The sequence below is a fragment of the Scomber japonicus genome, chromosome 9 (assembly GCF_027409825.1).
Source record: "Scomber japonicus isolate fScoJap1 chromosome 9, fScoJap1.pri, whole genome shotgun sequence".
NCBI classification, from domain to species: Eukaryota; Metazoa; Chordata; class Actinopteri; order Scombriformes; family Scombridae; genus Scomber; species Scomber japonicus.
The window spans coordinates 12,390,585-12,524,301 of NC_070586.1; the positions used below are offsets into that span (position 1 = coordinate 12,390,585).

General features: G+C 38.8%; 3 protein-coding genes across 3 annotated transcripts; 2 read left to right on the forward strand and 1 right to left on the reverse strand.

Annotated features, from left to right (window-relative positions):
- The first annotated feature begins 3,172 nt into the window (after nt 1–3,172).
- On the forward strand, nt 3,173–7,431 carry ppil3 (peptidylprolyl isomerase (cyclophilin)-like 3). The gene is made up of 7 exons (XM_053325489.1): nt 3,173–3,226; nt 4,268–4,333; nt 4,599–4,673; nt 5,719–5,812; nt 5,920–5,987; nt 6,085–6,203; nt 6,354–7,431. Exons 1-7 carry the CDS (start codon nt 3,173–3,175, stop codon nt 6,478–6,480), a joined length of 603 nt encoding a protein of 200 aa, XP_053181464.1. The 3' UTR covers nt 6,481–7,431.
- A 313-nt stretch (nt 7,432–7,744) lies between these two features.
- Nucleotides 7,745–14,696, forward strand: zgc:101858 (uncharacterized protein LOC449555 homolog). Its single transcript, XM_053325413.1, has 8 exons — nt 7,745–7,823; nt 8,026–8,196; nt 11,396–11,574; nt 13,024–13,117; nt 13,228–13,297; nt 13,397–13,433; nt 13,660–13,723; nt 14,459–14,696. Exons 1-8 carry the CDS (start codon nt 7,800–7,802, stop codon nt 14,615–14,617), a joined length of 798 nt encoding a protein of 265 aa, XP_053181388.1. The 5' UTR covers nt 7,745–7,799; the 3' UTR covers nt 14,618–14,696.
- Nucleotides 14,697–14,727: 31 nt separating this feature from the next.
- LOC128364868 (collagen alpha-1(XXVII) chain B-like) lies at nt 14,728–105,912 on the reverse strand. Its single transcript, XM_053325491.1, has 72 exons — nt 105,829–105,912; nt 105,551–105,664; nt 104,496–104,690; nt 104,221–104,398; nt 101,512–101,695; nt 101,186–101,286; nt 100,618–101,016; nt 100,249–100,425; nt 99,692–99,879; nt 98,091–98,314; nt 96,249–96,837; nt 84,339–84,448; nt 78,668–78,732; nt 72,686–73,995; nt 68,609–68,662; nt 63,555–63,608; nt 60,130–60,183; nt 58,819–58,872; nt 52,041–52,085; nt 49,674–49,727; nt 48,317–48,361; nt 47,330–47,383; nt 45,810–45,854; nt 43,777–43,830; nt 42,747–42,791; nt 42,222–42,275; nt 41,920–41,964; nt 41,663–41,716; nt 41,309–41,362; nt 40,245–40,298; nt 40,031–40,084; nt 39,891–39,944; nt 39,751–39,795; nt 38,588–38,641; nt 38,315–38,359; nt 38,078–38,131; nt 37,544–37,597; nt 37,267–37,320; nt 36,859–36,912; nt 34,630–34,683; nt 34,145–34,189; nt 33,200–33,244; nt 32,939–32,992; nt 32,214–32,267; nt 32,073–32,126; nt 31,207–31,260; nt 30,878–30,931; nt 28,471–28,578; nt 28,326–28,379; nt 27,947–28,054; nt 27,733–27,786; nt 26,567–26,620; nt 25,500–25,556; nt 25,352–25,405; nt 25,186–25,239; nt 25,019–25,072; nt 24,849–24,902; nt 24,639–24,746; nt 24,449–24,556; nt 23,029–23,136; nt 22,891–22,944; nt 21,213–21,275; nt 20,994–21,047; nt 20,857–20,892; nt 20,305–20,322; nt 20,113–20,148; nt 19,203–19,229; nt 19,011–19,076; nt 18,682–18,850; nt 18,475–18,584; nt 17,477–17,695; nt 14,728–16,621 (listed from the first exon to the last, which is right to left on the reverse strand). Exons 1-72 carry the CDS (start codon nt 105,910–105,912, stop codon nt 16,475–16,477), a joined length of 7,593 nt encoding a protein of 2,530 aa, XP_053181466.1. The 3' UTR covers nt 14,728–16,474.
- Between the last annotated feature and the right edge of the window lie 27,805 nt (nt 105,913–133,717).

The following is a 133,717-nucleotide window of genomic DNA, read 5'->3' on the forward strand; positions in this document are numbered from 1 at the left end:
TTGTATGTCTCTATCTTTAATAATAGTTATTCAATTATTTCAATCTTTCTGAACTGCATTAGCCAAAAAAAGAACAGTGTTCAGAGTAAATGCTGTTCACTTGCATATCATTATTACAGCCACCTTAAATCTAAAAATATTTGAGTTGATTCAGATAAGATTCATTAAAGTTATTTGAAATATTTTACTAGCTTGTAAAAACTAGCTACCCTTCATTTTATGGGGGTAAAAAAAAAAAAAAAAAACTCCCACAAATGTATTAGGAGGTATGTGCACGTTTGAGAGAGCCAGGTCTTTCAGGTTAGTTGCCTTAACCACAGTTCTTTCCTTTTGTGTTATATACTGTTTCTGTTATGTTTATTGTGGCATCTGCAGAGTTCATAACAATGATAGTACTGCTACCCAAATAATAATGGCTGGTTTTATTTTATTATTTTTTTTGTCTTAATGTTCCATTTTGTCACTTTCTGTAAACATTTCTGCAGACTAGCGACCATACTTGACAACATTAATCCATTAGAGTAATTAGGAAGACTAAATGATGGATGAGACAGACTTTCTTTTCTGTTTTGATGTTGGTTCTGCTAATTTCATTTTTTTTGTCATAAATGTTCCCATTAATGCAACTTTTAAGTCTCTAAACAAAGTGTTGCTGTGCACTGCTAACAGCTACTAGAAGTGTACATTTTAAATCTGAAGATTATGATTTTTTTTTTATTGTATAGTAATTTCTCCATTGTATTTGTAAAAAAAAAAAAAATGTGTAGAGATTTATCATTTTAGATAGTAATTATTGCATTTTGGTAATGAAAGAGGGGTTTTTAGTGTATGTTTGAATTTTTTGTTGGTGCAAGTGTGTGTGTGTGTGTGTGTGTGTGTGTGTGTGTTGGTGCCGGATACACTCCTCACCGTCTATGGAAACTCATTCCCGACAGGAAAATTAAAAAAAGATAAAAAGCTAGGAAATAATCAAAAATCTTAATACAGTATAAATGATGACCCATGATCATTTTATTGTAGTAATATCCCAATCTAGGACTTGTTGCCTTACAGCAGGGCAGGTCCTGGGTTCAAACCCACCAAAAGTTAGACTTTGTATCTTATTTTGTCGCAATATTAACTTTCATATTCTTTTTATCATTCCTTAATTGTTTACTTTTTCTGTCAGTAATGGACTTCCATACTTTTCAGGTCAGGTCATCTTAATTGTTCTAATTTATTTCTGCAAACTGTATGGTGTGAAGAGAAAAGTTGAATGCTTATTTGCCCGAGGGTGACTTTTCTGCACTGGTGTATTTCCACAGTAAAGCAGCACAGTGCTAAAAAAATGTGGACTTCTGAATACAAGATCACTGCACAGCTCTGACACAGCACAACACACTTAGGGGGTCCTGGTGTTTTTACCCCTCCGGAAAAAAAAAAAAAAAAAAATATCAGTTTATGTTTTAACCTTGCTGTGCAAAGAAAACATGGACAGTAGCAATATACACTACAGTAACTAAGTTGAAAAGCATAGGAATAGTGACTGAGTTTAAACTATGTACATTTATTTCAGTAACATGTTGAACTATGCTATATTGTGCAATATTGCCTTGATTTAAACTATGTAAAGGGTAGTTAGTAGTGATGTAGTTTTCTAATGTGCATGGGCATTCTTTTTTTGTCACATTCATTTTACTGAGGTGATGATGAGGTGAGACTTTGAATTTAAGTAGAGTGCTCTGAGAGAATGCGTTTGCACTGTAGCACCTCCCCAAAAGTCACATTTAGATAAATGCCAGTAATGTTATACAACTGATGTATACAAGATATGTTTTCTAGTATGGGGTGTATATAAGGTATAAGGTTCAAATGAATGACTGCCAGCTATAAGATTGAAATGAAAAGTATATGATCATTATTTCAGTTTTTTTTTTTTTTTTTTTTTTGAACTAATCATTGGAAGAGAAATTAAATGGTCCTACAGTTACCTTTTAAATCCCATCTGGATCATATATAATGACACCTCAGTAAAAAACACCACAGATTAAGACAATCAAGACTACTCTAATGAAGAGTGATAGTTTTGCAGTTTGTAGTTTACACTGCAAGTTAAATGGTCAGTATAATTTTTAAAAAGCATTTTGTTGGTTGCTAGTAGTGAGTGGTATCAGTATGTGTGTCATGATTTTATTGCATAGTCATTTTGCTTTCTGTATTCCCCCTCTTCTCATTTTGACCTTTTTATTTTTTCCTTTCCATTTTGACAGCTATTAGTATTATTACAGTATAACTAAATTTCTCAGGAAACCAGCTAGTACTCACTTCTTTTTTGAGTTGATTGCCTATTTTTTTACTACACCAGGTATTTTTATTAATTTAAACAGTTGTGATAACATTTTATATGCATTTCTATACATTATTTTCTAGTTTGGTGTACTTAATATTGACTGCTGGTTTAAAATGTGTTTTTGTGTTTTTAAAGAAACCACTTGGTTTAACCTTGATTGTGTTTTTTTTTGTCAGTGATCACATATTAATTGAGCCGATCGTTTCATAGATCTTCATTGTGACTAGCATGAGGTGTGTGTGTGTGTGTGTGTGTATGTCCACTTTTGTTGTTTGTCCTCTTAAATTCATTATCTTGGGTACAAATCATTTTTCAAGGTTTCCCAACACAGTTCCAATCATAAGTGATGAGCAAATATCATTACATGCAGTGTTTGCTTGCCAAAAGTTCAACAACAATTCATTTAAGAGGAAATCATCAGTGCATCAGTATTGACATGAATGGTGTGATCATGAATACTCTGTTTTTGAACATTCTCATCAGTCTCATTCTCTCTTGTACACACTCCACTAGAGGTGCATAGGTAAATAAACTTGGTTGACCAAATTTGCTTTTTGGAGTGAGTCTGTTTAATGTGTTCTTTCTGTCTTGTTAACTATACAAATATTGTGTTCGATAGTGCTCTTTGTGAGTCATAACATTTATTAAGAAGTAATTCAGAAGCAGTTAAGTGTCTTGCAGTACACATTATGAACACTGAGTAAGTTGTTGAAGCAGTTCAAATCTAAGGCTGTGTAGATATAGAACAGTCTTGGTAAACACTTAGCCTCCTATAATAACACTACTAATTGTCATTTTCATTGTCTATTGTAATCCACAAAGCTGGATGGCCAGCTGGACATAATGGGCAGCTGTCCTGGGGCCCAGAGAGCTCCAAGCTTACTGCGTGTTAACTGTGTTTGTTTAATTTAGTTGAAAATTTGATTGGGAATATGAACCACTAGCACATACTGTTTATCAGTTAACTTGACAAGGGCCTTATTGTGCATTCTGCCATATTACCCAATCTTAAGGCCCTGTCCTGAAGCATCACATTTTTCAGTTTTGTGCTTACATGATGGTTCTTTTCTAAGTGAATGTGTTGTTTACCCCACTGCAAATCTGGAAAAAGTACACATTAGCCACAGAGAATGGAGAATTTGGAGGCTCATAAGGACAATGAAGCCATGTGTTGCCATGCTGATAGGTTATACTCACAATTTTTCAAGTGTGTCTTAAAACAACAGTAACATACCCAAATGAACAGTGAGAGAGAATGTCCTCCACCTAGTGATTCTTCCTGTTTATACTAACTACTAAAAGATCCCCTTCAAATGTGCTTTAATGTAACTTATGGGGGGCAAAACCCACAGTGTGTCCATGCTGACATTTTGTGCAAAAAAAAAAAATGCATTTAAAAATAAATCAGAAGTTTATATGAGGCTTCAGCAGTCTGAGTTACTCATATCAAGTAGATATCTGCCACATGTACAGTCTTTTTAGCATCCAATTCCCTCTTTGTGTTTCCCTGTTGAGCTGTGTTGTAGTAACATAGTAACAAAAATTGTAACTTTGGCACTAAAAAGACTGATATGTTGAAAGATTCTAATTTGGATGGCTGAACGTTGAAAGATATCTGCTTGATTGGACTCACTCTGACTTCATATCAGCTTCAAATAAACTTTTAAATACATTTTTGCACAGGATTTTGTCCTCCATCACTTGCATTGTAAGTGCATCATGAAGGGATCTTGTCATGGTCAGTGGAACAGGAGGAATGACTACAGGAAGAAAAAAATTAAAAAACATATTTAAATATTCAGACTGTTTCTTGTTTCCATCAGCTGCTTCCATTACATCTCACAGATCTACTACTATATTTGTAAATGCCTCTATTCTGTACAGTATGCTAGCAATTGTTTAAAAATATCTATTTCATTGCACCCCGGAACCATTCAGTGCGCACTGTACTCAGACGGACATATTTCTTTGACACACTGGTGGACAGACGCAACGTTTGAAATGGTAAACTTCATTGTAGAAATTTCTAGTAGGTAGCTGGCAATATTGAAAACAAAACAGCTCAAAAAGTGATTAATTAATATTGTGTTGTTGTTTTTGTTACGTGGCTATACTACGTTGCTTCACTCCTCTTTTGTTGTGTGATAACTTCCTTATTAATGCTGTCGGTGTAACAGGCTAAGCTAATAGCAAACAGTAATGACTGTTCCTGTGTCTCATTTAAGTTCATGTTTAATGTTTTTTATTCTTCTGTGTTGATATTGTGCAGGCTGTTACCCTTCACACAGATGTAGGAGAATTTAAGATTGAATTGTTTTGTGAACGCGCGCCGAGATCATGTGAGGTGAGTTTACTGTGGCTCACATACTCTCATCTTTCACTGCTATACTGTCGACTTCTTTCCATAGTGCAATATTTTTGCACATTTAAATATATCTTAATTTTAGGTTTGACATGGTGGTGTGTTCTCATATGTGAAGTTTAAGATTTGGCTGAAGAAAAGCTACCCTACCTCATAGTACAGTTTAGTGCTGTATGGAAATCTTTCACATAGAGCTGCTGCAACACTTAATTGATTAATCAGTTAGTTGGTATCTATTAAATTAATCACCACCACCAAGTCAAAATTCTCTGTTATTATGTGTAGGTTTCTTTAGTCCTCTGTGACAGTAAACTGAATATCTTTGTAAGAACCTTAATGTGTGAATATAAATTAAGTTAAATATTATGCAACTTTCAGTCTTTGTAAAAGATTGGTTTGTTTAAAATGTACACAGTGTATGTATATTTCATGTTAATGCTCCTTTAGTTAGTCATGTGCAGCAGAGTAGTTTGGAGGAGAGCTAAGTTAGGAACGGGAGCATATAACAGTTAGTTTTTCTAAAGTATGCCCGATGTAATTTAATCTTTTTGTTTCAGTAAATACTTTAAATATAATTACATCTCCTGTCGTTTCCGTCAGGCTCAGTTACTGTTCCTACAGCTCATTAGTGGCTTATTTGACACCCAGAAGGAAAGTCACAACGATCTTTGAGTTGTGGACTGTTGAACAGGACAAAACAAGACATTTGAAGGTTGTCATCTCGGGCTTTGCGAAGCAGAGATGGACATTTTTCACGCACATTTTATGACCGAAAACAATGAATCTATTAATTGCTAATGAAATCCTGTAGTTGCAGCTCTACTCTCAAAACTCAAAATCATAGTTTTAATGTTAGCACATGATCAGAGAGGACAAATCACCTTCCTCTAATTTTTGGTGATCATGGTAACAATTTTACAGTTGGCTTTAACGTACTGCAATAGTAAGGTTTAGGCAGAGATTTGATATATTTTCATTTAAGTCATTTTACAACCTAACATTTTGTTGTTTTTAATGTCTTTTCTAGAACTTCCTTGCCTTGTGTGCCAGTGGGTTTTACAACGGCTGCGTCTTCCACCGAAATATTAAAGGCTTCATGGTTCAAACTGGAGACCCAACAGGTATAAAGGACTGTTGTTGCATTTTTAATAAATGGTATAAATGTCAGAATTCTCACACTTTCTCACTTGTGGTCCTTCTTTTTCTCTATTTTGATGAAATCACCCAGGCACAGGAAAAGGAGGGACCAGTATATGGGGTCGCAAATTTGAAGATGAGTTCAGTGAACACTTAAAAGTGAGTGTACCATCTAACTCTATGGCCCAAATTATACTTTAAAATCTCATCATGGCTCAATGTTTAAATTGTCACTGTTTGTTTTCTTCTGTTTCAGCATAATGTAAGAGGAGTGGTCTCAATGGCAAACAATGGCCCCGACATGAACGGCTCCCAGTTTTTCTTCACGTATGCCAAACAGCCTCATCTGGACATGAAGTACACAGTGTTTGGAAAGTACGTAAATCATAATATGAGTGTATGATCATGTAAAAGAAAGATACAATTATATGTTAAATGTGCAATACAAATTTTGCTTTCTGTAGACTGACACAAATGACCTCAGTTAATTTTGTCAGCTGACATCTCTTTCACTTCAACATGCAGGATTATCGACGGCTTGGAATCACTGGATGAACTGGAGAAACTGCCTGTAAACGAAAAGACGTTCCGACCGCTGAGTGACACCCGGATAAAGGATGTGACCATTCATGCCAACCCTTTTGCTGGATAGACGACATACTTTTTTAAACATGGAGATGGGCTTTAACACACACATGGACTAAGATATTCCCAACAAAGCAATTGATACACTGTATAGTACCTTGCCATGGATGGATAGCTTGTCAGAAGCTAGAAGTTTGAGAGAAAACCCCTGGACAGTTTGCATGTCAGCCTTTGCTGACATGCAAACTGTCCAAACAGGTATGACCCAGAATTTAAATATTAAACTCCCAAAAAGCTGAGAAGAACATTTAAATACATTTTTTCTTGCTGTAATCATTCCTCCTGTTCTCGCTGACCATTAGAAGATACCTTCATAATGCACTTATAATGGAAGTAATTGGGGTCCAAAATCCACAGTCCTCTTTCTTGTAAAAATGTATTTAAAAGTTGATCTGAAGCTAATATTCTTCAGTCACCCATATTAGTGAAATCAAGTAGATATGTTTCACCGTCACAGTGTTTTTTAGTGCCAATGTCCCTCTTTTTTAAAACTGTACTTCCACCACAGCTCAACAGGAAACACAAAGAGAGAATTTGATGCTTAAAAAGACTAAATGTGTCAGATATCCACTTGATATAACTAACTCAGACTGTTGAACACTCATATAAGCTTCACATCAACTTTTAAATGTATTTTTGGATTTTGGCCCTCATCACTTACATGAAAGCACATTTGAAGGAGATCATTTAACAGCCAGTATGAACAGCAGGAATTAATACAGTGAGGAAAACCTCTTTAAGGCCTATCCTTTAACTCTCCTTTGGGCAAAAGATATAATATGGTTTTAATAAGACAACGTTAGTCATGCCCCACAGATTAATGCCAGATTTCTCATTCAACATTCAGTCCAAAAAAGAAAACATGTCTGACTTTGTGTAACATTGTTTTAAAGTCTCTGATCTTTTTTTCTTGATAAGACTGTAAATAAATTGCCAGTGTTTTGTATTAAATAAAACTTTTTTTTAATGAATTTGTTCTGTTTTTAGCATGACTTCAAAATGTTTTCTACATTGAAATATATTTTCAAATGCCCCCACTGGAAAAGACAAGGTGCTAATTTTTAATTATATATTTATTTTGTCTTTATTGACATATTCAACAATTATAATGTCATATTCAACAGAATGATTAAAATGTAGTATAGTTTCTGTATGAATGGTTGGAAGTGTAGGTTTAGTGTAGTTTCTGTATGAATGGTCGAAGTGTACAAAAAACGGAGAAACGCCATTGTTGTTTTCATAATAGTAGAACTACGTCATCATTAGTGGACGAAGCATGTCACACAGGCTGTAGGAAGTTCAGACTAAACTACCTCCACAGAAGTCATGGCCTCAGAGGATGCATTTAAAGTAAGTTCACTCTTTTTATTAGACGTGTTTTATCCTTCAATTCAACATATTTATATTACAGCTTTCACACCGGTTGTCACCTCTGTTACACTTACAGTTCAGTCCTTTATTCGTGTTAAGGCAGTATGTGTGTGTGTGTGAGAGTGTGTGTATGTGTGTGTGTACAGCTGTTCTGACGTTTCTAACAATGTTCATTTTGTAGGTGTCTTCCCTGAAGGGTAAGGTGGCCCTGATAACGGGAGCCAGCTCAGGTATCGGAGCCGGTGCCGCCGTCCTGTTCGCCAAACTCGGATCTCTGCTGGCTCTCAATGGCCGAGACGTGGAGAACCTGAAAAAGGTGGCCAAACAGTGCACCGACTCAGGGGCCACAGAGGTAGGTACACACTTCACTGTAGAGAAATGTACACAGTGTGCAGAAATGTCACCGAGTTTATGTCCATGTGGATCAGGATAGTGTTGAATATGAAGAGGAAGTTGTTGATAGTCTATTACATATATCCAATGTAAACATACTCTATTACATATATCCAATACATCCTCATTACATATATCCAATGTGAACATACTCTATTACATACAATGTGAACATACTCTATTACAATTAAAAGTCTTGCATGTAAAACCCTACTTAAGTAACAAAGGTACACAGTGTGCCGAAATGTCACTGAGTTAATGTCCTTGTGGATCAGAATAGTGTTGAATATAAAGAGGAAGTTGCTGTTAGAACAAATTGTCTTGAATGAAGTTTGGTGTTATAAAAACCTCCACATTAAAAGTATTCAATCCAGCAATGAAAAGATACTCCATTACAAGTAAAAGTGTTGCATGTAAAATCCTATTTAAGTAACAGAGTCATTTAATTGAGGTCCTTGTGGATTAGGATAGTGTTGAATATGAAGAGGAAGTTGGTGTTAAAACTGGGGGCTATATAGAGATATTATGAGTGGTGGGAGAAGTATTCAGTCCTGTATTTAAGTCATTGTAAAAAATATTGCATTACAAGTTGAGTCTGACCGATATGTCAGTCAACCAATCTTATCAGCTGATATTAGCCTATGACAAACATATCAGTATCAGTGTGTACGCTGTTCAACATGTGCTGATATTTAAGATCAGATGTATCCTTATTGATCCCCCTTGGGAGAAATTCATAATTGACAAAGCAGTGCAGTTAAAAAAAATGCAGCATAAGAGTAAAAGTAATAAAATAAATAAAGTAAAATACTATATACAGTAAACAATAGCTGTGTAAATCAATCAGCAATAAATAAATGTGCAATATGCAGATGTTCCTGAGATTATATAAATGTGTGCAGGTACATATTAGGTTTATCATGCCTCCAATACACATATCTTTGTCACAAGTGTTTGGTAACCACATTTGGAGGAAAAAGTGTGTTTATGTATATATTCTGTATAGATTATCTGCCTATATTTCAATTTTTTTAAATCCCCCAATATTGGTATGCGCACCGGCCCCAAAAAATCAGTCAGGCCCTAAAAAATCCTGTTTAAGTAATTCAACTCAAGTCAGATTTGTTTATTAAAAACATCAACAGCTGACCAAAGTGCTGTGAAATCAAAATAACAGAAGCCACCAACAACACAAAGAGCAGTTTAACAAACAAAAAGAAATCACAATACAACTCTCATACTGAAAAGCCAAGGAATAAAAAATGTGTTTTAAGGCAGGATTTAAAAAAAACAGGCAGTGTGGTGGCAGCTTAACATGCAGAGGCAACCTTTTCCAGAGGTTGGCAGCTATAACTCCAAAGGCACGATCTCTCCCTTCTGCTTCAGTCTTGATCTCTCTGGACAACCAGAAGCAAAACTGGTCAACAGACCTGGATGACCTTGATGGGACGTGTAGTAGTAAAAGGTCAGAGAGAAAGGTTGGAGCTAGCTTGTTTAATGATTTGTAGACAAACAATAAAATCATAAAATCAATTTTGAAAATGTACAGGGAGTCAGTGAAGGTCGGCCAGTACGGGGGGGAAATTGTTTATGTGTTCCTGTAAAAAAAAAAAGACGAGCTGCGGGATTTTTTTGGAGCAGCTGCAGGCGTGAGAGGGAGGCCTGGTAAAAAGTATATAAGCATTAGCAGCTAAATGTAGTTAAAGTATTGTAGTAAAAGTTGTGGTTTGGTGGTTTCTCCAGATAAATGTGAAAGGGTCATGAGATGATTAATGGGAGATGAAAGAAGAAAAAACAAAGCTCTGATACACAAATCTGTTTTCAGTTTTTGGACTTTTTTTTCCTCTAATCTTTGATTTTTGGTGAAATATTGAATCATTTGAACATTTATTGAAATGAAAACCATGTGAAGTAGCTGTTAACAACTATGACTCAGATTACACACTGCTTTTTCTAAGACGTCAGAAGACAAAAAGGTTGGAAACAAACTGGTTTCATCTTTAACAATATGTTGTCTTTTAAAAGCTTGTTTTATTATCCATGATGTCAAATCTACATCTGAAAAGTAACTAAAGCTGTCAAATAAATGTAGTGGAGTAGGAAGTGCAATATGTCTCTCTAAAATGTAAAGGAGTGGAAGTATATAAATACTGAAGTAAAGCACAAACACCTCAATACTGTACTTCAGTAAATGTATTTAGTTACTTTCCACCACTGAGTAATGGCCTAATCCCCACAGCCTGTGACACTTTAAGTTAATAAATGTGAGATATAAGCATTTTCAGAAGTAATAAGCTAATCCTGTAATAATATAATAAGCTCTAATGTATGATGGGATGAGCATAAAGCTTTTTGGAGAAGTATTAAGACCTACCTCAGAGTAAAATTCTCTTTAAAGGTGTACAGCGGACATGGAGCTTACATGCACGTACAAGATAGATGGATAGATTGACTGATAGATAGATAGATAGATAGATAGATAGATAGATAGATAGATAGATTGTGACATTGACACACACACAAAGTGTCCAACGCATCATAAATTGTACAATAAACTAAGAATTGTTGCTTAAATTAAAAACATTACAGCCTTTAATGAAGTGATTCAAGTGTCACTTCATAAAAACGGATTGCAAAAATAAATTTATACAAAATCCCTTGAAAATCAGATCTTAAAACTCTTCAAATCAACTCCTCATGATTATTGAAAGAATACAGACAAACCCTCTATAGATACACCAATTTGTTCATAGAGGTTATAGGTTATTATAAACATCGACCTTTTTATATATTTGTTTTTTCCGTTTTCATTTTTCCCTTTTTTTCTTTTGGTATTAAATCTTAAATTTTATATTTGTACTGTATGGATAGATGATAGATACTTTATTGCCATTGAAACTTAGCTTGGCAACAATGCAGTTAGCAGCACATATACATATATACATATAAAAATAATAATACAATGATAGACATAATTATAAATTGGAAAACAGAATTAAGACAAAACAGAATTGTTAAATTAAGGAGAGTGTCACATGACATATAGTTTATTATAAATGTTTAATTTTATCTTTTGGATGGCCGTCTCATCCATAGAGAAGAGTTTTACAAGTTTACAACATCTTCAGTAGAAACACTGTCTGTGCTTTACTGTGCAGCCCCTCCTCGTACCTGGAGACCTGACTGAAGAGGAGACGGTGAAGAGGACCGTCGAGCAGACCATCGCTCACTTTGGCCGGTTGGACGTCCTGGTCAACAGTGCTGGTATCTTGGCCATGGGCAGCATCGAGACAACAGACCTGGCTCAGTATGACAGGGTCATGAACATCAATGTCAGGTAAATGTCATAACACCATAGACTCATGACGGAGCCGAGTGTTCCCTCCCTGAGAGAGTCGGATGTGATTTCTCTGGAATATAGTGAGATGTTTGGAGGGGAAGCAGTGGGCTGAAGTATGTGACATATTTTCAGAGTTGATTTGTGGCAGTGTTGTCATGAGGAAAGGTGACATTCCTACGCTGAGGGAAAAAGTCCTTTTCTCAAAGTAAAAAGAGAAATGAGGAAAACCAAACTTTGACAGTTTTTTGTGACATTAACCCTCCTGTTGTCCTCGAGTCAAGGAAGGAAGAAGGAAGGAAGGGAGGAAGAAGGAAAGGCGGCAGGGAGGAAGGAAGGGAGGAAGACTGAAGGAAAGGAGGCAGGGAGGAAGGGAGGGAGGAAGGAAAGGAAGGAAGGAAGGTAGGGGGGAGGAAAGAAAGAGAGAAGAAGGAAGGGAGGAAGGAAAGGAAGGAAGGAAGGAGGGAGGGAGGAAAGAAGGAAGGATGGAAGGAAAGAAGGAGGGAGGGAGGAAAGAAGGAAGGAAGGTAGGACGGAGGAAAGAAGGAAGGTAGGACGGAGGAAGGAAAGGAAGGAAGGACAGAGGAAAGAAGGAAGGATGGTAGGAGGGACGGAGGAAAGAAGGAAGGATGTAAGGAAAGAAGGAGGGAGGGAAGAAAAAAGGAAGGAAGGAAAGAAGGAACAGTCAAAACAGACGGGGTCAATTTGACCCGGGAGGACGACACGAAGGTTAAGAATATATTTTTACATGTTTGAGTTGCTGTATCGCAACAAAACTAAAAATGATGTTAAATTATTTAAATTAATCTTGAATTGTAGTAATAAAATACCAGAGTGACGAGACATAAGATGCAATTTGAGTTTGCTGAGTATGTTGTCAAAAAGATGAAACCTCAGTTTGTAACCTTTCCAAACTGAGGTTACAAACTGAGGTTACGAGGAGCTTTACATAATACAATAGAAAGCATTTTACAATATCATAAACAAAACACAAACACACTGGATTTCAAGTAGAATGTGTTTGTGTCAAATGGAATTGGTAGTTTAGTTTCTCACATAATCTCACACAGAACGAGCTACTGCGTTTACTACTGCATCATTCGTGCCACAAACACAGGTGGATGTCTTCACAGAATACTAATTCAGATGTGAAAAGAATGTTTTTGTAAGCCGCTGATGTCCTTACTGAAGACATCAGGCCCACACTGTTATAAATCTACAGGAACATCAGATCTGCAGCATTATTCAGCAGCCACACAGTCTAAATGTAACAGGATAAATGTGTTGGTGCAGGTGTAATACTACAGTTATCATGCTGCTGAATCCAGTCACAGATGTTAGGAGGTAATTGTCTTTTTCAGCCTTGAGAAGACAAAAGACAGATGGTCCCTAACTTGGTATTTAATGTTTTAATTATTAGTTCTTCTCCTTTTTTCTTCTAAATGATAGATCTGTTTACCACCTGACTCAACTTTGTGTGCCTCACCTCATCGAGACCAAAGGCTCTATTGTTAACGTATCCAGTGTCAATGGACAGAGATCAGTGAGTATTGTGCAGCTGGCCACATGTTATTAACCCTCCAAAATAAAATATCTTCATTTAATATGAAACATATTGGGAAAACTGTAACAGTGTTTTTTTTCTCTTTATAGTTTCCTGGTGTCCTGGCCTATTGTATGTCTAAGTCAGCAATTGACCAGTTCACACGTTGTATAGCGCTCGGTGAGTTAGCAACAGCATCCCATGTATGTTCATCATTTAACAAAATGTCATAAAGATGCATCACAGCACAAGAATTCATATAACTGCTCTTTATTTCAGAACTGGCATCAAAGCAAGTCAGAGTGAACTCCGTCTGGTACGTCTTTTATTATTATTATTATTATTATTATTGTGTGTGTGTGTGTGTGTGTGTGTGTGTGTGTGTGTTCAGTAATTGACCTCATCAGCATTTTCTTGATTATAAACATTGTGGGATATGTAATTCAATTAAACAGATCCTTTGAACTTATGATTTAAAAAACAATCAAATTTTCCTGTTTATCTCACTTTATTTTACATTCCTGCTCTCTCTCTCTCCTCAGCCCTGGTGTGATTGTCACAGATGTCCATAAGAGAGCAGGACTGGATGAGGAGCAATATGCTCAGGTAACACAACACATCACTGAGCTGGATTAAATCCATGTGTTGTTCTGTACTCATGTCCTGAGATCTGATTGCAGGGATGAAATGAGTGTAAACGCCAGCCAACAATGTTTGAAACAACAGTGTCGACTGAACTCCATTATGTTCATTGTATTTAACATGCAACTGATTTTCTGGGTTCAGTTGTGGCCTGGCATGCATGTTGGAAGTTGTTCTAAACCTTCCCCATATCTGTAAATTTAAGCATACCCAAATTTAAAAATCCCCCTCAACTCAAAAATGTTTTGCTTGTTATCACTTCTCTTGTATATCTGAGCACTGTGCAGAATTATTTATGTGGAGTTTGACCCTAGAAGAAGGTGGTTTTCAGATTTATCTGCCAAAGGAGGGAAATGTCTCAAGTCCAGTGCATATGCTGATTCTTCTCAGTGAAGCAGGACACATCCTGTGTATAGTTAACATGTTGATAGATTCAGATTTTTCCTATTTATTTTTTAAAAGATTTTGTCTGGCATACACACCTTTTATTTAGCAGTAGACCGACAGGAAGGAAACATGGGAGAGAAAGGGGGGTGTGACATGCAGCAAAGGACCTCCGACCGGGATTCAAACTGGAGTGGCTGTGTATATATGGCATGCGCTCTAACCACTCGACCACTTGCGCACCTGGAAAAGATGTATTTTAACATTTTAATATGTATCTCCCATTCTCATTCTGTTAATCTTTTTCACCACCAGTTTCTTGCAAAGTCTAAGCACACTCACGCCCTCGGTCGACCGGGTGAAGTGGACGAGGTGGCCCACAGCATCGCCTTCTTAGCGTCTGATGCTGCCAGCTTCATTACTGGAGTCAACCTGCCTATTGATGGAGGCCGCCATGCCATGTGCCCACGATGAGACCATATATGTGCTCATATAGCAGTCTGCTAATATAGTGTTTCCAACCTCTAAGTCTGCCTGTGTTTTTGTATTGAATGAGGCCGCAGTTTAAAGACCCCTCCCCACCACCACCACTAAAACTGAACTGAAAGACAGAAGTTGGGGGGGAAAACGAGGCATTACGTCAAGGACACACTTTTTCTCCCACATTTTCTTACAGTAGTGGTAGCTGTCAGGATTTGATAGTTCCAGGTGTGAAATGAATAGAGGTGAGCTAAAACACACTGCCACAAGTAGGCAGTTTAAATGCATTTTATTCTCTCACCTTGCTAAGAAGTTTTCTTTGAGGAAAAAAAAAAGAAAGCTGCTTTTCAACAAAGGTTTCAGACATTTATTGAATAACCTGTTGAGTCATAAGACTTCATTCACTCAGCATAAAATGTCTGTACAGACCAAACACTAAACCCATGTACCGTAGTTTAATGTGTATCCTCTGAGTTTATAGATTGGTGAGACTAACCATCATTGCTGCATATTTTAGTGACAAATGCATGAACAGTAAGTAATAAAATATGTCCTAAAATACAGCTGATTGTTCAGAACAGTTTAAGTATAAAAACACATACAGACTGTAGATTTTTAAACCTCCATATGACCAAAAGTGTGCTGAAAACAAGAACTTGATGGTTTTGAACCGGAAAGTTAATCAGAATTTAAATAAAATTTAAATAGAATCCATTGTAGATAATAAAGGTTGCATAATTATATACATTTACATTTTGACAAATAAAAAAAAAGAACTTAACTTATAGTGTCAGACTCATACAAAGAATATTGAAAATGTTAACATATGCTACCTTGAAAATATAATTTAGGAGTTTGGCCTGTGTGCATATTATACAATCTTCCCTTTTAAGTAAAGCACAGACATAGCTTTGCTGAGAGCTGACAAGAATTAACCGTACAAGTGTCAACTGTTGCAGCACCAGGTGTCACCTCTTTGTCATCCCAGATAATATCAGGTAACGTCTTGTTCGTTGTGAGATGAGAGGTGCAGTACGAGGTAGCATCTTGACACACTTTTCTCTGTTCACACTGTGGAAACCTCGGATCCACTTTTTAACGTGGAACATCCCACACAGCAGTTGTAGTTGTTTGTGTGAAGATATCTGTATAAATGTGGGGTCTCAGCACTGGACAGTTATTAGAGGCTCAAAAAGACTTACCTGGAGGCAGTACGCCTGTGTGCCTGAGGCACACTATATACCTGAATGAGTGATATGATGTTTATACTGTAAAGGCTGTGGATCAATAACTATTGCACTTTATATTACAATATACAGTACATATACATGTATAAATAATACTTCAAACATGAAAGCTGGAATTATTGCATTTGCAGATGTAACGGTTTCTGTACACATCACTTCTGTAAAATGTTCTAGGATTTTGCAAAATCAGGTCAGACCGTGAAGGGAATATGATACAACATGGTCCGAGAGATGACGGAAACGAGACGTTCATATTACTTCCTTCGATTCAGGGCATCCAGATCTTGTATCACACAAACAAGTCTCTGAAAAAGAAGCTTATTATTTTTATTTTTTTTTCCATAGGCTGATTAGTGCCAGAAGTATTTTATCTCTGCATTTCCAATGGGCCTTCCCTCTCCAGCGCCCCCTCCTGTTTCTGCAGTCCAAGCATATTTTGTGGAGAGAAAATTGGGGTTGTTCGTGAAACCACCAAAGCACCAGTCTCCCCTGTCTGCCATCCTCAATGTAGTCACTCCTTTGAGGAGTATTCAAGGCCCCCACCATACACACACACACACACACATATACACACACACATACATACACACACACACTGGGGGTCCTACAAGAAGCAAACTGGTCCAACCTCAAGGTGAAAACGTGAACCAGATTCTGTGGCTGGTAGGTTGGTTACATCCACTATGGGGAGTAAGTTTGGGTCTTGGCTCTGAAAGATGAAGTGGGTCTGATGCCAGCGGCCATCTTTTATCTGAAAGTGAAGGTTGCATCATGTCACATATTGAGATGATGTGCAAAAATATACATACATACCAACAGGTTTGTTTTTTACTACTGTAGCCATGACAACTATAGTTTTGAAACTTACTTCTCTGAGATTTCTACCATAAAACATTGACAGTGTTGTCTGTGGATTATCCTAAACAAACAGAATGACTGTTTATGGAAAAAGGGCAATGCTGTTGAATCTGTGCACCTCAAACAAAATTTAACTCACCTCCACTTTATTGGGTTAGACATCTTAAAAATGGATGTCTCAAAACCTGGACAACTAAAACAAAACCTTTCTGAAGGGCTGAATATCACTAGAGAAAATATGTTGTGTTCTGAGCTTAGATTAGTATTTAGTTACTCCACTGAGTCGGTTAGTTTAGCTTCATGACTGGAGAGCAGCGAGCCTGGTTTTATTTCCAAATTGACCTCAACACCCATAATGAACGTGGATGTTTTGTTTTATCCTGGCACAAACAGAAATGTAAAAGCACCGAATTATGTGAGTGTTATGTGAAATCCAGGAAGCCAACTCACCCGGCCAAGAAAAAGTAACAGCGCAAAAACTTCCTGTTAAATCATAATTTCCTGTTTTCACATTTGTTTCTAATGTATTTTGTTTGTATAGAAGATAACTTGTTTTAATTAGTGAGATTTTTTAAAACTTTGCCAAGCAAGACTCCCCCTACTTCCTTTTCCTTTAGCTTTATACTTAACAAACTGAATTGATAATATTCTGATTTAAACCTCAGCATTAATTTGTGTGTTTCACAAAATGCTGAACTAATGCAAAAGCAATCCACAGAACCCATGCTTTAAGGATAACAGTGCGTACCCAGCATTCATCTTTGGGTATGAGCGGCTCCAAGAGGTCTCCTGCCTGAATCTTCTCCCCGGTCCAGGCCTTGAAGCTCACAGCCTGGGTAGAGGGTGTTAAGGAGGGTCCTTCTGCCCACACAGGTGTGTTGAGGCAGTGAACGGTGATGTGCTGCACTGCCTCAGTGCTCAAAAGGTGGATGAAGTTCATCTGGATACGACCCACTCCGATCTCCAACTACAAAGTAAGTGGATTTTTGTCAAGTTAACAAAAAAAAAAAAAAAAACAGGCCATAAAAAATTCCAAAAATAAAGAGCATCAGAAACCATTATTGCCTGGACTTGGTTAGTTAGTCTTTAATGTTAGTCTTTAAAGTAGGAGTTGATGACAGGTTCCAATTCTACTGTAAATTATAATTAATTATATCTGGATCACAGATGTAATTGTACTTTGAAGTATCATATATCCATATCAATTAATTTACATTTCATGTAGGCTGTCTATATGTGTGTTCTTGTTGCTGTATGGCATGGTTGCAATATCACTCCCACCATGAGAGAGTGAAAAGATGAAGGACAGTTAAAGAATCTGCAGGTTTACGTGCCAGCTCAGCGTGCCTTTGATGGCGACTTGGCCAACATGACAAAATGGCATGCTCTAAGATTCATTGCGAGCATGATCCATCCAAAAAAGAGCTGCAGTTTTACAGTATAGAGCCAGAAAATGAACAGCTGGGTTCTTTAATTTATCACATGAACGACATTATGCACACACACACACATACACACACATAGCCCATCTTAACCTCTAAATTTCTCTCAAAACTTCTCGAGAAATTCTTTCCGAGATATTGTAGGAGGAACATTGGCCACATGTACACGAGCCACCACAGATTTGATATTTATCCACCGTCTTCATAACATGCTCCTTAATGGATCCTCCTGTCTGCCTCTAAGTGATAGGTGTGTTTTTTTATCCAGCTGAGGCAAACGTCTGAATATAGAAGTGAACCTAACCTTGGAAACTGTGATAGGTTTCAGGCACGTCTGTCCTCCGCCGGTGAAGTTGCACGTCACCTCAACGGTGTCAGCAGCACAGCCGAGGTTTGGGTCGATCCAGTAAGTGCCTGTCAAAGAGCGGCAACAGAGGAGGAAACAGCTCTTTATTAACAAGTACAGAAGGAATGTGTTATGTGAATGTCTGTCTTGACATTGCCTCCTCACCATCGTACATCCTCTGTTCACAGTTGTAGAGGTCTCGGCAGATTCTTGCAGGATTGTCGCGGGTTCCCAGCGGGTTCTTTAGACTCTGGATGAGCGTGCTGAGATGCTGCAAGGTCTTGAAGATTTCTGTGCTTTGGTCTAACATGGGCAGGTCCATGCTCGGATAATTCTGCTTTAAATATAAATATTGGCATGATTTTTTAAAATTAGTTTGATCTCTAACATGTTCAAGTTTATAAAGAGTGATTCACATTAATAATTAAAGCCATTAAAGCACCAACAACAAGCAGTGATTATTTGGAGCCAGTATAGTACCCTTCAAAACTAACCTCTGGCTTCAATGCAGCATGGGAATCCATGATGACTTGAAAGGCAGCACCAAGAGCCTCATTCTTCTAACAGAAAATGCAGAAAGCCAATAAGGTAACCACAACCACGCTTAGTTCTACTTTATAGTTTGTACTTTAATATTTAATCATTCCCCAAAACCCCAAATTGACAATAAAAAGAAATATACTTACAAGTGAAAAGGCAGAACTAGGAAGACCCTAGAAACCAAAGAGAGAAACCAAAATTATAGCCAATCCTGACACACCCAATATACAGATATGCACAGGAAATGAAGCATGAAAACACACACGCAATAAAGCATGTCAAATGAAACCAAGAGGAGTGGTTGGCTAAATGCTGCTCCGATCAGATCACTGTAGAAAATAAGCATTAACTTCCTGAATTATACTCAAAACACTTACTGAAAACATTTTAAACAGATTACAGATCTACACGTGAATTTGTCTTCTTCAGTTGATTTTGGTAGACTAGATGCTGCACCCACAGCTGAGTCTATGTGTTTCATTATAAATGGGACAGTTGGATCTCCATTATGAAAACACATAATGTGACCACATGTGTCATCAGATCCACCAAAAGAGCCAAAAGACCGTCACTTGTGTTCAATGCAAATTCACTTGTTTAAAGAGGCAATACATCAACTGACAATATCTTAATAGCAGTGGAGTGATCTGACTTGTATAGGTCTATAAACTGTTTGTTAAACTTCCTGAAACATAAGAAACTGAATTGGAAGCAAGAAATAATCTTTGGAGAGAGAGACTGGCGCACACTGATTGATTTTCAATCTTTAATAATGCAAACAGACAAACATTTTAACACAACTTTATAAGTCCAGCACACACAAGATCATGTTGGACGTATAAAATAAATGTGTTAGTCTATGTGCAGCTCCAGTCTTTTCCCTCCTGGAATTTGCTCTCTTTCATCTGAGAAGCACATAGTTCAGCTGTAAATTGCTGGAAGATGCACTAAGAACTAATTTACAAGTTCAATTCTCCATTTTTTTCACTTGTACAAGTTAAAAAAAACCTGAATCTAGACTGAGATCATGTAAAATATGCAAAATGACAAACTTACTGGTGGTCCAGGTGGTCCACGTGGACCAGGAGATCCCTGAAAAATGGCAACACTACATTAGACTTCTAATTATTTATAACTTGGCCTTTACAGAAGATGATTAAGTAGCTCATTCATTTCCTCTGGTACTGAGCGGACCACAGGCCTGAGCAGAGGATAATGATTACGCTACAGAGGTGAATAATTACTCACCCTCGGTCCCTGCAACCCCTGTTGGGGATGAAAGAAAAAGAAATCAATATTCATAAGTGGACAATCCCACAATAATACAATGAAAGCAGACCTGGTATTATTCTATCATGTACAGTATAAAGACATTTTTGTGCTACACTTTCAGCAGACAGTCTTTATCTACAGTATGTTGAATTCCTATTGAATTGCCCTCTTGCTTCTTTTCAAGCCTGCTCTCAGAAATCTTATTTCCACACAGAAAATTCTATTTTCACACAGGAAACCCACACATGAACGTTGGCGTTTTTGGAGTGAGCTTGTGCCTGTGTGTGAGCGCTCAACAGACCTCTTAAAAAGCTTGAGATGAGCATGCAGCCAACATTTATCACCCTGACAGGAATTCCACAGCAGCTAAGTGTCACTGTGAGTGTAACAACAAACAGTGGAGCACAATAGGAAATGAAAAGTGCTGAGGGCAAAGGAGGCTGAGTGGTGTGCTGTCTCCATACTAAGTATCCTACTCTGTGCTCACAGTACAGATAGAAAAGGATTCATCAAAACAGTGCCACGCACCGTCTCCCCCCGACTTCCTTTGTCACCCTGGGGTCCCTGATGGAGAGAAAAGAGACAGACGATCATTCCATCACTGCCAGAGAGCTGAGAGAAGTAACATAAAGCTTGGCAGATGGGATGAGATATGAGGTACATACAGGATGACCGCTGGGGCCAATGATGCCAAAGGGACCCAAAGCTCCCTCCATCCCCTGCAAGGCAGAGGCATGTTAGGGAAGGAGGACACATATGATAGAGTGTCTGAAGAAGTACTACTTATTTTTCATGTGAAGTGAGCAGTTTGTGAGAGTTCAGTGGACTGGCACTGGCTAAAATACTGCACTGAGTCACCAGTCCACCATTCATCTTCATCTTACCATCAAACCACGTGGTCCTCTTGGTCCCTGTATCCCTGCTGGGCCAATGTCTCCTGGAGGTCCCTAGAAAGACACAAACATTAGATTTTTATAGTGGTGAATAAGGTACGTTAAGTTTAAAGTTTAAACCAGAATCAACTAATCAATTAGCTTTGTTGACCTCTATTAGCAAAAATGTAGGATTTGTTCCATTGACAAAGATTTCTGTGGTTAGCATGCATGTTAGCATTCTGCACAATGATAAGTGCAAAAATGTAATAACCCTTTGGAATATCACTTGTCTGATAAAATTCAAAAAGAAAGAAGGATTACTACCTTTTTTAACTTTATATAAAGTGTCTTAGAATCAAGGTTTCAGCTTCTCTCTTGAGACGAATAGATTTTTTCCACAAGAGTAAGGTTGCAAACAAAAACATCAGTTAATCTATCTTAATCTCTTTTTTTAATGATAAAAAAAAGAAAGAAAATCAATTAACTATCTAGTGTGTGAAAGAAAGTGAAAAAAAATCACATCACAGCTTCTCAGAGTTTTCTCTTTTAATTTCTTTTCTAGTTGTAAATGTAATACTTTTGGGTTTTAGCCAAAGGTATTACATCGACTATTAGAGAAAAGCAGAACATCCTCACATATTAGAAGCTGCAAGCAGTACGTGTTTTTGCTAAAACATTAATTCTCAAAAATTCTCAAAAACGACTAATTTTCTGTTGATTGACTTAATAGACGAATCATTTCAACACTATGTAAGACCTTTATAACTAATTATACTTGGCTTAATGTTTGTCTTGTGGCAATTTTAACTAAATACAGTCTTTAAATATACCAAGGCTTAACAAGCTGTTTGGGTAGCTTGATTTACTGACTGTAGTCTCTGCATATCTCAACAGTTTTTTGCTAAATTTGCATGACGATTGCAACAAGAATATACTAGAGTAGAAATACAAACAACACAAGGTTTGATACAGTGGAGAGGAAACCAGTCTATAAGATATAAACTATCTATGTAAGTGTAATCTCTACTCTTATTTCAAATAAGGTCAATATTGCTGCAGTTGATATAAATGAAGCCATTCTATAACACCGCAGCACCTGAGAGATTACAACAATGTGTTTCGAATTCTTTAATAATACAATTTTTCTCTAACTATCTGTATTCTATACTTTCAAACAACTATTCTAAACTCTCCTGAACATTAACACAAAGCTCATCTGCTTCACAGTCCTGTTCAAGTCCCACAATATAAAAAAAATATCCAACATAAGACTCAAGGTTTTAAATTAAAGAGTGAAAGTCTAGTAAAGCGTGCTCTGTTTTTTCAGCTGGCAATAATCTATAATGCAGCAGAGCTGTAAGTTTATCAAGATTATTGTGGAGCAGATGTCATCCCGGGGCATGCAGTAATACCTAACAGCTTTCATACCAAATCTTCCCAAAGACGCTATAATCTAATGTACCTCCAGACAATTTTTTAACATTTAAACTGAACCAAATTACATTAACTCAAACAAAAGGTGAGTTAAACACAGAAATTGCTTTTGAAGTCATTTTGCCAGAGACATTTTCAAATCTGGCCAGAGACTTAACAACTTTATGCCGGCTGGAAAACTAAAACTTAATATGTTTGACTTGAGCTCATGATATTAGTTGAACGGAGTGAACGGAGCTTGAGAGGAGCGTACCTTTGGTCCAAAGAGACCCAGCACCCCTGGAAATCCTTGTTCACCAAAATCCCCCTGATGAATACAGAAAAGCAGAGGTATAATCATCTTCCTCACAACACCACCGAGGAAGCTGTCATGTAAAGGAATTCTGCTCACTGGTTGTCCTTTGGAGCCCATGTCTCCTTGTCTTCCTGGCAATCCCATCCCACCAAAGTAGCCTCTCTTTCCTGTAGGACCAGTTTGGCCTGGGAGACCCCTTTCACCCTGGAGAACACACACAAAAACACATAAACACATAAACACATAAACACAAGCATCCTCACCCTTCGCACAGACACTCAGCCAAACTAGAAGTGCAGTGACAATTTCATGATCCCTTACTGACTCCTTGACATTAGACACTGTCAACTAACTGCAGCCAGTGGTCCCCTATGGCGAACAAGTAAAGCATCCCTGTGTTAATCATAATCACACATATATAAATTTTATGTAATATTGGCGGGGCCATGCAAATCAAGAATATGCCAGCTCGTTAACATTTTGCAACGCTAACTTCCTGAAATTATTGCCTTGAAAATGAAGTCTTTTGAGAGCTGCTGTAAGGTCTTAATGCAGAGTTTGGCCTTTGAGATCAGAAAATGGTTGAAATATTAAGCCAGCATTATGGTGCCAAGGGAGGCAGCCTTGGCATATTAGTCATAAAGCTGAGTTGGCATTTTCCACTTGATATTGGCAATAAAACTGCCTGCATTGTGATCTATAAAAAATGCTCGTGCCATAACTTAACAGTCCAACTGAAATCACATTTAGTCATGCCTTTTTATAGTTATAAATAATGTCAATGATTTTTTTTCTTTTTTTTATAATAGTTAATAGTTTTTTATTATTAAAAAGAACAAATAAGGTCTTTTGGGGACTCAGCGGGCTGTCAGGGCATGTCAGTGTATGTGTTTGATTGACAGTTTTGGAAGACTTGAGTTTTGAAGGAACCAGTAGGGCAGTGAGATACAAAGTAAACAAACTTGCACTGGAGCCTAAAGTCATGGGCAGACAGTGTGTTGTTGGCAGTGGTATTGGAGAGCAAGGACCACATCAGCATCTAATGGGTTAGATCAAAGTGACACCTTTAGGTATGTTAACAATGTTAAATGTGCTGCAGCTGAGAAGCTACCCGGCTATCTAGCCTGCCAACTGACATTAACGGTGCACTTTTCCTGGTGAATGCTTGTTTGATGACTCCTTCAACCAACTAAGGGCATAGTTGTTGTTCTCTGTGTTACTTGTGTAGCAGTCTGCTGTCTGGTTTAGTGTGACTGCTTGCTCTGCTTATCCTGCACTACATTAAAGTTACTGCTTTATGCAAACATTTGATTGGCTGTATGGAAACGTTCCTCCATCTACAGTAATCTTTGGAATCATGCAGAAATAGAGCACGCCTTACTATAAACTCTCTCAAAGGAGAACACAGAACACATTGCAGTACCCCATAGAAGTTCTTTGTGAATAGAACCACAATGCTGCACACTGAGCTCAAGCAACTTAAGTAAGATACGCCTTGTCCTCCAGTTTGACTCACCTTTGGTCCAAAATAGCCTTGACTGCCAGGGAGCCCTGTCACGCCAGTTTTACCCTGCTGCCCAGGTCTGCCATGTAAGCCCATTTCTCCATCTTCTCCTTGCTCCCCCTAAACACAAAATGTGATTGCTGGTAAAAAAAATCAAATCAATTTTATCGAACAAAAATTGCACCACTGACAGTATCCTCACCTGGACTCCTTTGACTCCATCTTTACCAGGCATTCCATCCATTCCAGGCGGCCCCTCAAGGCCCTCCCTGCCCACAACGCCCCTTGGGCCAGTCAGACCCTCTGGACCCTTAAGGAATACAATCAGAAATGCGTCATGCATTGCATTTGCTCTGAATGGTTACATGTAGCTCAGTTGTAATTTATATCTGATCATAAAAGTTGAACTTACTGGTGGTCCTTTGGTTCCAGATGCGCCTCTCGCTCCTGATTTTCCTTTCTGACCCTGGAGCACAAAGAGTTCATGTTCCACAGCACTGACATGGTTGCATAACAGAAAATACAGTCCAAACATCTTTAAATGAAATATGTTCATTCATCAAACACTATTTATGTCCTTACTTGGTCACCTTTGGATCCTTTCAGCCCTGGTTGTCCCTTTGGCCCAGGATGTCCCTGAAATGATCATTACTGTTTGATTTGAATTACACTGATTTGTGTCTGGACAGTTTTACTCTGTGTTTATATTGTTGAGTTTCAGTTTTGAACAATAAAAATTAGATACTTACAGGAAGCCCGGGGGCACCAGCTTGACCTCTCCCTCCATCAACACCTATTTGACCCTGGAAAATGTCATTTTCTGCATTAAAATGTGTAAATGAACATCAATTAAAGCTAACTGGCATCATGTGTCTGATGAGAAAATCAAATTTTCAAATCAAATATTTCACTTACAATGTGTCCGACGTCACCCGGCTCTCCTCTATCTCCTCTGTCTCCAGGAGGACCCTGGATTCACGTGGGAACAAATCAATAAAACAAACAATCCATACCACCACTAACAAACAACACAGGAAGAACCAAGAACACGTGAGAAACTTACTCTATCACCTTGGGGACCTGAGGGACCTTCTACCTTGCTGTCCTCTCCCGGTTCCCCCTAAAAAAGCAATACAGAAACAATGGTATTTTGCTCAAACACAATGATCTGAGCAAAATCAATGCACGTTTTGTTTGAAAGTGTGTAACAATGGAAACACATTGCCCACTCCTATTATATGAATGGCAAATCATTACATGGGCTATTACCCACAATGATCTCATTTTACATAAATGGAGCCAATGTCTGTTCCAGGGTCTTTATGGGGTTCGTTAAACAATAACCATGGATGTGTGTATGATTTTAATAGTCATGTGTTGTGCATGTGTCAAATGAAATAAATAACTGAAGAGCAAAACAGGATTCAACGAAGAAGAATAATTAATGATGGTCAGGAGCTGAGCAAAACGGACTCATGAAAAGCAGTATATTATAGAATTAGTGCTTTTAAAAAATCTGTGATACAGATCTGTATTTATTAGCAACGCGTTTTCGTGCCAGGGTTACCTGCTTTCTATTGAGAAACGAACATTTTTTCAATTTCAATGACCCATGTGATAGTATGATATTGATTTAAGAACAAGCGCAGCTATTATTTTGTGAATATTGGCGAAGAGAAAAAAACAAATATCCACTTCCAGATGGTTCCTGCTCAGGGACTAAAAAAATGCTAATTAGCATCTCACTATACCCTGGTGTAGTGTGTTGTATCGTGTGCTTCTCCTGTCAAATAAACACAAATTATGGTACCAATACCCCACAAAACAATGAGCAGAAGAGTCCAGGTGTTTCGCTAATTATATACATTTGACAGCACAAGTTTATTGGATGTGTTTTAGTTCAAATCACTGATCAAACAGGGGTGACTATAGGAATATTGAAAAAGACGAGAACAGACAGAAGAAGCACTAATTAGGGACACAAATAAAGTCCTAATGCATAAAAATACACTCAATGACAATGTGCTTCCCGACAGGTTTTTAAAGTAATGCAACCATTACAGACCCCAGAGCTCATTAGATGCAAGGTGCAGACGGCTATTAGGGCAGCAAATAAGTGTCAGAATGTACCTTTTCACCTTTTGGCCCGGGAGGTCCCAGTGGGCCCTGCTGTCCCATGTGACCCTATAACAAAAAGAAGAGTATGTAGCTTAGTTTCATTCCAGCACTTTAACCCCACAGCCTTCACTCCACTTTACTATGCTCATAATGTATGGACATGAAATTGAAGTGAAGACAGAGAAGGACAAAGCTTCAGTAAACTGGGAATACAACAGTGTCATAAATCACCGCTTCATCCTCTGTTGCCACGAAGAATACAATTTTATGATTCATCAGTCAAGTGGGGTTCATGTGTCCACAATTTGATTATACTGTGGTCTTAAATCTGCAATGATCGATTTCTCCCTGTTTCATCTTGATACTAGTGCAATGTGTGTGAATGCAGGTGCAGACCAGCTGTGTTGCAGTTTTAATTTCAATTTTGGAAGAAATAAGATAAAAAAGTTTATCCACCCCACAAACCAAAGTTACTAGTGTCTTCTTTAATGGTATGTTATAGTTGGTACGGGAGAGAGGTACATTTAAAGAGCGGCCAGGGAGATGCAGTTTTATATATTAGGCTGTTATGTACATTTAAACAGAAAAATAATATAGAGGAATCAAAGTCAAGTCATTGGAAACTATGAGAGGGAGGAAAGGTAAGTGGGGAACCAAAACTACACAAAATGTTGTTAACACATACTGGAGGGGATTCCCCTGACTGTGGAGTGAATAACACACAAAAACACACAGCAAATGAGATTAAGTCTGTGACTCATCAACAACTGAACAATACCAGCATAGTATCTACTCACAAGTCAATGGTGTCATTCAAAAGTAATTTGTATGATATATAAACCTTGATGAAACACCTTCTTAAAAATAATTCAGGGTTTTTAAACGCAAGTCAGAGTGAAACAAAAAGTGCATAGCATGATAAAAAAAAATACAAAGCTTTCTTTGTTAATAACTGTTTTACAGAATCCAAAAAATAAGATGCTTGGCTTCGTAAAATGAGTTCAGAGGCATTTATTTTAGAAGCTTAAAAAAGGTGATTGTCACTGTTTAACATTTATGAACTGACAGTAAAGTAACTGACATTAAAGACTTATGTAAGGTTTTGGCAGGTGACTCACTTTTAAAATGTCCTGCTGTGAAATGTTTTATTACACCACTGTTAATAAAGAGACCCTTACCTCGTAACCTTGTATACCTGGATCTCCTTGTTGGCCCATTCTTCCAGGAGCACCCTGGGGAAATACACACATAATATTTAACCCACATCCACCTACAACCAATTAAGTCAAGTCAATTGTATTTATATAGCCCAATATCACAAATCACCAATTTGCCTCAAGGGACTTTACAATTAAGGCCTTCAATCCATCAGTCCATTAATGGAGGTCTTACCACTGGACCGATGGTTCCTCTTGCAGCCTTCTGTCCAACAAACCCTGGCTCCCCCGGCTCACCGATTGGTCCAGTCTCACCCAGGTGACCTTGGTGACCCTTGCTCCCCTGGAGAGAGACCATCAATGAGCAGCTATGCAGTGAGTATACAAAGCTCCCTCAGCAATTCAACAGTTGTGGGGGTAGTTCGACAGTTCAAACATCCCAAACTTAAAATCTATTTGATGAACACCTCCGATGTCATATTGTGGAGCTTATTGACTTCACTGTTTGTTTATTTCTTCTACAGCTGATAACTACTAACCTCTTGTGCAAGAGAACAAATTTACAGACAAAAGCGGATGGTGTATTTTAGCCTCAAACAGGTGGGCTGACAAACCTTTTCTCCTGGTTTTCCTCTCTCACCAATTTTGCCAGGTTTACCCTCCTGACCCTGGTAACAGAAAATCAAACAGGCTTGTAATTGGACAAAAAGAGCTGTCTTTCTGTGGGAATTCAATGGAATTGGCTGCTAAGACACTCACCCTTACACCTGACAGTCCAGGAGGCCCGAGAGGTCCTTCCTTTCCTTTCAGGCCAATTTCACCCCTCTCTCCTTTAGCGCCCTCTGGACCAGCATCCCCCTTTTCACCCTAAAAAGACAGACCGTTTCAACTATAATTGCATGTGAGATTTTAATATGACATGCAGCAATAGCCAGGATTTGGCCTGTTTCAGATCAAATACAGTTATATCATAGGATAAATATCCCTATCCATGTGATGAATACTACATTTAAGTAAACAAACTGAACAAAATGACTATAGAGAGATTATTATGAAGCCTGGGGACCACAACTATAAATGCTTGGTTGCCTTTTTTAATATTTTTTTGCCTTTATTTATATATTAACGAGCAGATAAGCTGACAGGAAACAGGGAGAGAGAGAGAGGGGAATGACCTGCAGCATGGGTCCCTGGCTGAATTCGAACCAGGGATGCTGCAATTATGTGGCATGCCCTCTAACCACTCGACCACCAGGGCGCTCCTGCCTTCTTAATTATGACAGCAAAACACCCAGTGAAGTCTTGTTCCGGATTGATTTGTGATTGTCTGCAGGTTGTCAGTAACATATTGAAATGTTTTCACACAATTCAATAACAACATGATGCCAGAGCAGAGGAGATCTGAGTCTTTCTGAAGATGTGGCAGCTGAGACAAGTAAACAGAGACTTGAAGAGGTTCAGCTGGGATAAAGAATTAATAATTTAATCTAAAAAAAAAAAATAGTCCACAATTAAAATGGAAAAAAGGATGTCACAGTGATTTGATGTATTATTAAAGTTCTTATACTCCCAGAGGATCTCTAACTGCCTGAAAGTGGCAGAGGCTCTGCTGTACTATTATTGTTACATTATCAAACCAACTCTTTAAAGCAGATACGCTGCCTTAAAAGACAGCTAACATGTCCAACTGAATAAGGAAATGTATAGCAAGGCCTGTCTTATTAATAATATAAAATAAATAAAACCGAAACATAAAATAACCCGTCAAAGGAAAAATATGAAAATGACGAACAAAACTGGACCAGAATTGAGCCCTGAGGAACACCACAAATCAGTAGAGAAGAAGACGACACATAAATCACAACAGAAACATTTGGGACCCTTAGGCACGCTAATACTGTCAAAATACTGTAATGTAGGAGCACCTTGCACACTAGAAGGTCATTTGGTAGGTGTCTCCAAATATGAACTTTCTTTTCCCAATTAAGTGTTTCAATGTATTCAATAGTCTTTACCAAATTGTGTAATTTGGGAACCTTCTCTGGTAGCCTTTCCTCCTCTACAACATGTATCTCTTCACAAAGGTCCTCTTAATACACTGACAAACTCGTAGTTCGATTTTCTGTCAAGATACAACATTGCTGTTGCAGTCACACCAAATCTTCTGCAGTTTCTGTTCTATTTTTCTATATTCCTCCCACATTTGAAGAGTCTACTTGTATATTTTTCTATCTGTCTCCCAGTTTCAGATGTCCCTGCTTGACCTATTATAGATACAATAGACAATACATTTTCTATTGATTGATAGTCTTCTACTCAATTGATAGTCTTAAAATGTCTTTTAGGTATTCAGTGTGTTACAGACTGCTGGAGGTATGAAGTCAAAATAATGTTTGAATCCTCTGATTATTTGCTGAATTTCTATTTCAGTTTCACCAAGTAATACAACCAATGTAATACAGTAATACAATGAACCATGACAATGAGCTGATTCTCATTCCACTAACAGTGAACAGCACAAGCTGCAAATCCCTCTTGAGCTGCTGTTTTTTATCCAGGAGCCACACAGTGGCCAAGAATCCTTCAAAGTAGTTTACTCTCCTGACTTACAGAAAACGTTGTGTACAGCACAGAGCAGTACAGGCTCTCAGGTTCACTCTATTCTAATCCTCAGTGTTCTCCATGCTCCATGCTCATTTACCACCTTCTCTAAGCCAAAAGATGTTTGCGGGTCTGTCAGCCGTACTTCCAGCAGTTTAGACCTGCTGAATAAGCAGGTTTTTTTTGCTTTTTTCCCCTTCGAACAATACTTGCCAGACAGTAGAGCTCTTAAAATAGCCCCACTATCCATTTTCACTAAGCATCAACACAATACAGCTCCAATGTGGAAAGGCCAAGATCTCACAAACAATACTCGATTTGCTCTAATTACAATAAGCTGCTAAAGTAAACAGGAGAGTTCACTGGGTTTACAGACACACACTTTCCGGACAGAATTAATCAGTGCTGAAATTATTAACAATTTGATCGCTGGCCAAAGTCTTAAATCAACATTTTTCCATTTATCGAGGCCCTATAAAGTTAAAGACACAGTATAAAGTGATGAATATCTCAAGTTTAAGCAAGTTAAGTAAGTTAAGTACATGTCTTTTATTTTCATATTTACCTTGGCTCCATCAGGTCCGCTTGGTCCAGCCTCCCCATCAATGCCTATCTCACCCTAATAGGCAAATCATAAAATGGTTTGCAAATGGTTGCAATATGTTTCAGTGTCCCAAGGACAGTAAACACAGGAGGTAGAAGCAGATACGTGTACCAATACAAACATTGGCACAATATTGTTTGAGTATATTCTGAAAGCAAATTTTCCACTTGGTTAACGCAGTGTTGCTACTTACATATCTCCTGTTACACATTTTTAAAGGGTTTGCCAAAATAAATCCAGTGTACTTTTACTCAACAAGAATTCACAGAAAGAAACTACGTGATACTCACTCTCTGGCCAATCAAACCCTGTTCTCCGAAGTTGCCAGGTGGACCAACGCTGCCCTGTCATTCAAGACAACATGAAGGTTGAGTCATTGTTAATGTTTTCTATCTCCTGATGTACAATTGTTGCCTTTCCAGTGTTTCCAACTCAGTGATAGAGACTAATATGCCATTATATTCGTGTCTAAATCCTCAATCAAAATATTTTTTGCAAGCACATAATTTAGGTTTTGTTTCAATTATGATTGAACAAATACATATTTTGTGCTCAATATTTGCTATTATCCACAACAATAACCCCTCTCACTCACTTTTACCCACAATTTCAGCCAACTGGAAAATTTGAGTGGTGATTTACTGATCTGTTTTCAAGGATTATCAGTTACTGGAATAGTAGGAAAGTACTACATAAAACTAGTTTGTACAATTTGGCTCACACACTCAGTTTTAAGAGCCTTGCAAGTTAGTCTCTCCAAGGCTATGTTGGGTGGGTAGCTTGCTTACATATGCCAGGTAAGTTAAGTTTATCTAGCAAAGGCGAACAAACTTTGATAACAGAAGTTTCTTGCCACTCTCCCAGAGTGCACTCAAGAAAACCTTGAGTGCACAGGGTAGAAATATGAATCATATTTAGCAAGAGTGCATTCTTAAGTGGATAATAGCAAACACACAAATAAATGTATTCAGTACAGAATAGATGTTTGTTTGCTCAAATCAATGTCTTCTAATTTCTAAACAAAATCTACTTTATCTGCTTCAAAGGCTTTTGTGAGGTTACCATCCCACACCAATGTTCAAACAGACATAACACATCCACCAATCCAATATTTTAATAAGTAGTGACAGTTTCAGCAGCATATCAACATCTTTACCTTCTCTCCAGGTTCACCATGCAGTCCTCTCTCTCCATCCTTCCCTGGCAGCCCCTGTCAGAAACAATGACAGCCTGCTGTACTCAGTGCGAATGTAAAATTCAGTGGAGGTTCTTAAACCAGCTGTGCGATCAAACTCACCCTCAGCCCCATCTCCCCAAGTGGCCCAATTGTTCCTGGTGGCCCAGTTGGTCCCTACAGCCACAAAAGAAAGGCATCAATAAAAAGGTTAGGAGTTGACAGTGACACTAAAGGAAGAAAAATGTGAAAAGAAATAAGAACCAGGCAAAATGTGTGGATTTGTGGAGATAAGTTAATCTGCAGGGCTAAGAGCCTTCAAAACACTGAGCCAGAGTTTCTGTAAGTGATGGAAGTGGGCCTGATGTTATTGAGACATATTCAGGCTACAATAAAGCTGCCTCTCCCAGAAAAGAGATGGTGTAAATCAAATTGTCTCAGGCTCACTACTTTTCTGCTTGTGTCTGTGAGACTTGGGCAGAATGAGAGAAAGAGGATTAGGTTGTTCGGGGGCTTCTCAGCCAGGATATGGGTTTCTAGGAAGCACTGAATAAAAAGGTGTCGACGTGGAAATCCAGAGTTTATATGTAAAGGGGAAGAAGAAGGGTACACAGTGGGGTGCTAGGGAGCCACAGGTGATTTAAGAATAAGTAATGAGATACTAGCTTCTGTCGATCTTCTTCAAATGATACCATAAGCTCCTAAATCTTAGGTCATTGAAACCGAAGCAGCAAGGCCAGAGAGCAAAACTATAGCATAAACATGGCAGAGACAAAATATAAATACAAGACAGAATTACAATACAGCAGCCAAAGTGACACCCAAGTAAAACAAATATCATAACTCACTGGCTCTCCTGCAATTCCTTTGGCTCCTGGAGGTCCTGAGGGTCCTTGAACACCCTAAAAATAACACAGGCAATTATAACACACACATATACACACACACACACACACACTACTGGTATTCATACCGATGCTGAATTACACCCACTAGAGTAACAGTGTGCCACACAAGCTTCTCTTATCCACTACTGTTCCCCAAAATGTGTCCACCCCAAAAATCAAGACTGACCTAAATGAGACCTCTGTTAGACCCCAATCACTTACTGGAAATCCCTTAGGCCCGGCTTCACCTGGCTCGCCAAGCCTCCCCTGCAGCAAAATGACAAAACAGAAACATAAGTTCTACTCTTACAGATGAACAAGTTCATTTTTTACTGCTGGTGTTTGTTATTACACCATGAAAAAACACAGAAGGTTTAACAGGCGTATTCAATACAGGACAAAGGCTGAATTCACTTCACTACAGCTGCAACTAATGTTTTTTTTTTTCATTAATTATTTATCTGAAAACGACTTTCTTTATCCATCGGTTGAGTGTTTCATCCATGGCCAGGATTGAAGATGATATATTGAAATGTCTTGTTTTGTCCTATACCAACAGTCCAAAACACAAAGATAGTGTGTTTACAATGATATTAATTATATAGATCCTTTATCAAAAAAGTTGACTATGTAATTGATGATCTAATCGTTTCTGCTCTAATGACACCACACGATGATCAAATAAGTGTTGCAAGTAATTATTAGGTTCATTATCAGTTCTTTTGTTGTTGTTGTTTTTTAATTAATTGAGTGATCTAGTCTTAGGATTACTGAAAAGTGAAACATGGTCCAATTAACACTCCAAATCTCCATATTCAATTTACAATGATAAGACAAAGAAAACCAGTCAATTATCACGTTCAAGAAGCTGGAACCAGAAAATCTTTAGCTTTTATGTTGGTTCTATTAACCGGTTATAAAAAGAAGATAATCGACAGAAATAAAGATAATATGTAATATCAAACACAGCTTAAAACAAACCGTGAAATATGCTTATCTGTGCATGCTTTTATAAGACACAGGAAATCAGTTTTCCCTGAGACAACCCTATTTATTCTAGATGCCTTGAGGGTTCGAAAGGCCATATAACCAAACCAGGATCATTACTAATACTGCTTATATCATTACTGTTACGAAGAGAAAGTAAAGAAGCCAAATTTTTCTTACCATATCCCCAGGGAGGCCCAATTTTCCTGGTGGACCATCAGGACCCTGCAAAGAAAACATTCAACTCATTTAAGCAAGCTTTATAATATCCCCTAGAGTTAAAATGTTCCCGACTGCCAGGTCTCCCAACTCTTTGATTTAAGATCCTGTTGTTGGATTTTCTTTTAACAAAGAGTGTTCTCTAAAGACCCTTTAGATCTTAAAAAAAGTTAATAATTACAGACAGAAGAACAGCTGCTTGTAAAAGTTCTCATAATTTTATCCCCCCCCTACCAACATTTTGTTTATCCTAGCTTTCAACAGGATAGATTTGACGAGTGCAATTAGGAAGTTAAAGTCCAGACATGCTCAAAATGTAGTTAGGCTTGTGAAGTAGGCTAATGTAATCAACAAGGAAACACATACTCAAACTCAAACTCAAACATGAGGGTCTGAAGATGTTTTATTAACCCCTGGTAACTTTGACTTTTTGACCTTGTGCTCACCGTTACTCCAGCAGAACCTTTCTCCCCCAGTGGGCCATCAGGACCCCTCGGTCCCTACAGAAAAAAAATAAGCTCATGATTAATGAATCGCTTTGGAAAACTTGGGTCTTTCACAGACCCCAGGCACATGTTAAATCGACGAATTAAGGCACTTAATATCCACTTTTGTCATCCCCATTTAGGGGAGCCTGGGAGGTCGTTTCTTAGTTTTATTATGTGTATGTAGCCCACAGAGACATCATCAAAGATTGCGTCTATTTTGCAAATACTTGGCATTTGCAATAGCTTTGCGGCATGCCCGATCCACACTGTAGACTTGTGTCCCCATCTTTCCACCATCACACAAAATGGGACAATGATATTTGACTCTTGCACACTGACTTTATTATAAAGGCCTTAGGAAAAGACACAGATCCTGTAGCTAATTCATCCTTTAAAATTGTACCAAACTGTTCACACAAAGGAAACATTAAAAGGAGTATGTGTGATTTTTTTGACATTTTATATAAAGTTCATCTAAATAGAGCCAGAGCAGAATACAGCTCCACCTCAAATGAGGCCTTAAGGGCTTCTGCTGCCACTTAGTAATAAAGGACAAATCTGTGAAAAACTGTTGTTGAGAGAGAAAGAAAAAGTGATATTTATTGTGATGTTTACAACTGAGACTGATTCCATGGTAAAATAACATCATTATATAATTTTAAGTTGTTGAGATACCGACCAACGAACAGACCGACATTTCCATCCTTAGACCCACAATGAATGGCTCAAAAGTCTTGGAAACAGATGAAAATTCATGGGAAACCCTGAAAGTATCTATAATCATTTGCTTTTTTTCATTCTAGAGGGTTTAAGTGACTAAATTAGTTATTATGATCAAAATGTTTTATAGTGCAGACGTTCACCATCTATTCTTCCCTTAATAATCATTACTCAGATTTATTCAGCTTGAACAGCGATATTAGCTTGAAGCTCACGCACTTACTCTGTCTTTCTTTTAAAATGCATCACTTGGAGTGATTTTTACTTAAGGTTATGATGGAAACATCTGGGATAAAACTATGGTAATAATTTAACTTTGAGAAACACATGACCTGCAGTTAAGAAACAAGATTGAATTCAGAAAGTCAATTTGAATTAAAATTAGAAAAGTGATCTTGAAAGACGCATATGCTTAAATAGGCTTATGATATGAGAGTAAATAAAAAATAAACAAGATTGGACATACAGTTTGTGTATGAATAGCTATCACTATTCTCCTTGAAATCCTGTCATCAGTTTATTGGCTTCATATATTTTTGCTTCTCCTTTTAGGAATACACAATGAAAATGCTTTTAAAATGAGAGTCCTACAGAGTAAAGTTAAATTCTCATTTCTGGAACAAATATAAAAATTTTAAATAAAAACTTTCACAAGAAATAGAGGTTATTGGGTTCTCCAATTATTGTTGATTTGGAATTACAAGAGATGGTGTAATAAGGAAACTCGTATTTAATCGTTCTGCTCTTAATTCTATTTTCCGAAGCCTTGATGTAATTTTCGGCTATTATAGTTATTAAATATTACATTTGTGACTGCTTGTGATATCAGGGGAGCTGTGTAAAACCAATCTACAAAATGAAATGCCTTAATTATACAGTACCACTTATTCATGTAAGATCAATTATTCATTCAGTCGAATGATCCTGCTGTGTAACCAAGGGCTATTTTCCCAAAGTAGAAAACTCAATTATGAAAAAGCCAGTGAACATTAGAATTATCTTCCAGACACAGAAATGTACACATGTTTTCATGAAACTTTAGTGTTTTATGAAGCAACATGTTGGGATCATTACTGCTTAGCATGTTAGAATAACCAATACATGTTTAAATTAAACTTATTATGTAGAGATATACATTGATTTGTTTCCCTAAGGATTTTTGAGTAGGTTGATAAGGAATTCACTGAACTTCCAAGAGATTTAATTAACTGTGGATGGTTGGATTTTCTGTCGATTAAATTTGATTTTCTCTATGCTCTTTTTTTCATGGTCTGCCACTGTTCATGTAACTCCTATATGCAGAAAGAAAACATTCTTTGGGAAGACCTACCAGCAATATAAAAAGCTCCATTAATTGAGTATCAGTTGAATTACAGTCAATTCTATCATATCCATTGGTGACAGATAGTTATTAAGTGTCAGCTGATGGTTATAAATAATTGTATAAGACAGATGCAATTAACTTACCCTCCTGCCTTTGGGACCTCTGATGCCGTTGGATCCGCGCGAACCAAGAGGACCCTAAATATGTGTGAGACATATTGACAGTTTGACTGTAACAAATTAAAGGAAGTAAAGTTTTATTCTTTTATTCTGTTCTTTAATACCTGTGGCAAGTTAATTGCAGGTACTGTACAAAGAAAGAGCTTTGGGCTTGTTTCTACATAACTGATTTGTCATTGCATGAAAGAAACAACTATGGGAGGTTGTTTCCAGCGTCCTCTCTATTCCAAAATCTGTTGGATGTGTGATTAGGATGGACAGTAAGGTCTTCATGCTGGTAGTCTCTGGTTTACATTTCATCTCATACCCCACACTAATAAAAGAGGACCCTGGGGTTTGCATACATGTAAAATGATGAGGATAAGAACTTACTGGGATCCCTTGCGTCCCAGGTGAACCCCTCTCTCCAGGTATTCCAGTGTGACCCTGAAGGATACAACATTACTCAAATTATCATTCGATCTGAAAGTTGATTATCAACTTCCAAATTTGTGACATCACTAGATGGATATTTTCCCTCTCCATATTGGATGATTATTGTTTGATCACTCAGATCAGTCTCTCCAAAAACATCACACCCCCATCCCTTACTTATGTAGAATTGAATGCCCCCCTGGTGCGAGAGACAGGGTCCAGACTTACTCCTTACCATCGGCCCCGGTTCCCCCGGTGGCCCAGGATCGCCTGTTTTTCCCCGATCCCCCTGTTGAAGCACACATCAGGATCACAATAACATCAAAACCAGGACCCTGATGTAGATTCTGTCTACAGTTAGAGTTTCTCAACAAAATGCTTTGTGTTTCCTTGTGGCCAAACAAATGTTGTATTTTAAAACCTGCATTTTCTTCCCTGTCTTTCATTGGTACATTACAATGGTACTCTGTGCTTTACAGCCACCTACTTTTGATCAGTGGGAAACCATGAAACTTTCAGCAGGAAAGTGTATCACATGTGTGCATGCATGGAATATAAACAATAAATAAATTGTCCAAAATCAAGATATTCCATTTATATTCAAATCAAAAAGAAAAGTAGCTACTTTAGTCACCTTTTTGAAGAAAATGTTTGGCATTTTTGCTTAATAAATGTTTTGTCTTATTATATTTTTTGTCCATTGACCTACCAATTAATCGACTTTTCTTTTCAGCACTAATCACAAGGCACGTTAACAGAAAAGGCTCACCTTTTCTCCAGCAATGCCCATCTCTCCAACAGGCCCGATGAAACCAGGCAGCCCCTGAAGGAACAAGTTGAGGAAACATGCTCTCTTTACTGCCTTTTATTTCTCATGGTTGCATTGAAGTATTATTTCTTATAAATAGGCTGGACTTGCTTTGATGCGCCAACAAAACAAAAACACACAAAGACACACAGCGAGCATCAAACAAAAATAAGCAGATAGTTGGAGAAAAGCCTTTACCCTCTCGCCAAGCTTTCCGACCTCTCCAGTTATCCCGGTCTCGCCCTACAGCAAAGCAGCCAATTAGCATATCACAAACTTATTCATGCCTTTCATTTTTAGTTCTAATCAGTGGAAATGTGCTTGGAGGCCCGTTCCCCTGTGGTAATGGAGAATTAACATCTAATTTACACATATTCAGATGATACATTATCATAAAAGAGAGCCAGGGAGATAATGTTCAGTTAAGGATGACAGTAGTTCGGCGGTGGATGTTTGCCTATAAGGTCTGACCTTGAGTCCGTCTGGGCCTGTCAGTCCAGGGAATCCCTGCCTCCCAGGCCTGCCCTGAACAGAAAGCAAAAATGACACAGAGAAGCGTACGGCAGCTCCACACAACAAACAAATAACCTCCTTATATCTCCTGTAAAGAGATGAAGTCTGTGAGTCTGCTGTCCCTGGAGAGGTCAAGGAACAAAACAAACTAACAGTAGATGCCAAAACACAAACAACCCCTTTAAAAAATTTAATGATCCGTAAAACAAAGAGCAGTTTGCAGCGTTAAAGGCCTCTGATTACTCACAAAAGTCATTGGGTCATTTGTGTTTGTTTTCACGAATCACTTGTGGGTTACACTTCTGGGAGACGGAAGACTGGAGTCAACCATTGCAAAAAATAGAGCTTCATTGGGCATGTCTTCTCTATTATTTAGCCTGGGATCACTCCAAAACCCCCCCTTTTTTAGTTTTTTTTAGATCTTGATAGTTACCATGGATTTTATTTCTACTGCAGTTCAAAGGCATCCTTTTTGTCTCCTAAAATCCTAACTTTGCCTTGCACAGCCTCTTTATTCGCTATGTTCTATCTTCAGATGTTTATAACTCAGTCTAAATCAGTTTATAGTGGAGATACCTGACAAACAAAGTGGACTGTGATCTGTTTCACAAGTTTCCTAGAGTCAACAACTTTTATTCCACAGTAGAGTTTCCCTAATAGATACTAATTCAATCCACTGCTGTTGGTATTAAGACAAACTGTCCCTTCCTGTGCTTTCATCTTAACATTTTATAATAATCAGATAAACCTGACCAACACTATACAGGTCTGAAATTGCAAGACAGTTGTTTTGATTCTTGTGTGTTTGGTTGTTTGTTTTTTGTGTGTTTAAATGATAGAAAAGAGTATAGCAATTTGCTGACCAATCTGGCTATATGTGTACACAGTGTCCAATAGGAAGTCTTTCAAAACAGTTTTAGAACAATAGAGAGACATGTCAGCCAAAGGACTTATTGTCCCTAACAGACCATAGATAGCAAATTTAGGCAAAGCTAAATTTAGGCAGGGGTACACACCGTGCTTGTGTGTGTAGCTATATACAGGAGTATGGCGTAATCAGCACATCCTAAAAGATAACTGTTATTGTGTTTTCTAACTGGCCTCATCCAATCAGCACTCACCTCGAGTCCAGCAGGTCCAGCTGGCCCAATCGGTCCCTCATCACCCTGACAAGAAAATTGTCACAAAAGGTCAGGGGAACCAAACCAAACCAATCTATTATGTTTTCAAAATCTGTCAATACAACAAAGTTCAACCCCACCTGAAGTCCAGGTGTTCCTCGTGGACCGGGTAAGCCTCTTGTCCCTTGCTTCCCCTATGGATTCAAACACTAAAAATTAGCTTTCATTTAATTTCTAGTCATTGATAAATCATATTCAGAGTTAGTGTCACTCTTCTAACCTTAGGTCCCTCTGGGCCATTTTGACCTGGTGGGCCAATGTCACCTGGAAAGCCCTGTGAAAAACCAAATCTTCATCACCACACAGTATTGAAATACTTCCTGCACTATTATACCATTTACTTATTTAAAGAAATGAGAGAATTACATACAGTAAATATAATGCATTTATGTTGTTCTGTTCTGTACTTAAAAATATAATACAACAGGTCCTACCTCTGGGCCAGGAGGACCAGGTAAACCATCAGGGCCATGCTCACCAGGTTTACCCTAGAAATGTCACAAAATGAGACTGTATGACAAAGAGCTGTACAGTTACCTCAGCATACCCAAACAAAAAATACCATTGCCCAGATTCACTTCACTTAATGGTCTGTGTAGGGAACGTCATGCGGTACAGCACAAAAAGGATTGAATCTAATCATGCAAAGTCACAGAAACATTCCTCACAGCATCAAACACATATACATCCTCTATCTACATTCAAGGTTGTTGTTATATGTTAAAGCTGTTTACAGCACCAGGAAGGACCTTGAAATATGGTGTTTTAACTTTAGATTGAGGAAAGAGTTTAGCATCAGAATGGCTGTTATCACTACCACAAGATGCAGACATCGTATAGCAGGTCAAGCAAGCACACGAGTGGGTTTTACATGCTGGAATCTTAAATCAGATCAGAGAGTCCTCAAAATATTAAGGACACTTAAGAGAGCATGACTGCCAACTTTGGTGGATTAGTCTTAAAGCTGTGGCTGTAATTGCACTGGGAATTTGCCTGTGCACTGCGAGGGGTTGATTAGCATACATTTCTGAGACCAAATAAAACCAAAATACTCCTAAATGTAGTGGCTTTTGTATACATTTGAAGATTTCCAACCCTGTTTTCTTCACTGGCACCAGCATTTTTTGGGTTTGTTTGTTTGTTTTCCTGAATACATCCTAAGACTTAGTGTACCCTTTAAGCACACCACTACACTTTTAGTCAAAAATCCCCTTCCAATACAACTCAGGAACAAAAAAGTGGAAATTCCCCCCACAACATTACTGTCAGCACAGTGCTTCACATACAAGAAAACATACAATACAATGCAAGTAACCAAAGCAATTAAACACTAAAAGAAAAAGCCAACTAAAAGAAAGAAACATAATATCTACACAAAATAATATTGTGAAGTACAGCTCTGCATGCCAGAAACCCAACAATTGACACAAACGTTTTTACTTCTGCTGGTACTAGCACCCAAATGGAAAATGTCAGACTATGAGACTATGGGACTCACCTGTGGTCCAGGTTTTCCACGAGGACCTGGTAACCCAGGTGAGCCACGGATACCCTGTGAAATAAAAACAACCTCATTGTATACAGGCCATGTGTGAAATAACAATAATCACATACATGACCACATGAAGAAACACTGAACTTAAAATGATATTGTAAATGGACTACACTTGTACAGCATTTTTAACCTGAGAGGAGAGCAAACTACTTCCTAATATCTGTCATTCATCCATCTAGAGATCAGTGCCATGCTAAAGAACACTTTGATGTGCAATTACGAGAGAGTGGCGATCAAACATCTGCTGCTATGATTAATGGACTACCAGCTCTAACACCTGTGCACATACAAACATACCTTGTCACCTTGGAAACCACACTCCCCCGGCTCTCCTGGCAAACCGACGTCCCCCTATGACAACACAAAGAAACATGACACAAATAACAATAATGTTAGCAACAATTGGTTTAGTGTCGGTCACGCATTACAGCTTTGTGTCTATGTGTAAACTGTTAGCTTTCATCAGAGTCAGAGGTACAGTTTTGTAACATGGTCATGTCTATGATTCTTGTGTTTGGATTCTTATTAGTGTGAGAAATACATATGCAGATCACCTTATCACCTTTCAGTCCTGGTTCACCTGGGTTTCCTGGTACTCCCTTGGGAGCAAAAAAGCAAAAACACAAATATAATTAGCCTTACTTTTTTCCTGTTAACTAGGTTTTACACCGAAGAAGATGTGACCATGGAGTTCAAGAGTCAGAAGGGTCACAAAAAATCAAAGTGTCCAAAAAGCAACTCACTCAACTACTTACTTGAATATATTCAGGTTAAGAATAATAAGTAGTTAGTCAAAATGCACTCTTTTCATTTCATACCAATATGGAAACCAGAAACATGTACGAGATATGTTTACCTTGAGTCCCAGAGGTCCTGATAAGCCCATGATGCCAACAGGACCCATGTCTCCCTGTCACCAAGAACACACACAAAATATATACTGATTAAACTGGAAGAGCAGATAAAACCCTATATATAAAATTCAGTTTGTTGTTACCATCTTTCCTGATACGATCTCTCTAACTCTTACTGTTTCCCATAACTCAGGAATATATTCAATACCAATGCTGAGTTTCTGTTCAAAATTTCAAAAGGTAGATTTCTTGAATGTTAAATGCTCCTAGACAAGAACTTTGCATAAATAAAATACTCTCAAATTGGTATTTATTTTATTTAAGGTCAGGGACTATCTGCTCAGGGAATACGTAAAAAAAGATTACAGATGAAAAGACATTCAAAGCCAGCTTTTGATACATGACAGTTTTTGATATTCAGTGCTGTGGAAACATTTCCCTTAGTACCAAAGAAGCATTCAGAGGTTTTGATACCCAGTAGGGGATATATAAAAACATATACAAAGTTGTAAAATAGCAGCACTCACAACAAGACCAGGGACTCCACATGGACCAGGAGCTCCCAGTTCTCCCTAAGAGAAACAGGGCAAGAAAGAAGGATAAAGGAAAGATGCTGTAGTAAAAAAGATACTGTAAAACAAAACATGTCACATGGAGGAGTAGGGGAGGATGACACAGAAGTTTGCACAAGTAAGCACACTGTTATTATATTTTTCTATGTTTGTTTGTTCATTTTGTTCCTCCGCTGATAGCCTGAGTAATGCGTCTCTTAGCTCAGTTTAGCATAGTGACTAAGCACTTGGCACTCCACACACAGAGAGGCTTGTTGTCTGAATTATCTACCCTGCAGCCACACGCCATGCCTACATCCTCTCCAAGTTACACATCCAATGGCGAGATGGATGACACGCAGCCCAGTGTGGCCTTCCTGTCACCTCCTCCATTTCTCTATGAATGAAAGGAGATGAATTCAGCCAAATGGAACATCCCCTCCCCTCTCCCCTCTGGAGGAGAGAGGAAATGAGGCCTGGAGGAGGCTCTCGGAGGTCAGCCAATCTCAATCTAGCGGTGACCCTGTCAATCACGAGTAGAGAGGGTCAAAGTTAAAGAAATGAGAGGCAAGTGAAACTGCTGATGCTGCCCTGAAATCAGTATGGATTATGATGGGTCACAGAGTTACTGAATGACTATGTGGATTTGCCTCACCGTCAGTCTTGTGCAGGACTAAAACACTCTTGCTGTAAATCAATATATATAAGTTAGGTACAACTCTATTACTCTGCACTTTTCAGAAATAGCGAACTACTCTGACAGGACCAAGAGTAAAGTCAAGCGATGTACAGTTTTTGCTGGGTCTACCTTTTGCACGTCTTTTCTATGTGTATCTACTGTACATGGATTCCACATGTAAGTAAATGATGTATTATGATCATTTTATACTGAGATCTGAATAAATCTCAGTCAAGTGTAATGTTGTGGACTTTAGGGCCAAACATGAGGAATAGCACCGTGGTTACAGGGAGTCAAAGGTACACAAATTAACATCATTTCACTTACTGGGTTCCCATCAGGGCCAGGAGGTCCCCTCTCTCCAAAGTCACCAGGAAACCCCTGAGCACACAGACAAACAGGGTAGTTATGTAACCAGAGGGGAATTGAAGCTTTATCTTGGTTACATTGTTATTTTTAATTAATTTAGATATCATATGCTTTGCAAGGGGAGTTATCACACCATACACAGAGGATCAACAGTGTTTCCCAAAACAGAAGTTTGCAGAGTAAAGCCAAGCAAATCCCATCAAATGCGCTCCCAGCACTTCATTCCTGGGAGACCGGCAGGAAATTCCACGGCTGAGTGTTTCCGAGCGACCGAGTGTCTGTGTGTGCACACGCTGGCAGGGAGCGCTCAGCAGCCTGCGAATCAAACCCCCAGGACTTGCCTAAATGGCTGAATAAAGCTGCTTGGCCCAGAAACTGCTGACTGTGTCTTTTTTTTGCTTGGTGCTCGTAATTCCATTATAGAGGTAGAACAAGAGGCGTGATGCAGCCGTGAGGCCACACGCTCAACGTGTGCTTGTCAATGTGCCAAGGTCAACATGCAACCAACCGCACATCACGCCTCAGCACTCGCCTACAGAAGACGAGCGCTTTGGTTAGACAAATGATAAATGGCAGAATAGCAGAGAAGGCTCTCGTCCTCTGTCTGCAGACAGAGAGGAAAAAAAGATCACATGAAAGTATGAAGACCTCAAGAGATGGTTTGATAGGATTGTTTGTGTGGCAAAATGCTGATTTAGAACATTAGGCAAATGTGGATAAAGTAATAAGCAGTAATTGGCGCAACATGAAGCCCGCAGGAAATGTGGAAAAATGTGCTTCTTTCCAAAATTGTCAATAACTGAGTTGGTTTGATCAGAAACACATGCAAACTGAAGTCTTTGTTCTTGTATTGACAACAACTTTCAGCAAGATTGGCAAGACCTTTTTCATTATGTGATCCATCCTGGAGGGTTCTATTCAGCATGCTATGTGCAAACTGTAACACTGAATAAATATAATATATAAAAGGCCAATTTCCTGCTTTCTATATGTAAGGTTAAGAGAGGAGGAGGGTAGCTGTTTCTGAATTTGCAGCTCAAGTTGTTTTAGGCTTTGAGTCACATGAATCACATGTATCTCGGTCGGATCACACATGCTAACTCCTTATTTCCAGACTTTGTTAAACTGCTTTACTGCTGACTCAGGAAAGGAAAAAAAAAAAAAAAGAACTTCTTACGCATAGTGACTGACCCCACTTTTAACCACAGAAGAGAAATGGCTTGCTCATGACTTGGCTACTATTAGCATACTTCTGGACCTCAGACTATGTCACTGACCATTACAGCATAATAACCTTTAAAAAAAAAACATGTACAACCAGACTGAGCCTGGGAAAATACCAGATTTACACAAGTGGTTATGAGTAATATCAGTATTTTCCATGTAAGCCTGCAAGGATGGGAAATTGACTTCCAGGCGCCAATGACGGTAGACTTCCCTGGTCTGTGGGCAGAGACTCCAAAGAGCCAAACCCACAACTGACACACTGCATTATCATGTCAGTCTAAAGCAAAACAAGGACAGTAGCAAACACAGTCTATGACATACAACGTCTCTTAATCAAATTCAGCCAGAGAAAATCAATCATGCAACATTTATGAATGCATCCAAAAATCTTATTTTTACTCACTCACTTTAATCTGAGGGCATTAAGTCCTCATATTTTTAAGTAAAAAAAAAACTGACTGATTTGAATGTAATCTACTGATACATGAACTTGTGTTTCTAAAAACATTTGTTACACTATTAATTCTTAGTGTAACTGTGCCAGTATGGAAGTTACCACAACAGTTTTTTCCAGAGATTTATGACAAAGGCCAGGAGGGGCTTTTGGACTGAACAAAAGTCTTTGTGTGAGTAATGGTCATTTAATACAGTTCAAAGTAGTTCTGCACTACAATAAGACTCTATAGATCGAGACAAAGCACCCACACGTTCATGAGGCTGCATTAAAAATGTTGTCTGAGAAGTATGTTGAGAGAAAACTTTACCGGCCTACCCATCTTGCCCTTCTTCCCATGAACGCCAGGAATTCCCTGAAAACAATGAGAGAGAGAGAGAAATATGGGTTATGGAGCTGACAGATCACTTAGATTTAACACAATCCTCTCTTTAAGTACTTTGTAATTGATTTAGATAAGTGGAGTAAACTTTATTATTACATTGTTTGAACTTGTAGGTATAATAATATTAGAATTTCAATTGATTCCATGTGTGTTTCCATCCAACAAACCTATTAACCATGGTATTAATTAATTACGTTAGAATAAAAGGTTGCCTCTGATACGATCTTCTAAACTTAATATTTATTGTGTTTTTACATTGTTATTCTGCCTATTTCCAGGAATAATTTCCTCTTCTGGGACAAGAATTTATATGCCACAAAAAGACTTAAAATCTTTAGCAACACTAGCAGCTCCGTGGGGAGAAGATGAGGAATAATTTAACAAAAATGTAAAGATTAGCTTGGGGGTGGCAGCAGAGAAAAGGTCATGTAGTTACCTAAATCAAAAAGCTTTATACTCTGTGGAGCTCGGTGTAAGATGATGTGAAATGTTATACCTGGATACTATTTTGTGAGATTCAGCTGTACTCTGGTGTGAATGTTACAGCATGACAACTCTGCAACTAACTGTAGCATGTTAACATGTCTACAGTACATTTTAACATGGTAACACTGAGTATTTAACTTTAGTATATTAACTTGTTAGCATGTTATGTCAACATTAATCACAAATGGTGGCTACAGCTAACAGGACTCAGGCATTTGTTTTTGGAGTATACAATCATGAATTCAATTTTCAATTTTATTCAATTTTATCATGTAGCGACAAATCACAACAAAGGTTATCTCATGGCCCCTTTCACATAGAGCAGCTCTAAACCATACTCTTTAATTTACTGAGACCCAACATTCCCCTATGAGCAAGCCCTGGCGAAGTGAAGTAAAATGTTGACCTGTTGGTGGCACTACAAATGTCAGGGTTTCATGAAGCCATTGGCGTTCATTCCCTAAAGATCATTATCGCTTTTACCAAACTCCCTGCCAATCCACTCAACAGTTTTGAATCAATTGAATGATAGAACAACCAAAGAACTAATGAAAGTACTGACGGACCTACAGTTGTATAGAGACACATGGCTAGTGTGACTAAAAAACGACACGCAGATGTCAGAATACAGGGTATAAAATTCCTTCTCTTCTCCATTGCCCTGAAGGTTCATGAAAACTTGAGTCCTAGCTGGGCTGAAGCCAATTTAAAATCCACCTCTTACATTTTAGCTATATCCAAGACAGAAGAGAGAGTATTGGAAGTATGAGTTGGCTTTGCCCTCAGGCTGGATCCAATACAGTATGAGGGAACTTGTGCTACTTTTGGACTAGTAGTTTGATAAAGTGTGCCTGCAGTATTTCATGAATTAAAGTTATTTCAGTTTCATCATTTTGGTTCATGGACAGTCATATAATGCAACCTGCCGGGCATCTACTGTCACAGCCACTAATACTCACTCTCTCGCCATCAGGACCAGGAAAGCCAAAAAGCCCAGGGATGCCAATGTGGCCCTAAAGAGATGAATAAAAGATAAGGCAAAGACAGATGGAATAAGAGAGGAAGGTGGACAAGAGGGTACGGTGAGACCAGTCGGGAATGATGGACATAGTGATGAACCAAGATGCCAACAACTTTAACACATGTCTAAAAATCTGTACAAAGTCTTCAGCTATGATTCTTTGATCTGTCAAAGCACCACATAATTTTTGCTAGGAAGGATCGGTCTTGAAGAGCCAAGCCTTGAGGCAAGTGTATATGCCCATGGACTGCATGGTGCTGGCTTCCACGATGTAGTCCAAGGGCACATACCCTCACATCAGGGATCTCTGAAGAACTCTCTGCCAAACCTGATCTGTGAAAGGACAGGGGGGGAAAGAACAGGCGAAAAAGGGCAGAAACAGCTGTTATAATGACATTAAATGAGAAGCTACTGTCAGAGTGCTTTACGGTTACACTTGGCAGCAGAGCAATATATATTTTTATGATATCTGACTAACATTAAGAAGAAAAGCAGCAGAGTTAATTGTGCCTACAGTACTTTAAATATACCAACAAAACCATCAGTCATTATCATTACAGAGTTAACAGGGTCCAACCAGTGGCGTTTATGACATTGGCCTTTTTATGTGCCCACACTGGTTAGGTAATTCATTTAGCATGCATTTCACACTTCATTTACAAACATGAAGGTTTAACAACGTCGCTGTACAGAGAGAAAACATGCATCTCTCCCCTGAGCCCTTCAGTGGATGCTGCATGACAAGAACATGAAATATAAATAAACAGAAAAAGTCATTCGAAGGGTGATTGAAACTGTGAGACATACAGCATTTACATTTCAAGCGCCTTTTTTATTACCGGGGATCCAACACACTCCCCTGAAGAATTTCTTTTTAAAAATATGAATGCACGCCAAAGCTGTACTTTTTTCGACATCTACTCACCCTGACTCCTTTTGGTCCCATTTTCCCTATCGGCCCAGGTAAACCCTAAGATGACAAAACATATTCCTGTGGTTACAAAACAGTGGCAGAACTTTATTTGAGCTGCTGTAAAAGTTCTGAATTGGAAAAAATAATAAAAACATTATAATTGAATGATGACAAATTTATCTGGATTATTTTTATCTTTGTAAAATGAGCCTTTTGGCTGACATTTGCAGTGTTGATACTTCAGAAGCATGCACATTAACTTCTCAGATACACAACCAGCAAATTCATCAGTGCAGAAAATATCCCAGAATATCTCCCTGCAATCATAAAGATCAGCTTTCAACTCAGGACAACCCCCCACACCAAAATGCAGTGTCTTGACTTGAACTTCCAGCCCGAGTGATTCACAGCCTGCAGTTGGTAGGGGGTGCTAAAACCTAATCCATCACACACCACTAAGTGTCTATAGGGACCAGAGTTCTGACATAGTAAGTGCGCTAAAGCATGGAGGTGAACGTCGAGACCCGTGCCTGAACTCCCAAGTTATCATAAACATTCAGGGGGCACAAGTGAGTGAGCAGTTATCCAGCTGTTTTTTGGAGCTTAAATTTGCTTTAAGTTAAGAGGAAACAGATTTTAAGTGCAGAGGAACCCTAATGCTCCACAGCTTTAACTTCTTAAGTTAAACACTATTCCTAGAAATGGGGTGAGGAATTGTGCTCACAGTTTGGAGAGGCAAAGGAAGCTTATTTGTACCCTGAGAGCTGTGGCATTAGTCACACTTTTATTACCTTTTCTTTCTTCAGGGTAGTGATTACTAAGGAAACCTTTTGACATTTTATTTCCTCGCTAGACCGGAGGCATCTGTCACTGAAATTCCACCACAGGTGCTTCTCAACTACCGCTTGGAGCCTTTGTCGCTCTCTTTTTTTTTCCCTTTCCAACTTCGATTCAACTGCTTCAAACTTTTTATTTGGATTAACAGAATTATGTTTTTTGAGGCTGATGCTGAGTTGTCAATGGCTGACAGTTTTTACCGGCATCCAATATCTTTCAATTTGATTATATTCTTGCTACAAAAAACATACAAGGATTCAGTGTTTCCCTCATGATTCACATATTATTCATCATTCTGACAGTGAGCAAAAATTACCAGCTGAAATTTGATTTATTAAAAATGCTACAATCACCCTAATATTTTCAAAAAAGTTCAATGCACAATATAGATTACGTCCTATTGTTTTATCTTTGTGTGTGTATCTGTGTTTCTATGCGGCATGTGTACTGTGTGTGTGTGTGTGTGTGTGTGTGTGTATGTGCGTGTGTGTGGCCCTGCTCAACCAGCACCGCAACACTAGATTTACTGCACCTGCCTGCCAGGATAGCCTTTGGCCCCAGGGCTTCCATCATCTCCCCGTTCACCCTGTGGGGAGAGAGAGAGGCAGGACAGAAATCAGCACTAGAGGAGGGCATGACACTAAAAGAGGGAAAAGGAAGGAAGAAAGCACTGAGGGATAGAGGGACGGAAGGAAGCAATATTCTTTAGGAAATCAGTTCTTTTATGTACATATGGTTTCTGTTGGAGGCACACTGATTGCCATTATAGGAAAGACTAACAAAAATTGAAAGCAATACAACATTTATGAACTCATAAACATCAGTCATTTGGTCCCATATAAGAATTTAAGTCTCTAGGCTTTTTAATAAAAGACCATTTGTTTAGTAAAGAGGCACCACAGCAGACACTACCACCAAACCAAATGCATCACTCCAAAGGGAACACTTAATTCTGCATATATGGGAAAAGTAAAACAGGATGAGTAAATGAAAGCATGCAAATTACAGGCTGTTTGTACAGTAAACTGAAAGCTGACCACATTCATTACACACTGGAGATGGTTGTGTTTCGGTGTCTTCAGTTTTCTTGGAAGAGCCAGCTAATTAATGTGTTATGAGAGAGCAACATGTAAATGTATTATTAAACACAATGTGAGAGTTATCGTAAATGGCCAAAAAGAAACTGTAGTAATAGTAGCATCTCTACTAGTTGCAGTAGTAATGGAGGCAGTAGATATTATTGCAATAGGGATATTGTAGCAAAGGCAGATTTATTATTGCAAAATAAGCCAAAAGAGGATAATGCCGGTCCCAAGCAAATCAACACACATTATCCAGTTCATTAAGCACCTGCTAACCAAGCACATTTAATTATTTCACATAAAAACTCCCAAAAAACTCTCTGTGGACAACTAGAGAATTCTTGTGTATGAACCGTAGCACATTTTATTTGTAACTCAAGGTCTACTAGCACAAAGCAGAAATGTGTGAACACAGGCTGTGGATAACTTGTTTTAATTCCTTACTACTGCAGAGAGCAATTATGCTAACGTTTCATGCTAACGAAAGCTATGCCGTTCTACCCATCAACAGCTGGTGACACAATACACCCAGACACAGCACATACCAGCAAAAGACAGGGAAGAAGATGAATGCCAGACAAATGTAGATGAAAAAAGTGCAGATTTTAGGATAATTAATATTTGGTTTTAGAAAAGTTAGCTCCTGAGGACACAGTTGAATATAAACATCATGTGTATGTACAATAAAACTCATACGTAATGAACAAGACCCCCAAATTAGTAGCCGATCAGGAGAGTCTTCACTAACCACGAAGTAATGTCTTTCTAGCACAAGGTGTCACCAGTTATCTTCACTTCTTCTTACACAACAACCAAAACGACTGCACTAACAAAAGTAACAGACTTCAGACTGCATGGGACAATCCCAACTGCATGTTCAAAGATCTGCACATGCTACGTGTGTCATTTTTCTTCAGAAAAGGGTGCGTTGTCTCTAAAGAGAGCAGGAGGAGACTTTGAAAAGCTTTCAGGGTTTTTTTTTTCATTGTGACACAGCACATTCTTCCCAAAGATAGTGCACAGGATTTGGACTCAGGAAGGAGGGAGCAGAGGAGGAATGACCTATGGGTGTCCAAACTATTTAGCCCACTTGTATGTCTGCCAAAAATCTCTCCCTCTGTTTTCCCGCCAAGATTCCTGAACAACTAATGTCTTATGTCTCTTCTCCTCTGACTGTAATCCCCCGCACCATCCCGACCCTTCTTTTTTAACGTCCTGATGCGCTGTGTTAATATTTTCTCTCGGCCATTCCCTCCCTTTCTCCTGTTTTGTAACTATAAATGGAAAGAGTTGCTGAGGTCTAGTGGGATCTGTCTCCGCACAGTCTTGGCTCTTTTATTCAATAAGTAAACATACATTGACATACAGCTAACACGCAGTGCAGCCAGCGGTGTATTTAGTCAGCATGACAACCCTTCAAAGAGACTGAGGAGAGGCTGTGTCGGAAAAATCATATTTTAGGTGTTTACGGATGCCACTCCTGCTGTTCAGAAAAATCTTTGCTGGAAGCCCCCTGATTGTTTTTCTATCTCCTACAATCACACTTTCAGACACCAAAGGGGAAATGATGCATCTCACCTTAAGAGTTTATTACATTTTAAAAAGTGTTTCCTATTGCATTCCAGCATATTCACAATCACACTAATTGATCTAAGGGGATTGCTACAATTATGGACATTGTAATGACTAATGCATTTTTTACTGGAGTATCCCAAACAGGAGTGGCATAGAAACTGGTCAGGGATAACAAGAGAGAAATTCTACACGTTGCATGTTATACATAAAAGAAAATAAAGCAAGAGAAATAAAGTACTCACAGGTTCACCTGGGAGACCAGAGGGACCAGGATGACCTTTTTGTCCCTGTTGATAGACAAACAATGAGTGAGAATTTTGCACATACAACAATAAGCCGAAGTGAAAATACAACAGAATTTCCTATTAGCATTCTGATCACAAAGCCTTAGGGACGCAGAATGTTAATGATGTGCTCAGAGAAAGAGATAATGTAGGTCTTGGGTGGAAAAATTAAAGTCAGCGGTCACATTTAATCAAATTTCTGTTGTTAGAGAGTTTATCACCTTGTGTTCAAGAGCATCTCAATCAACACCATAGGGGCCAAAATTATGTTGAAGGATTTTCCGATTGCCTTGAAGAGGACCTCACTTTGTTTCCTTATAAAGAGTTCAATACAATTGCTTAATAAAGACCTGCAAAGGTTACTTTCAAAGGGTCCACAGCAAAGACAGTCTAATAGCCGTGAAACTAATAGAGCACTTAGCTGCAGTATTGGCTGGTTAACCCTGGACAGACACTTTTTAGGACTTTAACACAAGAACAATGCAGTTTTTATTTGTTGTTGCAGCATAGAGTTTGTCTAATCATTGCCACAATGACACTCTGACAAAGCAATATGGTGTTAATTAAACCAATAAACCAATTAGACAGTGACATGTGAAACCCAAAAGAATAATTAATGGTCACCTTCACGCTCAGTAGTAATGAGCGTGCCAGCTGGTTACATATTTATTAATCTTTTCCCAATCAAGGCCCACAGAAAGACCTAGTGTAGACAAAGTCCATGAAGACATCTAAGGGAAGAGAGAGTCTGCCCGTTCAAGTGTGAAGTCATTAGCCACCAGCTGTGCTGGCCTGTCGGCAGCAGAACAAGTAAACCACAGGCTGTTAGAGGCTGATGTAAAAAAAAATGTATCAGTGTAAACAAATAAAAGTCACCATCAAGAGGTTCATACCAAGCACTCTCAGGCCTGCTACCAAAGTGCATAAGCTTACATGATGATTAAAATCTCCTTCTGTAAATGTCCTGTGAGCAATTTATAAATACTGACATAAAGCAGGGCTCGACTTAAAAGGCTACTTCACTGAGTGTATGCAGACCTGAGACAGTGGCAGTGATGAGAAAGAGGGGAATGACTAGATTTAAGGGATTTTATCGGGATTTGAATATATTTTAATACTTTTGGATTAGCCTCTTCTTTTGTGCTGATATAGGGTATATTAAGATTTGACAGTTTTTGTATTTGCAGGATGCTAAAATCTCTGAAACATAATTAAAGTCATTGTGACTCCAGAAGTTGCTAAAAAATATATTAAATGTAGAACACAGATTTCACTTACATTTTTTCACATTTGTTTTCCTTCTTTCTTGCTGAGTTTTAGAGGAGACTGATGCCACTTTCATGTCTGTTAAACATTAAGCTATTGCCAGGAGACAGCTAGCTTAGCTTAAGTCTTACAAGTGGAAACACGAGGAATCAGCGAACCTGACTCTGTCCAAAGGTAACAAGGCACCTCACCAATTAGCATGTTATTTCTCTTTTTGTTGAATCCAGAGAAAAACCAAAGTGTAACAAAAACAAGTTGTGGTTTTACCAGAGGTAACCGTTTCCTGTTTCCACTGTTTAAGCAAAGCTAGGCTAACTCTCTGCAGCTTCATAATCAGCATATACACATGAGTGGTAACAATCTTCTCATCTAAGAAAACTAAGTGTTTTCCAAAATGTCAAACCACTTCTTTAACCTCTTAAACATTTTCCCCTTAACCGTAGCTTTGAAGATGGGAGGAAAAAAACTTTCCAAACGCTTAGAAATCACATAATGTAATTAGTGTTAACTTAAAACATATCATTATTGAGTCTATATGAACCTTGCAATGAATAAAATATCAAAACCGAAGACACCATGTTTTTCAAACGAGAATAATCTATCGTGGTAGGGTCTTGTGAATCATTTAATACATATTTTGGTGTAATAGAGCCTGACATGTTTGGTATCTTTGGAAAGTTTGGAGTCTTGATTAGAATTTAAAATGAGGTGTTCGAAAAACATTTGGCCGCACAACATGAGTTGATACTGATCGACCCATCGGTGGGTCAGACAGGGTTGAGAGGCTGCGGCAGAGTGATACCGACATGCCTGAAGCCGTTCAGTAAAATCACACTGGCAGACTGAGGTCGCTCAAAAGGCCAATATCAGTCAAGTGTATCATCTAAACTGAGAAAAGTACCTTATTAACATGCCAGAAACAGTTAAGCTGTCATAAATGAACATACATCACAACCATCCCACAGCTACAAACTGATCAACTGTGACGCGATCACGCAGCAAGATTGATCCACAAAGATACTGTATGTAGTCAAGATGAAAAACACTCATGTCTTGAGCTTTTGCAAATGATCAGTGCTTGATCCTGAGTCCAATAAAAAGTCCTCACGAAGAAAGAAAGAAATAAACACAATATTTTTTTTAAGATTGAAATTTTCTGTCAAATCCCCTGCAGCTTTTGGACGCAGAGTGAAGCCAGATGCTGGTCCATTGGCCATTCAAGTAATTCTACCAGACACTGGCATATTCTCGTTCTGTCAAACTCTTGATTATTTGTCTACTTATCTTCAGACAGACAGCAGTGTGATTTGAATTGGAAATATCTGACAGGATTCTGGGGAATAGATAAGTCTCATTTAGGAGCCAAAGCAGTGCAGCCATGAAGGGACAAAAGAATGTGCCTGGGCCTTCCAGCAAGGCCAATACAGCTGAGTACAGTAAAAGTCTGTCGCTTTAGTGTGCGCATGTGTGTCTGCATGTGTGCACTCATAACAGTTGGATAGCTTTTCTGCTCAGTAAATATACTGTGTGACACAAAGATGGCATGAAGACCATATTCTCCATTGGTTCTCCCTCTCTATGAAGAACAAACAGTTTTAATTAGTGTAACTGACACCAGATCAACCCTGCAGCCAACAGCAGCAGCATCAGTGTCTCCCTTGCTTACAGAATAAGTAACAGACTTTGCTTGGCAGAAAAAAAATGCATTGTTCTTTCTGTAGATTTCAATTTTTTCATTATAAACACAAAAACGTATTCCCGCCGTGCAAGGCTCACATTTCTTTCTTGGACAAATCAGACTCAGCAAATAAAGGTATGAGAATGATATTATACAAGCCTGAGGAGCAGGAAGGAAAAATCTTGAGGGCTGCACAGCTAATAAAAAGTTGAGCGCTATTCCAGTGTGCCATGATCAGAGCTGGCTGTGTAAAAAGCACACTGGTCCAGAGCTGGTAATACTCTCCAGAGTGTGTCAGTTTGTAACACACATACACAAGTCCCTTCTTACTCTACAGTGCAGCCCGCTGACTGACTCCCAGGCAACCTTCCCATTACATCTTTACACAATTCCCACAGTGAGAAAGGCTTTCTCTGGCAGTCGGCCAGGGACTGAGAACAAAACTCAGCAAAAAGTGTCCATAAAGCTGCGGCAGGTCGAAATTTTACTGGCTGTTTGGACATCAGCAGACAAGAGAATGAATCTCGAACTTTTTCTCTGGCAGATGATGGAATTTCAGTGTAATATGAATAAAAAAGTGCCATGTAAGGAGTTTTGGCTTCCTGTGCGGAATATGATTAAAAAAAAAAAGTCTAAGTGAGTTCAGCACAGCTGCATGCAATGAGGTGTCTGGTGGCCTTCAGCTGAGCCAAGCTGCTTTGCTTTTATTAGTTGGATACAAACTGCATTTTAATACTTGGTATGGCTGTCAGCAGTTACTCATGGGTACTCAAGTGTCTTTAACACAGATTTGATCAAGGGATCCAGCACCCCACCTGAACTAATCATTCACAACAGCAAGTGTAGATCTGTTACAACCACTTAACCTCTGCCAGGATCCCAGCAAGATCTACAATTACCATAAATCAGCGGGAGGAACATCAGCTTTTTCCCATGACTCCACGTTCCATGACTCACAAGGCAAGAAAGAGGTCTTCCTTTTTCAAGCTGGAGTCCTCCCCACTACTACACTGAATGGAGGGGCCTTGCACCAGATGGTTTTTCGCAGTCAGCACTGTCCGATTGCATAACGGAGCTACAGCTCTCGCCAAGGCATTATTGCACTCATACAATTGTACTTCAAATGAGGACAGGGGTGTGTATGTGTGTGTGAGAGAGAGAGAGAGAGAGAGAGAGAGAGAGAGAGAGAAAGTTGCTTACAAAAGGTTTTCTCTCTGTGTAACAATAGTTTTCTAATTAGCATTTTTCCAGCATGCAAATACTGACCTCGCTATGATATTTTACTGTAGTCTACTGATGCACTGTTTTTGTGTCTTTCTACCATTACCACAGTATGAGAAGGCCCAAACCACAAAAGGAGTAGTGTGATGATAAACTATCAGGTTCTCCACAACTTTTTATGAGTTTGTTTTTAAAAAACAGATGTTACCACAACACTCAGACTGTCAGGTATTATAACTGAACAGGGATTCTCTTCTCTTTCCCCTCTTTACTCTCCTTTTATCCTTAATGAAAACAATCTGTAAAGTATGATTCAATTTAAATGTATTTGAAGACCATATTAATTAAATTCCTCATTAAGTCCATGCCACTAAGTAAGCAGTATGGGTCCCCTTTGCTTGTAAAGCTGGTAACCCTAAATTAATTTCATACATTTGGCTTTCAGTGGAGAGTTGTAAAGTCCCACAACAGTTTAAGTGCTATTTCCAAGGTTTGTCATCCTTGTCACCATGATTAATCTGGTGAGTCTGGTAAATTTGCTGAATCTGCAAAACTTTTGGTAAACAAATAAACTGCACATTGTCACCCGCTATGGTGGTGAGAGTTAACAGACATAATCTTCCAATTGTCAAAAAGATGGTAGAGTTTATGTGGAAGGTTTAATGGAAGCCAGCTGTTCACTGGACTCTGCCACTGATGAAGTCAACTTGACTCAGCATGATTCTACTAAACGTATGCTATTGATTTTAAGAGTGAAACTACAAACACATCTCTTCCAGTTCACTTGTTAAGTTCTGAACACAATTTATTGATACTCTGAATAAACCCGAAAAGAAAATCCACTTTTCATGTATCAGTGTAGTGTTTCCTATCACCGTTGAAGGATAAGGCCTGAAAAATATATGCTAACAAGTATTTTCTGTTTAGCCAAAGCCAATAACTAAATTAGCCACACCATTGCACTGGTTGACATATTCCTTCATGACCATGAGCAATGCAATGCTTCATTAGCTTGTTTGGCTACATATCACAACCTCTGACTTGTACATTTGTACAAGTCACAAAGAACTTCAGCACCAAGTCAAGAGTTTGCGATATAGTATAGCACAACAAGCTAGCGAAGCTTTGTATACACAGCTGCATTCCTACGATTGTGCAATGGCATCTGCCTTACAAAGAACTACACTCCAGAGACTGAAAATGTGATTTTTGTTATTAGTCTTTAAAGCCATTTCTAAACAAACTACAGCAATCACAGTCTTCGTGGCAAAGGAACATGTTACCCGGTGCTCATTGATGTGTTTTTAATAGTTTTTGGACAACATAGCAATACAATATGTTAGGCTTTGGATACGCTCACAACACTTGCAAGTAGGATGAGTTCATGGAGTTCGGTTTAACTCTGCACATGGGATTTGTTGGCAATAAGAAGAATATAGAATCACGAACTTCTTTGTTTATTGGCACCGGGTTATAATTTTTATGATATTAATTATACAAATTAATACATTAGTAATATAGTTCCAGTCAAAAGTGTCTCATTTAAGTGAATAGTAAGATTTGTCCCAACTTTTTGACTGGTACTGTTACTGAATAAAAGTACTGCAGTCAACTGATTTAAACAAATAGAATATGTGCAAAACAAACAATGCAAACATATTATATCTTTTTCAAACAAACAGTGTGCAAAAACAGAGTCTTTCAGTTACTTGGTATTAAGTTATTTGCACACTATGCATAGTGGGAAATCCAGCTGGATCAGGCCCATTTGAGATGTGTAATTACTACAAGCAGGATAACAGGCTTTGGGAAAAGGCCAAGGCTGAAATGTACAAGGACACAAAGAAAGTGCTCTGCTGGTAGCCATCAATCTCTGCCAGGGTAACATGCACAGCAGTATGTAAAGCAGTCAAATAATGCAGATGAATAATCCCATGCAGGACCATATCACAGAACTAACCCACATTCAAAATGTGTCCTACTTTTAAGGGATGAGCTGCTCTCCAGAGATTGAAAGACATGACATTAATTTGAAGGAAGCAAGTATGGCATGAGCTTCACTCAGTAAACTTTAGCTTTGCCTTCATCATTTTGGAAGCCAAGGATACTGATCATGTAACAGCCCGGATATTCAAACCTAAAGTATTTCAACCCGCAGGGGAGTGGAGACACAGGTGTGCTCCTTGACGCCTGCATTATGTTAGGCTGCTTTCCAAACAAGAGCTCAAACATTCATGTTTGGCTGGGATGTCCAAACAATCCAACTTCCCAGATTGCTCTCTCAAAGGCAGTTCAGTGGGCCAGGTTTGACTGTGTACGTTAGATTTACTCAACCTCGATATATACAGTCTACTCATTCAGTCACTCATTCATTCTGTGTTGGAGAACTGAAAGCATTTTGTGAGGGTAAACAGAACAGGCACACACACACTTACAATATAAACATTCACACATATGGGCCAGCACCAGTAATATCGGATAGATATCAGTTACATCCTCATAGTTTTACACACACACACGCACACAAACACACACAGTTTGAATTTGTGAGATCATCATTTGATGGACTACCTTTCGTCCATCTTGGCCATGCATTCCAGGGGGTCCCATGACACCAGACTCTCCCTAAAAAAGGACAATTTGGATAAAAAATCAGTACTCCAACATATCATGATTGTGTATGCTAATAATCAAGTAGCTCTAAGGAAGGAGTAAACACATTTGATTTACCCCTTCAGATGACCTATCTTGTTTTCAAGAGGGTACTTAACACAAGTATGGTGAAACAGTTGATTTAACGATATAATATCTACAAGCTAATTAATTTTCTTTAGCACTGAGTTAATATGAACTTTAAAAATAAGATTCTAATTATTTCTAATGAATCAACCAATTGCTGGTTAAATGCAAAGAATTGGGTCTATTGCCAAACAACATACTATAAGACTACTTCTTATTAGATAGACATTTGTTGAAAGAAAACCGTTTTGGAGCAGCATCAAAATCAGCCTGCATTATATACAGAATATGTGAGCTGTCAGGCTTGGAAGAATAAACTGTAAAGTATCATCTGCATATAATTGAATACGACAATCAGAACAGATTTGTAGGAGATCATTAATAAAAATGGAGAACAGCAATGGTCCTAGAGAAGAAGTTATGAATTGAACCAAAGCAAAGAATAGTTTGAAAGACCAATAGCACAAAGTTTACCAAGCAGTGGGTAATCAGTCATGTCAAAAGCCTGAGTAAGATCTATAAATATTATGCCTGCAAGCATATTGTTGTCAAATGAAGAGGACAGATCATTTGTGAATTTTAAAAGAGCAGTGGTTATAGAATAAAACAGGGCTGAAGCCAGATAATGGAGATACGATGTGAAAGTCATTCCCCAACTGAAATAGTTGATTAAAAATAACTCAAACACCTTTGCTATACTGTTAGTAATGGAAATAGGTCTATAGTTATTGAAACTGCAATGGTGTAATTTAATGGAACTTCACATGTAGATAAAGATAAATTGAATTAATCATGCAGAGGGTATGCCAGAACATGAGAGGCAACTTTAATGAACTAAATCTCCAAAACATCTGGACCAACATGAATATCAATTGGACAGATTATTCAACAGGAGAAGGAGCTACCACATTTAGAGCTACTAAATGAAATATCAGAGTGTGGAAAATCAGAAAATTATTAACTGGCTGGCTGGCTGAAAGCATTAGCAATTATAGAGGGATCATTAAACAGTTAATGATTTACTCTAATATGAGTAGTACTGTAGAGCTTTTAGGTGGATTTATTGTTTACACTGTTAATTATCTTCGAGAAAATGGTTAGAGTTATTAAAGTGATTCATATGAGTGATGGCAATATTCATACTTTTTGTCCTTTTGGGGATTGACCAGGTGACATTCCAGGATCTCCTTTTTGCCCCTAGAACATAAAAAAACAGACAACATATTACTTTCTATTCTTTAGGAGACACTTTCCCTCCCAGTGTGCATAAGATGTGTCCCACCAGCATTCACTGCATATTTTTTGCATTGCCACAGAATTCCACTTCACAAGGCGGAGAGGAGTTGGCTCTTTGCATTTACACTATCAAAGAGTAATGAGTTCATCCTACTCATTGGAGAGACAAGATGTTGTATTTACACGAGTGTGCAGTCCATTTATGCCCTCCTGTGACTTGGTTTACACCAAGCCAGTGAGAAGTTATGGGGAGTGACTGTGTACATTCTTCTCCCTTTTCGGGCAGTGGGAGTCCTGTCAGTGCTTTCTGGGTCATTATTTGATGTCCACTCGCACCAGTGAAAGAGCAGCCAAGTAATCAACGCAATTATAATGCAGCAGGTCCATGGAGAAATAGATAATTTCCTAGTTTATGTGCTTATCTTAAAAAGAAACATGTATATGGAGAAAAAAGGCTACAGCACTATGTCAGTTGAACTGTAGCCTAGTGAGAGCTGTTATCAGTGCTATTACTCTCACACATTTCATTTAACATACTGAATTTTTTGCCACGTAAGGAAATCCTGCATAGTGAGTCACTTTAGTGCGGTCCTGCAGTTAACGCCTACTTTTGAAAGAGTATTGGAGGCATTACTTCCAAAAACTCTAACTGCCAAAGACAACAGCACTGATGCAGTTCGGTCATTGGTGAAAAGACTTGCACTGTTTTATTTGACTGGTGTAATGTTAGAAGCAAGTCAAGAATTCCCATTCACATATATATTGGCCCATTTAAACGTACATGTTCGTGTTAGCTACAACTTGGCATCGAAAAGTCTTTGTGGGAATTTTCTGCAGACTGATTTCTTGACAGAGCCACAGAGCCAGGAGTACAGCTGCAGCCAAGATTAACAAACACACATGAACACTGTGTCTTTTCACTCACTAAAGGTTTTCACCTCAACTAGATCATCAGAAGACATTAAGCTCAAAGAGAAGCTAAATTGGGTAATTTCTTCTGAAAACTCAAGACCTTAATAAGCACTTGTACCATTCATATTCTATGCCTTCATTCATTTCATTTTTAAGTCTAATGGCAGGCTACTTACAGTAGTAGGTAATTGAGCATCATCTTGTCTCAATTTATCATCATTACATCCAGATAAAGTGGCATGTTTTTAAAAATTTTAGCTAACACACAGTATGTTTTCATCCGGCTCATCATTTTTCCTAAAGCGAAGAACTGTGCCAGACCAGGAAGTCTGCTGTTTGAGGTTTGTGTGCAAGTGTGTCAAGCTGAGCTGAGCTAAGTTTGGTTAGGCTCCAACTAACACATATGTACACTATAAGAGTTATGGTTTTTCCCTGGTTAAAGCTAGCCAAAGCATGGTATCAATTACATATTTGTAATGTTGGAGACGGGGTGGAAAATGTTGAAATTCAATGCATTCGAATGGATTAGGTACAGTCCTGAAATATAAGCAATTTTCCATTTTATTCAAGCAAAGTCTAACATACAGACTCCTTTGTGATATCAGAGTGACATATTATGGAGCTAAACAACCCTTTCTGTTGACATTTCAAATCAGCTGGAACACAGACTGATGTCAAGTATTTGCAAATTAGTGACTCAGCTAGACTTAAAACTGCTGTTCTTTCCTGAAGGGAAACAAATGGCTTTTTAAGAGGCTTGAAAAGTTGTAGTATGAAGCCAAGGGAATCTGACCTCAGACATGCAAACTAAGTTAAGTAGCAAAAAAAACATTGATCAGAAAACCACAAGAGATACTTGCTCTATAAATTTGTATTGTGGTTTACACGCCCTTGTTAAATGAGATAAGGACCATAAAAGCACAACATGTGTATGTACTGTATAAGGTTCAAACGTGTATTTATGTGTTCCTCTATTTATCTAGTACTGTATGTGCACATTTTACTGGTTAGAGCTACTTGCGTCCCATAGAGATTCAGATTAGTATTGTCCCATATCTACTGGTCCACTTTAAGGATGTCAGTCAGTGTGGACCAGTAAACTGAAAACATTTGAAAGAATCTGGTCACATACTGTACATATACCTCATTGGACATATGACTTTGAATATAAATTAATATACAATGAATATCATACTCTTAATGAAGAGTATCTACCTTAAAGGCTGAGTCTGTCATTCTTCTAACCTAAATAAACACAGGTGTACTCATATATTCATGAGGGATTTAACATGAATATGAAAAATTGAATTTTGGGATTATCAAGTGTCAGAAAATACCAAGGGATAAAGCTGGTGTTTTTCATATTGTCAGTAAATGCTATGAAAACAAACAATGTGTTAGTCAATTTGTAAATGCTTTGTGACTTCCATGCCCTGTCTGTGACATTCAGTCCCAAACGGAGAGCTTTTTATTGAAGATGTTATACTCACAATATAGTTTCCTCAAAAAAAAGGCCTCTGTAATTTCCTAACCCAGCTGAGCTGGGCAATGTACTTTTTAGCAAACATTACTCAAACAGGAGTAAACAGAACATTTCCTGAGGACTATTTTAAGCGAGGCATTTGTTGCTCTAGTGAGGACAATATATGTAATATTGACTCAATATGAACTACATTGCCCATTTTCATAGTCATAATGGACCATTTTACCAAGTAAAATGGGGAAGTGTGGATTTTAATAGTGTTTAGGCAACAATGGAGGTCTCTTTGGTGCAGAGGAATAACCCAAACCTGTTAGCAGGATTAATTCAATGTTGATTTGGGTGCTTTTCAGGGAACTTGCTGATATACAGAAAAATACAGATTATTGCTCGCTTTATGCTTTAATAATGCAATGGTAGTTGTTGTCTGTTGGTAAAAAACCTAATCAGTTTTAAGTGATCATGTATTTCTTACCTTGTGAGACAGCTGGATTTGCAAAATCATGCAACAATCCATCTTGTAAGGCTTCAAGTGATGCAGCATCCTATGAGGATTCTCACGCAATCTCATGAATCACGCCGCCTCACAAGGTAAGATGATGATAGACAGTGATAGACAGATGGTTCATCCAATCACCTGCCAAGTATTTTTTGAAAGTGTCTGACCTTTTCCAAACAGTTTCCATGGTGGACTTATACATGGTTCTGTGTAACAAACCATCTGGTACATCAGGTTGCATGGTTTTAATTTTAATTCTGTGGATTATGGATTGTTTTGTTTTTTAACTATTTTGCTTAAAAAATGAAGAGATGATTGTAGTGTGGTCCTCTCAATCCAACAGATACTGCATTACAAGATGAACCTTAGTTGTTGTTTTTTTCTTCCTAGAAATAAAAAAGTGGCATTCAACATACAATTGTTTATTTGTTGATATTGTACCTTCAGTCCAGGAAATCCAGGGCGACCAGGGTTTCCATGTGGGCCAGGAGGACCCTGAAAACAGACACACACATGATTAAGGAAGACACAGAGTAGAGGTGATCATCAGGGTCATTGAACAGGCCTCTATTTCAGCAGCAAAGGGGGGGGGGGGGGTGTAGTACTATATGTGAGGTATTCACACATGTGAGCACATATTGTTCCCTTTCCACTGCCTGTCTGTGTTATGGGACAGGTCAGCAGTGCCCCGAGGTCCCTCTGTGTTTGTGTATAGGTGCTCTGTGAGACATACTGTGTCTCCTGCCTGCCTTGCCTGTCTGCCTGCCTGTCCAAGTTATGACATATGGATGTGATTTTCCTCATCCTGACACTTTTCCACTGTTTTCTGGGGTCCCACAAAGTGAAGGCCATTCATCCATCACACCATATTCCCCAATCGCTGTGTGCCACAAACTCCAGATATCTGTGATATATAACGCGCTTATATGTAATTCATTGAGCTATCTGCGTCAAATATTTTATCACAATGGACCATCCCCTTGCAAGTCAGGTCAGGTGGGTAGGCATATTTTTTCATGTTGAAGGGACCATAAATTCATGCCAGTTGCAACGGGGGATTGTTTGGAAAATAAAGCCACAACTTCCTGAGGCATCCAAGTGAGGAGTGTTCACTCCACGCTTGTGTGGAGAGGTCGAAATGCTGAGCATAGAAAATCTTCTGCAGCAAAATTGAAAGCATTGAAACATGTTCAGAGGCCCGAACAGGAAGCTACTGTATCTTCAGCCCATTCTCTGAGTTGTTCAGACTTTCCATGGGTTGTGAAGAGAGACCTCTTCCCCCTAAGCTGAGGTGAAAGTGAGGGATAGCATTACTCTGAGTCAAACAGACAGCCGAGGCCAGGAGGTGTAAGTGTACGGTTGGGTGATCCAGCCAGTCTGTGTTATTTATCTGTACTCTATTATCAGACTGTGGAGAGGAGTCAAACAGCCCAGGCAGCTCCCCTCCCCTCATACAGGCCAGACCTCTCCCCTCTCAGGCGCTCGCTGCTGGACATATGGAGACACTTAACAGAAGCTCATCTACAGATTTCCTCCTCCTCCTCTATTCAGACCGTTCCCCCTTTCACTAGCTCAATATTAAAACGTATGGAAGTCATTATCTCCAGATAGGAAGCAAAAAGGAGGAGGAGACGTGGAGAAGAAGGGAGGTCGGGACAGAAAATTACAAATTGCAATCTCATAGTACATAAGGTACGGATGTTACCCCGATAGATGCGAGGAGAATGGAGAGAAAGAGAAAGTTTCAGTTCAGTTATCTATGCGTGGGTGAGGAGAGGAATGAAGATCTTTTATGCATCATTATTGGAAAGAGCTCCTGACAAGAGACCACATAAAGATAACCAGCTCATAACAAACAAACACATCAGCGCTAATGCCGACCCAGCACACACACAGGCACTCACACTCACACCTGAGGCCTGCAGATGAAGGGTACTTGTATGCCAGAACTGTGACTGGGTTAACGATGTGGGCCGATGACTTTTACAGGAGTTACACGTGAAGTGCTACTGTTTTTATAGGCTATTAACCCACAGCAGACCTGCTAACACCTTCTCTGGACTGCAGAGGGAAACACAGTGTCCTTACCTTCATGATTATTCAATATAATGTACATTAAAGCCTCTGAACTTGTTACATAACTTATTTTGTTTTTGAAAGTCCCCCTGTGCTAACTTAGTGCTAATTGCTAACTGATCCCTCAGTGAAACAGCGTGGCTAATAATGTGACTGGAGCTACAACTAGCAATTTTTATTGATTAATAACCAAGTTTGTAAAATGCCAAAAAAATGACTGGATAACCTAAATAATAACAATACATTTTCTGTAGACTGGTTAATTAACAAATGCTTTCAGTGTAAAGTGCGTTGGCCTTTTGCTCGGGCTTTCTGTTGATGAAGTGTTTTCATGTTTCTGAAGGTGGTGCTTTCATTTTAATAATTTCGTTAGAACAAGCTAGTGTTGCTGCAGATGGAAATACATAATGCACCACCTCCTGTGCAGCAGAGATAATGTGTGGGAGGTAGACCAACCTCATGTCAACAAATCCAGAGATTTACATATGCTCACAGCTTAACTGCCATGCTCAGAAACAATTCAACATGCAGTGGATGAATAAACTGGCAGACTGTTGCTGGCATCTCCTGTGAACCCACTGCCACTTAGCTCTCTAAATGTGCTTCTTATTAGCTTAAGTGGCAATAAATGAAAATGTCTGTGTAACCAGTGATGACAGAAAAAAAACGTAATCAAGCATCGTAAACAAGCCTACACATGTCATTAATTTCAAAAGAAAGAAAGTTTTACAATCTACATAAATCAGTTCTGCTTTCTACATGCGTCAACCAATTACTTGAGTTTCCTTAGAGTCCTTATTTTATGTCATAGCACTGTCAACAGTTTTAGCAATCATGCAAATGTTTCCCAGGAACACATTGTCACATACTGACTCTGCACACTGGCAGGTTTTCTTGCACAAAGCCCTCTTTGAGCTTCCTTTGATCTCAAGCCTCCCCTGCAGGGTCGGGTGAACTTCAGCGCTCTGCCGGGCTTATGGCTGGATCGAGGAACGTGGATCCTCTCACGTGTAAGAGATGCTGCTGGGTGTTACCAGCGGTGAGACTGTCTGCTCAGTCAGACATGACACCTTACTGTCAGAGTTTAAAGCCCTAATGGTGCCATGTCATTCAAGCCCTTGTGATGAGTAAGAATACTTAAACTTGCTCCAAATATGCTGCACTGTTCCTGCAACCTTCTCCATATCTGACTTGAAATGAGGAAGATAATGTTGAGGATAATATATTTATCACATTCCCTCAATTTCTGGAGGAAATGTATAAAAGAGGATATCTGATGTTGTTGTTCTGTACTTAGCCTTTCTGAGCCTGGACACAGCAATAATTGAATTTGGTATATTTAAGTTGTGCATACTGTCAACAGCAGTACCCAGAATCCTCAGTCTTTACATTTAGTGGCCTTTCCAGTAAATGTTTTTTAAAGTAAGATTTCATTTAACTAAAAAGTTACAATTTCCAAGAAAAATTGACACAAAATGCAGCAAAATGATTCCATAATGTTGAAAATAGGATATTTTTTTTCAGGGACATGTGTGCGAAAACATGTTAAGAAAATTAATGATTGAGAAAACAAAGAGTGACTCCGCCTTAGGCAGTTTAAATAGTGGACTTACTGTTCATCAACTTTTACGTAATCAAAGAATGTGTAAAAAATAAAATCTGAGTCAATGTCACTTTTATTCAAAATGTTTGTACAGGCTTTGCGAGGACCAGAGTCCACTTGAGAGATTTCTGTTGGTCATGTGTGTAGCTGTGAGGTATTACTTTCTAATCACGTGAACTATCCAAGAAAATTCTGGTGGTTCAGGAAAACAATCAGTAAAAACCCGAGTCTGCGTGGCCTGCAGTTGGGTCTCAAGAGCTTGATGATGAATGAACTCTATAGAGGTTGGTGTGCTACTGGATAGAGCTGCTGAGCTCCAGACAGGGTCTTAAATGCCTTTAATAAGATGGGGACAAAGCCCTCTTTCTTCCTTGTTTAAAGAGATTGGGTTCCCACAGCCCACCCCTCTGAGGCCCGACCGCAGGGCACAGTCCCACAGACTGCGGCAGGTAGTTCATACAGACAAAACACATGGGTGTCCACATGGGTATCCCAGTTTTGTCACTGCCTTAAGTTCACCCTCTGCAGTAGCATATTGATTTTAGCTTAGGACTCACTTTAATGCCAAGTTCAACTTCTTCTTCATTCATTTTAATATAAAAGTAGTTTGAGAGGCTATTTAAAGGGCAGCAGTGCTTACCCAACCATCAGTATTAAGTCAAAGAATCAAAACAACAAACCATCCCTTGAGACAAATTATCTGCCAGTGTTTTCTCTCCTCTTATATTTCCTCTGAAAACATGAGCTTAAAATAACATCTGCTCTCTATCTATTTGGTTCCATCAGGAGCTCTCAGTTGCAGGATGACATTGAGCCCCAAAATGAAAGACATGACACTGGAGGGTTCAGTCTAGAAGACTAATACACTAGTAGCTTTCACTGATGTTAACATAGGACCAATGCCTAATTTAAGTTCTGGTCCTGTTTAAGAATGGGAAAGAAAACACTTATTCTGGAAAAATACTTACAATACTTACAAGTTCTGTCTTTTATACTCTGACAAGTAACATTTTTCCCATGTCTATTTAATACCTACCTTATGTGTTCAATTAATTTTACATTGGTACACCCCAGATTCGTAGATTATGGTTGTTTGCTCTCCAGCTTTACAAATGAACCTTGGATGCAGAGAAGTGCAGCTTGATCAAATCCAGAGCCAAAGCAAACTGAAGCCTGGCTGAATGATACTCCATAATCCAAAAATGTCAGTGAGCACTTTACCATTACGTTCAAAGGTCTGCCATCTTCACAAGTAGCATTCACTGGTGTTATCATAGTACCTATGCCTAACTTTAGTACTAGTACTGTTTATGAATGGAATAGAAATAATTTATTCTGGAAAAATACATTTACAAGTTTTGCCTTTTATAGTCTAACAAGTAATCTTCTTTTTCCATGTCTGTTTAATACCAACCTCATGTATTCAATTATTTTTACATTGGTAACCCACAGATTTGTAGCTTATAGTTGTTTGCTCTCCAGCTTTACAAATAGACCTTGGCCGCAGAAAAGCACAGCTTGATCAAATCCAGAGCCAAAGCAAACTGCAGCCTGGCTGAATAATGCTCCATAATCCAAAGATGTCACTGAGTGCTTTATCATCATGCTCAAAGGTCTGCCATATCAGTTCACCGCTAATGGTACTATCTCTCTATAATGCAGATCAGGCATAGTTATGGCATCATACAGATTACAGTGTATTGCATGTGGATGATTCTGGACAGATATCAGAAGTGAAAATCAATAAGAAAAGAAGAACTGTGAGAAAGTAAATAGGAAACTTTTCATTGGTTGGAGTTGAGTGTGACACACTCACCCGCGGGCCCCTCTTCCCTGGCTTTCCTGGCAACCCTGGAAGTCCTTGAAGGCCCTAAAAGGAGAAGATAAAAGATGTCAGGGATAGAGTGAAGAAAGTCTATAAATACAAAGGAATACAAAAGAAGCTGCTGAACAGTGTTGAATACTAAAGGAGAGCAGGTTTCAAGTGTAAACTCTCAAGTCAAGATATTGTTGAACAGCAAATCCCATTCTGGAGCTTTTTTTACTGTCTTTACATAAAGTGAAGTTAGTGACATGCTGGCAGGCATATGAATGTCCTGTTAGAAGCAAGAACAGCCCTGAGTCTCTGCAGCCAATATTATCTCAGCCCAAACCACTACGGTGCCCGGGCTGCTAGTCTGACTCATTGTACTGGCAGGGAGGTCGTTGCTGGTTCCAGCCACAGCCAATCACATTAATTATGGGCATCAGCTAGCTTTAAAACAATTTCATACATGGATTAGCAAAGCTCTGAAAGGTCAAAATTAATGAGGGGTCAATCTGAGGAACCTGAGTTTGCTTGAGATGTTAGGATTGTTACTTATTTTCCCATGACTCCAAAATTTCAAAGAAAGAGCAAAAGGGAAAATAGGCCTAAAAACAACATAAGCTGAAGTTGGGCTATTGTAATAAAGTCAGATGTATAGAGCACCTTTGTGTCTGAGTTGGACTGGACCAATTGCTATAATCATAGTCTTTCAGCTGGCATGCACTCTGAAAAGCCAAAGGGATTTCAGCAACTTTTAGATTCATTACAGTAAGACTGGAACCATCAGGCTGTCCACACATGATAAGCAGTCTGAGCTGCAACTGCCTGCTGTGTTGGGCGCCAGCTAAGCAGTGCAAGAGCTCAGTTCAACACAGGTACATCTTTACAGAATTCATAATTATTGAAACTCTAAATTGAACTCATGAATTGAGTTAAGAGTACTTTGTCAGCAAGCAGCAAATGCAGACTTTTGATCAGCAACATACAAGATAAAAATAATTTGAACAATGAATGCAGTGAAATGTATGAAATGATTTTTACACAATATTGAGGTAGCACTGTGAGGTTCACAACATCGTTATCACTGAAGGAAAAAAAATGGATGCATCAAATTATTTGTTCCCAATATCCATATTGATACCTTGATATCTCTAGCTATGCTGAGTTCCACTCTACTACCAAACCTGTGTACCTCACTGTATTTAAATAAGGTAACATGAGGCCTACGACTGCTGAGGCACTAAAACCTGAGTCAGCAGCAGCCTGTCATGACTGAATGAATGTAACTGAAACACTGAATTTTATAACAACATTGACACAGATATTGTGTTTTGGTCACATCTGGATGAAACCTCACCCACACAGGTCAGTATTGGAGCTGATACTGATACAGCAAAATGTTTTTTACTGTATTTAAGACAGTCATTGGAAACATGAGGAGAGACGTATGATCATGGACAGTTATGTGGTAGACCTTAAGCATTAGGCTATGGGAGCGCTCCACAGACCGTTTCTTGAAGAACCTCTAATAAAGACAGCCACAAACTATAGGATGCACTTTCAACAACTTTTGGGCTCATCAAGAAATCCATCAGTATTGTTTTTCTAATGAGGACAACACAATGTTTATTAGATACCTCTGGAAAACTAATGGGCATCATTACATACCCAAAGCTTGGTCTTTAGTGCTCAATTAAAGATGTTTACTTGACTGATCTAGTCATCAATTTTGATCCTCCCTCTCTCAGAGTTTACATTTGTGGAATAAGCTGTCAGCTCTTATGTAACTACAGCTGGAACACTGTATTTAAAAAAGTAGCAGCAGGCTGTCATATTTACTTTCAAAGACATCCCTCATCTTTTGAGCAGCTGAAACTTATAACTTGTAAATGGACCATGGCCAACCAATGTCAACCCTAATCCCATGGGGAATGCTAAATGGATGAAGAATTCAACAATGCCTCAAACGACAATAGTAATACGATTTTAGATTTTATACCTGACTCAGCAATCTCCTTTAGTTCAGAATAAAACATAAGCAAGCAGTACGGCGGCGCAAATCCTCATGAAGGTAACCTTTACCACAGAATAGGGATTGATCGGTATCAGTTGCTGCTCTCTCATAAAAATGGTTTGAGTGGCTTCAGGGGCACGCAGAGCTGTGGTTTCTCTCACTGCCAAAGCAGGAAAGCTTTACTTAAAACATTCCTTTTGGTCAGGCATGACCGAATACAAGACTGAGAGGTCCTCTTAACAGTGGAAAATCTGGGTAACCATTTTGTGTTCAACAGAGGAACGGCAGCTTACATGATCACATGGTCAATATAAATGTATACAGTCCACAGTCAACACTGGCTGCTGGCTGATAATTGTCAAAATGAAATACTTCAGCTGTGGTTAACCCTGGAGCTTCAATGCTTTGAACTAAGAAAGGTCAGTAATAAAAACAGATCAACTACATTTCTCTCCATTACAGTTGCTTTTATATTCCAGCTTTTTGACATTGAAGCTGCTTGAGGTAAGCAACAGTCTAGTAAGGTCTCATGTTTAATGCCAAACAAGCAAAACCTCAGACCTACTATCTGAACATGTTACTGTAATTATATCCAAGTATTTCAACAAATCATAGATTCTAACTTAATGTTTCCTTCATGAATTTGTCTGATCCTACAAGTTAGCATGCTAACATTTGCTAATTAGGACTAATCACAAAGCAGATGAAGCTGAATGATATTAGCTTTGACTGGTATTTGGTTTTAAATATAAAAGTAACAGTGAAAGTCTGTACCAAATTTCCTACCAATTTATTCAATATTTGTCAAGATATTTCATTATAAACCTCATGGTGATGGTAGAGGGAAGTCAGTTGAATACATTGTCTGAGAACCATGAATATCTGTTGTTTGTCCTAATAAATCACATATATCTAAACATACTTTGACCTGCTTGTGGCACTAAAAGTCGGAGGATCACTTAAGTCATTAGAATGAATATCTGTAGCACATTTTATGCCAATCTTTCAAATAGTATACAGTATCACTCTAAAATATGAAAGTCAACCTCATGGGTATGCTGGAGGGAAAGTTGGGACATCACCAATGTCAATGGATTGATCCTCCGTAGCTATACCATGAATGTCTGTACAAAATGTCATGGCAATCCATCCAATAGATATTACAGTCTGGACCAAAATGGTGGAATGACAACACTGACATCCAGAAACACTACAAATCTCAATTATGGGACACTGCCCTGCATTTATATCATATTGTGTATTTTTTTAGTCTAAATCCATAATTGTGCACAAGTGCTTTATCCTTTTTTACCTTTAACCCTACTTTAAAAGTATCCATTCTCTGTGCAGTTTCACTCCCTCTGAGAGGAATCTAACGCCTCACTGACAACTCATTCACTCAGACAAACACAAACTGGCAGAAGCCAGCTATGAACCTGGCTATTTCTACCACTGCTGCTAAAAAGGAAATCGCACATTATTCAGCACCAATTTGACAGGCTTAGAAAACTTTTAACACCACGTGCAAGTACTTTGAGCTAGCCAGATTTTCTTTTAAACTGAAGACAGTGAATGGTGCAATTCAAGATTTGAATCATTAACAAAAGCAACAGTAACATTGCCAAAGAAGCAAACATTTCAAAGACACAATGCTTGGTTGCTTCCAGATTTTTTTTTAAAAACCACATAACTGCAAGACACAGCAGCATCCATGTGAGCAGCAGTTGCAGACATCAAAGAAAAGCAAACCTATATTCAAACAACAAGCTGTCATACTTGTATATCATTGTGATCCAAAGATGTTTTAAGAATTTAGCCCACGTGTAGAAATATGGCAGTCAAGATTAAAAACATGCATCTCTTACAAGTTATATGTCCTAATTCATAAGTTATTAATTCATAAAATAACAAAAACACTACACCGTACACTAGTCATGGGATAAACATACAGTATATTGCTATAGCACTTGATGAACTTATTGTGGCTCATGGTTATGAAATTCATGCATGTACTCTTGCAACAGCTTCAGGTGAGGAGGTTTGATGAGTTTGTTTAGAGTTCAGACACTCACCGGCGGTCCTGGTTGTCCCTTTAGTCCAGGTGGTCCAGCCAGCAGTGAAAACTGGGTCGGTTCCAGGTCAAATGTTTGGAAGCCATCTGTCGCAGCTGGAGTGACTGGAATAAACGAGGTGGGTTTGACATCCTGCATGCTGGTAAATTTTGGCTCAGGTTTCTTTGGAGCTACTGTGGTCAACTGCTTCTTATAGAGACGGTAGGCTTTTGAAGGAGACCCCTGTGTGGAAGCAGCTGTGGTCCGGAGGTTTGGCTTCATCTCTGATGGTCTAGTGGGAGCAGGTAAATCCATACTTTTCCCAGAAGGTTTCCGAGGGTCATCATCTCCTAGGTTTGCATCCTTTCCAGCACTGCCATTTAAAGTTGGTTTCTGGGTTGGTCGTGTCACACTGATCCAAAGAGACGTAGCGACAGTCTGAGTCGGAAACTTTACCGGACTTTCCAACCCTGGATAGACTGGTGGAGAAACAGACACAGCACCGGGTTTTGGTGTGCTCACAGTCTGAAACAAAAAGGTTTTGTTCAGCATTGAGCGATCAAGAATCTTAGTCCTGGTGTTTTCCTCAATCACGGCCAAAGAGGGACTCTGAGCCTTTTTGGATAGCTCCGTCAATGACAGTGGAGTTGTATGAGTGACAGTAATATTTGGATCTGTGGAAAATAGAGGTAGCAGGGGTGCAAACACGGGCCGATATGTGTCGGCTTCTCTGCAATGTTTCTTAATGTAATCACAATAATTATGAGCTGCCTCTGCAGAGGGATAAAAGTCAAACTGACAGATGGCGCCTTCAAATGGCACCGAGTTGTGGTTCATTTTACCCAGCAGGAAAGAGCCCTCTGGATCCAGAGCCTCCACTTTTTTTGAATGCAAATCTGCATGTACACTTTTCTTTCCACAAGACGTATGTAAGAACACCTGATGGCCTCGGATATCCAAGGCCAAACTATGCCACTGGCCATCATGGACATCATAGTCAAAACTAACAAAGCTCCTCTGCCCCACATGTACCAGTATCTTCGCTGGTGCAAACTGCACTCCAAGCTGCAATTTCCTTTTCTTAGACAGAACTGAGAAAAGAAAAGCGCTGTTGATACGATGAACAGATAGGCTGAGAATCAGGGAGAGATTGGCAGAGTTGTAAGTAGCAGGGATAACAGTGTGCACAGGCACCTGTACACGCGCCCTCGGGGTGAGAATAACTCCAGACTTGAAGGGGATGATGCCATTAGGGGTGGATCGAGCACCTGAAGACGACAACCCGCCTGCTCTCCGCCCAGAAAGCCCGAGCTGCTGCAGAACATCCACATCTTCAGAGAAACAGAAGAGAGAAGTCAGCGAGTATTAGCTTTGTAGACTTAGAGCATCTATAAATTATGAACAACAACAAATCTTTTTTTATGAACATGATTTCTGAGCATATATTTACACCATAACAGAACATGCACTTTCGGATAATGATAATTAGGTTTTCTTGAAAATCCAGAGAAAACAAGACTTTAATCAATTACTTTTGTAAAGGCACAGAGTACAAAGAGCTTTACATAAGAACATAAAATGAAAACTAGTACAATATCTAAAACTCCAAATTAAATATGAAACAGAAGAATCTACAATAGTCTCGTCACTTTGTATGTTCACTTAAAAAGCTATTAAACAGAGGATACTGCATTCATTTGTATAGCAATGATCGTCCACTGAAGTGCACTGATCAAAACACACACTGAGAAAATGAGAAGTGCAGTGACATAATATTTTCCTATTTCTGATCTATGCTGCTAGTTCATAAGTTTAAAGTTATATTAATAGAAATCCTACGGCAAAAGTAGTTTAAAAAGGCTTGCGTAAGATTTCCGATAAAGCCACACATCAACATCCAGTTTTGGGAATTGCTGCAAATTATGTAATTGTTACATCAGTCTTAATTAGAACAATCTCAGGAAACGGAAAATGAATAGGTCCCGGGAGAAGACTGTGGTGGTGGTTTAAGAGATGTATTAGTGAAGAAACAGAAAAGGCCATTTCACTTTATCTGGTAATGCCTGCTGATTAAAGATGACAGCTTTAACAGGGGCCCAAAATCATGACAACTTACTAAAGAATGTTTTCTGTGGGTTTTAATTGCTACTTGCATTTCATTGGAGGAAAATACGGGTAACTTTCACACATTTGAGTGTTCTGTGAACTGTATATTGCTCCTAATTGGATGCATAACTTTGCATACGAGTTTAATTTAAAGGTGCAGTGCATAGAATCTAGTGGCATTTAGCAGAACGAACTTGGCAAAAATTCTATATAATATTTAAGAGCATTATGTTTTAATTAGTGTATAATCACTTGAAAATAAGAATCATTGTATTGTCACCTTAGACTGAGCCCTTAGTATCTACATTTAGAGCAGGTCCTACTCCATGGGGCCCGCCATGTTTTTAAAGTAGCCCAGAATGGACAAACCAAACACTGTGTCCTTTCGCAGCCACTGTAGGTTCTACTACATGCTTGGAAGGGACTCATCATTAGAGTGGTTTTCTGCCTTCTGCCTCACCATAAAGCATCTCTATATCTACTGGTAGCTATCCATTACAATATACAAAAAGTAAGGATGATTTTAAAAAAAAGATGATATTCCCTCTCCAGATTGTGTCAGTAGAGAAAATGTCAGAGCTTTCTGGGTGGCCCTTCATACAGGGGCAGTGACATGCAGTTCATTACGGAGGAGAATGAGTAACTGCAAATGTATTATCCATAATCCCCACAATTCATTAGGTTCGAGATCTCCTATTGTCTGGTATTGAAAGACTACCTCCACACATAATGAGGTGGCCTTAGCCCCCAGACGGAGCAAAACTGCAATGTACCGCACCAAGGCTATATTCAAATCTAGGATAAATCTTTCAAAAGGCATTACATTCAGTACTCTTAGAAAGTTAGATCTGCTTTTGATTCAAACACTAAAACAGCCTGGAAATATTCCCATTATCATACGATTGTCTATTGTTAGGCACTGGTGCAAGTCATCAGTACTGTCAAACAAAAGCTTTTTTGTTTAGTTTAGTAAGGTTGGCAAATAAGAGGAATTGGTCATCTCAGGCCAATCAGCATATCATGAACACTGTATGTTAATCCTCTTATTCGTGCAATGTTGCAACCAAATGCTTACATATAGATCTCAAATGTCTGTGCTTTTCCATACTAATGCAAAACAAATGTAGGAATTAAAACTGCTAAATGATGAATTACAGTTGTGCAGAGTAGAAACAAGTATAGACACAAGCTGAGTTAGGAGCAGGGAAACCCTGCCAATGTGTGCAGGCAGTGGGAGGTCAGCTCAACTAAAAAAAACACACAAGGAAAAGAAACATCAAACAGAAACTGAAAGATGAACAAAGACTGTCTTCATCTGAATTTCCCATACAACACTGATTTGAATTGTTAATATGGTATGAGGAAAGCAAAATTGTTCTTTCATTTTGTGATTTGCGATGTACTTTCAGAGCTTTCCCCGCATATCTAAATTGAAGCTGCACGCTGCCTTGGGCTTTTCGTGACCTCTTGATGAGCTAGGAAAAAAACTGAGAACTGAATATAACAAATCCTGGAGACAAAGTGCATCTAAAGAACAAGTGCAGCACAACTTTTCCCAGAAAGCAGGAACGTGCACAGACCAGAGTATTCAAAATATTAGAATATATCCTCTGAATGTAAACACTTCCTGCAGCTGCTTCACACTGAAAGTCTTCAGTGATGACGAGATGAAACAGAAACAGAAAAAACTCAACTCAACAATTTCTTTATGATTTAAGAAAAGAGCTGGAGATAAATAAACTGGCTCTTAATGTTTACAACAACTAAATAAATCCACTACCTGCCTTCAGAGAAGAGTGAAAGAGAATTCCAAATACTTTTTTTGGTTATACTATGTTTCTCAAAAAACAGGGTGTGAGTTGTTGGCCTCTTACTTGGCACATTGATGCATCTACTGGCCAGTGGATATTACCGAACCTCTGAAACGCAGTCAAAAGTTGCCTCTGTTAAACTTCTCCCATGCCAGCTTTAAATGGATGAAATATTCTCTTAAAAAGGTCTGACAGAGTGATGGAACATCCTCATTCCATCGATTGGTGTGTTCCTAGGATGTATGTCCTTATATTATCATACATGAATTATTTAATATCATCTTTATTATATGAACTGCTAGATTTCTGTCTACAAGATGGTGAAGGAGAGCTTCAAGAGAGAAAGGTAGAGCTGGGGGGAGGGGGTGGGGGGGGGGGGGGATCAGTAACACTAAAGTTAGATTTCTGCCACAGACAGATGAGCCACCATCTGGATGGAGGCTGGTATTACACCTGCAGTGCCACTCTGAGCCCCCAAATCTGCTCCAAGGATGTGACAGTGTGGCTGACCCTGCACTGTGACCCCTCTGAGGAATGTAGGGCAACTATTCAAATATAATAATTTCAACTGTCTGCACATGGACAATTACATTTTCCTCTAGTGTTTGAGGTCAAAACGTAGCAGAAGCAGCCCATGTGGTAGAACTCAACAGAGGGTAGGGTGCAGTACAACAGTCGTGGATTAAGCCTTTAATATACTGGGGCACAGCCAGCACTATGTCACTTTCCATATGCAATATTTCCACTTCAAATCATCTTATGAGAGTAGACTGCATACATTATTTATTACTCACAAATGATGCGAGCACAGTCTGCTGGTTTATACCAGCAGTGCTGTTTTTCCAGTTCAGCCTGCCTTAATAAGGCCCAAATTTATAGTGTCATTAGGAGCTGAGATTCTGCAAATTAACACCCCATATAATAATCTGGGTCTCTAGACACTCACTAAATATTAGCTAATGAAGGCAGAGGTGCACAGAAATAGCTAGAAACAGCTGTCATAGAGCACAGTGCTTACATTATCAAAAGACAACAAGGGCTCAGATTGAAAAAGACTGTGCAGATTTTGATTGACAGAAAAATCTGATGACATGTTCATTAGCGTCTGTTGTATAACAGAAGGCTGACGGCACCAGACATCAAGACACAGCTGAATGAGTGAGAAAGTGCACACTTCAGTAGAGCAGAAAAGACATTGGGAATCGGTACTGACAGGTTGTGTAATACCTTGGAAACCTCTATTAAGGCAGACCGGGGTATGAGGCTCGCTTAGGATAAGAGATGCATGAACTGAACTGCGGCAGAATAGTTTAAAAGTTTGTTGAACATTTCAAGTTGGATTAAGATGATTTTCAGCTAAATAAAAGTCAAAACACTTCAGACATTACAGATTATTAAAATAAACATCAATATTTTTTCATGTTTTGGTTCATGTGCAATAAATGCCCTACTTATAAAGATACTGGGTTTTCAGATGTTTCTACTGAGAGTAGGAGGTGTAAAGAGAGCAGAATGTGATGTTCTAAACTCTCAAGTAAAAGATATGAGCCCCAACTGTTTAGAAAACAGTGTCATGAACCGGAGGCCATAATCTGAGGGGCGTCTACTTTTTCCAACTAATCCAGTTTAAGTGTTCAGTACACAACTCTCAACACAAGGAAAAAGGGGGAAAAGAGCAGCCCACCACTCCAGGGAATAGTAAACATATTGAATCGGTTTTTTGTCCTTGATAGAACAAACAGAAGTGCTGACAGATGTGCAAATGACCAAACTCAGTGAAATGTAGATGCTGATCACCTCAGTCAAAGATAATCCCGGGATAACTTGGGTCTAGCATGTGTAGCCCACAACAAGGGGCCTGTGTTAGGGTTACATAGTTTGACCTTCTACCCCTATTCTGGATTTGACTGCACATACATAAGATTTTGTCTCGTTAAGGATCTGCATTAGAGACACCTGAAAAAATCATTTTAATTCCTTGTAAATACATTTTAAGTTCCTTGTTCCCACATTTGTGCAGATGTTCAACAATGTGTCTGCACTAATACTTTCTCATTCACCCCTCCTTTGTTCTTAAGTTACTCACCTTGTGCTTGTGCCAGTCTAAGAGAGCAGGTGCAGCAGAGTATAGTCCAAAGAATCAGAACTTTCCTACAGGCAAAGAGAAAGGTTTTAGTATGAAGACCCAAGAAGAAAAGGCAGACAGTCAAGACACGCTTACTGTTTTTTGTTGTTTACTATCTTTCAAGTGTGTTTAGTCTTTAAATGTCACAAGCAATGACACATGCTCTTAAACAACATAGTTTTTTTAAATGTCTTGTTTAGTCTAATCAGCAGCTGTCATCATTCATTCATTCAGATCCCGATAAGGAATGAAACACAAAAAGCAACACAATCTCATCATTTTTGAAGGTGTAGCCAGAAAATGGTTCTCATTATTTGACTGATTAGTATCAACATCAAAATTGCAACTTGTGAAAAGATAATCAGACGTTGTTCTGAACATTGTGTACTTCCACCTACCGCGGTGATCAGAGCTGCTGCAGATCAGAGCATCAGCTGCAGCTCTGCAATGTTAAGAAGTCTAATATTTGTTTCAAGACAACAAGCATCATCTTATCTTGAGGGCCTGATGGGATAAACTACTGCTCAGCTGGGCTACTGTAGGTGAGTGCCCCCAATGGGTCACTGATGACTCCACAAAACACTGCATCACCTTAAAACCTATAGTTTCAAGTAGATAGATACAGATGAATGTGACAGGCTTCGTACATCAACACAGTATTTCATATCCAATATCTGAACTTTTCAGTGACTGAGACAAACTGCCTTGATCATAGGTTATGCTTTTCATTTTTTGACACCAGGTTCTGAAAAGGTTTCGGGGATATGAAAAAAGGGTGCACAATTTTCTCAACCCATAAATCCATGCAATCCTTCAACTGAAATTAAATCAACTCCGTTTTCATATGATAAGAGTGACATTTATTGTCCCACATCAGTGTGCGCGTGGCAAATTTTTCACTATTGATTTTTTTGGTGACATTTATTTCTCAGGCTTGGTGATAACAGCTTTGTTGATTGCTCACACAGGGAGCTGATAAAGCTCTGAAGGTGTTAAATTCTCTTGGATGGGCGTAACCGCAGTAATGTTGGTTTTAACACTTCTTGGAGCTGATGATGTGGTTGTATACAGTGGCTGAAACTGGACGCCTGCTGAGCAAATGATTTTGAAGTGGCATAGGCACGGTGACAAGAACCATAATACAGGAAATCTTTTACATTTGTGGTTTTTTCCAGAGAGCAGCTGAAAAACCACTGGTCAACCGCTGGCACACTGAAGCTCTTAAAGTTTTCTTCCACTCTCTTTATGTCCCATTCATTCACAGCTCTCTCACTACACTAACATTAGCAGAAACAAAAAAGGGGCTTGTGTGACCAACTCTCATACAGCAGTGGTATATGATGCAACAGTTTTTACTTTTATTTCCCCTCCCATTGGAATGACTGGCCAACCAGCTGAGTGAGATGCACTGCTGGGAGGAGAGAAAGGGGGGAGGACTGTCTCCTCCTCTCATACATCCCTCTCAAATCAGTCCCAGATCGTTTGGCACTTGGCAGCTCATTTTGATACAAGCTGCAAAGACACAACTTGAAGAGCAGTATACAGCAGACTACACTGGCTTCCCCTCAACTGTGTGAAGAGCATAGAAAATTGTTTCCATGAGCTATAGGCCTATCTGCAACTTATTAAAGTATGCCACCTGTTCACAATTGTAGTTGCCCCATTTTCGAAATTTAAACTCTAAATGTTGGTGTCATTTCTCAGGATAGCTTTCCACAAATGCTGCTGCACGCTTTTCTAACAAAATATTACAACTTATTCCCGTGCTAAAGTTAAAACTGGAAACTAAACATCACTGTCAAATGGACATGACACTAATTTATTAACCGCAGGTGATGTTCATGAGCACACTATTGACTCCCTCTTCAGCCCGGTGAGAAATAACCACATAAAGAAAATGCATTTCATTGTGAAAAATAAAGACTGGTGACTCACCCCCCGACTCCAGTGGTTTTGAGTTTGGAGTACGGGGCATTGTCCGGCTCCATAGCGGTTACTTCATTCTTTCTTGGGAGTTTTTACTACAGTCCAGACGAGGCAGATAAAGTTTTTCCATTCCAGGTGTTCCTTGAGGGTCGTGCCAGAAAACCAAAACAACAAATCAAACACTGTAAGATAAACCGGTGAAAAGACTGTTTTCTGTCATTGTCTTCTGTCTTCTTATTCCTGTAGTCTCTTTCCAGAGGATTTTTTTTAAAAAAGACGCTCCGGAGAGCTCCACCTGTGCGCTTCCTATGTGTTTTTCCGTCTTCCTTAATGCGCGTTTAGAAAAGTACAATAAACGTCAAGTCAAGTCTAGTCCAGCTTTCCCGGGGAACCGTTGCAGGACAAGATGACGACCGCCGTTGAGTGTGTATGTGTATGTGTGTGTCGACTTTCCAAAATGAAAGTTTATTGTAGACTGAGGGAAATCTTGAGAACCGGGAATGGGGAACACCTCCCTCTGTCGCCCTCAGCTGACATCGAGGGAAACAAATTTGGAGCTTGGAGGGCGCAGCGCTTCAGCTGAGGCTTTTTAAGAAAGCAGGAATCTCTCATATTGCATGTATGACATGTATGTCCTGTCCTGCTGCTCAATAAATAGCAGAAATGCCGTAGTTATACACGGCTTAGCACATCTGCCAGCAGCTGGCTGTTGCATTTTAGAGTCTCTCCAGGGCCTCAACAAGGATTTTAGAAATACTGGCGATGAGTCCAAAGCCCCCTCAGCCCCCCTACAGAAAGCCATGTGTAAAACATCTGACATTTTGATAATTTTATCAATTAAAGAAGCAATGTTTAAAGATGACAGCTCTGACAGGGGGCCCGAAATCATGAAAACACACTGCAGAATGTTTTCTGTCGGTTTTAATCACCACTTGCATTTCATTGGAGGAAAATATGAGTAATCTTCCCACATTGGACTGAAGTATGTACTGTACATTGATCGTAAATGGATCTACAACTTTGCATAAGAGTCTAATTTAAAGGTGCAGTGTGTATACTTTAGTGGCATCTAGCAGAAAAGACTTGGCAGAAATGAAATATAATATTCATAAGTATATTTTAATTAGTGTATAATCATCTGAAAATAAGAATTGTCGTTAGAATGAGGTGTTTATATCTATAGATGGGGCAGGTCCACCATCTTGCTTTACCAAACACAGGATCTAGAGAGGACCATATGTGTTTTTCGCAGCCACTGTAGGTTCTCGTACACACTTGGAGGAGGAGGAGTAGAGGGGTGTTCAGTTGGTTGCAATCTGCAACATCACTGCTAGATGTCATTAAATCCCACACACTGGTCCTTTTCAGTCAAAATTTGAGTTAAAATTTTTGCTAACGGACCAGTGTGTAGGACTTAGTGGCATCTAGCGGTGAGGTCATAGATTGCAGCGAGCCAGGGTTTGGTTTGTCCTTTCTGGGCTACTCTGACAACATGCTAGCGCAACATGGTGTGCTCTGTGGAAGAGGACCTGCTCCCTAAGTAGATATAAAGGTCTCATTCTAAGGTAACAAAAACACGATTGTTAGTTTCAGGTGATTATATATAGTTAAAATATGCTTATGAATATTATATTCCATTTCTATCAAGTCTGTTCCGCTAGATGCTAATAAATTCTACACACTGCACCTTTAAAGAGGGCGTTTTATGCACATTTCCATGTCTATGTTTATATTCTAGGGCTTTACAACCTTTCTGATGAACACAGTCTGTTCTGATTGGCCTGCAAAAAGCTTGATATGTCCCCTTTAATTTTATTATTCAGCATCCACTTAACAAATAAAAAGGATTTCAAATCCAGTTCCCAACTTTGTAACTCTGTTCCTTTCCAGGAGGCCTGTGGGCGGCCATTTTTTATTTGGACACAGACACATAGATTGGGAAATGGGCAAAAAGAACAATAAACATTATTCAGAGGACTTAATATTGTACATCCAGATGAATAGAAGAGTCTGAGGGGATTTTGGAATTGCTTTCACAACAATGTGTTTCTGAATTAGTGTGACTTGAATGTATGCTTGTACAGGAGAAGCACAAACTGAGGAGACACTAACTATTGTTCATTGTTTCAGAGCCTTCCTCCCACTGCCAGGAGGAAAAACCTGATTAGGCCTGTTTCATGGAAGATATATTGACATGCCACAGTACAAAAAGCACAGGTGTAAATAATAAAATTAATAATGGCTGAATTCTACTTAGTCGCTTCAGTTTCGGGGTTGATGTATTGCACATGCTGACTGAAGTCGCATTATCGTGGCATACTGAACCATCATTAATGTTGTAAGGAAAACCTGCGCTTTTCCAACTATGACAAGACAAAAAGTCTGCTGTGAGGAAGGACTCTGTTTATTTTTCTTGGAAATTAAAACAGGTCACACAGTTCTTGTCTGGTAGACAATGATTTATTCACCAAGTTTTGGCTGAAGCCAGAGGAGATGTGTTAATTTTCATAGACTTGTGGCTCATATTGCACCTCGCTGTGCGTGCATTCTCATTGTTAGAAATAATATCTGGCCTAAAATATAATTAAATTCAAACATTCTGATAGTGAAAATTATTAGTTACCAGTCAAAAAGCTCCTTATGTTACATTTTAGTATAGAATACAAATTTTAATCCTATCTAATACTGAGTTCTTAATCCAATATCAACATCTGAGAGTTGAAAAATCTGATAAAGATATATTGGCTGGTGGGCTTTTTTTTAACAAAAGCACAATATCTATTACAGCATTTTATTTAAAAAAGGGATCTCTGGTGGACGCTAAAACACAGCTAATGTATCTACTGTATCAGTTACATTTCTGCACAGGTTTTCATTTGTCATTGGCAGACACACGTGAAAATACTGGTATGTCTGTAATAACCTAATATCAGGCAGTCGATTTATTGGCCAGGCTCAAATAAAACTGCATTTCAACACAAATTCTCAGACTGAAACAACAAAGAACATGGCCTCAGTCTCCTCTCTATGGACTCGAGCATCTTTATCTTTTAAAATCAGTATATTTCAAGCTCAGTTACAGTAATGGACAGTTATGGTATCCCCTTTAAATTGTTTCTGAAAGATATTTCAGTTCTCATGAGAAGTGGTCTGACTTTTGAAGAATAATCTGTTTTGACAGATGAAAATTGGCAGTGTAAACACTCCTACTGTTTATTTCACAACTGCTCTGTCTGCATTAATTTTCACTAAACTACAGTATCATATGATGGACATTTCACTGTGAGACACACCGGTTAACAAGTCCACTTTATCCAGTGAAATTTAAACCATTAGACCAGCTTTCTCGTGGCAGCTATCCTTCACCTCCTCCTCCACCAACATCCACGTCTGTTCTCACCAGAGTAGCAGGGATCTGGGTTGCAGGGCTGCACTGGTTCCAGCGTGTGTGTATGTGTGTGTATGTGTGTGTGTGTGTTTGTGTGTGTGCTGTCGTGTGCTGTGAAATTCCTCTGCCAAAGAAAGTCCTCATTGACCCGCCTTCAGCAAACACGCTATGACAGTGTCCAGGGGAGACCCAACAGAGCACCAATTCAGCTGCCTGCAACTGGATCCCTCCTCCTCACACAGAGCCCCCTCACAGTTCGTCCTCTCAGGGCCAGGAAGGAAGAGAGCTCACCACCTTGAAAGAGCACTTCCCATGTACCTGTCTGAGCTACGTCGGATGTGAGCTTTTGTTACCACGAGTTTTAGTCCACAGACAAGAAGGGCAATGTCCTCGTGGCCTGTGGAGGAGCACAGAGCTGGATCTCTTTTCTGGAGTGTAAAGTTTCATGGGGTTTTTAATGATTATTGCAGCAACCTGTGGAAGCAGTTTAAAGGAAAAGTTTGACATTTTGGGATATAAGTTTATTAACTTTCTTGCCAAGATTTAGATGAAGTTACAGCCAGCTGGTTAGCTTAGCTTAGCATAAAGTCTGGAAACAGAGGGAAATTACTAGCTTGGCTTTGTCCAAAAGCAACAAATCTGCCCACCATCACCTCTAAAGCTCACTAATTAAAATGTTACATCTTGTTTGTTTAGTCCATGCACAAACCACAGTGTAAAAATTACACATTGTGGTTTCATGGGGAGTTAGTAGACTAAGTCACTGCACCCACCCAATAAATATTCAGGCACATACCCTCTGGTAAAACAACTTGTCAATTTGTACAAGTCATTGGATATTCTTTTATTGAATTAGCTGTATTTGAGCCAAGCTAAGCTAACTTACAGCTGGTTGTAGCTACAGATATGAGAGTGGTATTGACCTTCTGTTTGAACTCTGAATCACTGTAAAGCAAATCAATCTATATTACAAAATGTACTCTTTCTAAATTGTTTCTCTTAAAAGATAAGGCTGACAAAAGTCTCAGTTTCTATTACTATCATTGTTTGTCTCTCAATACTTCCAGTCTTCTCTACCACTGTCTACTCATGAATTTTTACACCACAAGGACCAGGGGTAAAATTGGGCTGGGGCTCAGCTCTGGCACACAGCTCTGCGCTCTTCTAGGTCATCAGGAGTCGCTTAACTTCACATCTTCAACAACTTTTTTTTGTCAGTATTAATAATTCAAACAATAACTAAACACTGAAACATAAGCCTAAATGAGGTGATGTTAGAACTTGTGGACATCAGAATTTTCACAGGCTTTCCCCATTTTCTGTCAATTGGTTTTCTTAAAAGCTATAAAGCTAATCAGACAGCACATATGGCAGAGTAATAGCTGATTGGCAAGGAAGGCAGAGAAATAGGTCAGAAACTGACAGGTTTAATAACAAAATGTAAATTGCTCAGATATTCTGCTTAAACTATGTTTTGATTTTACAAAATTACATTATAGCTTTAAAGCAAGATCGTTTGTGGCAGGTTGCCTCCAGTCTTTGGTATCTGTTACATAAAGCTAGAAGTTAAAAGGAGGAAGCTTACAAAACATCAGACATCACTACTGATCTCATTTAGTGAGATGCATGTGCTGAAGCCATTTGTATCTAGGTAATGCAATCATGATTTAATTTCTAGACATAAAGGTACCAAAATGAACAGCCAAGCTAGTTCAAGTTTATTATACCTTGGCACATTTTCAATCTGTTGTCAGGTTTGTCATCACCATGTCATGCCATCAGTGCTTTCACTTAATATTAAGGTTTTTCTTTTCCTTTGTCAATTCTTCTGTTGAGCAGAGCAGGGCAGGTGGTGAGGGAGGAGCAGAAGCAGCTTGGAGAGGAGCAGAGGAGCTTGGGGAGCACAGAGGAGCAGAGGAGCTTGGACAGATATCAGTCAGATTTTGTAGTCTATGTGCACATACGTGGACCTGTGCCAACCCTGAAACCACAGAGGCCCCCCACATATCAAATCTAAATTTAACCCTTGATGATGTCAGTGTATCTGGGATAGACTTAAAAAAACTGCAGTTCAAATGTTCACGGTAATTAAGAAACATGCTTACTGATGTGGTTTTATTTCTATTTGGACATCAGATCTACAGCACAGATGAATAAGTTATATGAGACATTAATTCTTAATACCTGTTAGCAGAATCAGTTTATTGTTGGTTTTGGTAATCTCATGAAATTTGCCAACAGTAGAACATCACTAGACTTTAATGCAGAACATTATAAGAAAGCAGTAAAGCTGTCAGAGTCCTTCCCTACCCATTTAACATATGCTTTTTTTTGTAGAGTCTTTCCAGATATGGTTCCATGGGACACATGGGGGTTTGCGGTCTGATATACGGCACAGTTTATCACCATGGTGGTCCTTGACTTCAAAAAGTTTGAGAACTCTTTTCATGTTTGCCTATGGGACAACTGCGCCTGGAGGAAAGAACAGCAAGCGCAATTTTATCACCGATTTCCTACCTGACAGCAGTTCAACAAGAGCCTCCTTCCAATCCAAGCAAAGGCCTTCCATCCTCTATTGAGGCCAAAAGCCTGTTTCATGGAAACCACGAATGAACACTGGTGGAAAGAGAAATTATACAGACTACCTTTTTTTTCTTTCTTTCTTTCTTTCTTTTTTTTTTTTAAAGAGATCCGGAGGCAAGTTTTTCTATTAGTGTTTTATGAGTTGATTTTCTTCCACTCATCACATGTGACTGCCATCTTGGACCCTGTCAGTAACCATAGACAGGTGTGGATAGACGCTGTGACTGTTTTTACTCCAGACCAGTGGTGGGTAATAGAAGTCAGCTGGCCTGTATACCCCGACATTACGATGGATATTAGAAGTTCAGCGTCTGCAGGAAATTAGAGGATTTTCCTGTAGACAGGCAGTGTCAATTTAACTAGCGTCTCTATACCATATCCATATGAATCCTCTTCAGTTAATACAGTAGTGACATTATTTATGAGCAGTTTTTGGTTATGCAGAGTCCAAGTGATTTGTGGTGATATATTCTAATGGATTTGGATGTAATTTCTGAGATTAATACACACAAAGAATCTCAAGGGATTGTGATAATTTTAGGTTATTCCTCTTCTATTTTTACATGATGCCTTGAAATATTAACTTTGAAAATAGCACAAGTATCCTTCCGTGATGGAAACTCTTGTCTGATAAACACAGAGTCTTTTGTTTTACTCCCATGTCTCAGGGAATTGGGGCCAGCTGAATGCAGCAACCTCTGTCCAGGCACAGCTGGATTCAATAAGAGCATGCCCTGGTGCTCTGTTTACCCATTCCATACATTACAACAGGAAATTTAGAAAAACGTCCTATTCATTCATGTTAAGTAAATCCAAATTTAGAGTGATATAATAAAACCTGTCTCTGTTATTGATATGTTCCTGGCTCAAAATGAAAATGTAAAGCTCCTAATCAGAGGAGTATTCTGACTTTAATGGTTACATAACAGTTACTAACCTCAACTGATAAACCATTAGCTCAAGTGAATAAATATATACATGATTGGATAAATATGCATAGGTGAATGGGTGAATATGGACACAGAGTCTTTAATGTTTTTCATTGGGGTATGGAACGATTTAATGCCTGATAACCAAAACTATGAGGAGGGATTTAAATGTACTTCATGCCACATTTTGCTAAGAATAAATCAATTAACAAAATATTGAACATGTATGAATTATTTGTGACCAAAACCAGTGCAAAGAAAGAAAAGATCAGATAAGACTGACCAACCTTAATAGCCTAATGGATACAGGAAATTTGTAACACAGTTCCTCCTTAAAGCTGCTTTATATTTGATTATCAAAAATTGATCAGATTACTAAATATAGTATGAAATTTGTGGCATGAGGTCTTCCAACTCATTTTTTTCTTTTTTACTGCCACAACATTAGTTTTTTTTTTTTTGCTCACTCCTTCCACTGTTCCCAGCCACAGAAGGCAGCTTTGATAAACCAACTGTGTGCCACCTGCTCAGCATCAAACAACAGCTAGCTAGTTAACATAGTGGAGCATTTAGAAGCTGTGTATCCAGATATTGTCCTGGTGATAGAAACAAAACAGACCTAAAAGGAGAGAGTGTATCTGTTGGATGTCTAAATGAGTTCAGAATCAACTTTAAAAGGAGATAATTATTCAACGATGTATCCACAGCTTCTTCCACTGCCCTCACATTGAATACTTGAGGAGGAATTTCACTGATGTCTGAAATTGTTAAAAAAAAAAGTATGTATTTCAAGTGTTGGCAAGTAAGTACTGGAAATGTAGTTTGTAGTCCAAAGCAAATCTTTAATACAGGGAAGGCCTGTTTAATGTCATTCACATACAGTATAGGCACTTCCCGCATTACAGTCCTACTAATCAACTTGAAAATATGTTGAGCCTACCTTTTTTAAAGAAAAAAAAAGACATTATATCCCACCGGGTCTGATCTGCCTTCATAGCACAAAAATTGCTTTATGGCAGAAAATCAAGAGGGGGGGGGGGTTCTACCTCTCCAATACGAATTAGTATATTTTGCTAATCTTTTTAGTTTTACAGCACAAGTCAGAGTTTCATAACAGCCTGCTTCAAGCAAATAATGACTAATGAAGCATTTCATCCCTGACATGTTTTGGGGTCAAGCTACATGTTAAGTAAATTCATTGGATATTTACTTTGTGGCTTCAAGTCTGTTAAATCCATCAGTCATTTGAGACCTCATGTTATGCCACAGCAGTTCACATATTTCCTGCTTTAGGCCTCTTTACAACTTATTTAGAGGACGTCACAAGTCACAGCATGCAGCTAGAGCATGGCATTACAGTAATGTGGTAAGCCAAGATTATCATTTCTTCCTCTACCAATATAAAATGGTAATAATAATATTGTGAAAAGCAAAAGCGCTTGAGCACAAAGTCTGAATGTTTCTGACGGCCACGTTAGATGTGGTAATTATTGCCAATTCCTTACCCCGTGGAGCTGCAGAAAGACAGACGCTGCTGCCAAATCAGAGGCATTGTTGTGGTGACATTTGAGTGGAGGATCAAACCGCTGATGAATAATCCATATTGAAAAGCTGCTCTTTCTGCCAAATGTCAAACAGCAGCAGGAGCCATTGTTCAAGGAGTGGACTCAAAAACTTTTCATTCACCATCATCACAATGCTGTGTCACATATGGGGGGGGGGGGTGAATGTGGCAATGTAGACTGCAATGAACATGAAGTTATTTATAATCTGGAGAGTTTAAGGACAGTTGGGTTAAAGTGATGAAACAGCTACGGATGAGTAGGCCCTTTATTATACAATGTTTCACAGACTGTTAGACACATAATCCATTACCCTTCTAATAGACATTGTTCAGTGACTATGCCTTTTATTGTTATTGCCTTTATTGTTTTTGTCAGGACAAACTTGCAGCACTGAAATGCATCCTATAAAATCAAATGGACATATGGAGTAAAAACAGTAGCCACCTGTTTGTGAGCTTACTTTAACAGTGCTAGCTAAATAACAAGCTAATGTTTAACTACCGGGTAAGCTAGCAAGCACATTAAAGGTTGAATATGTAGAATATTTATTAAAAGCTATATTTTTTTTTTAAATAATACAGCCACGGGGCGTTTTGAGGGGTACAGAATGAAAGTATTGCTTTTCCATAAAAAAAAAATATTTAGTCTGAATTAATATTTTTAAATTTTTTTGACGGGTTCTGACACGTTCTGTGTACACTGTACCAGCCAATTAGCGACCGGAATTGCGGGTTGCCAGGGTTGTCTGTTGTTCCAGCGCAGCTACTGTAGGCTGGCACTGGGTGAAATGGAGTTGTAAACAAACACGACCGTGTTGGACTTACTAAAACCAGCGTTTTTTGCTCTCAAGTACAACTTTTCATCACAAAACTTCGAAGGTAAGACAGAATATCTGTTAGTCGCTGTAAATAAGTGGTTGTTTACCTTTGTATGCTGCTGGTTCACTGAGTTTTTAGCGCAATAATAGTGGTACTGTTGAACTCGCCAGGGTCTTAGCTTTCATATGAGATGCTATTTGTTTGTGTACCATGAAGTATCAAAACGGTAGCAATGGAAATGTGGAGAGTGGGTTGACTTTCTGACGCTATTCGGATTTTGATATTTGATCATTAACCTCATAACGCACGCTGTTCCGTTCACGGGACGGGACGGATGTTAGGAGGTAGCCACACGTTCTTCTGAATGTTTTAAACACCAACCCTTAAACATATATACTCATGCCGTACATTGTTGGAAAGCTTGGATTGTTCTGATTCATTCAAGACCACTCACGACTTATATGGTTGCTCACAGCCGTAATAGTATTAGCGATTAGCTTGGCTAGCCACTCAGCTAAGTGAGAAAAGCTATAATGCCTACATACCTTCAAAGTCTTCCCTTTATCCACAACGATCCTCTTATGACACAGGACTGTATGTACAGCTCGCCAAGTATCCATTCTTGTGAAATATGAAATCCGTTTCCATAAAACCGGAATATTTTCCTCAATATGTCCATGTATTTAGTCCAACACGTAATGTAATAACACAAATAACAAACCATATACGGTCCGTTTACGTCATTTCCTGACCTGCGCGTCCATCTCAGAGTACACGTGACTAGATGTTTACGACCGTGAGCCTCTTCTGCTTCTGACGACACCACACACAAGCCAATCGGTGTTTAGGATTAGGCAGTACATGCAGAGACATTGCTGCTACTCCTACTGGCGTGTTACAATGTAATGTACCTTGGTGGTTTCAAGTCAGTTACAGCGAGGGTATGTTCGCTTCCTGTTTTCAAAATAAAAGCACCAACTCTATCGTTATGGTTTTCTTAATAATAAAAGGCAACGGGTGTTTTATTTTGTGAAAATGACCGGAAGTGCGTTACTCGCTACGGCTAACTTGAGTGGCTCCGAATTCGCAGGAACAAAACTTTAAGCAGATGTTATTTGGACAAATTAGCGTCACATTGTGGATCTTAAGGGCTACTTTCTCGCCTAAAAAGGTTAGACATGTGGATAAAGTGGTATATTCACAGAGTTAGAGCTAAAATAAAATCCGGCACCGGACCTGGCAACCCGACTGCTGGAATTACTTTTTGGTTGTTGCGACTACGATCTCGAGACATTAGATGGCGTTGTTCTGCTCATTCAACATATTCTACCTTTAATTCCCATGCCTTTAACAAATCAAATTATTTCACTTTTATTCCAAACTTCATTGTCTTATCCTGAATATCTGTTTTGCTAATTTTTTGCATCCTTTAATGGTCAAAATGCTGTTAACTTTCACTGTTTAAAGTACTTAACATTTTTTGGAATGATTGTGTTGAAATTTGAAGGCATTAATCCAAAAATATTGCAGTTAGTAGACAATTCAGCATATTTTAGCCTTCTTAGTATCATCATAACTGCAACATTTCATACAACCTTCCTGAGAAGAGGCTTCTAACTGCAATGAATCTTGTGTGCTTAAATAAAGAAAATAAAGACAATTCATCTTAATCCACAGCAAATAGACTCTCAGCAGATAGATTTTCTTTGTCAACAAGGTCCAATGAAATTTATGGCTCAGTGTGGAGCATTGAACCACTGATAAAAAAAAAAAAACATTTTATGGAATTATAAAAAACGACATTACACATAAACGTCAAGTCTGTTTATATGGGCTCTGTCACTAACAACAATAACAACAATTTTCTGTAACCGTAACTTTGTCATCATCACAGCAGTAACCAGTGGATAAATTGTTTTCTTATTCTGGATGATAAAAAGAGATCTGTTATAAGGAGGCCCCACGAAGAGATCTCACAGCAGCGCTATATCTCACAGATCTAGAAACCCTCGCTCTCATCCTAAGCCAGGCCTTTCGACTTCCATCCTCTGCTGTGCTTTGTGGAAAGTATGAGCCAACATGAACTTCCTGCTCCCAACTCACTGTTTACTGCAACAGTTGAGGAGATGAACACAAAGATCTTGATGTTGCAGTTAATCATGGTCTTCCTGTGAGTGCTGTGACTTATCTGATAAGGTTTTTATTGTCATAAATTAATCCTTTGTTGCTCCAATTGGCAAAGACAGCAATTTTAATTCTCTACAAACTACAGAGCCAAGTAATATTTCAGGGCTTGCAGCATGTCCAAACATGAAAAAATAGATTTGAATTAGTAACACACAGCCTCCATTGGTCATGCTGCACATCAGATTTGGACAGACTAGACAAAACAAATTAGCATGTGCTTACGGTCAGCACAGAGCACACCTAACAGAGGGTTTACTGTTTTCCATCAGAGGTCCACCGCCCCTGGCTTTCCGTAAACACAAACACACCACCTTGGTTTCTAAAAGTGGGCTGAAAACAAGCTCACTGTACACAAACATACACTGACGCAGACTGTGTTCATGGCACAAGTCCTCAAAGTGAACACAGTCTCTCCCAGCACACTTTGTTGTTAATGTGAGGTGTTGATGGAAATGACGCAGTAAGGTAACCTTGGTGACTCTATTTGGGAATGTCTATATAAAAACATATTTTTCTGAATGTCTATATAAAGGCTGTTTTGTCCCAGTTACAATTAAGTTTCTTACTACATGTTTGGCACAGATTTAGCTTGGTGGATTGTACATTTGCTCAGGTACATCAGGTACAATTTTGAGGCAGATGTACTTGTACTATTATTATGTACTAGTATTTCCATTTAACATTATTGTGTCCATCTATTACACAACATTTCAGAGACAAATATTGTACCTTATACTCCACTACATTTATCTGGCAGCTTTAGTTACTAGTCACTAGACCCAACTGGTCGAGGCAGATGGCCACCCACTTAGAGCCCGGTTCTACTCAAGGTTTCTTCTCGTTAAAGGGAGTTTATTCCTTGCCGCTGTCGCCAAATGCTTGGGCCTGTATAAATAAAAGAGTACAGTTTAGACCTACTCTATATAAAAAAGGTGCCCTGAGATAAATCTGTTATGATTTGGCACTATATAAATAAAATTGACTTGACTTTGTAGGTCTGACATTCAAAACATTACCCGTGTATAAGACATGACTCAGTTTTATAGGTTAAACAACCCAACAGTCTATAAAGTAGTCCATATTAGCTTTACCTTGGCCAGCTACAACATTAAACTGCTTTTTACACATGTATGCATCAGTTGGGGATTCTGATATGGATCCTATCTTGTTTCACTCTAATTTATATCCTGATATTTATATATACTGTATCATGATGAGTCAAGTGGGTTAAACTGAGAGACTGTATATGCAGCATATGAAATAACCAGATCAGTGCTCGTTTCACTGGCTCATCCAGTGAATCAAATACATGAATGATCAAGATATTTGATCACACCCAAAAATAAAACAAAACAAAAACAGCAGTCTTTATGAATGCATTGCAATATTGCTTGCAATGGTGTCTGACTTAATATCTACCATTTATACCTATATGACACACTAATATAATATACTGTATGTGCATGTAAGACTGGCAGGGACCATTCTGCTGAAGAGTAAATACTTTACTTGTTTCTACTTATACATACATTTTCATGTTAATACTTTACGCTACACTTTGACTTGTAAGTATTTTATATTGTTGTAATGACACTTTTACTCAAGCAGGATCGAAATTCTTCTACCACCTCTGCAGATTTAACAAGACTAAGAGTCTACAAGCCACGCTTGCAGCTCTGTGAAGCTATTTTTAGGCACAAACACAACAACACCACATCTTACAGCTGTGGACGATGTGAATGTAAGTGGTTAAACTTTGACCAGTTGGTGGCATTGGATGAAACTTCAAAGTATCACCAAGCTTAAAAGACCTAAATTACTTTGAATATCCCCACCACATGTGAGTGCAAATTCTTCTCGTAGTTGTTGAGACATGTCACTGTAATTTTAAAAAAAGTTAACCTAATGGTGAAACTGGAGGAAAAGTCAGGGCATCATGGAGTGATTGATATATGTATGTATGAAATACCATGGCAACCCAACCCATAGTTACTGAAATATTTGTTTGGACCACAGTGGTGCACCAAACTAACCATCCCCAGAACCACATTGTTTGCAGGCCAAGTGCATTTGAAAGCTGAAAGTTTTACCTACCTTTGTGTATCCAGAGTTACATAATTACAAGCACATCAAAAGTTAATGGTTCTACAAACAGACACTGACCCTTTATATGTTGGACATAAATTACATTACACTGTCCGGGAAAGTTAAAGGAAGCCTGAATCCTTGAACTTCCCATGAGGGTAAGTAACCATTGTTCACTTCATTTGTTTCATTTTGCCCGAAGTCAGAGTCAAGAAACTCAATTCCCAAGAGTTTCCATGTTCCCCTGAATCACGGAAAGTTGTCTGACATTTAACCCCTGTATGTATGAGATATACAGAATCTTTGCTACTTTGCTGTATAAAGGAATAATTCTTTGGTTTGCACAGATTACGGTAAAGTATCTGTCCACTTGTTAATGATAGAGACTAGTTCTTATCAAGAAAACATTGATGATTGGTGTATTTAATCTGAGATACAGTACAGTAACCCACACTGCCTGAAAGGGGAAACTGTTTCTCGAATAAACCTGTAAATTCCTTACAGATTGAGCTTCACTGACTGAAGGCCTTGTTTTTGGAAAAGCAGTTGAGAGAGGCTTGTAACACTGTGGGATTCGTTTCAGGCCAGATAAAGATAACATTAGCAGACGGACAATGGGGTCACTGATCTGAGTTTTGCTTGTAACAGAGAAGCACGAAGGCTTTATCGAAGGAGTCGGCTAGTTACAGTGCAGCTCTTGTTTGCAGGTCTTTGCTCAGTCAGGCATGATGGTGTACCACTTAGTTCTGTATTCAATCTAGTACAAATGTGGCTGTTGAGATCTTAATAGATCAACTGTCACAAAGAGAAGAAACAACTTTATGTAGTCTTTTTAGTGCCGATAACAAAATGCAGCCTGTATATATCATCTGCTGGGCTATAAAGCAGAATTGATCTTACAAAATGAGACATCTTTACTTTGCTGTATAGAGTTTTTAAATGTGCACCACAAATATAAGCGTAGTCAGTCTGATACTACAGCAGGATAACTTCTGCAGATGTAATCTTCAGGTGCAGCCGTCTCATTTATCTGTCATCCTCTCAGGGCTTCGGAGAGCGTCTTTATCAGGGTTTCACAGAAAGGAATTCGCGAAGACTTCAGATGAAAAATGGAGGGATTGGTTTCAGCAGAATCACTACGAGCAGCCCTGAGAGCAGGAGATAATTACCGCTTTGACAAGCTTTGATCACAGGTACAGTTATTCTCAGAATGTCGGTGCTGATAGAACAATGAGATGACAAGCCCAAAATTCGGGTGAATTTGCCCTAGTTTTTCCTCCCCCCCTCATGTTTAGATTGTGAATAGAGGCATTGTCTAGAACATGAAGAGACAAAAACTACAAAATGAGGATAGTTGACGTGGCATGGCTTAGCTGTCCATAACTCTCTTTTGATTTGTAGAAGTAGAGAAGGGGCTCTGATGATGGCCACTGAAATGTACTAGAAAGAAGAAGAATAAAAAGAAGTGGTGAGTTAGTCATCCATGACCTGTAAATACTGTGGGTGGAATGAATCACTGCGGTTTCTTTTTTGTCAGAGGGCAGCAAATTATTCAATAAAACGCAGGGGGACCAGTAAGACTTGAGCTGGAGTCAGTTTTAGAAAAGAAGGAGGTGTGGAGACACGAGGGGTAACACCGGTGGGAAGAAGACGAGGGAGAAGAAGATGAAGCAGAAGAAAAAATCTCAAGGTGAGGATGTAACCTCACCAGAAAGAAGAAAGGTTCAGTTCATAGAGAGCTCTTTGAAAACGCATCCAGACCACTGTGCAGCCCTAAAGCAAACACGACTCCTACACTACCTGTTTGGGCTAAACTAAGATGCAGCATTTGTTAGTAAGGCCACCCAGGCCACCCAGGTACAGGAAAGAAGAGATCTTTGTGTATATGAGTGTTTGAAGGTCAACCGAGTCAAATGAGTCAGTGTTTTCCTCTGTGACCTCAAAATGTAAACAGAAAATACTGTGAATTCTTAAGCAAGCCCTTTGTTTATTATGTTACACGGGTTCTCATAGTTTACAAGGGCATTTTTCCACTCCTGCATGATTTCATTTACATTTTACCTCCTCCTGTATTCTACTCATGAGCCCTGTGCTGATGTTGTTCTCCTGGAGGCTCAGATGCCTCAATGGAAACTGCGTCCTGCAAAGCAGTGCCCCCATGATGTCATTTCCTCCAACGTCGCTGATGCCGTTCCTGTCCAGATCCAACTGGCGTACGCTCATGTTCACTCTCAACATGTCGGCTAGCAGTCTGACCCCCGGATCTCCTAAGTTGTTCTCATCTAGAATGATCTGAGTCAGCGAGCTGTTTCCTCTGATGCTGTCAAAAAGTTCCTTCCAAGCCGCCAGGTCAGCACCGCTTGTCTGAGCCAGCCCTAAGTACTGCAGATACGAATGATGCCTTATATATGATGCTAACACCTTTACCCCGTCGCTATTCAAGCTGTTTCCCCCGATATCCAGTTCCAAAAGTGCAAAACCCCTGAAAGATCTCCACCCAGCTGGTAGGTTAGTTAGCATGTTCTGCTCTGATGGGAAAAGCATTGTCTGCTGTATGGCGGCAGCAGCTCTTCCTGTTTGCTCCTGTAATTCGGCTATTCCATTCAACAAGGTCAGCACTCCGTGGTCACGCAGTTTGTTTCCAAACAAGCTGTAGATTGAAAAAAAATGGTAATCACATTGATTTGTTTGATTCCTTCATGACTTGCTCACTTCAAAGGAGAGCCAGTTGCATCCTAATATTACATTTTCCATTACAAGCTACAGCAAAAATTCACTTACTGTATATGTTCTGTTTTTGGTTGTTCTGCAGCTTCATTAAAGCTTAGCGATTTTTTTCTTGGCAAGATTTACATCTAATCAAAAGATTCTTCACGTCCGTGATTTTATACACAGCTCGTTGTTATTGAATGTTACATATCTGGAATCTTTCATCAAATGAAAAGTTGCTCAATTGCACCGCAAGTGTTTAGAATGACGTCTGCGGGTGTATCATTGAAGTATATACACACATTTTCATCATTATTTTGTGAACAATTTCACCCCTAAGAGTGACAAATTCGATGTGCTATATACATCAAAGCAATTGTTCTGCATTTTGGGAAATACATCATTCACTTTCTGGTGGACAGTTAGATCGATACCACTCTCATCACATCATATCTCAAAAAATATGAATCTAAAACTAGCCAACTATTAGCTTAGCTTAGTGCAGGAGATAAGACTGGAAAAAGTCTATTTTTTGAATATTTGGCTGGGAGCAGTCACAGGGTTCCTGGCAAATACCCAAAGCCCAAAGTCTGACACATAACCTTCTGTAAAACAGTGAGGATTGTATATTGTTTGGTTTAACAAACAATATACAATGTGTTTATCAGTCAGCATCAGATGTGCTGGCACACTTTGTAACGGTTGGACAGAGGAAGGCAAGCTGCTTTCTCATTTCCAGTATTTGTGCTAAAGTGCTGCAACCTTAACCCGTCTTCTAATCTGCTGTACTCTACACCAGAAAACAATTAAATGTATTTTTCCAAAATGTTTAAACACTCTGTTTTTGTCCTATGTGTGATACCAGCTGTGCATTGACTGTAGTGTATCTGATGCATGTCAGCTGCACCATAAGTTTCTGCCATTATGTCTCTAAGCCTAACTGACTTTACTGTATTTGGTGCATATTAAGTTTAAAGCACTGGGGGCATTTCTTCAAATAAATGTGATGGATTGTGTAATTCAATAGTGGAAGGCTGAGACTTTATACTCTAAATATACAGTCGTCCTTGGATTTGTTTTTTATTGTCTCTTCAATCCTGTTATTTTCTTTTCTAAGTCATGTTATTCAGCATGTTTCCGAGTCAGATTTGGATGTAACTTGGATCAGTTTGGATTTAGAAATCTGGGACTTACTGTAAACTTTTGATCTGAGGCTTCACTCTCAGAACGTCCAGCAGGATGTGAGCACCATATGGGCCAATGAGGTTGAGGTTGAGGTTGAGCAGCGTGACCTCCGACAAGCTGCTCTTCAGGGCCCCCGCCAGGCTCAGCAGAAGGTCATCTGTCAGGCCCGTGTTCCTCAAAACCAGCTGCTCCACTTCATCGGATGTGCTCAGGACTGTCATCATGGCATCCAGCTACCGTGATAAACCAAAATAAAGTCACAAGGGCATTTGAATCGTGCTGTTATTGTTGGATATGGTTTAGTTTGGTACAAGACTGTCATTTCCAAAAGTTCAGAAATATCTACAAAAGGTCGTCTTTTGACTGAAAAAAAAGATTGGTATGCATTTTAGAGTTAATGCACTGGGCTTTTGAAAGGATTTCAGGGGGCCAAAGGTTGTAAAACTATGAAAAAATGTTGTTCAAGTTAGAAAATACTTTTTTAAAATATGTTTTTCTCCTTGGTGGTAAATGCTCTCCCACATGAGGATGCAAGACTCAGTTAAGAAATGATACAAACAGAAATATCTCATCTAACTTTGAGTTCACCTCAATTACCACACAGCGAATTTCTATCACGCTGTTTATTTCGTAAAATACAGGAAATGTTGTTGCACAAGCAGATTATTTTTTCCTCTAATCAAAAATATATTTCTGCATCAGGGCCCCGAGAGTTTAGACTTTTGCAAACGTAAAGTATTTACTGTTTGTTCGTGAGAGCAGCATAGCACCAAAATGTGGTGGCTGGGAATGAGATGTGAGCGGGACAGGTGCTGGAGGTTTTCTAAACACTGAGTCGAGGTGAGAGTCCAGAGAGACATATGGTCTGGCGGCCAGCCACATTCACTGTGCCACTTTGCTAGACCTTGAGGAATTTTTCAGGAGCTGTTGGAGACTTTTTCATCATGATGGGTTCGACTGAGCCAAATGCCTGCCTGCCCTAGATAACACTCAGTGACCATTTGTTATAACCGTTTGTGTATTGACCTCCCAATAATGGAGTAATCCTTTAGTTTCAAATGATTTTATAGTTCAATAATCAACCTTTTGTCTGTCAAATAAATGTTGCATAATGCCCTTTTTGTGCTAAGTTACTGAAATATGTATCAATCATTCTGAAGTGTAAAATCATTAAACACACTGACACTGAAGTGAATATCCATCCTTTTGAAACTGCATCATCACATTTAAATTAAAAATTACAGTTTAAAATGGCATTTTGGCAATAGCAATTTACATTTTTATGCTCATTACAAGCCATTTTTCTGCATTGTTATAAGATAAGCTGTAAAACTTAATAATCAGTATGCAAACAGGACAAAACATTGTCTGTGAATAGTACTGTATGTATTTAGTTTTACATTGATAGGAAATGTATTGAAGATAAATTATTTTTATATCAGCATTTGATTACATTATTTCTCAAATAAACTTCCAGCTCTAACACAAATTAACACAGCTGCATACACAGGAATGTGGTTGTTTCCAAGGACTTTTGCCAATGATTTAACGCCAAGAGCTTTTCTGGCATGAACAAAGATTCACCATAGTAATTTGTGTTGGACACACACCTGCGCCTGCAGGTCTTGTTCTTTAACAGGCTCTTCTTTGCCAGCGCTCTGGCTGGTCTTGTCCTCTTCTTCTTCTGGCTCTCCATCAGGCTGCAGGACAGTGTCACTTTCTGCACTGAGCTCCACATCTGAGCCTAGAGCTTTGGTGCATGATGACAGCCTCTTCTGGAGCCGGCATCTCTCCAGTACTTGGCGTACAGAGAAAGAGGAGAAAAAAAACCCAACTCAGGCGGAATAAAACTGTCTCTTCTTATGCCAAGTGCACAAAGAGATATTGATACCCATTGTTGATGTGAGATTGTAAATAAAATCTAAATTTCAGTTTGTACAATACAGAAAGCAGATCTACTGCAGTGAGATTTATGCATGTGTTTGTCTGTGAACAATGTCTGCATAACCTCTCCCACACATAATTTATCTTTCTTCAAGCAGACTTTGTTCAATGCATCACTTTGCTGCAAATTCAACCTTTTCTGCTAAAGTGTATTATGTAAATCAGTTACAACACTCCAGGGGATTCCAGTCCATTCCTACTGTGCTGTGGTTTCTTTACTCACTGTTTGCCTTGAACCAGTTGTGTTTGTTTGGGCTCTGCTCCAATGCGGTGCTCATTTCCACACATTCTTCATAGAAGTCCTTCAGTCTTTCCCCATCTCTGTTTTTCTCATTTGATCCCAGGTCCTTCTGTTTCTCTCTGTTCTGCTTAGTCAGTGCTTCCTCGTCCTGCAATGAATCTTTAAAAAGAAACACTCTTGTTCCCATTTTTTTTCCCCCACAAAGAATATTAAATGGAAAGACCACATGCATGGATTGAAGGTTGTCTTTAACTTGACTTGAAAGAGTGGAAGATTTTTTTTCTCCTTTATTTTTCCATCTTCTCTTACAGGAATGAACAAAGCAGCTAAAATGAGTCAAACAGTGCTCACCATGAACTTTGCTTGTCTTGTTCGATCGCAGCTTCTCTGCCTGCAGCGCCGAGACATTGCTGGTTGTTTTCTCGTGTTTCTGCTCCTGTCTGGCAGACGGATCTTGGCCTTCACATTTTTCTGTCACTGTTGACCTCCGTGAGACCTCGGAGCCCTTGCTGTCATGTCCCTCTTCCCCTCTGCTATTTCCGGCTGTTTTCCCTTTGCTCCCTTTCTGATTAGTTTGACCTTTTCGTCGCTTCTTCTCGGAGGTCTCTTTAATCCCAGCTAAAGCAGGGTCTTCACTGTCTGTGGATCCACCGCCACCTTCCTTGGTGTGTTTTCTTGTCCTTCTCACTGATTTCTTCTCTGGTTTGGCGGGGATAAACAGAGGGGATGATGGACATGATTCTACAGTGCCTGCATTGGAGACATTAGAGACAAAATGAAGGGAAAAATGTTTTGTGGGCCATATAGTCTTTAAACTAGTCCATTGAAATCAAGGATTGGGCTTTATGTCAAAAAAATGTTGATGAATAAGCTTTATGAAGTAATGGAAAATTGAGACACTTATTCCCAGGCTTTGTACCGTTGCCAGGGCTCTGCTGCTCTAGAGGGAGAATTAAGTTCTCCTTTGTGCCGTTGTTCAGTTGCTGGCAGGAGTTGTATTTGTTTCGAAGACTTGTACATCTGAAAAAGATGAAAAATGTGCTTTCATTGTGACTTATATTCACTCCACTGTACAGCCTACTACCATCAACCTCATTACTTCATGTCATGCATTATGCATCCTTTTTCCCCCACAATACATTATATCTGCAGGGTGATGGTTTTGCCTGATCTGTTTTGACTAGTACTAATTTCAAATTTTCTGCCAATGTTATGCTGTTCGTCTCCCAGAGGGTGAAATCCGACCTGCAACAGGGTATGCCACCAGCCAGCCACACCAGTCTGAAGCAGCTCTTCTTGCCTTGTTGGAAGCCAGGAGCATAGCGGTATTCACAGCAGGAGCTGATTCTGGCCATCATGATTCCGTTAACATACAAGGTAGCACTGAAGGGGAAACCTCTGTGTCTCTGAGAGACAAACTGGAACTGCTCTGAAAGGTACAATAAGAAAATATTATGACACACCATGAAAATGGTACTGTTTAATATGTTGTATTTTTTATTGTATTCAAAGTGGTTATTTGACTTGATTGTCTTGTTTGGCTTATATTGTCATGAAGATGATCAGTTATGGGACTGATTATTCTGTGCTACGCTCATGGAGCTGTGAGACGTCTAGGAGTTAAGCATCCAGAAAATGACATGCAGTGGTTGTTCCAAATTGGCTTGTGACCCTTAATACCTACCCCCAAGTCCTCAGCATAAGTTGCACATTAGAGGTGGAAACTAAGAATCACTTAACTGACTCAAATCAGTTTCTCTCAGTTCAGTTCGTTTATAATGATGTGATACTGCGCTGCTTCTGACTGTCTTCAGTTCAGTACTTTCTGTCTGTTGCACTCAGTTCAGTGTAGAACTAGTCCTATACATACATGTTTATCAGGTTAATGGCTGAGAAACCACCTCTCTGTGAGGTCTCACATCAAGATTGTTTCCGTGAGTTTCGCAGTCTGTCAGTAAGCTTGTAAGCAGACATCATTATACTGTGTGTCAAAGCTGAGCTGACAATGCATGCTCTCAATCACCAGTGAGGGAAGCTCACAAAGCAAAAATCTCATTCCAGCAGTGACAATCATGATTTAGTATAGACTTTTCTCTTTGAGGATTTGATGTTTAAAGGACATTGCTGGTAATCATCTGCATTTTTCTTATTGTCAACAAATCTCAAGCAAAGCCGAACCAACAATGAATTCATCCTACTTACAAAATTGTGTGTGTATCCAAAGCCTGATATCATCTTCATCTGTAGTTCAATTTACAGAGCTTTGCTAGCTTGTTGTGAAACATATAACAGTCTCTTTGTACTACATTGTGCATTGTTCCTACACTTTAGTATAAAGTCAAGAGGTTGTGATATGAAGTACCAGGCTAGAGAAGCTCTGTAAATAGAAACACATTCACAGTGGCGTCAGAACTTACACAGAACTACTCTCTGGAGACTACAAATGTGATCGCTTTTATTAGTCTTTGGAGCTGTTTTTGAACAAACTAACATGCCCAAACTCTTCAAGGCCAAAGAACACGTCACCCAGTGCAGCTGTCTGGCTTACTTAAGTTTTTTTTATTTTTGGACGGGGTCTACGGCACATACTACAGAGGTATAACATATTTCAGGCTGTTGAAACGCACACAATTCTTGTAAGTAGGATCAAATAATTGTTGATTTGGCTCTGCAAATGAGATTTGTTTTTTTAAATTCATTTTATTTAAAGCCGAAAACATACAGTTAGGGTTGAGAAAAATATAAAAAATTGCTAGCCATATCCTTTAAAATTCATTTGTTCATGTGATAAACATCTGTGTCATATATGTCATTGAGCTGTGTTTTATATTGTTTCATTCCAATAGTCTTAAGAGAAAGTAAAGCTCTCCCATATTTTACAAAAAAAAAAAAAAAAACGCCAAGATTTAAGAAAAGTCAGAAAAGTAAACATGTGCAGCAGAAATATGTTTTTCTTGTTCTTGTTTCCCATCTTGTTAATCATCTCATGGCCCGACATTGGAAAGCACTTGCATAATGTTCAATATGTCATAATATGTCACATTAAAAGGAGACCAAATCAAGACTGAATCGATCATACAGCTTATCGAGTCCCATTAAAGAGCGATAGACTTAAGGTCACAAGTCCAAGCCAAGACAAGAACTGCTATTATGTTGTTCTACCATCATATTCAGGCCTATGAATTGACATCATTAGATCAGTGATTTCAGATGTATAAGGCTGTTAGTCAGTGTCAAAATAGCCTTATACATTAGTATATTATATACAGTATACATTTGGTTTGACATCAAGAGTGCAATGAAGGTAAAAAGATAAATTAACCAGCATAATTTAAGCAGTTTTAACAATCCTAATAAACATATAGTCCACTTGAAATATGCTTCTATGTGCATTGTCTCCTTTATTTTACTCCTTTAACTTATACAGCAGCAGCAGGATTTGCAAACAGATCACACACACACACACACACACACACACACACACAGTTTCAAGCAGCACTCCACAACTTCTCTCTTCTCCACATGTCTGACACTGTGATTTGGTCCCTGAAGTGACGACTGTACAGTGTGTATCAACAAGCACCAGCTGCGTAGATGAAATAACTTGTCTTGTCTGCTAACGTTTTTATGTGACGGTTGTCTATCAAGTCACACTTCAGCTGTCTACTCTTGTTCAACTCCAATACCGCCCCGCGCCAAATTGCTCATCAATCTTATTACAGTGTTGCTTTGAGGGCAGATGCATAATTAAATGTGTGAAAAAAGGGGGTGAAGCTGTAACACCTCTAATTATCATCACCCTTAATTGTGGAAATAGTGTATGTCAGACCATAATCATTCCTGTAGGCAATCCTTTAAAACTAATTCTAATAACAAAAGACGTTTAACACACATTTTTTCGTGTACTTTTTGTGCACATTCTAGCAATACACCTTTAAATTTCACGGCTCATACCTCCTGGAGTTACCAAGCCCTTGAAGACGCAGATATTCTCCCCTCCATTGACTTGCTGCAACACTTTTAGTTCATCTTGAGTTGACCCCAACCCTGACCCCCGGTGGCCTTGTCCTAGATAGGTCATTGTCACAGTGACATTGGATTTCTTTGCCTCTCTTTGCGTCTTTAGGTTACTCTGATATGAAGGGAAAGGAGAGAAAAGGGAGCAAAAATTGAATTTGAAAAGAAGTTTCAGATCATAATCACTGGGAATGAAATAGATGTCAGATTACCTGTTTTTTAGTGTGACCTCCAGGTTTTTGCGAGCCAACTGAGGAGAATGATCCTCTTCGTTTGTCATACAGGTAAGGGCAGGACTGACTCAGAGCCCCCCTCATTGAACTAAGATTGGAAGGCTTCGTTTTGATGGCTGGGAGGTAAACATCTTCTTTACTGGCTCTGCTAGATCGGCCTGTTGGACCATCCAGCTATTGGTGCATGGAACAATTACAGGGACGTTAGGTATATCAGATTTATCATGTCATGAGCATTAAAGTTCACTAAGTTATAGGGTCAAAGCTAAACTCCTGGAGCTGCTACACTAACTGTGAGAAGCAGGTCTTTTTATGGACACAAAATAAGCACATTTCAGCAAAAAGGTTATTTTGGACATTCAAAAAGATCAAATCTACTGCAATGTTTAAATGTTTTAAAAAATGTAGGAATATGACTCAGAAGTCCTTGAATTAGTTCACAGTCTGGTTTTTATTGCTTCTTTAAATCATTTGAGTACTTTTGTCTCATATTATTTGCTCTATGGCTCTATAGCAGTTATTCAGTTTTCATGTACAATCTTCTTTCTTCGTCGTGTATTTCTTAGTACAGTAATGTTTGCATGTGTGGGTTGTTGTGTGTGTGTATTTTCTGTGTCAAAAAAGCGTGTGCAGTTGAGTTAACAGAAAAAATATATAACTCTTGTTCAGTAATTATTTGTTCCTCACGATGTTCAACAAAACATATGAACTTTCGAGTCAAACGTTTCCTTCAGTCATTTCCATTGTTGACACTGGTGATTAGATGTTACTTTTGGAGAGCACTTCTGGGCATTCCTTTCTGATCAATTACAAAAAATGACAGGAAAAACAATATTTTTATTCTAATTAAGACTGGATTTTGGTTTGTGCATTTTAAGTGCCACATGTGAAAAGTGCTGACCAAAAACCAAAATCTGCTCAATCAGAAAAGATAATATCAGGATATTAAACTATAAACTCTCTATTTGTAATAAAGTAAGAGAGATCACTCACTGTGATAATAATAATGTTCTGTTTAAGAGCAAACAGCTGACCTTGTAGATCTCCACGGTGTCGGGACTCTCGAGGAGGAGTAGTTTGCTCTTCGCTCTGATCAGACTGGCAATGGAGTGAATCATTTTAGCATCTCTACCAGACTGAGCTGGGATCTGAAAAGAAACATCACAAATCACTGCTTGAATTCACAATAGAGGACGTCCACATGCATATCCAATTATATTTACAATATAGATAAGCTTGGAGAAGAGCTGTTAAGTGTTCTCAGGCAATTAAACCACCAACAATAAAGATGTGGAGCTAATTAAACACTTACAGGAGTATCTCTGTCTCCTCCATGGACTCCTTTATAAAACAGATCCTGAAGGAGAGTCTTGCTGTTTCTCCTGATTCTTCTCATTGATTCCTTTTGATATGGCTCCATAGCATTGATGTTCCCAAAGCTGAACTGAAAACAACGTGCAGTATATATGTTTGATCACATTGTTCTTCAAATGTATATATTTTTTAGTATTTTAGTTGATTTTTCTGTACAGAGTGACTTAACAGAGAAAGAAATACAATTTCAGATTAAAGATCAAAAGATTGTCAGTGCACAGTAATACCATTAAAATATTAAAGAAAAAGTTAGACATGCTGGGATATACACTTTCCTGCCTTAAGTTAAGAAAAAATATCAATTTAGGTAGGAGCTAGAGCAGGAGACAGTTAGCTTAGCATAGAGACTGGAAGTGGAGGGAAACAGCTAGCCTGGCTCTCTCTAAAGTTAAAAAATAACCTTTAAACTAAAGTATTTCACTGAGTAATCTATTCACTATTAACTTAACGATAAATGATTAATTAAAATAGTTATTAATTTTAGCCCAGGCTCAAACAGAACAAGTAGTGGTCTTGAGGTGTTTTCTCATAGTGTGCTAATCAAAGCGGAGGTGTAGCGGGAGTTCAAACTAGTTGAATTTTGACCTCAGCTGTCCTAACCTTTGTGGCCGCAGTTTTTACAGTTACAGTTTTTTCACTGTAATGTGAATACACCTTTTTAAAATGAGTTATATAGGTGCAGTTTAAGGTCAGGTTGGCTGTTTCCCCCTGCTTTCAGTCTGTGGGCAAAGCTACGCTAAGATAACCATCTGACATGAGAGTGGTGTGATTAATATTCTTTTCATTATCTCAGCAAGAAAGATGTAAAACTATGGAGGGTAAAAATAGTAAAAGATCTTCTCAATGTGTAGCAGAAGATGTTAATAGTAACAGAATAATGACTGGGTATGATGATATGATGATTTTACATCTTTGCCATTATATGATAATGAAAAATCTGAGATGTAGCAAGTAGTTCAGAGTTTCTGGAACCAGGCTAATATCAGCCCATTATCACCTTATCTCTGAGCTGTAATGAAAGTACTACCCAAAGATCGTATGACAGAAGAGTGAGAGAATTAAATGAAGTTCAAGGGAGGAGGGAGAAGAAGAGCAGGTTCCTTTAATTCAGCAGAGGCTGAGGATGATATAAAGTACTGAGATGAAAGTTTCCAGGTGAAAATGGATTGTGACTTCTTCTTCTCATTAGACTTGTAAAGTCACTGTGGTTCTGCAGCTCAATGAATAGAGCCAGGCACAAAAGCTGCCTTGGTTGAGGGTTCAATTTCCACAGCGGCCTCATGTGTTAAAACATATAAATATACCCAGGGGAAAGTAAATGAAGAACACAATGATCTTTGGTTTTCCATTCACGCAAACAAACCTCCATTGTTTCCTGCACAGCCTGTCAGTGAATTACACTATTTGTAACCCAATCGCAGCGGCCATGTCATCTGCTGGGCTGAGTGCCTCAGAGAGAGGAGGCAGCCGGCAGGCAGCCATGTCCTGAGATTAGTGGCCAATGTATGCATCAGTGCACCCCAACTTTAGATGGTAAATAGCAGGAAAACTGGAACTTGTCGTCAGAAAAAGTGTACAGCTTCAATGCCAACGCAGCTTCTTCTCCTGTAAGTTGTTGGGACTCCTCAAAATTTAATCAATTACTGTTATTGCAAGACCCTCGTCTGCACATTTTAGTGTCTGGAAACATGACAAACCTTGGTAACGCCTATCAGAACAACAGCAGAAAAGATACAGTTAAAAATAAAGCAGAAGAAGAAGACTGATATCATATGTAATGGCTGGATGTGTTTTGATGAGTTTGGAGTCCTCTGCAGTAATAATGTTTACTTTGGAAGATGTTTCACAAGTAGAATAATCAATTATCTGTGAAGAAAGTATCATTCAACACTGCCTGTAATCACAATAAACTTTACATTACATCATTATATAGTCATTCAGATTTATTCCCAAACCTCATTATCTTCACAAACAGATCACAGCAAATTCAACTTCTCAACAATAATTATTATCAAACCAGATATGTACCACGAAACGTTTGTAAGAGTTAATTAGATTAGCCCTCCCTGCTTTTCATGCTTTGAGTTTTTCATATTGCAAAAGCCAAACATGTTATCACTTTGCATGATTTTCACAAACATCATAAAAATTCACATTGCAGCCATTTGAGCTTTTCCATGACTTTATTCTGACTAAGAAGTGTGAATATATACAAGTTTCAACCTACTTTCCCCACTACTTTCCCATCCACACAAGAAAGAGATCTTACCTGTTGTCTTGTTCAGGTGCAGAGCTGAATGTGTCTTTCCACTCGGTGTGATCTGATATGCTCACAGCTGTTGATCTCCTGTTCTCTGCTCTCTCTTCACACGGCCAGCCAATGACACCTGAGCAGCAGACACCTTTGACTCAAGGCCCTGCCGCCTGACACTCATCCTCATCCATCTTTAATCGTCCCTGACCTTCGCACACTGCTCATCATGTTCTGCTGTTTAAGAGGCATTTTTCTCAACTCACTAAGAAGCATTTTAACACTCAGTGATTTAACTTATCGATTAATTCGATTAAAAATATGTAAAATCTCTCCTTATGAATCATTATGCTGATGCCAATATTTTTAATTGGTTTGATTGCTCTACCGTTTGACATAAAATATACAAAATGTGTAATGGAGGACTATGGGAGCAATGTTTGAAAGCTGTAATCTCAACAATTATAAGTGCTAAAGTATTCTTCATAGACAGGTATACCATGTGGAAATGCTTAACATTGTACAAATAGCGCCACCAGGTGGTCAGTAATTTAGTGCCCCTTTTGGCTTTTCCTCATAACTCATAAACTAAAAGTAGTGAAACAGTATTTACACAGTGTATTCCTCAAATGAAGCCAATTCAGAAAATGTTGAAAATTCAATTCATTTTTGCTTCTTTTGGCACATATGTAATTTTCACAAGACTTGGTACAAGTCATATTTAGACACCCTGACACCCTGTTGACGTTTTTGGTTAACAACATTTTGAAGTCATTGCCTGATGCCCTTATCAGGCCATAACTTTTAAATGCCAAATTCGATTGCAACAAATTATGTACACACATACAGCCACATAACACAAGTGATAGTATTTCATACAATTCTACCCACAGGAGGCGCTACAGTTACAGTATAGTCTATAATAAAATGAAACTTGAGAAACAAATTCTCCATGAGAATGTACACAGCATATTGAAGCATAGCCACCTTGTGGCCATTCATAAAACACCACAATGCTACTTAAAAACTGCCACATCTCTTAAATGTATTATTCCGTAGTAACCAGGTTCTGCAAAGTTGTACAGGTGAGGATGATGAACAAGTTTGTACCATTTTCAGCAATGCATAATGATTTACCTCAACATTAACATCTATTTTCTGCACGAAACTTTCTAGTTTCTTCTGAAATTGCATTTTCTAGTTCCGCTACTTCTTCTTATTCCACATGCTGTATGTTTTTTGGACCTTTTCAACTGCAGCATAGTTTGTGCTCGAAAAGATCTTTCAAGTGTCAAACTGTGCAGCTTTAAAACATCAAAATTTATAATGGCAGCCTTTTGGAGAGATGATGCAACTGAGTTGGAATCTTTGTAATATTGAAACGTAACTGCTCGGACAAACGTTAGTCTAAAGACTCAATTCAAACTTTCACAAAACTTTGAATTTTCAAAGATGTATACTGTTGTGATGTCTCGTGTACTTTTGGGGCAATTTAAGGCAAAACTGAGGGCTTTCACAGCAGGTTTCACATCTCAGACTGCCATTGTGTCTCTCCCTATCAATTAATAGGGAGAGAGCTGACACACTCTCATTGACTATAATACAAACTGCAGGTGGTCCCTCCTGTTTCATAAATTTACAGGTTCTCTCTTCCTTCAAACACTGTGTACAGATTTTATACATTTCATTCTCAGCTAGTCTTGCTGTCACTGAGAGCAATGAGTACTGCACTCGAGATTCAAATTCTTTCAACTCTGGCCTCAGAGGCCACTGAGCCTTCAAAGTATAATCATTAAGATAACAGCTGAATACGACTAGCAAGGTTACCTGCACTGAACTTTGTCTCTGCACTGTGTTCACTATGATCTGCACCCCACCTCGCAGTTAGCAAAGAACAAATTTCTCATCATTTGAAGGCAAATCAATTTCTCTGCAACAAAATGGGAAGTCCTTGACAGCGCCCCTTTTAGATCCCAAGGTTGTGAGTTTGATTACTTTATTAAGCACTCAGCAGAGTTAAAGGTGAGAAAATGCAGAAACATGCAGCTGCTCCCAATCTGTTGATCGAGGCTGCTCCTTCTGATAAAGCCCCTCTCTTTTTCTGTTTTTAGTCTCCTCTGACCCTCAGGTTTCATTCCCAATTCAAAACTGTCTTTGTCTCACAAACACAAACCACACATAAATATGACATAACATCCTGGCATTCACTTGTCACCTTGTCTCCTCCGGCTCTCAGCAGCCAATCCAACTCCCTGTCATATAATAAAATAGAAATGTCAGAGGTACAGGCTTTATTTACTGTGCAATTTAAAGTCTACATATGAAAACTTGATCATACTGATGTTCTTCAACGAGTTATGACAGCTCAGGCTCAACACAGGCATCTAACAAACAGCTGGTAATAGGCTCAACCCCACCTGCAGGCAACTTTAATCATGTAGAATTATAATACTACAGCAATTTTTCAGAAATGGCATTTTCTAGTTATTATTATGTCTTTCTTGACCTGCCAATAGTTGATATTAAGCGATAGATTTACATTTGATCACTTCCATGCCAAAAAAATGGGTTTTCAAGTTTTAGTTTTGTAAAACAGAAAAACCTCAGAAACAGCATTTAGACCAACACAACACACCAAAACTTTTTTGGGCAGTAAGTGTGGGATATATGGTTGTATTTAAATACATAATTTAGAAGAAAGAAAGATAAAGAAAGAAAGAAAAAATATTAAAAATGTATTAAATTACATAGAAAATGTACAAAAAAGTTTGCTTGACAAAACAATCCCAACTCAAAGTCCACTTACAGTACGAGCCTTTTTTATACACTTTCAACCACATCACTTAGCAGATGGACTTTTTTCTGTTGTCATGGAGTTGGATATGTTATGATTTTATCCATATAGCCCTCATATCTCATAATGCTTAACTTTTTAAGCCATACAGACTATATTAAAACATCTGAAAGCTCCAGAAGGAACACTGATAATTGGATCTTGAGTTGGGGTTGTTCTGTCAGACTACTATTTTATAGGTTGAGAATGAGCTTTCATGCATAATAGAAAAGTTATGTTGCTGCAGGATGGAAGCTCAGTCATGTTAAATCGGATGGACTGAAGGAAATCTGATATTTAATGTGGAGCCGGGCCAGTGACATATTGGTCTTATCTATTCTAAATCCAGGATTCGTTGCATTGAAGTTCTGACTGTAAATGGTTTTGTTGCCAAGCATATTGAGGAAATACAGAGGGTATCATCCCCTTAATCTGAGTTATTACGAAAAATCTGACATGTGATCACCATCCTTGATGTTTCCACCAGCGGATATGAAAACTTTAAATCTCCTAAAAATAGAGGCCATCAACATGCATGTCTCCTTATTGAGTCAAGAGACTCTACAGATCTTGCAATCATATGGTGTTATTGTTATATAACAGGCATTTTCCTGCAGTTCCCCCATAAAGGCCTTCTCATTCTCTCTTCATCTCTCCTCAGTGAGCCGTCTGAATGGTCGTACTGTGTGCACACTTCAACGCTCTCAAAAAGCTTCACCCGCCATGTGCACTGGCTCCATGCAGTTTCTTATGTGCCGTGCCACATCCAAAGAGCCTCTGGAGGCCAACGGGCTCCGCCTGCCTGCTGGATCCATTACTTCCATAAACTGATACTGGGTCTGAGTGTATTTGGCTTGGCAGTGCAGCATTTGCTTCCCGCCATGTTCACTCAAGCAATGTGTCAGTTTATTACGGCCTTTATGGGAGCCGGAGAGGCGATTCATCATTTTCTTTAACTCAGCATCTTTTGAGGGCTGAGATTTGTAAAAGTCATCAATGATCAATGTGGAAATGCAATTTGTTGCAGTGAATATTTGAAAGTGTGACCAAATTGATTATTGATGTTGGAATTTATAAACTGTGTTAAAGCAATGTATTGACTTTTATTGAAAGTTTATGTAATATCATGGTCTCGAGAGGCAGTTTAGGCCACTGAGCATACATCCTGCTTCTAATTGAGAGAACCAAAACAACAAAATATACTCCTCTTCTCCTTCCTCCTACACTACAAATAAAATGGTGCTCTAAAGTGCCATTCCAACCCTTTTTTTTACCCCTCACACCCCTATAGTCCTATCAGATGAGCTCAAACATCCATTCAATAGATGTGATGGGCTTATTGTTCAACGGCAATTAAAGGCATGGATATATGTCTACATGTGTGAAACCAAACAAGACGCAGTTATCGTAACATTCATCTCAATATTCAGTATCTCCCTTTTTATTCAGAAGGTTGAGTTGAGTTTGAATTCATATTATGACTGCTTGCCAGAAGCTGGATGTTTCCACTCTTAGATATCCATTTAGAGTTTTCTCACAGCCTCAGTTGCAACAATCCAAGTGTTACAATTCAAGTAGCTTGGTGTATTATTGAGTTGCGCTATCTTTGCTGCCAGTTTATTGATCATTGTGACAATCAATAGTCTCACACCAATTTGTAATCCTATTTATGTGTTAATTTTCCTCCTTAATACACAACCAAACCCTTGATCTTGTTTTTCTGTCTCAAAACAAAAGCCAGGTGGCCATAGTAACATCAGAATAGGTTTTGCTGGCTTTAATCATTCCTTCTATTCATACCTGTCAGTAAGAAATCTTTCATAATGCATCATAATGCAGTAGTAAGTAAAGACAGCATTCACAGACCTCATTCTGTGCAAAAATATTCTCCAAAATTCAGCTGAAGCTAACAAGAGTTTTCAGTAGTGTGAGCTATTTTAAATCTATCTCTGCATAAATGTGAACAGGGTGTTCCTGGAAAAGCAAGAATTGTTCTAAGTGAAATATCCTGATTAAATAAGGATTTTAAAAAGAGTTGCAAGACCCAATACAACACACATATAATACATAATATCAACCAGAAGTCTGGCTCATTAAACAGCCAAAGATCTGGCAAAGAAAAACAGTTTTTGTGAGATGTGTGATTTGGGAGAAGTGGAAAGTTCCACTTCATCCCATTTTCTTTGGTACTGTACGAAATGTGATGATATAAGAGTTAATTTTCCGTGAAACAGCTCAATAAAACCTTGAAATATTCTGGTGCGTACATGATCAAAAATTTAAAAGGTTGTTTAATTTTATACGTTTGTTAACTTTTGTCTCAAAAGCCTGGAAAAGAAGGCAAGATGGAGTATTTAATAAGCATTTGCTGTGAATTCTGCAGTATTATATCATGAATTTTGGCACATACATTTTTGTGAGTGTTTTTTTTTACTTATGTTGTTGACAATGAAGGCATCTGAATATGAAGGCTGTTCTTTTGTAGTATTGTTTGAAAATGTATACAGCAGTCTGGATTTGGCTTATATGAATGTGTGTGGTGTCTTGTACGGCCATGTTGGCAGGGTGGATTGTCTGCACCACACAATAATAACTAATTAATTCATACTTTCATTATGATCTTCCTGTAATGCAAGCAGTAGAATAATATTCTGTTAAAACTCCAACAGTATCTGTGATGAATCATAATTAGTTAAGTCATGCGGCGTGTGTTTATGGAGCAGCTTCAGGTCGTTCATCTTAATGTGACACATTTACATTCATGGCTCTCCAGTTTCTTATTTTCTCATGCAATGTGGCGTTGGAGGAACATATCATGAAGTACAAATACACAGTGAATACAGGACAGTGCTCTGCCTCTTGCTGTAATGATGAACTAACCTCAGCTGCCATGTCATCCCTCCCATCCTGCCATGCCAGTGTTTCACCACATGAGGGTGCAAGAAGACCAATCAGACTATCACATCTACCAGCTCTGTCATATTGGTTCATACTATATATCTGGTGAGCTGGCTTTGGTACTTGCAACTCTCCTGGTGGTCTTGTTGTTGCTCTGTGGCTAATTACCTCCCTATTTCTAAAGTGCTGCATCATCTGTTCCTGCTGTCAGAAACACTGAGTCAAGGGTGCTTATTGCGGCCACTCAAAATTTTTAACTGGCCTTGAGTTGAGTTTCCACAAAATATTGGACCTGCAGCACATACCCATGTTGTCGCCAAGCAGTCTGGGATGTACGGAGGAGTTTGGCGCCTAGTTGCAACACTGTATCACATTTCATGTTATGGTCAAATTAATTTAATACCAAAAAGCAGCAGTACATCACACAGGGGAGTTATGTTTTTCTGGAATCTGGGTTTTGGCAGCAGTGAGAGTCAATGCTGATTGTGCAGTGATTTCACACATTAGGAATTAAATCATAGCATGCCAGCATATACAAACATACACATGTGTTAATATTTTATTCTCAGCAACTAACAGTGTTGCACTTTGTCAAGTTTTATTTCACATTAGGATTTGTTTGCTGACAGGTGACCTTTACCTCACTGTGGTAGCTTCTTCTCTCCTGGGAGGATATGACATTTAATATGCAGTGGTGCTTAAAATTTCAATCAATACATGAATTATCAGCTGGGCAAATCCATAATAATATTATACATATAAAGCCTATTGTGCTATAGCTTATAAGGAACACTAATCCTCCAGTTTATCAGAATCAAGAAGATAAATTAAAGAAATGGTTTCCACTGTAGAGTGAATGGAGTATTTCCTTCTTATATACACAGAAAAGTATACTATTGTTGTATTTCTGACAACAAGACATAAGCTACACAAATAATGCACCTTATTTGCATTGGTGCCTTGATATTTCCCTTGCACAAAGTATTGTTTGTAGACCTTAGACAGGCTCTTCACTGGGTGCATAGTGTTTGGACTACTGTACATGAGGTTTAACAATGGGGCCTTACAGTATGTGACGCTACCTGTCTGAGATCTTAAGTCATCACATCACCCATATACTGTGTCAGCGGATGGCATGAGTGGCCTGTTCCATCTGTGCAGAGCAGCAGGGGTGCCGGACCTGGTCCCAGCTGGATTCCGGCACAGCCATGTGGCAAGCTGGCACCTGTCTGACCGACACATGAAGTGAGCTGCAGCAAAAATAGGACTGATGCAACCTTAATGGGAACCAACCCCAAAATGATTTTTTCCATGATTACTATACATAACCAATAGCTGTGTAACAGATAAGATAAGATAAGATAAGACAATATAACATTCACTTTGTAGTGACAGGAAGTGACTGGAAAAGACTCAGTGGTGAAATCCTGATTGTTTTAATTTTCTAAAGGTGTTATGTAACATTGGCTTTTTAATATTGCAGATTCATAGAAACTGAATTGCAGCTAAAACAGAGAAAACAGTATTTGTAACAGGACAATTGTGTCATGTAACCTGAATGTTTTGAAATCTACTTTTCTTCAATTTGTGGAGCTGTGCATGATGGTCTGCATTTTTTCCATCCTGGTCATTGTTGATGTTTAATGAACTTGTACCAGAAAAAGGTGCAGGACACTCAAATATCAAATCAATCAATCTGCCAACACTTCAAATTCAGGTTTTGATCACCTGCCAAGATTATCCATTAAGAGCAGTACCAGTGTTCAGTTGATGGTACTGTAGCTGCAACACAGAAGATCTCTGGATTTTAACCTGGCTGTGTGGGTTCAAATTTGCATGTGTGTCATTTGCATGTTTTCCCTGTGGCTGGAGTACTCCCACTCTTTTGCCAATGGCAGTAGCCCTCCATGCATATTAGGAGTTTTTATGTGTATTCTTCCCCATTCATCTTTATATTTACATGTATTTATTTGTATTATATTGTTAATGTGTGTTAGTGTCCTTGGAAATATACACTTTAAAATCGAGATTGGAGTTTGAAACATTAAACTGTACTTTACAATGCTGTATTCCTGCAGAGTAGAGGTAAAATTATGTTATTACTGTTAGACTTTAGTTTCTCAGACCCCTGAGAAACCATAATGGTAGTAGTGTAGCTTATCATCTACTGGCCTTTTATACAACAGGACTGAATAACAATACAAGCACTAATCACAAATGTATAGAATTCAAATAGGAGCTACAAGTTGAACAGACACTGCAGGTAATTAAGTATCTCTGTAATTGAAGTGGACATTTGTAGCCTTGGGCTACAAATGCCATAGCATTTATCTGTTTATATAAAAGATGAACAGTCTCTTTGGAATTTCCTGACTTAATTCAAGATTCAAATCCCCACATATCAGCATGCCAATAAAAATAAGATAGTAAAACGTGGCGCGAGACAATTAGACAGAATCAGGACAGGGACTCTTGAATTGTTTTAAACTCTCAGATGATTTCTGGTTGACTGAAGGTGAAGTGGAGTCACTGGTAAATCCCTACTGGAGTGTTAAAGACAGGAGATTAGTGTGTTTGACATGAATGTGAGCCTCCTCTGGTCTGTATCTTCATCCATCACACAACAGCATCCTTTCTGAACAGATAACCTTTTTTCTTTTTCCAAACTGGCTTAGTGGTGGTGAGAGAGAGATACAGCTATCAGGGACAGAAGAAAATCGAGTCTGCCAATAAAAAAGTGCAAAAAATAAATAAAAAATAGCTGTAGCTTTTAAGTACCTTGAATTTCAAGGTTTGTTTTTATTTGGTGGTAGTTTTTATTAATATTTTATCACTGCTTCTAGTTTTAGAAGGGGTTTCTGGCACAACTTCACCTACTTCCAAGGTAAACAGAGAAAGGAAAATAGTCTAAAAAAGGTCAAAAGCTCCAGCAACAATTGAAGTATATAGAACAACTCTATAATCATCATGAAACACATTCACATGTTTCATAATGACCTTGATGAAGGTGGCAAGCAGAGATGCGTTGCTAAAATAATAAAGCTGTTCTATATACTACAAGTGTTGCTGGAGCTTTGACCTTTTTAGATCAAAATCTTGTTGGGCACACCATACAAGTTGTTACTAAGAATTAACACTAACTTATTTGTGAACTAAAATAATTACTTATTTTAGTATAAATTGAGTACTAAAATTGAGGAGTCCAAATAAAAGTGCAAATGGTTCAAAGAAACAAAAACATTTTACAACCAGCAGGTTCAGCAGGGTAGTTTCCAGCAGCACCATCAGCTGTGTTCAGTGAGAGAGCTCTTATAAACCCATTGTAGACTACCTGCCCAGCTCTGAAGTTAGCAACTACCTGGTGACCATGGTGGAGCATTTAGCAGCTAAAGAGTAGTTTTTATGGAGCCCTAAACAAAGGAGATGTAATATATAAGTTAACTTGTTTGCCATGACAACTTTCTAAGGTGATGTCAGTGTTGTGTTTACAGCTTGCCCCCAGATGGCCAAAAAAAAGAATTCGTGTAACTTTAAAATGACCTTGAATTGACATTTAAAAGGTGTACTAAGCGATAATAATCCAATACATTTTTTGCCAAAATCACCGACTCTCCTCACTATCCGCTAGCTGTCCCTTCTAAGTGCGCACTGAAAAAATGTCCGGTCTCAATACACAGCCTGGCTCTGAGATTCAGCATAGACATTTGGCGCGGAGCGAGCCAACGCAACAATGTTCCAGCCAATCAGAGACAGGGAGCGTTCATGCGCGTTCACGGTCATACAGATGGGGGAGGGGAGGTTACGTAATGTACGCAGTCGGAGAGAGAAACTTCTGGTACAAACATAGTGGAGAAGGAGAGGTGACCAAGAAACATCCAGACAGGACAAAGTTAGAAGAACAAAAATTATAAAAGAAGAACTTTGACCAGACAAGGACCTGCGGACACATCAGTAGTTTTCTAACTGCGGAGGGAACTATGGAGACCCGGCCGAGGAGCGGAGAGTGAAGGCGGAAGCTGATCTGCCGGACAGGTGAGTAACATGTCAGCGCTGCTTCACACAAACTGTAACGTTACTTGATGACATTCAGCTTACTGTTTAGTTAGCCATGTTGTTGTTGTTGTTGTGATATTATCTGTAAAGTAGCAGAGTTGTTACTACAGCTGTTTGACGCTCTGCACGTTAGCTTCGCAGCTAACGTTAGCAGCGTGCTAACGTAACCTACAACGTAGCTGCTGTGTAGTTGCACGCTGTGTATCTGGTGTTTTTTCACTGCTTTCAAAGTGTTTACAGTCATGAAGACATATAAACGCAGGTTTGCTATCACAATAATCTCACATGAGTTTGAGATGCAGTCTGGTGTTAGCTAGGCTAGCCACCCGTACTATCAGACAAATGAATGCTGCTAACTTACCATCCCTCAGCAGACGCTTCAGACTCCGCCATGTTGGTCAGTTTGCTCAGTGGTTACATCCGTTACCATGACAATGCGCGTCCATGAACTTCGGGGGTGGAGCCCCAGAAGGAGCATGAAGCTGTGTATTGTAAGCTGTGAGTAATAGTGCAACCTAGTATTTGCAATGTGTATGCAATGCCTTAACACAATACTGTAGCTCTGTGGTTTTGCATACATTACACAGACTTGAGACTTGAATATCTGATTTTGAGTCAGATCTTAAGTAGGCCAGGTGTAACAGCAGTCAGGTTTAAGTTTGAAAATCCAAGTCTCTTGTATCAAGTCTACACCTCATCACTGCACATTAATATTTTTGTCATTCCCTCTGAGGAGGAGAATCTTTACACCACATCACAATGTAACATGCTGCACAAGAAGAAGTACATTATATCTTTGAGGCAGAGATATCAATTTTTACTCTAACAGTAGCTCTGATGGAGGATGCGACACAGCTCCAGTGACTTTTCACCTGGAAAAACCCATTTGCTGTGCCTCTGGAACTGTAACAGGTTATTTGTTATCAAAAGTCATTCTAAGAAATGTAGGAAATTGCTAACTTGAAATAGATAGTTCAGCTGAGGGTAAGACGGTGGTGCTTCAAAAGAGTATCTTACAACTCTTTGTAACATGTAGTCTGTGTAAAACAAAGTCATAGTTTAAATAAGAAGCTTTTTTTCCCCTTTAATCTCCTTTAGTACTCCTGTGTAAAAGGTAACATTTGCACTGTGCTTTGTGCAGGTTTATGGTGGTGTGTGGGCTGGATGTAAGATTCATCTGAGATCTGTCCAGGAAGTCAATAAAGATGTGAATCTGATTACTAAGCCCCTGTGTTTCAGGAATACACTAATGAACCGGTGCTTCTGTTTTCTTGTGTGCTTGCCTACACTCTGCAAACAGCCCGTAATGGTTTTCACTGCTGGCTGCTGTTGATGGCTTTGCAATGATGTGATTACAACCATAATAGCAAATCCTTGATGCTAATAATAGCACTCCATATGCACATGCAGAAGACAGATTTCAGGGTATTAATGATATTTTATTGATTTGGTTAGGGATGTAAGTGAGTGACAGAGGCAGATATTGTGGCTTCACTGACGTATTTTGGTTGCACAGGCTTATGCAGATGGTACATGGTTTGCTAACAGTTGTTTGCTGAGATTAAGGCTTCCTGTGGTGTTTGCTTTGGTTTCATGGCTTAGAGTTCCCTCTGACTGCCCTGTGAGGAAGGTTGTAGGTTACGTCATGCCAGCTGGGAAAATACAACTCCCATTTTTTACCAGACATCTAAGCAGCCTGAGGACTTGAGGAAAGCATTGCATTATCAGCCTGCCACACCTACTTCAATTAGGGATTTTATCCTCCCTCAACTAGTCTGTAAAAAAACAGGAAATGTTTGACTTTGTAATGCAACCAATACCCAAAGGCAGCTTGTCTCATGACTGTATTGTATGATCAAATTCGACTGAAAGTTGACTAGAAATAACAGACTATATAATCTTGATAGTATCCAACTATCCAGTAGATCTTACAAATACAAAATGAAATCATAAAATCAGGACACTGCTCACCACTAAATTGTAAATGTACTGCTCCATGTGTCTCTTTAGCAGCAAACACAAATGTCATATTAACTTAGGATTTCCTGTTGTAGACAACCTATATCGTGTCTCTGTAATGTATGTATGAAATGTAGCTATGATCTGTTTCTAGATGATGGGACTCTGAGCCCAACTATGAATACATTTTAAGATCTTCTGTGTTCTCTTACAGCCCTCCCCAAGTCCTTCAGCTCATCCCAGATCATCTATCTAAAGTGTCACCAAGTTAAGCCGGGGCAGCTGTTAACTTTATAGTGTCCGGGCTCCTCTTCCTAAGGTACATTTCATAGCCTCTATATCACTTTCCTCTCAACGGGTTTTTTGTGTCAACTGCAGCACTTTTTTTAACAACTGTGAAAAACATGTGACATCCCCACAACCTTTAAAGATCCCACAGGCATGCAGGGTCAAAGATGCCAGACCACTGGCTCTGTGTTTTCTTAACTGGACTGAAGACAACTTATTAATGCTCATTTTGAAGGACTGAATTTGTGTTCTGTATTGTATTTGATATTTGAGGAATCTATGTGGGATAACGATACTGTGGCAAATTATCCTTTTAGTTACAGTAATACTAATCTTACTTCTTTAGGTTATATCAAGGAAGATATTTTTAGTATGAACACTGTGTTCATCTTCAGTGGAGGAGGTGAACTAAGGTTGCAGCTGGATTCATATATTGAATATACATACATATAAACTAGGACCTCACTAACTATAAAGTAAATCTGATATGAATAAGTTAAGACAATGATCATTTGAATCATTGCACTCCAGGGTGTACCCAAAGTCTATAGTAGTCCGTTGTATGTAACATTATGTGATCCTAAACAGTGTAGTTTCTGCCCCACTAAGTGATTGTGCTTTATGGTCATAATGCAGTGTACATGATACAGTACACTTGCACAAATATACACAATATATAAAATTACAGATATCCAAAACAAAGAAAACAGATTTAATGGGATATATATTTAGCATGGCAGATTAAAAACTGTCAAAGTTAACACAAATGCCCAAAATCAGGATTACAACCAAACTGCACCAATGCTGCACAAAAGACTTAAATGAAAGTTCTGACTTGTAGATTTCAGTATCAAATATATTACATACTAGTGCAGATAATGAAATTTAATTAAACTACTTTAATTCATCTCTACACTTTCCTTTTCCTTTAATAAAAGGGTATGTATTAATATATCTGGAGATTTCTTTACACGATGAAAGGGTCAATAGAACTTTCCTGATGCCATTTATCTAATCCAATTTTCTTTCTCCACAGCTATCCCTTTTTCTATGAAACGTCCTCATCACAGCAGTCACAAAAGTCATTCAGGCATTCATGAGTCACAGAAGCCTCAGACACATCCTAGACTACATCTTCTTCTGAGTGGGATGACGAGTTAAGTTTGAGGATCGTTTACATTGGCGCCACGCATTGTTATGACATGATTGGCAGGAAGTCTCCGGGGACAGCTGGAGGGGGGCTAGTATGTCACTGCTGGCTGGATGGCACACAGGCATTTGATATGTCCTGACGAGACACCCCAGGGAAGTCAGCTGCCTGAGGTCTTTCCTCACACATGACCACCATACTGTACCGCACGCAACATTACTCATGTCTGACTGACTAAATGGAGGGTCACCTTTTCTATGATGTCCAGTTCATATCATGAGTCTGTTTTACACACATTTTCTGACCTCTTCTGCTGTAGGGTTTGAAAGCATTTCAGGAGTTTTCCCATAACCCAAAAATGAGTGGTGATGGTGAGGACATTTGTTGCCTTAACACATATAAAAAGGTCCAGGGCGTATGATTAAATGCCAGGCTTTCCATTTATACATGTACCCTGGCAGACGCTCTGAGAGTGACCTAAAGGAACATTCAGACACTCTGGGAATTATGACGGCCATTAAAGCTATAACGAAATGAGAACATACGCTTTTAACTATATTTTTCTGAATGCAGCACAGAGTTGGCAGTGGGACAAAAAGAGACCATTACATCAAGATTCACCTGGGCGTCGTTCAGATTTATGACTTCGAGTATGCAACTTGAAATACTATATGCGTCACAAAATAGCTCTGATACATGCGTTACATTCCTGCTTTGAAACAACAATGTCGTTCTGTTTCTAAATGTACAAAAATAAGCCAGCGATTTTTGGAAGGCATATATAGGTTGGCTGTCCCCCCCCCCCCCCCCTCCTACTTGAGGCAGCTTGTCAGTCTGGACTTAAGTATTGCCACAGTTATCCACAGTTATGTATTGAGACCACAGTCATTAAAATAATGACGATGTTTAATCGGCGTGAAATTTACAAGCGTATTTCTCAAAGCAGTAAAAATATTCTTTTACAGAAACCAGAGTATTGTAGGATGATGCAAGACTGGTCTATTGACCTTTTATATATTTCTCATCCATCAAACTTATAGTCCCAGTTATTTCATCTCATCACTAGCATGATATAGATACTGGGGTCTTTGTGGTCATAAAAATTAGGCTGCCACCTGTTCCTCTGTAAAACGTCTATCACCTACACACTCCTGTGCATAATAAACAGTCTACTTTGACCCTCGTGTACACATTGTCACTTTCAGTTGATGTATTGCCTTTTGACACTTTACATGAAGGACCTGTTTATGGTCCAGAAGGGCCTGTCAGCGATCTTTTTAATGCTCACAGATTTCAGTAATCCTTTGACCTCTTGAAAATTTGGATTTTTACAGCCGAATGTCTCATGTGGCCCCTGGGCGGGTGCGGCCAAGCTACCAAGGTCACAAAGTGGTGAAATGAAAGCTGCCATCCAAGTGTTTGGGTCTCAGTGTTGATTCTGGTAGGGTATGTCTAGGACATTTCAGAGGAAGGAACTCTAATCATTTCAGTGGGCCTTTGGGGAAATCACAGCCACCTCTAACTGGATAATCATTAGGATCCATCATCTCTTTATACATCCTCGGATTCCTCTTCTGTTGGATTAACTCAGCAGGCCTCGAGAGGAGCACAGACGCTGTTTCACCTGGTGTGTTTGGGTTAATTTTACTTTAAGATGATGAATTGTAAAGGATTTTGTTCAGTTGTTGTTTTGTTCAGTATGATGATCATTCGTCTATAGTTTTAAATAGTTTCTTTAGATTCATAAGTGAATATATATGTCTATTTATCTGTTGTTTTATTTTTGCTGTTCTAGTATCATGTTCAAGATGAAGGACAGATAAAGAACAATATGTTTATCATCTGGCGTCTTGGGGAACTAATTTAAAAAACAACAGCAATGAAGGAATATGACAAAAAAACCAGGAACCAAGTTAAAAACTTAAAAATGCCAAGTCAAAATTCAAATCCATAATAGACGGTAAATTAAGATCTATCCATCTATCTATCCATCTATTATCTATATTATCTATATTTTACTACATTACTACTAGGAATAATTAAAATTTAGATGGCAAATTTAAAAGGTAAAATTATCATTTGAAAATGTTAAGAAGCAATGAAAAAAGTTAAATTTTAAAATGCTTAAATGTTAATGCTCCAACTAAAAGCTTGTAAAGTAAGTTACAAAAGTAAATTGTCAAGAAGAAACTGAAAATGGCAACGGAAATAAGATAAGGGAAACATTAAATATGACTGAAAATGGGAAAATGGAAAAGCTTAAATGAACATACTTTAATTAAAAGCTTAAATAGAAAAACACATTTTCTTTCATTTTTTGCATTTGCACCATTTGGCATTTGGCTTTATTTAGTGTTTTCTATTTTCCTTTTGCCATGTGACATCTGGCGTTTCATATGTAAATAGTGGGGGCGTATCTCAAAGGCTTGGGGGAGGGGTTTAAACTGCTGGGGTGCTGAGGCACCTTATGGACAGCAGGAGGAGCTGACTGCTAAAAAGCACAGTGAGTTTGGCAGAACTGTGAGTCCAAACCACAAAGGGAACTCGACCATGCCCTAACATCCACATTGGCTGCTAGAAAAGCCTGAAGCTAACCTCACTGCTGAGAAAGAAGTTCTTGATAGAGAGAAAACTTTCAGTAATAGTGGAGCTTGTTTGCTGACCACCAACTTTCCCTTATCCATTTTATGAACTCTGAAAAACACCTTAATCTCCCACTGATCTATGTTATGATGTATAAATAGCTGCAGATTGTTATGTAGGCTAATATCAAAGCACAGTTGAGTGATTTGAGAAGATGACCCAGTGGTGTGTGACTGAGGTTCAAGACCCCATGTCGTAAACGTTTGTTGCTATAATTTATTGATATTGAAAGTGTAATAAAAAAAAACTTTTATTCAAACACAAATATAATGATTTTGCTGCATCAACATCAAAATGACTAACTGCATAATCATAACTGAATTACTGTAACAGTAATGAAAAACCTGTGGTTGTGAGTTGCAGCTAAATGAGCCATTATAGCGTCTTCACTTCATGAAGAGATCTGTCAAAGCATAGAAATAACGTAAAGCACAACAAATGAGCACAGCTACTGTACAGTCGTGTATTGTCTGTTAATTCTTCCAGCGTCTGTCTAACCAACATCCAGACAGGCTGCTTGCTAAGGTTTTACCATTGCTAACAGCAAATGTGGAATTTAGAGCACAGTCCGGTTCCTCTTCTAGTTTGGACTCCTACCACTCTGCCAAAGTTACTTTGCTGTTCATCAGTCAGCTCCCCCTGCTGTCCTTAAGGTGCCTCTACACCCCAACTGTTGCAAACCCTCCCTCCAGCATTTGAGTCATGCCTCCTCATTTACATACAGCTTTACATCTATCTATCTATCTATCTATCTATCTGTCTATCTGTCTATCTATCTATCTATCTGTCTATCTGACCCATGTGCATTATGCAGATGACTGATACTGACAACAGAACAGCAGTGACTAAATTGAATTTGATCTTCCTTGAACTAGATGAGATGAATCATCATACCATCTGAGGGTTTTTTCCACTGGACAGATATAAATATAGGCATCCTAGAGGATAGGTAGTCACGTAAACCTCAGACAAACGAAAGGCAGTGATGGAACGGGTGAGAGATATGCAGGAAAGGAGCTGACAGGATAAGGTCAGACAGCAACGTCAACCTGGATCCCTGTGGTGAAAAAGTGAACTGGTGAAGGCTAATGTTGCTGCCAACAATAATGGGAAGTAGCCTATAATAGAAGGGAAATCCTTTTATCTAAAAAAAGCATGTGTAGTCATGCAGAATGTAGTAAAAATGGTCAATAATAGGGCTAAATGATATGTTTAAAATCATTCTCACAATTTTAACGTTCATTCTTGACCTTGGAAATAGTAGTTTGAACAAAAATCACTCAAGATTCACCTATTAGCTTTTCCTGAAATGTTTAACTGTGTCCTTCAGTCTTCATCACAATCTAACATCCACTGATACTCGAAGATCCAGTTGAAAGCTCACAAATGAGCTATTAAGCATAATGATCCACAACCCTTAACTGTTCTCTGCTAATACTTCTATGAACAGTCAGTCAGACAGTTGTAAAGACTGAATCTGGAACATATGCATCTGGAAATAGATGAAAAGCTGCCTATCAGCTTATAAAAGGGAAAATAAAGTAAAACAAGGCTGATCTCCCATGACACATGGTTGCCTGTCCATGGTCTAAACTCACCCCAGTGATACAGTAACTTAGAGCCACTGATGGAGTCTTGTGTGAACCTAAAATGAACATGTCAACAATTCCTTAGGCGTGACTGTTATAAAATAGAACCTCAAACTTGGGTGTGCAAGAAGCGTCTTGGGTTTCAAGCTGCAGGAATGGTGGGATGAATCACTTGGGGATCTTGCTGTGGGTGGAGGGTGGGTTTGGTGTTATTAAGGGGAGGGGGTTTTTACTCCTTGGAGCAATTAAGCAGGGCGTCCTTCAGAGTAGAAGGCTGTGACAGCAGGTAGTTAGAGGGCAGAGTGTAGGGGAAACAGTGTGTACTGATAAAGCACAGCAGCACAGGTCTTGACCGCAGTCCGTGAGTACTGAAGAGATAAAACATGGGAATATACAATGAACAAGGGTAAGGATATCAATCCTAGTTTACAGCCTTTGTGTTGGTACATTTAATGGATGTATATGGAAGTTGATTTTTAAATTTGTCTGCACCATTTAAATTAAGTTCTCATCTTTCATGTAACTGCAGTAATGTAAATGGAAAGAAACAGTGTGACATGATATCATTAGTTACTGTCACAGTCATTAATGAAAAAGTTGATTTGAAATTAATGTAAATTGTTAGCTTGAACATTTTAAAATAAATTATGGTAAATTTCTCCTGAATCTTTCAATTTGGTCTGATCTCCCCCTTAAGAGGAAATCAAAACTCTATAATGCTGTTTGTTTCATATTATCACTGTGTGTGCTGTAGGGCGGCCCTTCAAGAACCAGAGCCCCGTTATATGCAGATCAAAGAGCGCAAAGGAGGAACCCCCCGCCGTCACCGGATGTCAACCTCACACTCCTCCCACAGACGGTTCACCAAACATCCCCAAAGAGACATCTTCAATGACATGATGTTTATGGGTCAGTTCCTGCTTTGGTGTAGATCTGACAAGTAGAATTTTTGATCTCCAGTGCAGTTGTAACCGTTGCAGTTCAATGGTTAGGATGGAGGACAGAAAATACGTTCATTATGGTATTATGTGACCTGATATTATGAAAAGTAATACAAGGTGAAACCAAGACAAAATCCAATGGCAAAAAACTCAAAGTTCAAGGTTCAGTCTCCACACTCCATAATAAAATGTCAGAATATTACATGATGTAATCTTCTCATCTAACTCTCTGAAAGAAAACCAATAAGTGTTTATCCCAAAATGTCAAAGAAACTTATTGAAGTACACTCAGTCCATAAATCAATCTGTTTCACCCTCTAACAAACTAGCACTTATGCTTGTGGTGTCTATTTGGCTGCTCTGCTGCTCCACTGTCTCGAGGCTACTGTGGCCACATTTTACTGTAATCGCTTTAGTCTATTCCCGACAGTAGCACTTGCTACAGACAATATTTTTTCATATTGTTAATATTTAATGATTAGAACTTCAATTCCCCCGTGAAAGGTTTCAATCATTTTGTGCAGCAATCATAACATATCAGAAAACTACACATTAATCTAGAGTTTCTGTACAGACTGCATCGATACATTCAACCTCAATAGTATTTTTTTGCAACTGTCAATCATATTATGCACAAGGCTAACAACCTTAATAATACAGTAATGCAAAGGCTATTAAAGGCATATAGAGTGGTGACAAAATGAACTGAATAAATGAGTGAAGGAATAGATGGTTTAATGAGTATGAACATTATGTGATTTATATACTGTGACATTTGCAGTCTCTAAACCTAACTGAGCACTTTTTGGAGATTTTGGATTGAACCGTCAGACAGCACTCTCTAATGCTCTAATGAGGGGAGTTTTCTGCAAATATCATCCTTCCAAAAGAATTCGGGAGACTTGTTGAATCTGTGCCAACAAGCACTGAAAATATTCATCACCTTAGTAAGACACTTTATGCTGTTTTTTTCCCCCTTCAGTTTGTCACACATCTGTACATTTCCAGCCTCATAACTTCCCTTAGATCAGTTTGGCAATCTTTCACTTTCCTTGATCACGCCTCTTTCTGCCAAGGATCACCATGGAAACCAGTCATAACAGCCCAATATTATTGAATCAGAGCCTAAACTGACTTGATTAATGTTTCTACAGTATGTAGAGAAATGGAAGTCAAAATCGACAAAGATGTGTAAAAGAAAAACATCATAGTTTCCTGTAGATTCAAATCTTTTGTGTGTGTGTGTGTGTGTGTGTGTGTGTGTGTGTGTGTGTGTGTGTGTACACCTGCTTTTTCTTCTCCACAACACCATAAAGCCTTTCACCAACAGAGAGTACAGATATATGTTGACTTAATTATCTAACAAAGGTATTGTTCCCTGTTTTCTGTTTGTTTGTTTTGGTAGTGGGTGGCTGGACCCAGGAAGACCCCTCCTGTTTGGTGGAGCAGTTCTGTCCTGAGTACAACGAGTGGAGGACAGCGGCATGCATGATCAACAGACGTGGCAATGTGGCTGTGGGCACACTGGATGGCAAGATCTACACAGTGGGTGGTGAAGATAACGTGCGATGTTATAGCAATGTGGAGAGGTGAGCTGGAACTCCAGACCGTCTCTCTAAAAATGTGCACATAGTAGTCTTTTAAATTTGTCTGTTATTTTGTGAATTTTCTTTTGTGCGGTTATGTATTTAAACTCCACAAGGATTTCTTGCTACAACTTCACATCGTCCTTTGAACAAATTGGGTTTGTTTTGTAGCGCGTGCCTTAAATCTAATGCAAACAACAAACCCTTCTGAGTCCATGAGTAGATGTAATTTAAATGTCTTAATTTTGGCTTGGATGAATTTTCTGGTGACTCAAACTGAAATGGGAGCAGCTCCAATTCAACAGCATTTCATTACAGTAACTCACACTTAGTATTACAGCAGGACAACAGTGTCAGCAAGCAATTTAAAGCTGAACTGATGATTCTGTAATAATTGACTGTATGTGACATTTGGGGATCCTGCAGAGGATTCCTCCCACGTTGATCTGTGGAAGATACAGCTATGTAAATGAAATGTAGGTGCCACGTGAAGACATTGTCAGGTGCTGACAGCAGCATGTAGTCCCAGTGCTGAGTGCTGACACTGGGATTGGGGGGTGGGGATTAATGTGCTGAGGTATGGGACCATGTGGGGCAAGAGATAAGGTGACATTCAAAACTAGGAAGCTATTGTACATGTTAATATAATTGTCCCACTGTATATGACTTTTCGCCAGAAAAAGGGCCTCAAATTTTTTAAATATATATTTTATATATATTTTAAGAGTCAAACTAGCAGCAGCACAAACAACATACAAGAGCAAAAAGTCTTGGCTGTATGACAGGGGACAATCCACCATCATTTACCCCAAACAGGCTATGTAAAGTGTATTTATAATGCTCATATGCTAATGTTTTGAATACTGCTCATAGAACATAGGTTTCTGTAAAAAACAGCAACATATTATTATGTATGTCTCACTAAATAATGTTCTTTACTTATATGTCTGCCATGTATACTGCTAATAATATTATAATACCTTTTACCTACCCTTCTCCATCATTGATAAAATGTCAGAGTTCACTGGTAACGATCATCAAGATTTGCTGTATGTTAGTAAATGAGTTAAAATCAAGAGTGGGAATTTGTGAAATGAAAGAAAATGCACAAGTCACTACCTTCACATGAGTTCTGGTAATTAACTACTGTAAAAATGTACCTGAAGTCAATACTTGTGTCATATACACCCATCTGGTATTTTGTATTAATAGGAACATCTGATTTGTTGTTGTTATTCACATCATTGAACAGCAGAGGTCAGCATTAAGGCAGAAATAAGTCATGGACCTTTTGACATTAAGTACCCTACTCCATGTTAGTAAAGCATTGAGCAATGTGCCTCTCTCTCTCTCTCTCTCTCTCTCTCTCTCCCTCTCTCTTTTTCTCTCTCTCTCTCTCTCTCTCACACACACACACACACACACACACACGCACTCTACTCCCCTGAATGACATTTTCTCACATTTCCTCACATTTCCTCTACTCCTACTCCTCCTACTAGTTATCTTAAAGAAGCTGGCTCTGTTCCCAATTCCCACAGACAGTCACTTCTTAGCTGAATGCCAGCCAGCTGATCTTTTAATGATCATCCCCCAGCCAGCTCTCATTTTGGTTTCCTGAGTGTACCTAAACTCTGAGGGGTAGTTACAGTGCTGTTGTGACATTTCAGAGGGATTGCTGGCGTCCCACTCAATCAAAAATATGCCAATTAAAGGGAAGTGTTGCTTTATAGGATGTGGGCTTTCTTCTAATGGCCTTGAATGGAGAGAAAAATCTTTTTAATAGCCTTTCTGCGGAGAGGAAACACTCTCCACAAGTGAAAGTGTCAGCCTGAAAATGTGTGTGTGTGTAAACCTCAAAAACACACAGTTGCAAGCATACAAAATACTGAAAATGTATATTTATGGATCTATGAAAGCTATATAAATTGTTATTACCAACAGTTGATACCAACACTCCTTGACTTCCATTACGGCAGGTACAACCCAGACACAGACAGCTGGAGTGCAGATGTAGCACCCTTGAGCAGCCCCCGCAGCGGAGTGTGTCTGGTGGTGATGGACGGATACCTGTACGCCATCGGAGGACATGACGGAACTACTGCCTTAAATACTGTGGAGAGGTACTGTAACACGACTGCTGAAAAGATCAATATATTACTGGAGAATGAATTGCAATTCCTCTTTGTTATTATTGTAAACAAATCAGACTGTGTACGATACATAATGAGGCATGTAGGGAACTACTGAATTATTAAGACCTTACCTTTTATAAATCCTTTGTTTACACATAGGACATGTTGTTTTTCCTGAAGGAGATAAACACTTTAAAAGCACATATGTAAACCAAATAATCTTTTACATATGAATGTAAAATGAAATTGGAATGCATAGGCTTGCATATACCTTGAATGAAAGTATAATTATTTAAATTACATGACATCTTCCATTACTTTGAATTCAATCTCAAGAGGCTGACACAGAAGGAGTAAATAAATGATTAACAGATCAATTGTGACATTTTTTTTACTAAACTTTGTTTGATTGGGCCAGGTACGATCCAAAAATGAACACCTGGAGGATGCAGGAGGCCATGCTGGGCAGACGCACCAGAGCTGCTGCTGCTGTGCTGGATGGTTACTTATATGTGATTGGAGGGAATGACGGCAAGATGACCCTCGACACAGGTGAATGGTGTGATTACAAATTACATCTAACCTCAGGCACTCTCAAACGAAGCCATTTTTTGTAATCACATAAAATACCTGAGTCGATACACGTAAAAGGAGCTTAAGTATGTTTTGATATCTTTCATACTATAAGACCGTTATACTATAAGAGCCATTTTACTTCTAATTGCTCATAGGATTCGTTTGGGAACATGAATAACACATAAAATATTCCATTGACATGCAATGTGTGACGCATCTAGTACAGTATGTTCTTATTTCTTAATACAGCATCATTTGTGACTGGTGAGTTGCTCCAAGTTCTTGCAATTTGATTTTAGTCAAAAAGCATTTATATTTTCTTTTCTCATTATAGAACTCAAAGCTAAATTACAAACACACTTGTGTGTCAGTATCCAATCCAGAGTTCTATGTGTTCATGATCCAGTTACAACAAATTATAAAAAGACAAGCAAAAGACAAGCAACTGTAAAAACAGTAATATGATTAAAGGGATTTGGATCATTTATTTTTGACACAGGAATGTTACTTCAGAAGAGTTAGCTGTTATTTTTGTAATTGAAGATATTTTGTAAATATACTTGTTCCCACACAATCATTTTAAATCTCAGCTTATCTTGACAGCTTTTTGACATGTGGCAGGACTTTATTCACACATGACAACTAGCTTGACCCCCACATTCATGTACAAAACGCACACACACGCACACGCACGCACACACACAACTAATACTCAGAAAAAGCAATCTATCTGGCATAAACTGTTAAAACTGTTTTTCAGGTATTTAGGGAGATTTGAACTAAAAAATAGACATACACACACACACACACACACACACACACACACACACACACACACACACATACGCACATTCTTGTGCCCTTTGAACTTGCCAAAGATAACAGTATTTATGTTGTGCTGCCACTTGTCACTGACTATTTCAGTCTGTGAGAAGAGCATGTCAGTAAAATTCCCACAACCTTTTTTTGGTCTCCATCAAGTTCAGGGTCCCTGCTTCCACAAATGATTAATTCATATTGTTTTCATAATTTAAAAGATAATTGTAACAAAAACACATGGAAAGTCTGTCCATGTCATGGAATCTTGCTTAAAGCATACATTTTAAGCTTTTTACATACCTCAAAAATTGCAATAGTTCACTGTAAGATGGACATTTTTTGTCATAAATATAAACACTGGCAGTCTGTAAGGTAGTGTTTCTCAAACAGTGTGTGTAGATGTGTATTATAAGGTATATATGACTTCTGACTTCTGCTATCCTCTAAATGTTCCCCAGTGGAGCGATACAACCCTTTAGACGGTACATGGTCAACATGCGCCCACATGCGCTGTCCCAGGGAGAACGCTGGCTGCACCGTGTACCTGGGACTCATCTATGTAGCCGGGGGCAAAGATGAACTCAACCTGAAGCTCTGTGCTGCTGAGAGGTTTGACCCAGACACCATGAGGTGGTCTCCTGTCAAACACATGAGAAACAAGAGGGACGACGTGAGTAATGGTTCAGATGTCTGGCCTCTTTTCTGAGTTAAGGCTCAGTTTATTTTTATAAACATAAGAGAAGAAATAGGACTGATATGAATGAGGGAAGGACATAACTTCCCTCAACCTTTTTCACTGAAAATAACATTTCCAAGAATTACTGTTTTAGCCCTGCACTGTTTAGTCAGGGATAGAAAATAGGCAGATTTCCTGGTATGAAAACCGAAAATTTGAACTAGTCCTGCTCTGATCAAGTACCTTTATAGCTAACGTTTGGTTAATTCCCAACATTATATGTGTAAACCTTTGAAATGATGGTGCTACCAAAGTATATAATAGTGCAGAGTCAGTGTTTCAGGTTTTTAGGAAGGTTATTGGCTGTTTTTGTCATATTGAAACAGAATATAATACTGATTTAAAATTGATTTTCTCATAATTACTCTCTGTGTGCAATGCATCAGATGTCCCTGGTGGTCTTCAATGATGCATTACTGGCTGTAGGAGGCTGTGATGGTGTGACCAGTCTGAAAACAATAGAAATTTACAGTCATGAAACCAACTCATGGAGGTAAGAGGAGAATCATTGCTGCGACATCTTTGATGCTGCTAAGTGCTCTTTGCTGTTGTGTTTTTCAACTTGGCCTCCGGGAGATCGATCAAATAATGCCCAAAGCTCTAACATCGTATTAGTTTCAATTTTATGTTGATATTTAAAACCCAATATGCTTAAATGAACAGATAAATGGTTTTAATCATTAACAGTGGTCAGCCCCAACCCTTATTGACATAAATATAGATTACTGTTTAAATACTTAGACAACAAGGTAAAGGGATAACCAGGTCTTAAATACAGTAAAACATTTAGTACAAAGCATTCATTTACACTTATAATTCAATAGTCAAACAACAGGCAGCACGGTACAATGCATTTTCAAAAGAAAAGGGGTTTACTAAGTAAGAAGAAGATAGATATTTGGATCACAAACTTATGTAGAGGTTGAAGTTTTTAATTATTCACAATCAAAGGCAAAAATCTCAACGTTGTCTTTATTCAAAGTCGTGCAAGACTTTTAATAAAAACTGATATGAATGAGGAGAAAGAGAGCTGCTTTATCACCCACAGTAATTACTCATACTCATTAAAATGTAAATGTAACATTACATTAATTAATGTCACAGATTAATGCTTCCATCATGATACAGTTGTTGAGTGAATTTCAAGTCCTGGACAAAAATACTCTAAATCAAGACAGTCAGACAGAGACAAATACACAGACTTCGCTTTGTGAATCATACACCATGCTCATATAAGGCTCCTATATATTGTATAAGCCTCCGGGCTGCTTGCTGAATCCGAGTGCTTCACTGTCTGAGTCTGACTGTTTCCCTCTCCATCTGTTTTTAGACACTTTGGAAGTATGAAGAGCAAGCATGCAGGAGGGCGA

Coding starts and splice junctions, on each gene's coding strand:
- ppil3 (XM_053325489.1), top strand. CDS start 3,173: ATGGGCAGCTGTCCTGGGGCCCAGAGAGCTCCAAGCTTACTGCGTGTT. Junction 3,227..4,267: donor GCTTACTGCGTGTTAACTGT/GTTTGTTTAATT, acceptor GGAACCATTCAG/TGCGCACTGTACTCAGACGG. Junction 4,334..4,598: donor CAGACGCAACGTTTGAAATG/GTAAACTTCATT, acceptor GATATTGTGCAG/GCTGTTACCCTTCACACAGA.
- zgc:101858 (XM_053325413.1), top strand. CDS start 7,800: ATGGCCTCAGAGGATGCATTTAAA. Junction 11,575..13,023: donor GTCATGAACATCAATGTCAG/GTAAATGTCATA, acceptor TCTAAATGATAG/ATCTGTTTACCACCTGACTC. Junction 13,724..14,458: donor ATGAGGAGCAATATGCTCAG/GTAACACAACAC, acceptor TTTCACCACCAG/TTTCTTGCAAAGTCTAAGCA.
- LOC128364868 (XM_053325491.1), bottom strand. CDS start 105,912: ATGAGAAGAATCAGGAGAAACAGCAAGACTCTCCTTCAGGATCTGTTT. Junction 73,996..78,667: donor TAGACTGGCACAAGCACAAG/GTGAGTAACTTA, acceptor GTTTCTCTGAAG/ATGTGGATGTTCTGCAGCAG. Junction 38,360..38,587: donor CAGGCCCAGACGGACTCAAG/GTCAGACCTTAT, acceptor GCTTTGCTGTAG/GGCGAGACCGGGATAACTGG.